This window comes from Aotus nancymaae, unplaced genomic scaffold (genome assembly GCF_030222135.1).
Source record: "Aotus nancymaae isolate 86718 unplaced genomic scaffold, 86718_ANA_hifiasm-v0.15.2.pri h1tg000108l, whole genome shotgun sequence".
NCBI classification, from domain to species: Eukaryota; Metazoa; Chordata; class Mammalia; order Primates; family Aotidae; genus Aotus; species Aotus nancymaae.
The window spans coordinates 35427474-35547089 of NW_026988523.1; the positions used below are offsets into that span (position 1 = coordinate 35427474).

The 119616-nt window shown below is 51.9% G+C and overlaps 5 protein-coding genes across 9 annotated transcripts; 3 read left to right on the forward strand and 2 right to left on the reverse strand.

The window, feature by feature from the left end:
- Positions 1–931: 931 nt before the first annotated feature.
- On the reverse strand, positions 932–29600 carry UBQLN4 (ubiquilin 4). 2 transcript variants are annotated; one of them, XM_064370804.1, is made up of 11 exons: positions 29479–29600; positions 27595–27746; positions 27017–27234; positions 26181–26443; positions 24409–24567; positions 19340–19565; positions 18108–18247; positions 17501–17584; positions 17221–17336; positions 16840–17026; positions 932–1211 (listed from the first exon to the last, which is right to left on the reverse strand). In XM_064370804.1, exons 1-11 carry the CDS (start codon positions 29584–29586, stop codon positions 1092–1094), a joined length of 1773 nt encoding a protein of 590 aa, XP_064226874.1. In that variant the 5' UTR covers positions 29587–29600; the 3' UTR covers positions 932–1091. The 2 variants fall into 2 exon arrangements, with proteins under 2 accessions (XP_064226874.1, XP_012305299.1); XM_012449876.2 differs by lacking the exon at positions 932–1211 and adding an exon at positions 11726–13493.
- A 1008-nt stretch (positions 29601–30608) lies between these two features.
- LAMTOR2 (late endosomal/lysosomal adaptor, MAPK and MTOR activator 2) lies at positions 30609–34864 on the forward strand. The gene is made up of 4 exons (XM_012449904.2): positions 30609–30830; positions 31126–31288; positions 34339–34428; positions 34676–34864. Exons 1-4 carry the CDS (start codon positions 30763–30765, stop codon positions 34730–34732), a joined length of 378 nt encoding a protein of 125 aa, XP_012305327.1. The 5' UTR covers positions 30609–30762; the 3' UTR covers positions 34733–34864.
- Positions 34865–36692: 1828 nt separating this feature from the next.
- RAB25 (RAB25, member RAS oncogene family) lies at positions 36693–45885 on the forward strand. Its single transcript, XM_012449850.3, is given in 7 exon segments — positions 36693–36961; positions 41578–41773; positions 43627–43820; positions 45057–45137; positions 45540–45622; positions 45625–45684; positions 45686–45885. Coding segments are annotated over 7 exon segments (771 nt in total). The 5' UTR covers positions 36693–36918; the 3' UTR covers positions 45800–45885.
- A 2267-nt stretch (positions 45886–48152) lies between these two features.
- On the reverse strand, positions 48153–58101 carry MEX3A (mex-3 RNA binding family member A). The gene is made up of 2 exons (XM_021667328.2): positions 57341–58101; positions 48153–53452 (listed from the first exon to the last, which is right to left on the reverse strand). The coding sequence occupies exons 1-2, from the start codon at positions 57792–57794 to the stop codon at positions 52344–52346; spliced, it is 1563 nt and encodes a 520-aa protein (XP_021523003.2). The 5' UTR covers positions 57795–58101; the 3' UTR covers positions 48153–52343.
- Positions 58102–85025: 26924 nt separating this feature from the next.
- On the forward strand, positions 85026–118967 carry LMNA (lamin A/C). Of its 4 annotated transcripts, XM_012449847.3 has the most exons (16): positions 85026–85107; positions 88100–88173; positions 88677–88880; positions 89280–89391; positions 92837–93440; positions 109473–109629; positions 113164–113289; positions 113552–113722; positions 113934–114059; positions 114619–114839; positions 114932–115154; positions 115602–115709; positions 115801–115920; positions 116346–116435; positions 117173–117442; positions 117766–118967. In XM_012449847.3, the coding sequence occupies exons 5-16, from the start codon at positions 93085–93087 to the stop codon at positions 117790–117792; spliced, it is 1995 nt and encodes a 664-aa protein (XP_012305270.1). In that variant the 5' UTR covers positions 85026–85107; positions 88100–88173; positions 88677–88880; positions 89280–89391; positions 92837–93084; the 3' UTR covers positions 117793–118967. The 4 variants fall into 4 exon arrangements, with proteins under 4 accessions (XP_012305270.1, XP_064226824.1, XP_064226825.1 ...); XM_064370754.1 differs by lacking the exons at positions 85026–85107; positions 88100–88173; positions 88677–88880 and having other exon boundaries at positions 89085–89391; positions 92880–93440; XM_064370755.1 differs by lacking the exons at positions 85026–85107; positions 88100–88173; positions 88677–88880; positions 89280–89391; positions 92837–93440 and adding an exon at positions 105131–105297.
- Positions 118968–119616: the final 649 nt, after the last annotated feature.

A 119616-nucleotide genomic window follows, 5' to 3' on the forward strand; every position in this document is an offset into this window, starting at 1 on the left:
GCATTAGTGATCATAGGGCTCTACGATAATGAAGAAGAAAGAGAATGAGTCTTTATCGACTGTCAAAGCGGCCAGGGTATGGGACACAGCCAGGAGAAGGGCAGGGTGATTCCTGAAGTTCTGCTTGGTGTTTGTTTATGTATTTTACAGTGCCACCCTCAGGATATGAACTGCTCCATTCTTTTTCTTGGGGCAGGGGACAGAGTCTCGCACTGTCACCCAGGCTGGAGTGCAGTGGAGCGATCTCAGATCACTGCAACCTCCACTTCCCGTGTTCTATCGATTCTCCTGACTCGGCCTCCTGAGTAGCTGGGATTACAGGCGTGTATCACCATGCTATGGGCTGTTGCACTCTTAATAGGACTCTCCTTCTCTCCCTTAGGAGATCAAAGAAGCTTGCGGGGCTTCCATAGCAGAAGATCCCTCCTTTAACAACTTTGCTGTATCCTTGACATCCATCAACAGCTTCACTGATAACTTGGGCTACGAAGGGAGCCAGGAGCTGACCAGCTTAAGTGCCCCACCCTGCATCCCTCCTGCCTCTGAGGCCTTGCACCCCGTGCTGTACTACCATTTGAGCACTTTAGCTCACCCAGACACTGCGGCAACCTCCCATACCTTCTCTACATCCTTTTGATTCCTATCTTTACTAAAACATGGCTCAAATTTACTGCTTTCAGGCTGGACTCAGTAGCTCATGCCTGTCATTCCAGCACTTTGGGAGGCTGAGTCAGGTGGATTGCTTGAGCCTGGGAGGTTGAGGCTTCAGTGAGCTGTGGATGCCCCACTGCACTCCAACCTGGATGACAGAGGGAGACCCTGCCTCAAAACAAAACAAAATTATCATTTTCAGAAAAAAAAAATACTGTCACCAACAATAATAATAGTCGTATCAACAGTAATAGTAATCATAGCTAACATTTATTGAGTACTTACTACAAGCTATTTTATAAGAATTTACGCAGGGTGCAGTGGCTCATGCCTGTAACCCCAGCACTTTGGGAAGCCAAGGCAGGTGGATCACAAGGTCAGGAGTTAGAGACCAGCCTGGCCAACATGATGAAACCCTATCTCTACTAAAAATACAAAAGTTAGCCGGGCATGATGGTGCACGCTTGAGGCAGGAGAATCTCTTGAACCTGGGAGGCGAAGGTTGCAATGAGCCAATTGCGCCATTGCACTGCAGCCTGGGCGACAGAGGGAGACTCCGTCTTAAAAAAAAAAAAAAGAAAGAAAAAGAAAACGGGCTTTAGGCTTTGACCTCTGCCTCTCCCTCCTCCTTTCCCTCCCCTTCCCACCCCTGGTCTAACAACAACAACAAAAATTTACATCTCATTTAAATATCATAACAATCCTATAAGGCAGGTTCTACTATTATTCCCATTTTTTAGATGAACAAATTCAGGCACAGGCAGGTTAAATAACTCTCCCAAGACCACATAAGCAGAAAGCAAAGATGCTAGCGTTTAAGGTCAGGTTCTTTTTTTTTTTTTTTTTGGAGACGGAGTTTCAGCCAGGCTGGAGTGCAATGGCGCGTTCTCGGCTCACCGCAACTTCCGCCTCCTGGGTTCGGGCAATTCTCCTGCCTCAGCCTCCTGAGTAGCTGGGATTACAGGCACGCGCCACCATGCCCAGCTAATTTTTTGGGTTTCACCATGTTGACCAGAATGGTCTCGATCTCTTGACCTCGTGATCCACCCGCCTCGGCCTCCCAAAGTGCTGGGATTACAGGCTTGAGCCACCGCGCCGGGCCCCGCCACTCGATTCTTATCAGTCCTTCATAATATCCTTTCAACATTTGTGTGCTCTTAAACGCGCTTGATATAGGAACTTCTTAATTGTCTATTTGAGGGACGGCTTAAATGCTAGCTGTTTTTTGCCATTGAGCTCTGACACACAATAAAATGTACATATTTAAAGTGTACAATTTGATAAGTTTTGACATATGTATACACTCATGAAGTCATCATCACAACAATGAAGATAATAAACATATCCATCACCTTCCAATATGAACAAGCAGGATTTCTAGAGCAGACAAATTAATGGGTAATTATTTGCCTTCCACAGTGAGTCTTTATTTAACCTAAGTATTTGCATTATGACCCTTTGAAAAGAATGAGCATTTGGCGGGGTGTGGTGGCTCACGCCTGTAATCCCAGCACTTTGGGAGGCTGAGGCGGATAGATCACTAGGTCAGGAGTTCGAGACCAGCCTGGCCAATATGGCAAAAACCCCATCTCTACTAAAAATACAAAAATTAGCCAAGCGTGGTGGTGGGCACCTGTAATTGTGGCTACTTAGGAGTCTGAGACAGGAGAATCGCTTAAACCTGGGAGGCAGAGGTTGCAGTGAGGCAAGATCACACCACTGCACTCCAGCCTAAGCAACAGAGTGAGACTGTCTCAAAAAAACAAAAGAATGAGTATTTAATGCATTCCAGATATGCCTGTGTATCCTTTAAAGATACTACTCTGTAGCTTGCCTTTAGTATTTTAAGGAAATGTGTCTCCCGGGCCAGAACACTGTGTTTTAATCTCTGCTGCCTGCTCAGTTCTCATAGACAGATGGGCGCTTGGTTTAGGTTTGCTCTTTGATCTCTGTGGCACTTCCCCTTCCCCAGCATCAAACGCAAAGTCTCGTATGTAACAGGATGGGTCAGTGGATTCCCCCAAGGAAGAAGATTCCAGCCTCGTTCAGATGAAGAGGTGGAAGCGGAACAAGGTTTCCGTTCTCCAGATGAGGAGAAATGACGTGAAGGAGGAAGATGAAGAGGATGAGGAAGAGGAGGAGGACAAGGCAGAGGGGCCCCCTACCGCTTAGCAATCACCCAGGACAAGACGGACGCAATGCTCACACTCAAGGATCCCCCAAGTGAGGCACAAGGAGCACCTGTGCGTCTTGGAAAGTAGCTTGAGCTCATCAACCAATGAAAGCAAGTTGTCTGGCTGGAGTCTGTCCATGTTTTGCCAATACTTGTGTAGCTGCTGCCACAGGAAGCAGAAGTCAGTGGAGGAAAACAAGGCATCTGACTCTGGAGCAAGAAGGAGCCCGGGTGAGACTGACTTAGCTGTGAGCGTCACTAATGAGTGATGGTCCAGAGCTCCAAGGAGCTCCGAGGAAAGGTCTGGGCAGAAGCCAGAAGCGCAGAGGGTATATCCTTCCGCTTACAAATAAAGCACATTTTATTTTTGTGAATGACATGCATGAGCCTGATGGTTCCAGGTTTTTGTCTTTTTTTTTTTTTTTTTGCTAGATGTATTTAGATATTTTCAATCCCTGCCCCGATTTATGTCTCTGAACATCCCGTTTGCTTGCTCCTTCTTTCCTTCTTCTTCTTCATTCCTTCCTCCCTCCCTCTTTTCTTTCCTTCCTTCCTTTCTCTTTCTTTCTCTTTTTCTTTTCTTTCTTTCCTCCTTCCCTCCTTTCTTTCTCTTTCCTTCTTTTTCTTTCTTTTCTTTTTTTTGAGCCAGGATTTTACTCTGTCACCCAGGGTGGTGTGCGGCGGTGCCATCATGGCTCATTGCAGCCTCAACCTCCAGACCTCAAGTGATCCTCCCACCTCAGCCTCCCAAGTAGCTGGGATTACAGGTGTGTGCCACCATGCCCGGCTAATTTGTATATATTTTTTGTAGTGATGGGGTTTCACCATGTTGCCCAGACTGGTGTCAAACTCCTGGGCTCAAGCAATCTTCCCACCTCAGCCTCCAAAGTTCTGGGATTACGGGTGTGAGCTACCCAGCCCATACCCTCCTTTTTTTTTTTTTTTTTTTTTGAGATGGAGTCTCGCTCTGTTGCCCAGGCTGGAGTGCAGTGGCACAATTTCGGCTCACTGCAACTTCCACCTCCCAGGTTCAAGCGATTCTCCTGCCTCAGCCTCCCAAGTAGCTGGGACTACAGGCACTCGCCACCACACCTGGCTAATTTTTTTTTCTTTTTTGAGACAGAGTCTCGCTCTTTCATCAGGCTGGAGTGCAGTGGCGTGATCTCAGCTCACTGCAACCTCCGACTCCCTGGTTCAAGATATTCTCCTGCCTCAGCCTCCCAAGTAGCTAAGATTACAGGCACACACCACCACGCCCAGCTAATTTTTATATTTTTAGTAGAGATGGGGTTTCACCAAGTTGGCCGGGATGGCCTTGATCTCCTGACCTTGTGATCCACCCACCTCGGCCTCCCAAAGTACTGGGATTACAGGAGTGAGCCACCGCGCATGGCCTAATTTTTGTATTTTTAGTAGAGATGGGGTTTCATCATCTTGGCCAAGGCTGGTCTCAAACTCCTGATCTTGTGATCCGCCCGCCTCAGCCTCCCAAAGTGCTAGGATTACAGGCGTGAGCCACCACGCCCAGCCAGATTGTTTCATTTTCTTCCTAGGAACTCTCTGCTCTCAAGCAAAGCTTTTGAGCTTCTACAGGTGTATGCCACCATGCCCAGCTAATTTATATACTTTTTTGTAGCGACGGGGTTTCACCATGTTGCCCAGGCTGGTCTCAAACTCCTGGGCTCAAGCAATCTTCCCACCACTTCTTGTTGTAGCAAACAATAAGAAGGGAAGACAGCTGACCAACGTGAACTCAGAAGCAATTTTTAAGAATGTGGGCCGGCATGGTGGCTCATGCCTGTAATCCCAGTACTTTGGGAAGCCAAGCGGGGGGCAGATCATAAGGTCAGGAGTTCGAGACCAGCCTGGCCAATATGCTGAAATCCCATCTCTACTAAAAATACAAAACTTAGCCGGTTGTGGTGGTGGGCGCCTGTAGTCCCAGCTACTCAGGAGGCTGAGGCAGGAGAATCGCTTGAACCCAGGAGGTGGAGGTTGCAGTGAGCCATGATCACGCCACTGCACTCCAGCCTGGACGACAGAGCAAGACTGCATCTCAAAAAAAAAAAAGAATGTGATGCCCTAGCAACAAGTTTAAGGCCAGCTCCTTAAATTACCACCTTGCCTTCCTTTCTCAGCCTGAGTAAAGGGGAAAAGGGCCTCTGCCCTCCACAGGCTCCCCAACTCCTTCCCAGCCCCGTCTCCCTATGCACTAATAATTTAGAAGGAATCTTAGAGATCAGAACCTGTAATTGTTTTAGCACAGCTTCCCTAGAGACCGAGCCTGAGATGAGGGTTCTTGTGCAAGTAATACTTTAAGAGAATGCTCTGAGGAGAATGAGGGATAGGGCAGGGGAAGAAAGGGAGACGAGGATGCGGTTTTGGTTAGCGCCTGCTTCAGCCTGATCCCAAGGAGCTCTGAGCAGGGATTATACCTCAAAATCAGGCCCACTTTTGAGGCAAGAGATCAGCCTTTTGTAAGCTCGAATCAGTCAGTTATCAGCTAAAGGCTCGAGGGTAGACAGTGCTACAACTTCCTGCAAGGCAGCCTCCCCCGCCCCCGTTGACTGAGGGTAATTCTCTAGTGAAGGGGTAATCTTGAGCTGTGAGCAATCAATCCCACAGCAGCTAGGGAATGAGTATGTGGTCTCATTTCAGGGATGGGACAGCAGGTACTATAATTCATTGAGATTTGTTGTCTTTCCTAGTCTACTTAACATTTGTAAATGTTCCACCATGTTGGCCAAGATGGTCTTGATCTCTTGACCTCATTATCTGCCCGCCTCGGCCTCCCAAAGTGATAGGATTAGAGGCATGAACCACCACCCCCAGGCTCCCCAATGTATGTTCTTGGCGCCTCTGCCAAAAATTAGTTGGCTATAACTATGTGGATTTATTTCTGGGCTCTCTATTCTGTCCCATTGGTCTATATGTCTGTTTTTATCCAATACCATGCGGTTGTGGTTACTAAAGCTTTGTAATATATTTTGAAGTAAATATCGTGATTTTTCCAGCTTGTTTTTTTTGCTCAGTGCTTTGGCTATTTAGGTTTTTTGTGGTTTCATATGATTTTATAATTTTTTTTCTATTTTTGGGAATAACGTCATTGGCATTTTGATAGGGTTTACATTGAATCTGTAAATTACTTTAGGTAGAATGGTCATTTTAACAATTTTTATTTATTTATTTTTTTGAGACAGAGTCTCACTCTGTCACCCAGACTGGCACGATCTTGGCTCAGTGCAACCTCTGCCTCCCAAGCGCAAGTGATCCTTCCACCTCAGCTTCTCTAGTGCCTGCAACTACAGGTGCATGCCACCATGCTGGGCTAAGTTTTGTATTTTTTGTAGAGATGGAGTTTCGCCATGTTGCCCAGGTTGGTCTCCAACTCGTAGGCTCAAGGGATCCACCTGCCTTGGCTTCCCAAAGTACTGGGATTATAGGCATGAGCCACCGTGCCCGACTCATTTTAACTGTATTACTTCTTCCAATCCATGAGCATGGGATGTTCATTCATTTGTGTCCTCTTCAATTCCAAGAGTTTTTGGGTGAAGTCTTATTATTATTTTTTTGAGACAGAGTCTCACTCCATCACCCAGGCTGGAGTGCTCACTGCAACCTCTCCGCCTCCCAGGTTCAAGTGATTCTCCTGCCTCAGCCTCCCAAGTAACTGGGACTACAGGCATTTGCCACCTCATCTGGCTAATTTTTCGTATTTTTAGTAAAGACAGGGTTTCACGATATTGGCCAGGCTTGTCTCGAACTCCTGACCTCATGATCCTCCTGCCTCCGCCTCCCAAAGTGCTGGGATTACAAGTGTGAGACACTACACCTGGCCCTTGGGTGGAGTCTTTAGGTTTTTCTGTTTTTCCAAATGATCATATCCTCTGAAAGAGGCACAAGTTGACTTAACCTTTTCCAGTTGATGTGCCTTTTATTTTATTATCTTCCCTGATTGCTTTGGCTAGGACTTCTAGTACTATGCTGAAGAAGAGTGGTGAGAATGGGCATCCTTGTCTTGTTCCAGTCCTTACAGGAAAGGCTTTCAGCTTTTTCCCATTCAGTATGATGTTAGCTGTGGGTCTGGCATATGTAGCCTTTATTGTGTTGAGGTATACCCCTTTTATGCCTAATTTGTTTAAAGTTATTATGAAGGGATGTTCAACTTTATCAAATGCTTTTTCTGCATTTATTCAGATGATCATGGGGTTTTTGTCATTCTTTGTGTTGATGGGATGTATCACATTTATTGATTTGCATATCTTTGCATTTCTGGGATATCATACAATTCAGCAATCCCACTACTGGGATTTATCCAAAGGAAAGGAAATCAATATACCAAAGGGATACCTACACTCCCATGCTTATTGCAGCACTGTTCACAGTAGTCAAGGTAGGGAATCAACGTAAGTGTTCATGAATGAATGAATGGATGAAGAAAATGTGGTTGGTTGGGGGCACTGGCTCATTCCTGCAATCCCAGCACTTTGGGAGGCCAACACAGGCAGACTGTTTGAGACCATGCCTGGCCTCTCTCTTTTTTTTATTTTTAAGAGTTTCACTCTGTGGCCCAGGCTGGAATGTGATGCTCACCACAGCCTTGACCTCCCAGACTCAAGGGATCCTCCCATCTCAGCCTCTAGAGTAGCTGGGACTACAATCTCACACCACCACACTTGGCTAATTTCTGTATTTTTAGTAGAGATGGAGTTTCCCCATGTTGCTCAGGCTGGTCTTGAACTCCTGGGCTTAATTGATCCTTCTGCCTTGGCCTTCCAAAGTGCTGGGATTAGAGGCATGAGAGCCACCACACCTGGCCTCTATACCATTTTATTTTATTTTATTATTTCTTTTTTTTTTTTAATTTTATTTTTGAGTCAGGGTCTTGCTCTGTCACCCAGGCTGGAGTCCAGTGGTGTAATCATAGCCCACTGCAGCCTCAAACTCTTGGGCTCAAGTGATTCCCTGCTTCAGTCTCCCAAGTAGGTAGGACTACAGGCATGCACCACCATGGCTGGCTAATTATTATTATTTTTTTGAGATGGAGTTTTGCTCTGTTGCCCAGTCTGGAGTGCAGTGGCTCGATCTCAGCTCACTGCAACCTCTGCTCCTGGGTTCAAGCTATTTTCCTGGCTCAGCCTCCCAAGTAACTGGGACTACACACCCAGCTAATTTTTGTATTTTTAGTAGAGACAGGGTTTCATCATATTGGCCAGGCTGGTCTCGAACTCCTGACCTCATGATCCACCCGCCTTGGCCTCCCAAAGTGCTGGGATTACAGGCGTGAGCCACTGCAAATTTTTGTGGAGATGGAGAGCTTGCTATGTGGCCCAGGCAGGTCTTGAACTCCTGGCCCCAAGCAATCCTCCCACCTAGGCTCCCAAAACACTAAGATTATAGGCACGAGGCTCCAAACCTGACCTCTAAATATTTTAAATGCAGGACATCATTTTCTCTTTATACAGTCAATGTTTGTTTAGACTATACCTATACTTGTACACATTTATTGTTCTCCATTTCTTTTTTTTTTTTTGAGATGGAGTTTTGCTGTCACCAAGACTGGAGTGCAGTGGCACCATCTCAGCTCACTGCAACCTCCACCTCCCAGGTTCAAGCAATTCTCCTGCTTCAGCTCCAGTAGTTAGGACTACAGGCACACACCACCACATCCAGCTAATTTTTGTGGTTTTAGTAGAGATGGTGGGCGTTTCACCATATTGGCCAGGCTGGTCTCGAACTCCTGACCTCAGGTGATTCATCTGTCTCTGCCTCCCAAAATGCTGGGATTACAGGCGTGAGCCAATGCTCCCGGCCACACTTTTTTGTTTTTATGACTGAAAATTACCCTTTAGAATTGCCCGTGATGTAATTCTGTGGTAGATTGAAAATATCTTTATTTCGCCTTCATTTTTGAAAGTTATTTTTGGCTGGGCATGGTGGCTCATGCCTGTAATCCTAGCACTTTGGGAGGCTGAAGCAGGAGGACTGATTGAGTCCAGGAGTTTGAGACCATCCTGGGTAACATAGTGAGACCCCATCTCTACAGAAAATTTAAAAATTAGCTGGGCATGGTGGTGTGTGCCTGTAGTCCCAGCTACTTGGGAGGCTGAGGCAGAAGGATCACTTGAGCCTAGGAACTCTTGAGGTTGCAGTGAGCCATGACGACACCACTGCACTCCAGCCTGGGTGACAGAGTAAGACTCTGTCTCAAACAAACAACAAACAAACAAAAAAACAAAGTTATTTTCCTTAGGCATAATAGCCTAGATTGGGATTTAGTAAGAAGATGTCATTCCAATATTCTGATTTCCAGCTTTGCTGTTGAGATGCAAGTGACAGTCTATTGCTCTTTTGAAAGTCAAGTGTCATTATTCTCAAGTTGCCTTAAAATATATTTCTGGCTGGGTGAGATGGCTCATGCCTATAGTCCCAGCTACTGGCTTATGGCACCACTGCGCTCCAGATTCGGCAACAGAGAAAGACTGTTTCAAAAAAATGCTGGGTGCAGTGGCTCACACCTGTAATCCCAGCACTTTGGGAGGCCGAGGCGGGTGGATCACAAGGTCATAAGGTCAGGAGTTCAAGACCAGCCTGGCCAAGATGGCGAAACCCCGTCTCTGCTAAAAATACAAAAATTAACCGGGTTGTGGTGGCAGGTGCCTGTAATCTCAGCTACTTGGAGGCTGAGGCAGAGAATTGCTTGAACCTGGGAGGCGGAGGTTGCAGTGAGCCGAAATCTTGCCACTGCACTCCAGCATGGGCGACAGAGCAAGACTCCATCTCAAAAACAAAACAAAACATATACATATATACATAAAGGCCCTCAGATTCTAACTTTCTGTCCCTTTAGCTCCCACTCCTTCAAGGCCCTCAAAAACACAGCCCAGGGCCAGGTGTGGTGGCTCATGCTTGTAATCCTGGCACTTTGAGAGGCGGAGGCCAGTGGATCACCTGAGGTCTGGAGTTTGAGATCAGCCTGGCCAACATGGTGAAACCCCATCTCTACCAAAAATACAAATATTTTTCTGTAAAATTTTCTTTAGAAAAAGAAAAATACAAAAATTTGCTGGGCGTGGTGGCAGGCGCCTGTAATCCCAGCTACCTGGAGGTTGAGGCAGGAGAATCACTTGAACCCAGGAGGCGGAAGTTGCAGTGAGCTGAGATTGCACCATTGCACTCCAGCTTGGGCGATAAGAACAAAACTCCATCTCCAAAAAAAAAAAAAGAAAAGAAATCACAAAGCCTCTCAGCAACCTTTCCCTAATTGGCCTCCAGGTCAAAGGCAGCCAGTCTTTAGAGGTTTTTTTTCTCCTCTGAGTAACCAGTTAATCTTATTTACCCTTTGATGCTTTTTAGGTTTTTTTTTTTTTTTTTTTTAATAAAGATGGGGTTTCACCATGTTGGTCAGGCTGGTATTGAATTCCCAACCTCAGGTGATCTGCCCGCCTCGGCCTCCAAAGTGCTCGGATTACAGGCATGAGCTTTTTAGATTTTTTATATATTTTTCCCAGATTTTAAACTTTCTAGTGGGAGTACTGGTCTGAGGCATCTAGTCTACCATTATCAAAGTGGAACCTCCCACTCATGGCTTATTCATATTCCACAGAACTGTAGGCCATAACTTCACTGTACGAAAGATAAAACCCCATAGGTGTGAAACGACTTCCTCAAACTTACATGGTCAGTAGTGCCAGGTTTAGTGTCACAGCCTAAGATTAACTACTAAACTTCACTTGCATTAAGACCTGATTGCAAGAGTTTTTGTTTTACTTTTTTTTTTTTTTTTTTAAAGATGGGGTTTCACCATGTTGGCCAGGCTGGTCTTGAACTCCTGACCTCAGGTGATCCACCCACCTTGGCCTCCCAAAGTGCTAGGATTACAGGCATGAGCCACCATGCCTGGCCTGTTTTACTTTTTAACCTAAGGTAAGGGGAAGGCAATCTTGCCAAAATATCAGAGGATGAAAACAATAATCTTAAAATTCACAGTTTCCTCTACCACCCCTGATTTGGGGGAAGAGGGGAAAGAGATCTCAGATACCCAGTGGCCTAAGGATGGGAATGGAAGAACGCAATCCTCCCCATTCCAAAGTCAGATATTACTGACACCTCCATCATCAGTTATCCCTTAACCTTCAATATTTACATATTTTATTGAGACAGGGTCTCACTTTGTTACCCAGGCTGGAGTATAGTGGCACAATCCCAGCACTGCAGCCTTGACTTCTTGGGCTCAAGCGATCCTCCTGCCTCAGCTTCCCACGTAGCTGGGACTACAGGCTCATACCACCACGCCTGGCTAATTTTTCTTTTTTTTTTGAGACGGAGTCTTGCTCCGTCCATGGCACGATCTCGTCTCACTGCAACCTCCACCTCCCTGGTTCAAGCGATTCTCCTGCTTCAGCCTCCTGAGTAGCTAGGACTACAAGCACGTGCCACCATGTCCCGCTAATTTTTGTATTTTTAGTAGAGACGGGGTTTCACCATGTTGGCCAGGATGCTCTCAATCTCTTGACCCTGTGATCCACCTGCTTCGGCCTCCCAAAGTGCTGGGATTACAGGCGTGAGCGATTATGCCCAGCTGCCTGGCTAATGTTTAAATTTTTTATAGAGATGAGGTCTCCCTATGTTTCCAGGCTAAAATCTAAGAATTTTTTTGTTTTGTTGAGATGGAGTTTTGCTCTTGTTGCCCAGGCTGTAGCGAAATGGTGTGATCTCGGCCACTTTTAATATATACATATATATATTTTTTTAACCTAGGAACACTTTTAATATTTCTTAACATCTGTAGTAACTGAACCAAACCTCGAATTCCTCTAGATCCCACTTTTTGCCCTGTAAAACCAAGAAGTTGCCTTCAGCCAGCCTCTTCTTCCTCAAAAAACAAACACCAACACACTCTCACAACAAAGACCACACCATTTATTTACAAAGGCCAGTGTGGGAGCTGGGGGAGGCAGGGAGGGAAAGCCACACAGACATCCTCTCTGGACTGCTTGGGACCCTTTCCCACTTGGAGCAAACTCTGTTCCTCTTGCTGTCATATTCTCAGCCGTGGGGTTGGTCCTCCAAGCAGCTGGGCCAAGTAGCAGAAGGAAGAGGTGATATGAGCCTCCTCTGTGCTCTGACAGAGCAATGTCCAATTCCAGATCAAAGGCATCATTGCCACCCTCTCCTCTCCTTCCTCAAAGAAAACTTTCTGGCCTGGAGGGAAATAAACCCTCTACCATTCCCACAAGGCAGTGACGGGTGATAAGGGTGCTAGTAACAGCCCTGACAGCTTCAGAAAGAGTACCCACACTACCTCTGGGTTAACCAGCAGCCAGAGGCCCAAGGGACTTAGCTCTCCTGGATATGTATTCCTGCAATGGACTGATGCTTTTACCCACTTGTCTCTGGTGGTGGGAGCACTCTGAACCAGAAACCAACAAATCATCCTCTTCTCACCAACATGTGCGCATACACACGCACTTCCCTACTGTTCACAGACCCCAATCCCCTTCGTGTCCTTTGAGGGGGGCTCAAATCACTGGTGCCTGGGGACACAGGAAAGTCCTGGGTCCATGGAAATGTGTGTGTGCATATAAGCACGTGTATTTGAGGAAATGAAGCCAACATGACCCCTTGTGGGGCATGGTGCTCAGCTTCATTGAGCCCTTTTCTTCAGTTCAAATCCATTAGCATCTCTAAGTCTCTTCTGCCAGCTTGGGCCTGGATTCTTCTGCCTAAAAGACCTATGAGTGCTTCTGTTCCCCACTGTTAATTCCAACTTTCAAGCCTTTTACTCAGGCTGCCTCCCCTATTTCCTTCCTCTGAATAACCTCATTCCCTCCTTTTTCGCACCAATTTCCATGGGGCTGGTCCAGGGTTTGTTCATTCCCGTCCAGAGGGCTGTCTCATCTCCCTCTTCAGAGAGAGAGAACAGGTATCTTCCTCCTTACCCTGGAATTCCCAACAGTGCCCACGAAAAAGTGCTGAATGAAGTCACCAGAATAGGGGCTGAGGAGGAAAATTACCACCTGTTTCACCTGCTCCTCCTTCAGAGTGAGAAATTCTAGCATTGGTTGGGCTAGGGGTGGGGGTAGCGAGAAAAAGGAGGAAGAGAGTTACCAAAAGTAAACATAAGACAAAACCCTAGTGGTATAAATGGAAGACTATGTTCCAGTAAATCAGACAGCTGGTTCCTTTTTGACTCTGCACTACCACTGCAAGTTTAAAGATTGCAAAAGGTGGTGTGGGGCAAGGAGGTAGGGTCAATCAGTGAAACTGTGAAAGCTGTTTAAGTAGCTCTGCTCAAGGAGACCAGGAGAGAAGATTCTGTTAGAGATGTAGCAGTAAAACCATAATTCTCAGACAGAGCTAAGGGGTTGGAGCCCATGCCTCTAAAGTCACCCTGCTGTTTGGAGAGGATGAGGGAGAAGACGGAAGGGATGACAAGCGGCAGAGGGGAAGGGCTGACAGAGGAACCAACGCTGACATCGAGGGAAGGGAGAGGCAGGAGGCATGGGCCGAGGGATTAGGAGAGCTGGGAGCCCAGCAGTCTCTCAATAGCTGCGTTGATGTCCCCTCCTGTGGCAATTAGAGCCTGCAGGTTGGCCTCACGATTGATGAAGCCCATGGAGTTGAGCTGCTCCAGTTGCTGCTGAAATCTCACTTCTGGTGTCTGCACCTGGAGGGGACAGGCCTTGTGAAGTGGGCACAGGCCCAATCTTGGGGGCCCTATTCCAATGAAGGGTTTCTAAGACCAGCAGGACTTCCCTAATATCCTCAGAGTCCATCAGGATAGGGAAGATGAGCTGCAAATGGGGGCCCAGGAGCCTAGGTCCCAAGTCCTAAATAACTGTGTAATGATAAGGCAGGCGGATATCTTTTTTAGAATTTCAAGGTAACTGATAAGCCTAGATCAGCGTATAGTCCTCAATACTTTCCATGAACACTGGAGATGTTAACAGGCACTCCACAAGCCAAATGCTCTGTGGTCAAATAAGATGCATGCTTAGCATGACCTCCAAGCTCCCTCCTAATAGTCATCGCACGTACAGCCATATGAAAGGCCAGAGGAGGGTCCTAGTTAAGAAGCGATTTAATTTTGTTTCACTGATCAACAACTATTTATTTGTAAAAGAGAAGTATTTCCTTTTTCTTGAGACAGGTCTTGCACCAAGCCTGGAATACAGTGGCAGGAATCAGAGCTCACTGCAGCCTCTATCTCCTGGGCTCAAGTGATCCTCCCCTCTTAGCCTCCCTATATGTGAAGTAGAGGAATAACTGCTAGAATGAAAATGGAGAATATAAGGGCTAGGACACCTTAGGGATGGATTGTAAGATGGTGTATGCAAATGCAAGACTGTCCACCTGGTGTTGAAAGGAAGAATGTTCAATCCAGAGAAAGACAGGACTTGCCTGGTGTCACAAAGCAAGTTAGTCACCAAGACTTGCGGTATAAAAGCCCTTCCCGACTGGGTATGGGGGCTTATGCCTGTAATCCCAGCACTTTGGGAGGCTGAGGTGGGCAGATCACCTGAAGTCAGAAGTTTGAGCTGGGGCTACAGGTGTATACCACCGTGCCCAGCTAATTAAAAAAAATTTTTTTGGCCAGACATGGTGGCCAGACATGGTGGCTCACACCTATAATCCCTGCACTTTGGGAGGCCAAGACTGGCAGTTCGCCTGAGGTCAGGAGTTCAAGACCAACCTGCCCAACACAGCAAAACCCGATGTCTACTAAAAATGCAAAAAATTACCCAGGTGTGGTGGCACACACCTGTAGTCCCAGCTACTTGGGAGGCTGCGGTATAAGATCGCTTGAACCCGGGAGGTGGAAGTTGCAGTAAGCTAGATCATGCTACTGCACTCCAGCCTGGGCGACAGAGCGAGACTCCAACTGAAAAAAAAAAAAAAGGCAGGCATAGTGGCTCATGCCTGTAATCCCAGCACTTTAGGAAGCTCAGGCAGGTGGATCACCAGATGTCAGAAGTTTGAGAACAGACTGGCCAACACAGTAATATCCTGAGACTAAAAATACAAAAATTAGCCGGGCATGGTGTCAGGAGCCTATTGTCCCAGCTACTAGGGAGGCTGAGGCAGGAGAATTGCTTGAACCCAGGAGGCAGAGGTTGCCGTGAACTGAGATTGTGCCATTGTACTCATGGGGGACAGAGTGAGCCTCCATCTCAAAAAAATAAAGTAAAAAGTAAAGAAAGTAGAGACAGGGTCTTGCTATGTTGCCCAGGCTAGTCTCAAGTAATCCTCCTGCGTTGGCCTCTGTAACTGCTGGGATTACAGGCATAAGCCACTACACTAGGCTTTTTTTTTTTTTTTTTGAGGCAGAGTTTTGCTCTTGTTCCCCAGGCTGGAGTGCAGTGGCATGATCTTGGCTCACTGAAACCTCTGCCTCCTGGTGTTAAGCGATTCTCCTGCCTCAGCCTCCTGAGTAACTGGGATTATAGGTACATGGCACCAAGGCCAGCTAATTTTTGTATTTTTAGTAGAGATGAGGATTCACCACGTTGGCCAGGTGGGTCTTGAACTCCTGACCTCAAGTGATTCACCCACCTTGGCCTCCCAAAGTGCTGGGATTACAGGTGTGAGCCACTGTGCCCAGCCCTTTAAAAAAATTTTTACAGACCAGGTCTATCTGCATTGCCCAGGCTGGTCTCAAACTCCGGGCCTCAGGCAATCCTGCCTCGAGGGGCCTCCCAAAGCACTGGAATTACAGGCATGAGCCACGTTCCTGGCGTGGCTTTTCATTCTTGTCATTCCTCTAAATATCTCCTGTAAATGTATGCCCAAGGGGTGTTTAGAGAGCACAAGCCTAGATTATGAACTAGAAAGAGTCCAGCAAGCACTGTCCACTTGGTGTTGAAGGGAAGAATGTTAGATCCAGAGAAAGACAGGACTTGCCTGGGGTCAGAAAGCAAGTCACTTGCCAAGGCCCCCTGACTTGCAGTATAAAAGCCCTTTCCAGCTGGGTGCAGTGGCTCACACCTGTAATCCTCACACTTTGGGAGGCCACGGCAGGTGGATCACCTGAGGTCAGGAGTTTGAGACCAGCCTAGACAACATAGTGAAACTCTTTCTCTACTAAAAATACAAAAAATTAGCTGGGTGTGGTGGTGCGTGCCTATAATCCCAGCTACTAAGGAGGCTGAGGCAGGAGAATCACTTGAACCTGGGAGGCAGAGGTTACAGTAAGCTGAGGTCGCTCCACTGCACCCCAGCCTGGGCAACAAGAGAAAAACTCCATCTCAAAAAAAAGAAAAGCTCTTTCTAGTGCTCCATGTTGCTTCTCTTCACAGTCCACAGAATCTAACTAGGGTTGGACCTGGACTGGAGATCACCTAGTCTAGCTCTTGTGCTTTGCACAAAGCTGGGTAAACATACCTTTTGGTTGAATGGCTTTTCCAAATGAGTCAGAGGTCAGAGAAGGGTTAAGAGGCTGACTCAAGGCAGGTCATCCCTGCCCCTCCTGCTAGCTGCTGGCCTTGACTTTCCCAGGGCTTTGGTTACCTTACCTCACAAAATCCCCCTCCCCAGAGTCTCAGAGATGGGGGCTGCTTTAATTATCAATAGGATCCTTTGATATAAGCAGAAATGGCACAGTGTGAATTCTGGAGGTGGAATGCCTGGGTTTGGGTCTCGGTTTTATTATCTACTAGCTATGTAAGTGAGCAAACCACTTAACCTTTCTGGGCCTCAGTCTCCCTCCTCTTTAACACAGAAATAATAATCGCTTTCTCACGAGACTGTTGTGAGGAATGTGGTAAACGAGCTCTGATACTTAAAGCATTTAGAACAGTACATAGCACATGGTAAGTACCATTACTCTACTCATCTCTATTTTACATCTGCACAAACTGAACTCAGGGAGGATCAGTAACCTGCCCAAGGCTAGAAAGTGGCAGAAGAGGACCTGACTCCCAAGCTTGCCCTATCGCCTCCACTCTACTGCTTCTCTTGAAACCTCCCAGGATCAAAGTGGTGGTCCCAGCACCTGTCCCCACTGCCTCATGTACCTGTGAGTTTCCACTTCCAGCCAAAAGCTGGATCATCTGCTGCATAAGCTGCTGCTGGGCGCTGGAAGCCCCTGTTGGAGAAGATGTGGCTGGCGTGGCTGGCGAGGAAGTGGGGGCCTCAGGCGTAGACCCAGCATTGCTGCCTGCTGCGGGTGCTGGGGTCCGGGACATCCCAAAGGAGCCAAGGCTGTAGGCAAGACAGACCAAGAGGTAGGAGATGGCATCCAAGAAAGGGATGAGAGCATAAGATCCAGGAGAAGCAGTGGAAGAAACAGGAAAACAGACTCTCAGACACAAAGGCTGCTGAGAGAGTGGCAGAGAGAAGAGCTGAAGGGGAGGAGTTGCCAGAACCTTGCTGCCCGCCTGTCCCCCTGCCCTTACCTGGGTACCAGCCCAGGGGCCTCGGTCTGCAGGGTCTGTAGTCCCTGCTGGATCTGCAGCAATGCCTGCATGGCTCGGGGATTGGTAAGGATGGAGAGTGACTCCGGGTTCTGCATCTGGTGGGAAATAAGCAGAGAAAGGCATCGGGAGGTGGCAGGAAAGAGGAGACAACCTCAACCAGAGTCCAGAGTCAAGCTCTGCCCCAACTTAATTTCCACCCGTTGGGCTTCAGGGCCTATCCCTTGCCCTCAACTTCCACCCATCTAGGCTCCTCACTCACCTGCTGCAGGAAGACTGGGAGCTGCAGGCGGAGCTGCTCCTGCAGCTGGGGGTTCCCCGCGAAGAGCGGCACATTCACCATCATCTGCCAGGGTGAAGGTAGTAGGGGGAGACCTGGGCCTTTCCACCCTAAGCATTTCCCCACAGCCTCAGACTCCCTGGGCACCCCCTACCACTGTAGGAAACCTGGCCAGCTTCTCTAGGGATCTCAAAGTATCCTGAAGGCCTAAGTGGGACACTGAGAGGAAATGGAAATACGCTCTGGACAGTGAAGAGTATGAGGAGTCAGGCTGATCAGCCCTGGATCTGATGAAGCTAACATTTCCAGGTACATAGAGCTTACTTTGTTACACGCTGTGTTCTAAGCACTTAACGTGTATTAACTCACTTATTCCTCACAACTCTAGGAGGTAGGAACTATTGTTATCATTTTACAGATGAAGAAACTGGGAGGCTAAATAACTTGCTTAGCTTACACAGCTGGGAAGTGGCAGAGCCTGGGATGCAAACCCAGGCAGTCTAGCTCCACAGTGTTTTGACCACGAGAAACTGTCCCTAACCAGGGGGAACTCTCTCCCCAACAACACTCTCCTCATGCTGTTTGGTACCTGAGCAGCAAAGTCGGGGTTCTGGGCAAGCGTCTGCATCATGCTGCGCATGTAGGGTGCTGAGATCACGTTCTGCATCAGCTGTGGGTTCTCAGAGATCTGCTGGAGGAGGGCTTGCATTTCTGGGCTATTGAACATCCCTAGGACAAGGTGGAAAAAAGAAAACAGGAGAGAAAGAGTCCAGATGGAAACCAAAGCCCTCACTTCAATCTACCTTACTTCAGACACTGGATGGCTACACAACTCAGAAAGGCAATGGTCCAGTGGGCACCCTAGGACTGTGGCATGAGTCCAACTCTCCTAACTCCAGGGTCATCTTGCCCTGCGTTGGCCTAGCCCCTTTTCCATGGACTCGCTAAGGACAAGCCAGCTAGGAACTAGGCCTGATTTATGCTCCTCTGGACTGTTCCTGCCATAAGCTTAAATTATGTCTGCTTTGGAAAGAAATGATTAAATATTATCTAGATCAAACTTGTCTTAGCAGCAGAGACCCTTTCTTCATGCCAAAGCTCACTCAGATACCAAGTATGGTAATGGTCTGGCTGGAGCTGGGATAGGAGGCCTAGAGCCTCTCCCACTGGGTCCTTCCTCATCCTGGAGATGAAGACCCTTTCAGGACACAGGAGCACAATTTTAAAACCATGGATCAAGTTCTAGTCCTTATTTTACAAATAAGGAAACTGAAACACACAGAGGGAAGGAACTTTCCCAATCAAGATATCCCCCAGAGTGCAGAGAAATTAGGGCACCTGCTGAAGACATCCCCCAGGCCATGTGTACAGTCATAGTCCAGATAAATGGGGCATCCCCTAGGGTTGTGCAGTGTATAACCTGTTCTTCTGTACATGGCAAGCCCTGCACATCCCTTTCCCCCAGCCTCACATCTGCCTCTCCCCAGGTCTGCCTTGATTCCTCTCCAGACCCCTCTCCCCACAGCAGTCTGACCCTTTTACACTAGGTAATACCAGAGGTGCTCATGGAGCTTAGGAGGTGGGGCCTGGTTTACACATGAGCCATTACTTAGGTCACTCCCAGGGGTATCAGGACATGGCCAGAACCAGCCCTCACCCTCCAAAGAGTGAGGCCACTATCCCAGACCGCAGAGCCGCTCTGTGGCCTCAATAGTCTCACCTCTGTCTTCAAAATCCTGGAGCAGTATCAACCCCACTCAGTCCTGGGGCAGAGGGGCTGCCCTGGTGACCCCACTAAGCTCCTTCCACCCTAGGACATACCTGACCCCAGGCTAGCCGCATTGATCCCAAAGGGGTTCGAGACTGTCGGGTGCACCTGGCTGGTCCCCGATCCTCCGGTGCCCTCCCCACCGGACCCGGGGGCCTGGGAGGTGGGGGGCGAGGGGCTCCAGGGGTTAGGGAGGGGCTCTCGATTCTCAGTCCGCAGAGGCTGGGAGGATGAGCTGTCGGAGTTCCCGGCCAGGGAAGAGAAGGGATTGTTGCCAAACTGGGAGGAGGGAAAGGTTTCGGGTTAAGGACTGAAACAAATCCAGGGACAAGGGCTAGGCCCTTTCTCTCCTCTTACTTAATTGCCTCCCCTTCCCCAGAAAAGGAAGAGAGATTTAAGACCTTGGAGGTCCTGAGTTCAGTTCTTTGCCCGGCAATGGATAGCTTCTCCCTTGCTCCACAGGGTAGGAGCTAGCTGATGCTAGTGACTAGATAACTGAACCCCTGAGAAAATTGAAAACTTCCCATCCCTGCTGGTGGCTTTCAATATTTGGTCTCTAATCATCTCCTACGTAACCCACTGTACTTTACATACGCTTTTCCCATTGTATAGCAAAATATTTGTTTTCCTGTACCTCAAGGGGCAGAGACAATGTCAGATTTGCCTTTGGACCCCCAGCCCTGACACTAGTAGGTGCTCAATAAGTGACTACTGGTTTAATGGGAGTGGGCTGTCAAACCTGGCTCTCTACTTGAACCCAGATCTTTTCCCCAGCCTCCTTGGACTAATCCTAACTCTCCAGAACCTTCCCTCACTCCGCAGTTTCCCTACCTGGCATTCCTTTTTTTTTTTTTTTTTTTTTTTTTGAGACAGCAGAGTCTCACTCTGTCCTCCAGGCTGGAGTGCAGTGGCGCATTCTCAACTCACTGCAATCTCCCACTCCCTGGTTCAAGTGATTCTCTTGCCTCAGCCTCCTGGTAGCTGGGATTACAGGCATGCGACACCACAAACAGCTAATTTTTGTATTTTTAGTAGAGACAGCGTTTCACCATGTTGGCCAGGATGGTCTTTATCTCCTGACCTCGTGATCCACCTGCCTTGGCCTCCCAAAGTGCTGGGATTATAGGTGTGAGCCACCGCACCCGGCCCCCTACCTGGCATTCTGTCCATCTAGGCACACCACAATGGCCACCTAGTTGCTTAAATATACCTCTGGCAGAAGATGCCTCCTCTAGGTTTACCCCTCCCACCCCAAAGCCTACCTCTATACACTGGCTGCTACAGCTGAACAGGCCTCAGTTTACCTCTGGTCCCCCTCACCCCACCAGCCTCCTCACTGTGTTCTCCAGGATATCTCAGGTCCATACCCCATGGGATGGTGTGCTGCCCAAAGGCAACACCAGAACCTCCTCCCCTCCAGCATCTAGGACAGAGCTCTGGCTGAGGGAGTCCCAGACTCAGTTTCCCTACTCAGCCTTTCTCGTGGTCTTAAGAGCTCAGCAGCTCCTCTCCTGAGTTCCTAGGTGGTCCCACTTCAGCCCCTCCCCACCATAGAACTTCATAATTGAGCTGCTTTTCCTGTTTATTCAAAGTGGGTCATGGGGACCGGGGCTGACCAAGGATTCTCCTACTCTGAGCTGGGTTTCCTTCACCTTACCAGATGCCTGTTCAGATAACAGAGCTCACAGGCCAGAGTTCGTGCTCCATGGTTTCAGTCCCTGTCCCTGTTTCAGACTTCCTGTTCTGATACCTGCCTAGCACCTCACCCCACTCTGTTTTGGGCCCCTCTTTGTTCTTCCTGGTATACTCTAAGGACAAAATCTCTTTTCCTGAACTATCCACAATGATAACAACCATCATTTATTGAGCACCTACTATGTGCCTGACACATTTATTTTAATGCTTATAATACTCCCCTAATACAACAGTTCTCAAAGTGTGGTCCTGGGACCCCTGCAAGGATTAGAATTGTTTTCATAATTCCTTTTTTTTTTTTTTTTTTTTTGGGATGAAGTTTCGCTCTTGTTGCCCAGGCTGGAGTGCAATGGCACGATCTTGACTCACTGCAACCTCTGCCTCCCAGTTCAAGCGATCCTCCTGCCTCAGCCTCCTGAGTAGCTGGAATTACAGGCATGTGCCACTACACCCGGCTAATTTTATATTTTTAGTAGAGATGGGGTTTCTCCATGTTGGTCAGGCTGGTCTCGAACTCCCAACCTCAGGTGATCTGCCTGTCTTGGCCTCCCAAAGTGCTGGGATTACAGGTATCAGCCACTGCGCCTGGCCCTGTTTTCATAATTCTAAGACATTAATTTGCCCTTTTAACTCTTATTCTCTCATGAGGACACAGTGGAGTTTTCCAAAGCCTACATGGCATGTGACATTGCAAAGTGAACGCAGATCTGAGAACCAGCTGTCTTATAGTAAGCCAGACATCAAAGAGGACTGCAAAAATGTAAAACAAGGCCACACTTTCCTCTAAAGTTTGGTTTTGGAAAATAAAGTTATTTTTCAAAAGAATGTTATTTATGTTAACTTGTAATAAATTTTTTCCTCCACCTCCCAGGTTCAAGCCATTCTCCCGCCTCAGCTTCCTGAGTACCGGGGATGATGGGCACCCACCACTATGCCCAGCTAATTTTTGTATTTTTAGTAGAGATGGGGTTTTGTCATGTTGGCCAGGTTGGTCTCAAACTCCTGCCCTTAGGTGATCCATCTACCTCAGCCTTCCAAAATGTTGGGATTACAGGTGTGAGCCACTGCACCCCCACCAACTTATAATAAATTGTCATTTTTAAATGAATTAAACATTTTTAAAGTTTCTCAGTTTTAGGCAGGGCAGGGCAGGGCATAGGGGGCAGGGGGCAAGCAGGGCAGGGCAGGCTGGGCGGTGGCTCACACCTGTAATCCCAGCACTTCGGGAGGCTGAGGTGGGTGGATCACGAGGTCAGGAGTTCGAGACCAGCCTGGCCAACATAGTGAAACCCCATCTCTACTAAAAATACAAAATATTAGCCAGCTGTGGTGGTGGGCGCCTGTAATCCCAGCTACTTGGGAGGCTAAGGCAGGAGAATTGCTTGAACCTGGGAGATGGAGATTGCAGTGAGCAGAGATCATGCCATTACACTCCAGCCCGGGTGACAGAGTGAGACTCCATCTCAAAAAAAAAAAAGAAAGAAAGAAAGAAAGAGAGAAAGAAAATGATGAAGCACGTATGTGAACCCAGGTTGCTGATGCCAAGAGTGGTTCTCATAACTTAGTGTGCATCAGAATTCACGGGAGTATTTCATATAAGCATTTTTTCAACTATTGATTTTTCTTAATCAGGTGCATGCAGTACTTTGATTTAAAAAAATTTTCAGGACAGGCGCAGTTGCTCAATACCTGTAATCCCAGCATGTTGGGAAGCTAAGATGGGAGGATTGCTTGAGGCCAGGAATTTAAGGCCAGCCTAAGCAACACAGAGAGACCCCATCTCAACAACAAAAAAATGTTTTTAATTAGCCTGGTATAGTGCCACATGCCTATAGTCCCAGCTACTTGAGAGGCTGGGACAGAAGGATCGCTTGGGCCCAGGGTTGAAGGCTACAGTGAGCTATGATCGAGCTGCTGCACTCAAGCCTGAAAGACAGAGTGAGACTCCATCTCTTAAAAAATAAAAAAAAGTTGATCCCTACAAGCAGTTTCTAAAACTTGAATGAGCAATGCCAGTAATAACCAAGGTGATGCTGAGGAGTGGGGGTACGGGTGGGGATTCACTCTACCAGATACCAACACCTAATTAACATAATGTGACATCATGGTAGGGGCAGACAAACAGACCAGTGGATCAGAATAGAAACAGCAAAAGACACACTTGGCTGGGTGTGATGGCTCAGGCCTATAGTCCCAGTACTTTGGGAGGCCAAAGTGGTGGGCAGACTGCTTGAGCCCCAGAGCTAGAGGCTGGAGTGAGCTTATGATTGTGCTTGTGCCATTCCAGCCTGGGCAACAGAGTGAGACCTTATCTGTTTAAAAAAAGAAAAAAAAAAAGCAAAAAGCAAATTAAAATAAGACCAGCATGATACCACCTCATATTTAAAAATGTGATAATATAGACATGTTTACAGACATATACCCAGGTAATAAAAGAATCAGAATGATAAACTCCAGAAAGAAAAAAAGGAGAGGAGAGGAGAGGGGTTTGTGAAGACTACAACTCTACCTTATTTGCAAATATTAAATATGTCTAGGAAAATATAAAAAATACTAACAACATTAGTTACCACTGGGTAACTAACGTTACTACCTCTTCTCTACTGGTAGAAAAGAGGTGGCTGGGAGATGCAAACAGAGGGATTCCTTCTGTAAATCTTTTTTTTTGGCCTATATACTTTTCTATACTTTTTTTTGGAATACTCTTGTTTACTTTGTGTAACTTTTGAATTTTCCATTTTTTTTGTTTTTTATTTTTTCTTTTTGCTCACCTTCAACTGTCTTGATCGAGTTATATGAATTTTCAAATATATAGACGTAGAATGTGTTTAACGTAAAATTAATTTTTTTTAAAAAAAACAAAAGGGCATTGAAATTATATATGGCAACATGTTAGAGCAGCATTGATTTTAAAGATGCTATATTTTTATCTATTTTTTTTGCGTGCACTTGAATAGGAATCGTAAAGCATTTTTTAAAGTGCATAATCCTGGGGCCCAACCCTGAAAACGGATTCAATAAGTAGCTCAAAGGTGGGGACCAAGATTCCCATTATTAACAAGCTCCTCAGGTGATCCTGATGCAGGGGATCCACGGACCATACTTGAGACATGCTCTATCAGGGCTGGCGTCTGACCTCAGGCCTGCCACGTGACCTTTGAGCCCCTGGTACAAGAAGTTTCTCAAACAATGTCAATTTCTTTGTCTGCTACACCTCACCCACTTCCACAAGGACCTCTGCTTATCTTTTGTCCATGCCAAGTTGGACCATCCCCGGATATGCACTGTTGAGAACTGCCTTCAAGCCAAGGCCCACCCCTCAGGGGACTGGGGAAAGAAAGAAGAGCGGACCCAGGTTTGCCTGGGGTGCGGGTAGGGAATCTTGAGCCCAGACAGCCCGACCCACTACCTTGGCCCTTGATCCCACCTGTTCCCGGGCAGCACTGAACATGGGCTCCTGGATGTCTGTGTACATGCGCCGGAGGGCATTATACCCTCCAGGGATGCTCTCAAGGTTGCTCAGGGCCCGATCTTGGTTCCGCATCATCTCTTGCATCATGGCTGGATTCCGAGCAAGCTCCATTGTCTGAGAAGGGAGAGAGACAAGATGGGCCCCGGAGCCAGAGGAGCACCAAGCTAGGAAAAGGGTGGGCCTTCAGACGGGGGGTCTGTGTCAGGATGAGGAACTGCCCCACAGTGACAGGGGGTAGAGTGAACTGGATTTCCTTCCTTTTCTGTAATCTTGGCTCCAACCTTGTTTCCCTGTGGGTATTTTGGTTGGCTTTTTCTAGTTGAGGACAATGATCCCAGTTGAAGTGAGGGCAGCAGCTTCCCTCCATTAGGCTCAGAATGTCCAAAGAAATGTCAGGGAGCACAAGGAAACTGAGTCAGAAGGGACACAGAAAGAAAGGGGAGGAGGCAGAAGAGAAAATTAACATCTACTGGGCACCTACTATGTATGGGCACAGGGCCAAGTAGTTTACAGAATTCAAGTCATGTAAACTCCACAATAATCAATTTCTGTCCCTGTTTTGCAGATGAGCAAATAGGCTCAGAGATGTTAACTGACTTGCTGGCCTGGGACACACAGTCACTGAGTGAAGATAGTGTTCGAACCAGGTTGATCGATCTAAGACCATACTGTAATTCCTGGTAAATGACTGCAAGTTGGGGAAGGAAAGGATTCAAGCTGGAATAAAGCTACTGACGCCCTCTAATCCCCACCCCCAAGTCTTTGGCCTGCCTGAACCTTGAGAAACACGGAGGATGGGGGCATCCTTCTATGGCGCCAATGGCTCATTCGCAATAAGGGGTGACCTGTATCAACCCCAGGGGAGTTCATCACAGAAAAATGAGCATAACTACTTCTTGTTGCCATCCAACTTGGAATACCTTCCCTCTCCTTCTTCCCAAATCTGCTCCACACTTGCCTCTTCTAAGACACCTTTATAACGGATATATGCCTAGCCTCACAGAACTCTGATTTCTTGTCCTATAATTCATTCATTCAATAAATACTTACTGAGTGACTATCATGCACCAGGCAGTGTTCTAGACAGTGAACAAAACACTCACAAATCCTTGACCTTATAGAAGTTATCTTCTGGTGAGTCCAGCACTGGTGTCCACAGCTCTGCTGGGAAGATCATCTATCTTGGTCCTCTGGTGGAGCGAACCGTGAGATGGAACTCCCAAAGGGCAACATCACAACAGTGTCCCCTGGGTCTACCTTCCCCACTGGGCCCTGCCCAGCCACAGTGCTCCCCAGACAACCTACCATCTTTCACTCCCAAGCCTTTATATGTGCTGTCCCTAGGCCCTGAATGCTCTACTCTTTTTTTCCCCCTGGTTGTCTTCCTCCTTTGGGTCTCAGCTTGGTGACATTTCTTCTTGGTGACATTCCTCCTCTAAGCCCCAGGGTAGGGTCAGGAGCTCTTCTCTATGCTCCTAGGGGATCCTGTGATTATCCTTACAATAGCACTGACCATACAGTATGCTAATTGCCAGTTTACTTGTCCCACTTCCCTTTGACACTGGAATTCCTGAAAAGCTAGGCCTGTCTTTTCATCGCTGTACCTCCAGTGTTCAAAACTGCCGAATATATGAGTGGACAAATCAATGTAGGACAAGGAAGGAAAGGCTGGGCAGGGCATGGCTGGGCACCAGTGTCCTCCAGCTCTCCAGCCCTCTCAGACCCACCTGCCTCATGAGTTCAGGGTTGTTGAGCATGTGGCTGATCTCGGGGTTCCGCTCCATCAGCTGCTGCATCTGGGGGTTGGCCATGATCATGTGACGCATCAGGTCAGGGTTCGACATCATATCCTGGACCAGGGGGTTCTCCATGATCTGTGACAGCATCTCAGGATTGGACATCAGCTGCCTCTGCATCTGCTGCTGCAGCTCCATAAAGTTGGCAGAGCCCAAGCCCAGGCTGCCCAGCCCCAGGATGCCCCCAAAGCCAGCTGTGGGAAGGGGGGGCAGGGTCACAGTCTGCCACAAGAGTCCATTCCTCTCCTAGCCAGAGCCACTGAATTCAGGTCTCCATGACAGGCCCCAAATGCTTCTCACACGTCCCTCTTCCAATCACTCCCACAGCCCGGCCCTGATCCACTGCTGGCAAAAAAAATGTGAGCCTACTAGGCTGAGACCTCTCTGAAGGTTGAGGCTGTGCCAAACACAGAACTGAGCAGAGAGAAGGCAACCAGCAATGGTCTGTTGAATGAGTAGCCCATCTGGCTACTGCTGGATCCAACTTGTCCCCAGACTCACAGGGTCTTCCACTCTCTTTACCCAGGGTTCTCCACATCCCCAACCCTGTTTCTCCCCTCACTCTTAACTCTTAGCCATTGTCCCCACCTCTGGGAACTCCTCAGACTAGTTTCCTTCCCAGCTTGAATCAAGTATCAATGTCTGGAACTCTATGGAGTTCCCTATCCCCATCAGACCAGGGGCAGGAACCATGCTTCTCCCTCCTCTAGGCATTCCCCAACTCCCCAACCCCAAACAAGATTGTGTTCTCCTCTCTGAGGGCTTACACAGTATGGACGCAGTAGCACTGGGGGGTCCCTCCCCAGCCCCTGGAGAGGGCCCCCCTCCACTGCTCCTCCGGCTTCCACCGCCAGCATCCGAAGAGGCACTGCCAGAGGTGGAGGGCTGTGCAGGGGTGGCGGGTGAAGCAGGCGTGGTGGAGGGTGCTGAGGCAGGGTCAGGTGTGGAGGGGGAGGAAGCAGTAGCAGCAGCTGGATCTTGAGCCCTGAGGACAGAGAAAGGAGAATCCTAGTTGGAGTGAGCACTAGAAGAGGGAAGGTACCGGGACAATCTCTGTGCTTGCTGTGGGACTACTGTTTTAACCTAAGCCTCCTCCTGAGCAGCCCTGAGGCTGGGGTTGGGTGATAGCTGAGGGGGAGTCAGTAAACCAGGGAGAGGGAGAAAGGAGCTAGTATTATCTGTCTTCAGGGCATTCTGGGAGTGGTAAATCAGCTTCTCCTCCCCTAGAGATGAGATCATAAGGGGCTTCAGGTTAGGCCTTCTGGGTACAGCTGAGCAACGAGTGAGAAAGTATCAGATTGGGAGGGCCAGTGACAAGCTGGATCTGCTCTGCTCCTGAACTTACTTCTGAGGGGTCTTGATGACCAGATGGACAGTGAGCCCGTCCTTGATTCCGTGCTGGTTCAGTGTGTCCCCATCCTTGAGGATCTTGCCTGCGAAGATCAGGACCAGCTGATCCTGCTGAGCCTTAAACCTCCGGGAGATTTCCTCTTTGAACTGTGATCAAGAGGCAGGGGTCACTGTGGAGGCTGCCCGGACTCCCCCTACCAGGGACCCTGACTCTTCTTCAGCAGCTTCTGTACTCTCTTGCTCTCATCTCTAGTCATGGGAAGTCCTTTCTGTGGTTTCAACGCCATTCCTCCAGCTGTAATAAGCATCTCCTTTCTTAACAAAGGAGATGGACCAGTGAGAGGCTCTTGTCTCCCACCCTAGAAAGCCCTTGCTGCTATCTGCCTCCCAGCTTAAGTCCCTCCACCTAGTTCTCTGTGAGGCAGGGCAGCCTCCCCACCCTCCCCCCGCCGCCCCCGTCTCAATTCTGTCAACAGCCTTGGACCTTTAGCCTTCTGAGACCCAATTTTCTTTCCTCTCTATTCCCAGTGTTCTTGTAACAACTACAACAAATAGATGCCAGTTACTGAGCATTACCTATGCACGAGTTAAAGATCTAGTATATTAATTATTATCTTCATTTTATTTATTGTTGTTTTTATCTTTAGACAGAGTCTCGCTCTGTCACCCAGGCTGGAGTGCAGTGGTGCGATCTCGGCTCACTGCAACCTCCATCTCCCGGGTGCAAGTGATTCTCCTGCTTCAGCTTCCAGAGTGTCTGGGACTACAAGAACGCACCACCATGCCCGGCTTAATTTTGGATTTTTAGTAGAGACAGGGCTTCACCATGTTGGCCAGGCAGGTCTTGAACTCCTGACCTCAGGTGATCACGAGGCTTGGGCTCCCAAAGTGCTGAGATTACAGGCATGAACCACCACGCCAGCCTCAAAGAATCAGCGAGGTAAGGTAACTTGCCCCAGCAGACCAGAACTCAAAGCTTGACACCAAAGTCCAGGCTCTCAACTAAACACACTACCTCTCAATGAAAGCCGTTTTCAAATTCGGCTTTGCAAGGAAGAGTACGGTATTTAAATTCTGAAATTTAGTAATCCTCTGTGGTTAGGGAGGGAGAAAAGATGGAGTTAGACTCCCCAAATTCTATCAGCCCCTCCACAACACAACACAACACAACACAACACCACACCACACACTTTAAGTAAAAACAGTGCACTTGTTAAGCAGAGGCAGCTTCCAGATCCCTCTCTTCCAACCAGATGGCCTGTCTTAAGCCCCGCCTATGTGAAATTATGGAGTGGCCACAGGGGGTGGCGAACACAGGCAACAGTCCCTTATTCAACAAGATTTTATTGAGCACCTACTGCACACCGTGTAAATCTCAGTAGAGCTGAGAACCAAATGTAACCACGTCGATTTGAAAGAGTGGGAAGGATCTGGGCACAGGGAAATCCTCCCCCGACAGCCCCGCCGCTCAGAGAACACTGGGCGTTCTCTGAGGCACCGAGTAGGCGCCGGCGCTCTTCGCCAGCCCCCGGCCGGTTCTCTCGGTTAGCACCTTGCCCCGGCCTCCACTCCGGCACACTCCCCTCAAACCCAGGGTCCTTCCCTCTTCCCGGTGCAAAGTGTCCCCTCCTCACTCTCCACCACGCCCCCAGCCCAGGCCACAAGGCAAAACCCGCCCCTCAACACGCGCCACACTCCCCTAGATCTCCCCTCGCAGGGCGCCCCCTACCCGCCTCTCCCTCCCTCCAGCTCCTCGGAGTCCCAGCTGGCCCTCGCCCTCCTCTCCGGGGCCCTCCGGGACGCCAGACCCTCAGGGAGGCCCCCATCTCTTCACAGACCCCTCCTCCGCGCTCCCTCCGTCCCCCGCCAGCCGTACTACCTCCTTGACCGAGGCTCGATCGCAGATTACAATTTCCTCCTTGTCCTTGGGGGTCTTGACGGTAACCCGAATGGGGGGCCTCGTCTCGGCCCCGCTCGGCTCCGCCATGCCGCCGCCGCCACCCGGCCGCCCGCCAGCCCGACCAGCTCCTCCTCCTCCCCGCCCGCCCGGCCAGCCCGGCTCGGCTCCAGCGCCTTCAACACTCCCCTCTCTCCACCTCTCCTCTTCCTCCCCTCCTCTCCCCTCCCCTCCCCGAGGCTTCGCCGCCCCCTCCGGACCAGCCGCAGCCACAGCGCCCCGGGCGGACCGGGGGGGCCACTGCAGCGGGGTCCGCCCAGGGCCGAGCCCCGGGTCCGGAGCTAGGCCCGGGGCTTGCCAGGCAGGGGCCCCTAGGGGGGCTCTGGGCAAGGGGAGGGGCGTGCCCTTCACTGCGGTGGCGGGGACGGACTCCTCGGGGAGACCGCGGCCCAACACTGCCAGCCTGAGCCGTGCTGCGGTCCCTTCCAGCCCAAAGCCTCCCCGCCCCCTCCGCGTCTAACTCCGCTCCGGGACAAAGGACTTTCTGTGTCGCCGCTTTATCTCTGTTTCCTGTGATAACTTGGTCTTTCTTGGAAGCCCCAAGTCCTTTCCAGGCCAGGGGCCTTTCCCGACTTGGAGGTTGGGTTTTCCCACCAAGTTAAGTCCACTTAGGATCTTCGCTCTGGGACTGACCCTATAGCTCCGAGGGTCACGGCCTAACTGGTCTATTAAGAACGGTTTCAGGGAGCTGGGTTTTGGCTGCATGGCCTTTCTGAGCCTTGGTTTCCTCAAGATAATAACAGTACCCCTCGCCTCATCGCACAGAATTGTGCAGAACGGAGAAAACTGTTTTGAAAGTAACCAAAGGCGTGCCTGACAAATATAAGGATGTAGTCTAATTATTGAATCGTGGACTGCCAAGCGGACACGTTGATTCCTTTCTCCCCGAAGGAGTTAAACGTCCTTCCAGTGCTGCCGCTGTCCTTTCACTCCCGCTCTTTTTGCCCCCCACAACCGCGTGGTCAGCCGGGAAAGGCGAACTATAGTTCCCAGGGTGCCTCGCGAGGCCACAAGGAACTACGATTCCCAGAGCCGCCCGCGGCGGGGTGGGGCGTTTAGTCGAACTACAATAGCCAGGCGAGGAAACTACAACTTCCAGGGCGTTCCGAGGCAGGCCCACGGGACTACGGGAAGCAGCAGGCAGCGGCTCGCGGGAGGCACCTCGGAGGATCTGGGTGCAAAAGCCCAGGGTTAGAAGCCATAGGCATGTTGCGCCCCAAGGCTTTAACCCAGGTGCTAAGCCAAGCCAACACTGGAGGAGTCCAGAGCACCCTGTGAGTGCGGACCACGGACCCGAGCGGCGAGCACCGCAGTTGGGCTGCGCGCCGGCTCCCTGAGGGAGGGGTGGGGAAGGATCGCCAGGAAGGGAGGAGGTGGCAGAGCGGGCAGTGACTGGGAGTGCCGGCCGAGAGATCCCCTCTCGAAAAGGGAAGCCGGTGTGCTGGGTGCTTAAGGACACACTAAGCCCAGACCCTTGCTGGCTGTGCCAGTGGTGGGACTTGGGCTGGAAACCCAGGCGTTTTACTATCTGACCTGAGCACAACGTTATCCTTCCCCGCCCCTCACCAGGCTGCTGAATAACGAGGGATCACTGCTGGCCTACTCGGGTTACGGGGACACTGATGCCCGGGTCACTGCAGCCATAGCCAGTAACATCTGGGCCGCCTACGACCGGAACGGGAACCAAGCGTTTAATGAAGACAATCTCAAATTCATCCTCATGGACTGCATGGTATGGAGAGGGAAGCCAGACTTCCTCTGCCCCCGAAGGGGATCCCAAGGGGGTGACCCGGACCCCATCCTGGATGGTTGGAGGGGCAGGGACAGTATCTCCGGAAGATTACTAAGAGTTGGTCTGCAGCAGCATTTGTAATAGGCAGGACCCTATTCATCAAGTGGTGGTGAGGAAGGAGCCCTGGACCTGAGAGGTCTGACTTGGGTTCTGGTCTCAGCCATCCACTTATCAGTTGTGGAACCTTGGGTAAGTCGCCTAACCTCTCTCAGCTTCCTTACCTCATGTCTAAGGAGAAAACAATAATTTCCCTTTCCCCGCTCCCCTCGTGGATGGTTGTGAAGATTAAATGAAATAATGGGTATAAACAGTAGAATGACATGCAAACACAAAATGTTGTCATCCCGGCTTCACGGACTCACAGAACCATGGTAGTCTCCAGACCCTAGTCCAACCCCTTACGGTTACAAAGAAGGGAAAATGAAGTCCAGAAAGGGGAAGTTGCCATTAGCTTGTGAACTTCTTAGTATCTGTTCAGTCAATAAGTATTTAGGTCCTTGTAGTGTTCTCAGAACTAGGGAAAAAATAGCAAACATAAAGATAAAACCCCCAGTCCTAATAAATCTTAACAGTGATACAATCACGACTCACTGCAGCCTCGACCTCCCTGGGCTCAGGTGATCTTCCTGTCTCAGCCTCTTAAGTAGCCGGGAGTACAAGCATGCACCACCACACCTCACTAATTTTTGCATTTTTTGCAGAGACTGGGTTTTGCCATGTTGCCCAGGCTGGTCTCGAACTCTTGGCTCAAGTGATCCACCTGCCTCGGCCTCTCAAAGTACTGGGATAACAGGCATGAGCCACTGTGCCCGGCCACATTATTTAAAATAAGTAAAATATGTAGTATGTTAGGTATTGAAAATGCAATGTAAAGAAAGGAGGGAAGTGAAAGTATGAGTTTGTTGGGTATATGTGTCAGAGACAGTCTCACTGAAAAGGTGACATTTGATCAAAGATCTGAAGAAAGGTCGTGGCAAGCCATGTGGCTATCTGGGGGAAGAATATTTTGGACAAAACAGCAAGTATGAAGGTCTTGAGGCAGAATCGTGCCCGCTCAAGGATCAGCAGAGTTGGTTGGTGTGGCTGGAGTTGCATGAAAATGGATGGAGGAGGGTGGTAGGAGATGGTGTCAGAGAGGCAGAGAGTGCAGTGCTTGGTTCCCGGCATAGAATGCGTACCTAGTAAAAATTTGTTGAACTTACTTGTTTTTTTCAGATCGGACAGAGGGTGAACTCTCTAGGAAGGGTCTTCATTGTAACTCAGCTGCTTCTCCCCTGCCCCCTGCACAACCAATGCTATTTTAGTTCAACATATGACTCTTACTGAATGCCTAGAGCTGGTGCTATAGCTTTCAAACGTTTTGACCACAACCAAGCCATAAGAAATACATTTTAAGGGGCCAGGCACTGTGGCTCACACCTGTAATCCCAGCACTTTGGGAAGGCAAGGTGGGCAGATCATGAGGTCAGGAGTTCGAGACCAATTTGGCCAACCTGGTGAAACCCCATTTCTACTAAAAATACAAAAATTAGACCGGGTGCAGTGGCCCACACCTGTAATTCCAGCACTCTAGGAGGCCGAGGCGGGCAGATCACCTGAGGTCAGAAATTCAAGACCAGCCTGGCTAACATGGTGAAACCCCATTTCTACTAAAAATACAAAAAATTAGCCAGGCGTAGTGGCATGCGCCTGTAATCCCAGCTACTCAGGTGGCTGAGGCAGGAGAATCACTTGAACCCGGGAGGTGGAGGTTGCAGTGAGCCAAGATCACACCATTGCACTCTAGCTTGGGCAACAAGAGTGAAACTCCATCTGAAAAAATCTATATCTATATCTATATCTATATCTATATCTATATCTATACACACACACATAAAAATTAGCCTGGTGTGGTGGCTTGTGCCTGTAATCCCAGCTACTCAGGAGGCTGAGGTAGGAGAATCGCTTGAACCCGGGAGGCGGAGGTTGCAGTGAGCTGAGATAGCACCACTGCACTCCAGCCTGGGTGACAGAGTAAGACTCTGTCTCAAAAAAAAAAAAAGAAAAAAAGAAAGAAATACCTTTTAAAGCTGAGTGCAATTCCTCATTCCTGTAATCTGTAATCCCAACACTTTGGGAGACTGAGGCTGGAGGATTACTTGAGGCCAGGAGTTCAAGACCAGCCTTGGTGACCTAGCAAGACCTCATCTCTACAAAAAATTAAAAAATAAAAAGGAAGAAAAAAATTTTAAGAAAGACATTTTAAGTCAGAGCCCAACACACACATATATCCATTGAAACAAAAGTTTCATAGAAACAGTATTTTTCTGGCTGGGCACAGTGGCTCATGCCTGTAATCCCAGCACTTTGGGAGGCCAAGGCGGGCGGATCACCTAAGGTCAGAAGTTCGAGACCAGTCTGGCCAACATGGTGAAACCCTGTCTTTAAAAGAAAATTAAAAAAAAGAGAAACAGTGCTTTTCCTACTACATGTAATATACTTCATTTCTTCTTTTTTGCTTTTTAACGCTGATCAACCTTCTTAATTTATCTCCTAACTGTGGGGTCAAACCTGCATTTGAAAAACATTACCATGGGAAAAGAGAAGAAATAACAGTTGGGTTACTGCTCCCATGCCCCTCTCAGTGTCTGTGGGGTGAGCTCATAGTAATAACATCACTCGTTTGGACAACTGTTGGCAGATACAAAATTTCATGTGTATTGGCACCCTCACCAACTGGGATGAGGTAGGGGTTACAGAAAGAGAAACTGAGTTTCTGAAAGACTAAGTTTCCCAGAGTAACATGGTTAGTAGATGGCTATGCTGAGGCTGGAACCTGGGCTCAGAACCCATGTCCAGGGCTGTGGCCAAAAGCTTTTCTGCTGAACCTCCTGCTGTGCCCAGGGCATGGGAAAAAATATAGTCTCTCTGGGGCCAGAAAAACCTTTGGGGAAGGAGGGTGCTAAGGGTGCCAAGCAGAACATCACATCCCATCCTATCACCCCCACCAGGAGGGCCGTGTAGCCATCACCCGAGTGGCCAACCTTCTGCTGTGTATGTATGCCAAGGAGACCGTGGGCTTTGGAATGCTCAAGGCCAAGGTGTGTATATGCCCATCCCCCCACAGCTGTGGGCCCAGCCTTTGTGCTCCCTCACCGTGCCCGCTCCCACCAGGACCCTGTTTTCAGAGTCTTCATGTCTACTCAGTCCATTTCTGGTATGGGCCATCTCCCAAGGGCAGGTGGGGTTTGGGGCTGGTTGCTCCCTATGGCACTGGGAGCAGACCTCGATTTGGGATTCCCAGGGGCTGGCCATGTGCGGGACCGATTTCTGTTCTCCCTCTTGTAGGCCCAGGCTTTGGTGCAGTACCTGGAGGAGCCCCTCACCCAAGTTGCAGCATCTTAATGGCATTGGTGGAAGCTGGGGTCAGAAAAGAGAAATGACCATTTGGAGGGGCGGGGCCTCCTAGAAGAACCTTCTTGGACAATGCCGGGAGGATGGGACTTTGTTTTTTCTAAGAATAAACTTCAACTCCTATCATGTGTCTTGGCTGCTTTCTTGGTTGGGAGGAATCAGAGAAGATAGGAAGAAGCAGGCATTGCTTCTGGGATTCCTCGTGTTCTGCAAGGATGGACTTCTGCCCGCCCCTTCACCATGACCTCCCATGACTAAATGGTTCTTGGCAGTTATGTCAAATAGTCCTTGGCCTTACCAATGGCATGGCCTTACCTAGACCCTGCCGCTCAGAACAGAGTCTTACCCACCTCATTGAAAAAACTGTGGGAGTGGGCTCAGAGGAGTAAGGGTCTGCTGGGGTTGTGTTGCCCAGAGAATATAAAGGCCCTGCAGGGGAAGTCACTGTTTTATTCCAGGTTTTGGGGGTGGGTGTCTTGTCTTTTTTTTTTTGAGAGGGTCTCCCTCTGTTGCCCAGGCTGTAATGCAGTGACACACACAATCTCAGCTCGCTGCAGGCTCAACATCCTGGCTCAAGCAATTCTACCTCAGACTCCTGAGTTGCTGGGACTATAGGCACACACCATCGTGCCTACATAATTTTGAGGGGTTTTGTGTATGTGTTTTTGGGTTTGGTGTTTTTTTGCAGCGATGAGATCCCAATATGTTGCCCAGGCTGGTCTCCAACTGGGCTCAAACCATCCTCCTGCCTCCCAGAGTGCTGGGATTACAGACATGAACCACTGCGACTGCCCAGTGAGTGCCTTTTCTATTCGTGGTGTCGGGAGGGTGCCCCAATAGCCTAGAATGAGCCATTCCTTTCCTCTTCCTCCAGGTGTTCGTGTGCTTACACAGACCCTCCCCAGATCCTGAAGCCCTCTGTAGGCATGATGCCTTTGCTGTGAGGCCTCAGGTCCTGTACAGGGACTAGAAGTAACCCAGACCTCCCAAAGGCCTCCATCTCCAGATCCTGCTCCTACACTCAGACCACTCACCCCAGCCGTCTGTTTCTGCCCCAGGTTCTCCCCCTACCCAGTGTCCTTAAAGCAGGTCTGTATAGGGAGCTACCAGCCCCCTTCCCCAGTGCCATAGAAAGGAATCCATCCCAAAGAAGTGGGTAGGTTTCAAGTCCCAGCTCCACCCAAGATGAGAAACACTGCCCATCCCAGGCCCTGGGCTGTTAAGGAGGGGCAGAAGTTCCTGTGGCCATGATGCAGCTCCCACAGCTCTGCACTGCAGCAGTGTGACTGGTGTTCTATCACCCCCTGGTCCAATATCCCTTACTCTGGTTCTCCCAGTGTACCCCCTGACCAGGAGCTCTGAAGAAAAAGCAAGCCAAAGTGGGTTTCTTTTTTCTTTTTTTTTTTTTTGAGATGGGAGTCTGACTCTGTTGTCCAGGCTGGAGTGCAATGGCGTGATCTTGGTTCACTTTAACCTCTGCCTCCTGGGTTCAAACGATTCTCCTACCTCAGCCTCCCAAGTAACTGGGATTACAGGTGCGCACGACCACACCTGGGTAATTTTTGTATTTTTAGTAGAGACTGGGTTTCACCATGTTCGCCAGGCTGGTCTTAAACCCCTGACCTCAGGCCTCCCAAAGTGCTGTGATTACAGGCGTGAGCCACCTCGCCTGGCCTCCAGTGGGTTTCTGAGGGGCTATTTGTTGCTCATTAGTTGTGATTCCAGAAGCCCAGCAATGCACACTCAACCCTCAGTGGGCTGTCTCTGAACGTCCTGTCCCTGTTTCTCGCTTCCCCGACTCTTATCCCTGGAGCTGGTTCTCCAGCTTGCGAGAGCCCAGGCTGAGAGCAGACACCCAACCTGCCGAACCTGTCTGACGTCATCGTCTCTCCACCCACCTGGGCCCCAGGTCTCCAGCCGCCCAGCTCTTCCTGTTCTCAGCTTCCGTCCTCTCAGCTTCCTTACAGCACCCCCACCTGCCACAGCTGATCTTCCCTAGGCCCTGGCTAACCTTGAGTTGGCCCCCAATCCCCCTGGCTGCAAAAGTCTCCTTACCCCCAATGAGAGGAGAGGCAGGCCCAGATCTTTTGAGAGCTGAGGGTTGAAGGCACTGAGCCAACACGTAGACTTGTCACCTCTGGCCCCGAAGACACCTGCACCCTCCATGCGGAGCCAAGATGGGGAACGGAACGGAGGAAGATTATAACTTTGTCTTCAAGGGTGAGTTGGGGTCCCTGAAGCAAGAGGAAGCCGGAGAGACCCAGAAAGAGACTGTTAGAGCCAGAGAGGGCCCCCTCCTGTTTTGTATCTACCAGAAACCCCTGGAGCTCCTCATGCCTTCAGAAAGAAAGCTGCAGGGAGTTGGGGAGGATCTGGTTGCAGGGGCAAAAGTCAGGGAGCTTCTGAGTATGCCCTACTCTGATAAATGATGATGTTTATCCCTCCTTAAGAGAGCTGAGTCAGGGTCCTCTGCCCCGTTCCTAATAGAAACCCAAATCCCTGGTGTTAGCCAGTGCAGCACAAGAGATGGAGGTCAGACTTCAGAAAGGACTTCCCTCTTGAGAAGAAAGGGAAACCAGCAGACAAGAAGAAAAAAGTCATTTTTTCTGGGCAGGTGTACAGAGAAGGACAGAAAGGAGAGACCTAGCCCTTTATAGGGTGGGGTAATACATACATAGGGAAGACAGAAAATATCATGAGTCTGCCACAGAGCCTGATAGAATCCAGAGGACTCCTAGGGACGCCCAGCCTTGTCTGCCTGTTCTTTGGCTGACTCGCTGGACCTGCATACCAGGCACTGGGCTCAACTTGGCTGTGCCTGGAAGCGGGCATGTATCTTTCCAGCTCCCGGGTTTGGTCCCCCTGTTGTTTCTCAGCCCTGCCTCCATACTTCCTTCAGGGCAGGGTGTACTCTCCAGCCACCCTACCCCACTGCCTCTCCCAGCCTCAGCCCGGCCCGCCCTCGAGCTGGGACTCTCACTGTAGCACCCGCCCTCGAACTGAGCTGGAGAACCTGTACTACTGGCATCCTGGAAAAGGTTAGCAATAGTCTGGGGTAATAATATGAGGAACTACCATTTATTGAGCACTTACTATTTGTGCCAGCCACTACCTCATTAATACCATAACAATCCCCAAAAGTTATCTTTTATTTGGAGGGGCAGTGTAACGTGGTGGTCGGAAGCCAGACTGAGCTCAGATCTCAGTCCTGACACAAGTATTGCGGGTTGGTCAGCCAGGTGTGGTGGCTCACCCCTGTAATCCCAGCACTTTGGGAGGCCAAGGCGGGGGGGATCACTTGAGGGCAGGAGTTCGAGACCAGCCTGGCCAACATGGTGAAACCCTGTCTCTACTAAAAATACAAAAATTAGCCAGGCGTGGTGGCAGGTGCCTGTAATCTCAGCTTGCTCTTCAAGCAATTCTCTTGTCTCGGGAGGCTGAGACAAGAGAATTGCTTGAACCCAGGAGGCAGAGGTTGGAGTGAGCCAAGATCACGCCACAGCACTCCAGCCTGGGCAACAGAGTGAGATTCTGTCTCAAAAAAAAAAAAAAAAAGTACTGAGGGTTGGGGTCCCCAGAAGCAGACGCTGAGAAGAAGTTGGGGTGTTCAGTGTTTTTTATGAATAAGCACCTGTGAAAGGAAGGGAGAGGAAACAGAATTGGGCAGAGGAAGAAGTCAAACAGCAACACAGGTTTGACAAAGCCTGGGTCAAGGGCGGGGAGCTCCGTGATTGCCCCACTTTGCTTGAGCACTGGGTGTAGGCTGCCTAGAAAAGGCATCACTTCCAGTGAGGCTGTTGTCTGCACCGGAGGCAGACGCTGAAGGAGCTGACAGCTGGAGCCTGTCTACAGCCTGCACTCCCTGCAGCTGGGTGCAAATCCTTCCTCGAAGGCTGATCTGGCCAGCACATCTCTGTGTTTACAACACTAGCCCTGTTATCTTGGGCAAGTCATTTGACCTCCAAAGCGCCTTGTCTGTAAAAGCAGGGAAAATAGTAATGGGATTCATGGAACTGTTACGAGGATTAAGTGTAAAGCTTTTAAGGACACTGGCACATAGTAAGCACTCGATACACTGTAAACATGAACCATTAGTATCTCCACTTTACAACTGAGGCTTAGAGGCAAAGTCACTTACAAAAGGCCACAAAGTCTGACTTCAGCGCTCTTGCCCTGAGCACTTTTGGGGTATGAAGCTAGGGCTGAAAGCCCACCCATTGAGAGGGATGAGAGGGGGATGTGCTCAGTAGGGGAGAGGCAGGAACGCAGGAACACATGCTCTCGTGCACACACACACACACGCACACATGCATGCACATCCTCTTACACATATCCATATTATTTCCAGCTTTTCCATACTGTCCTACACAAATAAGGAATTTATTATTTATTTTATTTTATTTTATTTTTCTTTTTTCTTTTTCTTTTTTTTGAGACAGAGTCTCACTTTGTTGCCAGGTGCCAGGCTAGAGTGCAGTGGCGCAATCTCAGCTCACTGCAACCTCCGCCTCCCGGATTCAAGCAATTCTCCTGCCTCAGCCTCCTGAGTAGCTGGGATTACAGGCATGTACCACCATGCCTGGCTAATTTTGTATTTTTAGTAGAGATGGGGTTTCTCCCTGTTGGTCAGGCTGGTCTCGAACTCCTGACCTCAGGTGATCCGCCCATCTTTGCCTCCCAAAGAGGTAGGATTGCAGGTGTGAGCCACTACACCTGGCCTATTTTTTTATTTTTATTTTTTGAGACACCATTTCACTGTCACCCAGATTGGGGTGCAGTGGTGCCATCATAGCTCATTGCAGCCACAATCTGCAGGGTTCAAGCAATCCTTCCACATCGGCCTCTTGAGTAGCTGGGACTACATGCACATGCCACCACACTTGGCTAATTTTTTTTTTCTTTTTTCTTTTTTTTTTTGAGACGGAGCCTTGCTCTGTCACCAAGCTGGAGTGCAGTGGTGAGATCTCGGCTCACTGCCACCTCCGCCCCCTAGGTTCAAGCAATTATTCCGCCTCAGCCTCCTGAGTAGCTGGGACCACAGGAGTGTGCCACCACACCCAGCTAATTTTTTTGTATTTTCAGTAGAGACAGGGTTTCACCGTTTTGGCCAGGCTGGTCTCAAACTCATAGGCTCAAGAGATCCTCCCGCCTCGGCCTCCCAAAGTGCTGGGATTACAGGCGCGAACCTCCACACACAGACAAGGAAATTTTAAAGTTGGAGGAGGCCTTTATGGGTTGTATAAACAAGGAAACACAGACTGAGGAAAGGCAAGTCATTTGTTCAAGTTCACACGGCTAGTTAGAAGCTGAGCAGGGCCCAGAGCCCACACTGCGTGGCTCCCAGTCCTTGGGTGCCAGCCTGCCTTTCCAGAACCACTCTGATGACCTCCTCTAACTCTGGGTGCTCAGCTCAGTGCCAGTGCAGTTTGTGAGTTGTACTTACATCAGCCCCCTGTACTCTACCCCAGCCCCCAGCTCATCCACGGTGGGTAAGGCTGGGCCCTGGATGCTGCCCACCAGTCTAAAGGGTCTTCATGGCCTCTCTGGTGGATCCTTGTCTCTGCAAATCCAAAGGCAAAAACTCTGGCCTGCTAACAATGATCATACCCATAGTGATTTTTATACTTACTATATCCCGGGCAACATCTCACTTACTTCCTACAACAACCCTTAACGTAGATACTGATGTTTTCCCATTTTTCACATGAAAAGGACAGCTCAGAGAGGTTAAAGAACTTGCTGAAGGACACACAGCTGGTCTAACACCCAGCCCCATGCTCTTAACCATGTAGGACTGCCCCCTCCTAAGGGACAACTGGAACCTAACTTTTTTTTTTTTTAAGAGATGGGGTCTCTCCACGTTGGCCAGGCTGGTCTCGAACTCCTGACCTTAGGTGATCCACCCACCTCGGCCTCCCAAAGTGCTGGGATTACAGGCACGAGCCACCGCGCCCGGCCTTTTTTTTTTTGAGACAGAGTCTCACTGTGTCACCCAGGCTGGGAGTACAATGGTGCGAACTTAGCTTACTGCAACTTCCGCCTGCCAGGTTCAAGTGATTCTCCTGCCTCAGCCTCCTGAGTAGCTGGGGAATTACAGGCACCTACCCACCATGCCCGGCTAATTTTTGTATTTTTAGTAGAGATGGGGTTTCACCATGTTGGCCAGGATGGTGTTGAACTCCTGACCTCAGATGATCCGTCCTCCTCGGCCTTCCAAAGTGCTGGAATTACAGGCATGAGCCACCACGCCCAGCCCTGGAACCTAACTTCTTACACATACATGAGCACACATGCCTTCCTTTCACCCACAGATGTGTCAACTGCCAAACTTTCTCCTTACCCACACTTCGATTCACACCTCTGTTCCTTATGCAAACACACACACCAAACCTCCCACTTGTCCTCCCGGCTCATATATATAGAGACAAGCACAGTGTTCTCATACTCCTAGTCCTGGTCCAGAACAGTGCACCCCCCGACCTCCCACCATCCCTGTCCATATTCACACACAACAGTCATGTCTCCACACCACACTCATAAAGAGCCCACAGATGTCACTCCCTCACCGGAGATGCAGGCTGACTCTGCAACCATGTCTCAACAGACCAGGCTATAACCCTTCAGGCTCCTTTGTTTGTTTTAAACTCTTGGCTTTTCTGCTCACCACGACGGATGCATTATGCAGAGTTGCAGACTCCAGTCTCACGGGAGACTCCGCTCCCTAATCTTTTTTTTCTGAGTTCAGTTCCCTTTTTCTGCTGGGCAGACCCTCCAAGCTCAGCTGGGCTTGGAGCTGCTCTACCCCATGCTCAGCCCTTATCTCTCCACTCCTTCAGTGGTGCTGATCGGCGAATCAGGTGTGGGGAAGACCAATCTGCTCTCCCGATTCACGCGCAATGAGTTCAGCCACGACAGCCGCACCACCATCGGGGTTGAGTTCTCCACCCGCACTGTGATGTTGGGCACCGCTGCTGTCAAGGCTCAGATCTGGGACACAGCTGGCCTGGAGCGGTACCGAGCCATCACCTCGGCGTGAGCCTGGGCCTGGGGGCTGCTGGGTGGTGGGAGTTCTGGGGAAGTCAGGGAACACTTCTGGAGGAGGAGAAGGCAAAGGGGCTCAGCGGTGGGCTCCAGGGGGCGGGGAGTGAGACGGATCTCAGAAGATACAAGGTACTGTAAACAGAAACAGCCCAAGCCGGGATATAGTAACACTGACTAGTACCACTGAAAGCAGGAATCATTGCCACTTGCTAAGCCTTTGCTATGTGCCCAGGAAGGGACAAGGCACTTCACGTTTGGCATTTTATGTAACCCTTAAAGTATCACAGGAGTAAAGTGCCATAATTAATTAATTTCTATATAAATACAAGCAAGGTGAAATCAGGGTGCAGCTGGGATGGGGGTACGCTGCATGGATCGAGAGCGCCCCCTCACTTCTGCACAGTGCTCTGCACTTGGCAACTTTCATCTTACCACAGATGGCCAAAAGCTGAACCTGGCATCTGCATTTTATGAAGACTCAGAGGACACACAGAAGGCCTCCTGACACCACATCCGAAGTGTCTCTTAGGCCGGGTGCGTTGGCTCACACCTGTAATCCCAGCACTTTGGGAGGCCAAGGCGGGTGGATCATTTGAGCTCAGAAATTTGAGACCACTCAGGGCAACATGGCAAAATCCTGTCTGTACTAAAAATATAAAAAATTAGCTGGGCATGGTGGTGCATACCTGTAGTCCCAGATTCTCAGGAAGTTAAGGTGGGAGGATGGCTCAAACCGGAAGGCAGAGGTTGCAATGAACCGAAATCGCCCCACTGCACTCCAACCTGGGTGACAAAGTAAGACTGTGTCTCAAGAAAGAAGTGTCAGCAGGCATGGTAGCTCAGGCCTGTAATCCCAGCACTTTGAGAGGCCAAGGTAGGTGGATCACCCTGAAGTCAGGAGTTCAAGACCAGCCTGGCCAACATAGCGAAACCCCGTCTCTACTAAAAATACAAAAATTGGCCAGGCGTGGTGGTGTGCGCCTGTAATCCCAGCTACTTGGGAGGCTGAGACAGGAGAATCACTTAGACCTAGGAGACGGAGGTTGCAGTGAGCCAAGATTGAGCCATTGCAATCCAGCCTGAGTGACAAGAGCAAAACTCTATCTCAAAAATAGAAAGAAAAGTGTCTTCCAGTCAATGTGAGGCCTAAGCATGTGACATGGGGTCTGTTTGTGTGTGTATGGGGTGGATAACACTTGCCAGGGGGCAGGAAGCAAGAGGCAGGGGCTTTGGTCACACACACTTGAAAGGTCCACACACATTCATCGCTCCTCGTTACCTGACCTCTTCTGAGCCTCAGTTGACTCATCAATAAATTGGGAGTTAGGCATCACCTTCAGTCTGAAGACACCCCATCCAACTCCACGAGGGAGACTGGATGCTTGCAGTGATGCCTTCAATGGTCAGGCCAGGGACTGCTGCAAGGGGTAGGCATTCAGCTAGTCCTAGAAAGATGGCCACAGGAGAGAAGAGCGCACTGTTAAGGAGCCATGTTAGGAAGATCTTGAAGGTGGCAGACTTGGCTGAAGCCCAGATGTGCATTGGTGGAGAGTAGGGGCTAAAATCAGGACAAGGACCTGAGAAAGCAGAGGGGCCGACTATGAGGGAGCCAGTGGAGATTTTAGAGCAGTGAGGTGAAGCTTTAGGGGCTCCAAGACCAGCGTCCCTGGAAGGCAGAGGAGACTTGAGCTGCCCTGTTGGGTTTTGGGCCCCTGGCCCCAAGTTTCTGCATTTCCTGATCTCTAATACTCTGATCCTGGGCGTTCCAGCTTGATGGCTCTGCTCTGATGCTGGATCCAATGCCCCTGACTGTATCTCTGTTCATCCTTCTCATTCCCACCCAGGTACTATCGTGGTGCAGTGGGGGCTCTCCTGGTGTTTGACCTAACCAAGCACCAGACCTATGCTGTGGTGGAGCGCTGGCTGAAGGAGCTCTATGACCATGCTGAAGCCACGATCGTTGTCATGCTTGTGGGTAACAAGAGTGACCTCAGCCAGGCCCGGGAAGTGCCCACTGAGGAGGCCCGCATGTTCGCTGGTGAGAGCCTGCCACTACCAGGCTGACTCCTCCAAGCCTCCCACCTTCCCCTTGCAGCCTCCCAAGGCCCGGCCCCCACCCATAGAGCCCCTACCCTGGCCTTCCTCCATACAGCCCTCTACCTCATCCCCTCTTCGTTAGGATTTCCCAGCACTTCCCCTCTGGGACCCTGTGTCTCCCATCATGTCCCACCACTTGCCCTGAGATTGTCTTTACCAGCAATTATTTATAGTTGATTTTGGTTTTTTTTTTAAGACCGAGTCTCAATCTGTTGCCGAGGCTGGAGTGCAGTGGCGTGATCTCAGCTCACTCCAACCTCTGCCTCCTGGGTTCAAGCAATTCTCATGCCGCAGCCTCCTGAGTAACTGGGACTACAGATGTGTGCCACCACACCTGGCTAATTTTTGTATTTTTAGTAAAGAGAGGGTTTCACCATGTTGGCCAGACTGGTCTCAAACTCCTGACCTCAGGTGATCCACCTGCCTCGACCTCCCAAAGTGCTGGGATTACAAGTGTGAGCCGCTGTGCCGAATCCGTAGTTGATTTTAAGGCCGCTCCACCCTGCAATGTCAAAGATCCTATGGAGAGGATAGGCTTCCCAGGAGTTTTCTGATTTAGAGGCAGCACAATATGATGTCTTCTGATTAAGGGTGTTCTGAAGTCCCATGGCCCAGCCTCCCATCTGCTCTTGGCCAGTTACTAAATGGAGCAAGTTCCTTATTCGTTTTCTTTGTGTTTCTGGATTTTGTTTCCTTTTCTTTTCTTTTTTTTTTTTTTTGAGACGGAGTTTCGCTCTTGTTACCCAGGCTGGAGTGCAATGGCGTAATCTCGGCTCACCGCAACCTCCGCCTCCTGGGTTCAAGCAATTCTCCTGCCTCAGCCTCCCAAGTAGCTGGGACTACAGGCGCGTGCCACCATGCCCAGCTAATTTTTGTATTTTTAGTAGAGACGGGGTTTCACCATGTTGACCAGGATGGTCTCGATCTCTTGACCTAGTGATCCACCTTCCTCGGCCTCCCAAAGTGCTGGGATTATAGGCGTGAGCCACCGCGCCTGGCTGGATTCAGTTTTCTAAATGAACATACCTCATAAGTTGTTTTAAGGATTAAATGAACTGCTATATGGCTAGAGTTTAGCACACAGCAAATGTGTATAGCAAACATTATTTGTTATTATTATTATTATTATTATTGTCTTTGATTCCCACAATTAATGGTGTGTTTTGCTTCCTGGCAGAAAACAATGGACTGCTCTTCCTGGAGACCTCAGCCCTGGACTCCACCAATGTTGAGCTAGCCTTTGAGACTGTCCTGAAAGGTTAGAGACTATCTTTATTCTGCACCCTATTCCATCCCCGTGGCTTCTGCAGGCAGCAGTAGGAATGCAGACACTCAGTCCTCACCCCAGCTAATTTCTCAGCTCCTCTGTGAGCCCTGGCACCACTGCTTGTCCCCCTCAGTCCCTCCCCCATGCCTCCCACTCAGCCTGGAGCTCAGGGAGGGAACAGGCCATACTTCCCATGGGCTGCTCTTGGTTCCTTCTCCACCCAGGTAAGTAGAAGGGACCCCAATGTCCATACTCCATTTCCTGCTGCAAAACCTCCTGCAAATGTGGCCACTCCGATGCTCAGAAGGGGCATGCAGTGTGTGCATGGGGTTGGGGAGGAGGGAGCATGGGCTCTAAATCTTCTGGCCTAATCACTGCCCTCTCCCCTCCCAGAGATCTTTGAGAAGGTGTCCAAGCAGAGACAGAACAGCACCCGGACCAATGCCATCACTCTGGGCAGTGCTCAGGGCGGGCAGGAGCCTGGCTCTGGGGAGAAGAGGGCCTGTTGCATCAGCCTCTGACCTTGGCCAGCACCACCCTGCCCCAACTGGCTTCTGGTACCCCTTGTCCCCACCTCAGCCCCAGGACCTTTCCCTGTCCTTTGGTTCCAGATGTCAGACTGTTCCCTGTTCACAGCACCCCCAGGGCCTTAAGGTCTTCATGCCCTATCACAAATACCTCTTTTATCTGTCCACCCCTCACAGACTCAAACCCTCAAATAAAGCTGTTTTGTATCAACGCCTGGTCATCCTGCTGCCTCCCGTCTGTTCCTTCCTCTTCTTGTCTACGCCTCCCCTTCAACTTCGGCCCCTCCTCTGAGTCTCTAATCCCCTTCCTCCCCTTCCTCTGTCCTCCCCACCATACCTACTGCCCCTCAGGGCCAGCTGCCTCTGGAGTCCTGTGGTCTGGGGATGGTGCCAAGGGGACGGGAGGTGCCCGCCCTTCCCTCTGCCAACCCCCAGGGCAGGTGGGGGAGGGAGGAGAGTATGGAAGGGAGGGGGTATCTGGAAGGCGAGACAAAGGAAGCCATCGGCGGGCACCATCTGGTGCTGAGGGCCCTGGTGCCAAGAACTGAGGTCACTCCAATGCCAGGGGCAAGGGGAGGAGGCAGCGGGAGATACAAGGGAGAAGAGGGAGTCGGGGCCAGTCCTGTAGGTGTGTACTGGGGAAGGGGTTTTTAAGCCTGAGAGATGGAAGGTGTAAGCCCTCCATCCAGTTTTTTTTTTTTTTTTGAGATGGAGTCTCAGTCTGTCACCCAGACTGGGGTGCAGTAGTGTAATCTCGGCTCACTGAAACCTCCGCCTCCCGGGTTCAAGCAATTCTCCCTGTCTTTGCCTCCCGAGTAGCTGGGATTACAGATGCCTGCCACCATGCCTGGCTAATTTTTGTAATTTTAGTAGAGACAACGTTTCATCATGTTGGCCAGGCTGGTCTCAAACTCCTGACCTCAGGTGATCCACCCACCTCAGCCTCCCAAAGTGCTGGGATTACAGGCTTGAGTCATCAAGCCCGGCCCATCCAGTCTTCTTCCTGATCCCAAAGAAGAGGGATAGATTGGATCTAGTGGGGTAAATGGGGAGGATCCCTGTCTCTTAGCTCTCTGCCCCCTCTCCATAGAGCCTAGCAGATAGCTGTCCAGGTAGGATCTCTGTCACCCTGACTCACCTTCCCCTGGTTTTTTTTTTTTTTTTTTTTTTGAGACAGTCTTGCTCTGTCACCAGACTGGAGTGCAGTGACACAATCTCAACTCACTGCAACCTCTGCCCCCCAGGTTCAAGCAATTCTCCTGCCTCAGCCTCCTGAATAGATGGGAATTCAGGTGCCCACCACCACACCCAGCTAATTTTTGTATTTTTAGTAGAGACAAGGTTTCATCATCTTGGCCAGGATGGTCTCGATCTCTTGACTTTGTGATCCGCCCGCCTCAGCCTCCCAAAGTGCTGGGATTACAGGTGTGAGCCACTGTGCCCAGCCTGTGTTTTTTTGTTTTGTTTTGTTTTGTTTTTTTTAGACAGAGTCTCACTCTGTTGCCCAGGCTGGAGTGCAGTGGCATGATCTCTCAGCTCACTGCAACTTCCGCCTCCTGGGTCCAAGTGATTCTCCCGCTTCAGCCTCCAGAGTAGCTGAGACTACAGGTGTGTGTTACCATGCCCGGCTAATTTTGTGTATTTTTGGTAGAGACAGGGTCTTGCTATGTTGCCCAGGCTGGTCTTGAACTCCTGGTCTTAAATGATCCAACCACCTTGGCCTCCCAAAGTTCTGGGATTACAGGCATGAGCCACTGTGCCCGACTAATTTTTGTATTTTTAGTAGAGATGAGGTTTCACCGTGTTGGCCAGGTTGGCCTGGCCACCTTCCTGTTCTTCAGGTGAGGATGGAAGAAGGCCTGACTGCACCTCCAAAGAAGGGAAGGGAGTAAATGGAGGAAAAGGCAGGGGATTGAGGGCTTGGAGACTCGAGCAGAGAGCTATGAGAGCTGAGGGGGAGAGCAGGGTGGCGAGGAACTCTGAAGACATCCACTACTCACAGGTGTGTAGGGAGCCCAGAGCTACACTAGAGGAAACGCCAAGCTGCAATCCCCACCCAGATCCTCCCACTCACCCCAAAATGGCGCAGACTCACATGCAGAGAACGAAGACAGAGCCTTAAGTAATAGTACTTTTAATAAAATTAAGTTCTTAATAGCACATTTAATACATTAACCCTCCCCCTTCTTGGTTTCTCTGCATTTTGTGCAACATCACTTTGACTTGATTATTCTTGGGTCTGTTTTATTTCCCGCCTTTATTTTGCTTTTGAAATCTTTTTCCTTGGTGGATTTGTACGTGTCTTCACTAGATGCCTCAAATTAAGTCTGACCACAATCCTACTCTACTTTCTACAGTGGAGAGACCATCCTCCCTGCCCCAGGGCTGTCTCCACCCACCCCCCCTTCCCCACCCGCACCCTCGAGTGGGGAAGGGGAAGCCCTCCCCACCCCAGACGCTACCATCCCAAACTAGCGGGGTTTCTAGGACAAAAGAGCAGGGGGAATCTGTCCCTAGGTGGGGCGAGAAGAGTAAACTGGGGAGAGGGAGATGTGTTTGGGGTCTAGGGCCAGGGAGGGGCAGGGCAGAGTCATTGGTGTAATAAAGCAGGCTCCTCCTGCCAAAGGGAGAGCCAAGGGGCCTCTCCACCCCCTTGGATGGGAGCGAAAGGCCCAATCTGATTGCAAGCTGGGGTTGGTAAAAGGCAAGTGCTTTAAAAATGCTGATTTCTCACATGCAGAAGCCAAGCTCCCCAGTTTTGTGTGGGGAGGGCAATATGTTCCCAGGCCAGGGCACAGTGGATGACCCCTACCTAGACACTTACATTTGGAGGTGGACTGGAGCAGGGGGTAGGGCTGGCGTGACCCAAAGTCCCTGTGCCGTTCCCCATGGGTATGCTTTTCTCCCAGACCTTCAAGGACAGTGTCTCCACTCCACTCCGTGGGAATTCCTTGGAATCCAACTTTTATAAGATAAGAAAGCACTATGCAAGCAGGTAAAGAACCAGCCAACTTTAAAGAACAGTTACTGAGATTGTTACTGCCACTGCTGCCATGGAGGTCAAAGCTAAATGGAAAGCTGGATGGAACAGGGGTAGGGGACTGATACCCTCAGTGCTCTTGAAGCTCTGAAGGTGAGAAGCACGTGTGCATGTGTCTGTTTGTGGAATGACTTCCCAGGCTGTTAAGTCAATCTGTGGAGAAGTGGACCGAGGTCACACTTCAAGGACTTCCTGTTAGGCCTGGGGGAAGCTGGCATGGGAGGGTTTGAGCTGAGCTGTCACCATCCTCTCTTGGGAGCCCCAGGAGAGGACATCCCACATTGGAGTATGGGCTGCCCAGGCACTGGGGGTGCAAGTGAATGTGCTCGGCCTTCTCTGCTGCCCCCAGCGCAGCCCCTGTCTTATTGAGATGATTGGTGTGCATTGCACCCTTTCCAAGACCCTGGGAAATGAACCCCTCATTTCTTTGTCCTACAATTTAAAAATCCAAGGATTCTCAGAATCAACCCCACCAGACTGGAAGCTCCCAATCTTAAACTAGCAACCTGCTCCAACCCTGATATGTGAAGATGGGGCGACTCAGGGTGGACTCAGCCACTTCCCTCCTCTATTTATCTTTTCCTTACAACTTTTATACATTCTACTGGACCCAGCGGCCCTCAATGCTACTAAACTTTTAAGCTATCTGAATATCGTCTACTAAGTAACTAGTAATTGTTTCTTTCTCTCTCTAGGATTATATGAAATAAATTTGAATTATTATTATTAATAATTATTATTTTGTAGTATTCTTTTCTTTTAAACCCCTCGGTTTCTCTTTTTCTTCTCTTTCTCTCTTGTTTTTGGTTAAAAAAAAAAAATCTAGTTCTCTTAAATCTCACACATCTCTGAGGGTTCCTACAGGCCTGCTAGGCCTCAGCTCTGGATTTCCCCTCCTCACTTGCCCCTGGGACAGGGCAGGGGAAAGTTGCAGGGGACACCCCAGGATCCTCAGTCCTTAGTTCTACAGCTTCTTCCTTTCTTGTTAATCCCTTTCTTTGTTTGGCTCTGCCGGCTCCCCTGAGGGGGAGGGGGAGAGGGGAGGAGGAGCCCATGGAATGAAATCCAATCTACTGGAAGGACCCCAGAAGGGACCAGGTTCCCCCAGCTCCTCTCTCCACCATCCATCCCAGGATGCTCCCCCAAGAAAAGCAAATGACATTCCTCCCCAAAAAAAAGTGGGGGAAAAAAGCAACGTAAACCCAAACATATATTAAAAACACTTTTTTAAGATTTAACTCTGAATACAAATGTATTTTTTCTTCTTCTCTCCCTACATATATTCTAAACCTTCTAAAGTTTTTTTATTTTTTTAAGGATCACTTTATCATAAAATAAAATATCCTTTTCATATAATAAATTACCTAATAAAAAGTCTTTTTTTCATATTAGCCCAGGTTCTTTGCTACATTTATACGGTAATAAACGCCTTTATTAAAATAGAATATTAAATTATAAAGAACTGCTTTTTTTTTTTTTGCTATTTTTGTTTTCTCTCCTCTGCGTTGGTGGCCTGTCTCGCTCCCTCTCATGCTCTCTTTCTCTCCTCTATTTTGTCTCTCACTATGCGTGTTTCGTGTTTGTTTCTAGGTTTGGCTCAATTGGTAAGGGTGGGATTGAATTTGCTGAGCCCCCTAGTGTAACAGTCTTCTGCCTTTGTGGGTAAAGAGTGGAGAGGGGGAGGGGGATCGACAGACAGACATCCCTTCTTCCCACCCCCCTCCCCACCTGCCCCCGGCGACTGACCGAGGGTGCCCATTTGGTTTGGTTTCTATTGTACAGACATCTCAGGATGGCTCACATAGGCGGGAAGGAGGGAAGTCGTCACAGGGTAGTTTTCTTGGCTGTGACCTCCTTCCTCTCCCCTCCCTGGCTGGTGTTCTGGAGGGGAAGGTTGTGGAGAGGTGGTAATTCTCGACAGGAGGAAGGAGAGGAGGAAATCCTCTCTGCACCTCCACCTACACCACTTCTCCATCCAGGAAGAATGGGACTCTGGAGCTTTAAGTGCTCGGGCGATCACTCAGAACAGTCCCACCCCATTATTTACAAGGATCTCCTAGGACTCCCCGGGACTCCCATCCCTCCATCCTCTCTTGGCCCGGCCAGCGGAACCAGGAGGGTGGAGAGCTGGTGGCAGCCCCAACTGAGCAGGAGGGTAGCAACGAAGGGGGGTGCAAGGCCTGTAACAATATGTGATTCTCAGAACAGGCCCTGCTGCCCCCAATCCTGCTTTGCCCCGGGCTGACCCCTCTCTGAAGACCTGGCCTCTCCTCAGTCACAACGGGTGGGACAGAGACTCCATGATTTGCATGGAGGATTCAAGCTAATAAGGATTCAATAAAGGTTCAGGTCAGGTCAAGAGGGGGGCAGGAGTGGGGCACCGCATGGGAGGAGGAGCAGCTCTTCCCTCCACCAGTCTCTCCTCCTGCCTCACGCCCTTTCCTGCTCCTTGAAATAGCAGACATACTACTCTGGCACCCCCACTTCCACCACCAGAAAATCCAGCCCAAGAACTACTCCCTAAATATAATGCCCATAGATGATGAAGGTGGGGGTTTGACCCTTTACCCCAGAATTAGTCCCCTCCTCACATTTTCACTGAGAATGGGGATACATTCCATCGAGAATTTGAGATGTTTCTTTGGAGGAGTAGGGGAGAGGGCCTCCAGATGCTTGAAGAGGAATGGAGGGACCATCAAAATCTTCTTCCCCCTACTTCTCCCCAGGAAGATGGTATCCCCAAAGCTGGGCTGGAAGGGCCAGGAGGGAGGGGGTGAAAGGGAAGAAAGACAAGGAGAAGACAGAGCTGGGAGTGACAGCCACCAAAGGAAAGCAAAGCAAACAGCTGGAGGGAAAGGAAAGAGTTGAGGAGAGGGAAGACCCCAAAGGAAGGGAAGATGGGCGGAGAGAGTGAAGGGAGACACTGGGGGGCAGGGGCAGAGAGGAGCACTCCTCTCCAGATTCCTCTAGCCCAGCTTTGTGGGGACAGATGGCTTCTGAGCCCTTCAGCCATAGAAACGATTGACATGCTTCTCTCCCCCCACCCCTAGAAGATCTATGCAACTTCTGATAGGGCTCCAACTCCCTTACACTGCTGGAAACTGGGGACAGTTTCCCAAACAGGATATAGGGGTGGGGTGGGGGGTAAAGGGTCATGTTAGGAGGTCGGAGGTCAGGACCAGAGGGCTTAGGGATTGGAAAGAGCACCTCTAGCTACAGGTGGCAATTCTCCCTCTCCCTTTTACCCACCCCCTCCTCAGAAGAAGGGGTGGAGTGACACACAGCTGGGGAGGTGGGCAGAGGGCGTCAGGATGCCTTAGCGGCCACCTCTGGCAAAACAAAAGTTTCTCTTAGCTGCTTCCAGATTGAAGTGTGTGTTGAGGTATCAGAGTTGTAACTCTAGTAAAATTTTCAGTCTGGCCCCCTCCCAATCTTTCCAGGACAGGGTGACCAGAGGCTCTGAAAGTGGCCCACCCTCCAGCCACCGCTGCCTCCCTCCCCCCTTCCCCAGCGAGCGAGTATCTCTAAGCACCTTGGCCCTCAAATCACCACTTTCCAAAAGGCCTTAGTGGAAAACAGGTCCAGGGTGGGCCCCCGTGGAGCGGGCCCCAGAGGCATGGGGCAGGGGGCTTAGGAGAATATTCGGATGGCTTGCGTGGCTGTGATGTGGCAGACGGGACACTCTGGGTCCGTCCTCTCGCAGATGCGTACTGCACACTCCATGCAGAACAGGTTGTGACCGCAGGGCACAAGGGCGGCAGTCACTTCGCTCTCAAAGCACACCATGCAATCCCGCCCGCCGCCGGGGCTCCGCAGGCCGCCCCCACCAAGTTTAGAGAAGCCCTGGAGCGGCTCTCCCGGAGGGCGCCTCGGGAGTCCGGCCAGCTCGGGCCCCGCGGAAGTGGCAGGAGAGCGGTGAGCGCCCGGAGGCCCAGCGCGGGCCTTGGCGGAAGAGGAGGAGGAGGAGGAGGCCGAGGAGAAGAGCACGGAGGTGGGCGTGGCGTTCTCCTGGCCCGCCCACAGCGGGGGGCTAGTCTCGGCCACACCGTAGTACACATCCTGCTTGCCCACGCCATAGCCGGGAAACAGGTACCCGCCGTAGCCAAAGTCCCCGCCCTGCTCACCCAGCCGTGGGGCCTCAAAGCCAGAGTCCACTCCGCACTCGCCGATGCAGCCCAGGCTGTTCTGCCGGAAGGTGGAGAGGGGCTTGCAGCCGGGCGGGTGCACCCGCCAGGCGTCGGAGTAGCGGCTATCGAGTGCTGCGTCGGGACTCCCCGCCAGGAAGTCGTTTTCATTGTTGTACTCGAGGATCTTGCCCGTGCGCACCGCGATGTGCGTCTCGATCTCCTCGCGCGCACGCTCCACGTTGCCTGGCGCACCCGTGATCTCGAACACGGGGTCGCGGTCACGGCTTGGTGTGATAATGTATGTGTTGGTTTGCTGCTGGATGCGCTTGATGGTTGCCCCTTTGGGGCCCACCACCAGCCCCACCACGCGGTAGGGCACCCTCACGCGGATGGTCACCTGGCCGGGCAGAGCAGGAGCCACACCAAAGGCGGCTCCTGACTTGTTGCGGGAGGCGCGGATCATGGAGAAGTGCTCCGCTGCTGAGATGATTTCCCGTCGGGCTGTGGCCACGTCCTCCCGCCGCCCGGTCACCATGAACACGGGTTCCTCGCCCCTCACCGGTGTCTTGATGTAGGTGTTGGTCTTGGCCCTCAGGGCCTTAATCTTGCAGCCTGGGATAGGGCGGGGAAGGAGAGAGACAAAGAAACATACACAACAAGGTTTGTGCTGGGACCAATAAATTCCTGATCCTCACCCAAATACCCAGCCTCCCAGGAGCCCCTCAGTCTACCCTTTGAAATGCCCACAGCTGCACACACAGTCCACCCTGACTTGAACAACCCATTTATCAGATCTCAGATGTACCCTATGTCTCTCTCAACCACAGATTTCAAAATGTACCAACTTTTCCTGAATTCCATTCAGGGCCAAATTCATTCACTCCTCAAAACCCCCAAATAATCACTGACCCTCCCTCCCATACAAGCTGGTAACTCAAATCTATTCACAAACTACACTCCTTTCCCCCAACATTTGCTCTTCCTTCCATTTCTCTACTGATTCCTGACTACTCACAAACTTCCAAATCACTTAATCACCCCCATCTGTCACTGACCCTGATCTTTCCACAGAACCCCAATGTGCTAACTTCACAATCTACTTATCTGACCCTTGATCATTAAAAGTGTCCTCCAAACTACCCAGCGACCACTGAAGGCGATCTGCTCTGTGACCTCCCCACACACCTTCCACTCCGTAGTTTCTCTCAGTGGGCCTCAAATTCACAGCGAGTTTGTAGCAACTAGTAAGAGTAGGAGACTGGGAAGGGTCTGAGAATCAGAATTTCAAGGAGGAAAGGAGGAGTATGGAGATAAAGAAACTTCTGTGTGAGGGGAGCAGTGCTCAACCCCGTGTCACTCTTGTCCCCCTGTCCCCTGGGGGCAAGAGAGTTGAGCTGGGCTGAGGGCCGAGTAGGGTGAGGGAGAGGTATTCTGGACCCACACTCCTGCTTTGAAGTAGGAGTGAGTTAAAGCTGGGAGGTTTGGGAAAGGCAGGAAGAGAAAGGAAAAAAATGAGACAAAGAGAGACAAAGAGGGAGAAGGCAAGAGAGAGAGAGAGAGAGAGAGAGAGAGAAGTAAGGGCTACTCTGCAGACCTGGGGCTGGACAAGTCCCTTTCCTCCTTATCCACCTTCCCCTTCCTTGCTCCTAGCTTCACACAGAGTCTCCAAGACTCATACCCTTTTGGGAAACACACATCACGTGTGTGAGTTCACACACATGTACCTAAGAGGTGTGATGCACCGTGTGCCTTTTTCTTAATAATACTTATGGGGCCAGCCTAATGTACACTTTTATACACCTCTTTTATACACATACCAGGTCCCTGTGTTTCAGCCTTTCATACATCCCACTGTCCATCCCCATCATCCCCAGCACACAAACAGCACATTCCTATACACACCCACACCCACGGCTTTCACCCCCATTCACATATAGACTCACTCACACCCCTCTCTGAGCACAACTCACTATTCCCTTTCTCTCTCCATCTGAAACCAAGTGGTCATACTTTTCTGCCTCTGCCCCAGCCCTCCAACCAGAGACCTGAGGTGAGCTCATTTTTTCCTCCTTCCTCCACTCCAGATGGCAGCTTCTTCAATGCTGGCAGATTGGGGGGTGGGGGGAGAGAGTGGGTAGGGGGCCCCTCCCCTCACTTTTCTTTCTTTCTTTTTTTTTTTTTATTGCTACTGTCTTGCTCTTCACCCAGGCTGGAGTGCAATGGTGCAATTTTGGCTCACTGCAACCTCCACCTCTCGGGTTCAAGCCATTCTCCTGCCTCAGCCTCCCGAGTAGCTGGGATTACAGGCACACACCACCACGCCCGGCTAATTCTTTGTATTTTTAGTAGAGACGGGGTTTCACTATGCTGGCCAGGCTGGTCTCGAACTCCTGACCTCAGGTGATCCACCCACCTAGGCCTCCCAAAGTGCTGGGATTACAGGCGTGATTCACCACACCCTGCCCCCTCCCCTCACTTTTAAAGAAGGAGAATTTGCTAGTCCCCTCTTGTCTTCAGACCTCTTGGCAGTTAAGAAGTCCTACCTGTTGTCCAGCCCACATCCTTGCTGCTTTAATGTCAGTAAATGATTGTTCTATTTTCCAGGTCTGGAGGGTCGAAGAACAGTGAACTCCCCTCTCCTACCATTTCTACTCACATATCGTTTGATGGGCACCTGGGTTCTAGCTCTAAGTTTTAGGTCCAAAAACTTAAATGAGAGCTAGGTATATTTAGCAGTTGGGGTTGGGGTGAGGACAGGCCGAGGCATCAGAGTAAGGAGAAATGCTAGAGGCCTGGAGGTACAAAACTGGTGGTGGGCCTCTTCCTGGGTTCTGCAACCCCGAAGAAGTGTCTCTTAAAGGGAAGACCCACTGGGCTTCACCTTCCTAGAGGTCAAACAGAGAAGCACTAACACTGCAGCAGGAGGAGGGAGGTTAGACAAGAGAGAGGACTTCCATATACTTGACTGAGGGGCAGGCTTATCTTTTCTGAATATAAAAAAAAAAATCCCCCTACTTTTAAGAGGGACAAGCCCATCTGATGCGGAGGCAGAAAAGGAAAGAATGACTCCATTAAATTCCGGGGCCTCCCAAGACCACCCCCACACCCACGAAAAGATAGCAGTGTCCGTCCCCACCCAGTTCCAGGGCTTTGGATCCCCAGTTTCTGACAAGAGGAAATCCAACTTTCTAAATCAGAAATCTCAAGAGATGGAGTGCCCCGGGGGGATGAGGGCTGTGCAGGGGAGTGGCATCTTCCCCTCCTCCATTCTGGATCTCTCTGTGAAATCCCCCTAACCCTCAGCACTCCCGGTGGGTGAGGTGGGATGTGGAGTAGGGGCCCCCCGGCCCGCCTCCCCTTTTCCTCCGCCAGAAGCCGGCCTCCTCCCGCACTCCCAGCCGGAATGCAGCTCCTCTATTGTTCCCCACTGTGGGACAGCTCCTCCCCCACTCCTCCCCCACCCCACACCTCCCCAGCCCAGCCCCTTTGCAATTTCCAAATCCCGCCCCCCCACTCTCCTTTGAGAAGCCAGGAGAGGGAAGGGTCCCCAAGATCCCGTCTGCTCAATTTGGACCTTCACCAACACACCCACCCACCCACCCAGAGATGCTGGAGCAGCAGAGGGTGTGGTACCAGACATACTACGCTGGATTAATTCTGCACCCCCTCCCAACACACCCAGATACACGCCTTCCACCAAATTTCCAGGTGAAGATTTCCTACCCCCCAGCACGCCCCCTCCTGCCCTGTTCTACTCTTTCACTACCAGAGACCCCTCTCTAGGCCTCTGGCCCAAGGCTGTGGCCAGCCCAGAACAAAAGCCAGAGAAGGAAGAGGAGAGGTCCAAGCCAGGACGTAGCACTTCCTTGGAGACACCCCTTCCAAAACCCCAGAGACAGTCCAACTTTGGTGGGTGGGTGACCACAGGACCCCCTCCTCTCAGCGGCCCCCCTCACCGCCTCTTCCCCAGGCTGGGACCCTCCCCTGGGCCACACCCCCTTCCATTCCTACACTCAGCCCAACAAAGAGACAGATACTCAGTCTGGCTTCAAGGGCCAGGTCTCCCCTAAAGTCTGTAACTCCAGGCGGCTGGGGGTCCCAGGGGTGCCCCCTCCCCAACCTAGGAGCAGATACCAGAGTACAGGCTTCTGAGTAACTCTTACACATTCCGTCAGTTTTTCTGGTTAGGAGGAGTGGACACCCCCTCCGGACAGCCTCCCTGAATTGGGAGACCGATCCCCTCCCCTTTCCCTCTTCCAGTGCAAGGATATTTCTTTGTTTGAGGGCAGAGCCCTGGGGGTGGAAGGATCTGGAGAATCGTCCCGACTAGGGGTAACAGGGAACTTTGTGGCACTTAGAAATCAGGGTAGGGGGCGGGTCCCCCTTTGTGGGGAAGGGACAGAGCCGGAGGCGGGCTAGAAGGGAAGAAATGAACTTTCCGCGCTGGGGACGGGGTGCCCCCACTACAGTCCCTCTCGCCGGTCCCGGCGCCCCGCTTACCTTGCCTGCCCACGATCTCGGCCACGTGCTCGGAGGTGGGCACGGGAACACACTCCGTGGTGTTGCTGCTGCCCTTCAGGCGCAGCTCGGCCTCTTTGTAGAGAGCGCAGAGCTTGGCGTCGCTCGCCCCTTTGGGGGCGGTGGGGGGCTGGGGCGTCTGCGCCGCGGGGGCCGCCGTCGGGGCGGCCGGGGGCGCCGCGGGCGGCGGCGGCGGGGCCGGCTGCGGGGGGGCGGCCGGCTGCGCGGGGGCGCCGCCCCCCCCACCTCCCCCGTCCTCGCCCGCCGTGGGGGCGGGGGGCTCCCCCAAACCCAGGAGGCAGAGTTGATCGAGAGCCAGCTGAAGGGCGCGCTCGTCTTCCAGCAGCCCTCGGTCCTTAGCGCTTCCCCCGAAACATCCTAGTTCTCCAAAGCCCCCATTTCTTTCCATTATTCCAGATACCACTAGACTAGGCATGGCGAAACAAAAGCTGGGGGAGAGAGAGAGGGAGAGAGAGAGAGAGAGAGGTGGTGGAAGGGAAAAGAGGAGAGAGGAGGGGAGGGGAGAGGAGAGGAGGGGGTGTGTGGGGAGGGGGGAACAAAGAACTGGGGAGGGGGGAAGAAAGCGAGATAGAAAGATAGACCCTCCCCCTAAGCCCCCCTCCCCAAACACCCTGTAACCCGACTCCCCTCGCCCCAGCCCCCGGGGTGGGGGTGGGGGGAAAGAAAAGCAAAACCAAGAAAGCAGATCTCCTCTCCTCTCCGGGGGTGACGGGGGGCGGGGGGCTGCGGGATCTCTGCCCCCACCCCTCCCGCCTCGGACCTGGGAGTCTCTAGTCCCCGCCGTCCAGGCGCCCCCGTTAGGCTCCCGCACCGAGCCCCAGTCCGGGAGCGGCGCTCAGTGGCCCCCAATAGAGCCCAGCCCCTTCCAGCGCTCAAACTCTTTTGTTTTAAATGAACTGGATGGAGCAGCATGGAACTGACGGGAGGGGGGCGCGCCGGGGGCGCCCGGGGCATGCCGGGAGTTGTAGTTTCCCGCCCTCGGGGGCGCGGGGACAAATTCCTTGACCCGAGGAGGATAGGGCTGTGCCCTTCGGTCTTTCCTCGCAGCTCCAGGACAAGCTGGGGGTGGGATGGAAGTCGAGGTCCCTAATTTTGTAAGGGGCGGGTGCGGGGAGAAGGAGTAGTGTGCGGAAACGGAGCGGGTTTGAAGCCGGCTAGCGCCGCGCGCCCCCTCCCAGGACCCGCTCCTTCCCCGCTCCGGCCGGTCCTGGGGGCCCGCTTTCTTATGGAAATGAGGGGGGGGCCGGGGGCGGGGAGCGGTCCCCGCTTGCTCACTGCGGCTTTCTCTCTCTCTCTCCCCCCTCCCTGCCGCGCTCCCTCTCCGCTTCCCCCTCCCGCTCTCCCGGAGTCGATCCCGGCGCCCAGCCGCGGGGAGAGGTTCTCGGCCGAGCAGACAAAGCCCGCAGCAGCGATGGGTGGAGAGCCGGACCCTGCGCGTTGTGGGGGCCAGGAAGGGGTGCCAGGCTGGGGCTGGAACCCCCCGGCAAAGGATGGGGTTCCCTCATCCCTAAGCAACAAGCCATCTCCCCTCGCCCGCCCCCCGCCCCTCCAGTCTCGGAGATCTCAGAGGCACCGACTGGGAGGTGAGTTAGTTCACGTCCTTCTCCGTGGAGGGGGTCTGGAGGGCGGTGGAGTGATGAGGTGCGGAGGTTGAAGAAGTGCCGGGACAGAAGTGGGGGTCGGACGGAGAGTGGGGAGGCAGGAAAAGTCTTAAAGGCCTGGGGTGACTTAACCGTTTGGGGTGAGGGCCTTGAGCTTTGGGTGTGATAGAAGGAGGGAGGAGAGACCGGATGGACTGGGAACCCAGGCTTCCTTCAGGCCTGGGCTGTGACTACAGGTTGGGGTGATCCGTTCTTTTTTTTACATTCAGTCTGGCTCCCCACAATGTAGGTGATCCGTTCTTTAGCGCTCATCGATTTCCACTGTTTCCTCCACCTCTCTCCCATTGAAAACCTATTCGGGGCCGGGCGTGGTGGCTTACGCCAGTACTCCCAACACTTTGGGAAGCTGTGGCGGGCGGATCACCTGAGGTTAGGAGTTTGAGACCAGCCTGACCAACAAGGTGAAACCCGTTTCTACTAAAAATACAGAAATTAGCCTGGCGTGGTCGCCGGCGCCTATAGTCACAGTTACTCGGGAGGCTGAGGAAGGAGAATCACTTGAACCCGGGAAGCGGAGGTTGCAGTAAGCCAAGATTGTGCCACTGCACTCCGGCCTGGGGGATGTAGCCAGAGTCGTCTCAAAAAAAAAAAAAAAAAAAAAAGGAAAACCTATTCAGTCCCATTTGACCGGAAATTTGGTGAGAATAAAAATAAGTTTTTAAGGCTTGGAGTTTTAGTTTCAGGAAGGTGGAGTGTAATGCAATCTTTTCTTCTCCCTTTACCCCATATCTTCTGCATTTATTTTATATCACCCTTTTTTTTTTTTTTTTTTTAAGATGGGGTTTCACCATATTGGTCAGGCTGGTCTCGAACTCCTGACCTCAGGTGATCCGCCCACCTCAGCCTCCCAAAGTGCTGGGATTACAGGTGTGAGCCACCGCACCCGGCTTATATCACCCTTTTTATGTCTGGACCTTTCCCAAGGGAAGAAGGGATGGCACTGCAGCTTGAGGGCTTGAAGTCAGACTTTAAGAAGAACTTCTGTAAAGAATTTTATAACAATGGATGGGTGAACCACAGTGGTAAGGTGTCCTTTCCTGGAGTGACTTGAAAAACAAAAATCTAAACTAGTTTGTAACCCTAAACTGTTTCTTGGAAAGAGTGAATTTTCCCACTAATGGGAGCGCTGGAACCTGAACTGAGGATCTCAGAAGGAATGGGGTTGCGAGGTGGTCGGCACTGCAGGGTTCTTTTCCCTTTGCTAGCCAGAAGATCCTGGGAAGGAGAACCTTGACTGAGGAGCCCAGGAAGGCCCCGGAGTTGGGAAAGTTTGCCCCCTGGACTGGGGATTTAACATAAGATCAACAGTAAATCTTATTGTGAGATTCGATGCTACTGCCACCAAGCAAGAGTGAAAGAGGAAGAATTGGAGAAACAGGGCCCTGGAGAGTGGGGCTGTTTCTGCCTCTTGTCCCCTTCGTCTGCCCCAGGAACCTGGATTGCAGAGACTGTGGTACTGGGGACCATGAGGTCTCTTTGGGAGAAAGTGTTTGCTTTGTGGACCAGGTGACTGTCTTTCACATTAATAGAAATAGCAAACAGTTGCATAGGACTGAATTGTGTGCTAGGCATTTTTGTGGGGCTACCAGCTGGGTGAGCCTTCCTGTCCCCACTGAAATGAGATTCCCCCTAGACTCCCACCGTGAACTTGCCCTGCCTCTGCCTTCCTCTCCACTAAGCTAATTAAAGCAGGAGGTTAATGACCAAAGAACCCTTGGGGAGTTGGCCAGGGAGGAAAACAAAGGGCAGAAATAAGTGTGTGTGTGTGGGGCAGGGGGGCTGCAGAATGGGGAAGGGGCTGGCTGAGAGGTGGAGTGGGTGAGACAGGGTCCCTACTGGACTTCCTCCCTGATCCAACAACAAGAATGAATCAGCCCTCTGGGTAAGTTAATGTCCTCCCTCAGGGTCTCATTGGGACTCCAGACAAATTTCCTTCACAGCAGATGTGAACCTGGCACCTGGAGGGCAAAGGATATGTGTGTGAATGCAGTTAGGTATGTGGCCTGGTGGACATGTGGGAGTGTGTGGATCATGTGGGAGAATGCCCAGGTTCAGAGGATGCTCAGGGTGGGCACCTTGAGGAGCTGGATTCTCAGAGCAGTTTTTCTTTTTTTTTTTTTTGAGTCAAAGTCTCACTCTGTTGCCCAGGCCGGAGTGCAGTGGCACGATCTCGGCTCACTGCAACCTCCGTCTCCTGGGTTCAAGCGATTCTCCTACCTTAGCCTTTCGAGTCGCTGGGACTACAGGCACACACCACCACGCCTGGCTAATTTGTTTTTGTATTTTTAGTAGAGACCAGGCTTCACCATGTTAGCTAGGATGGTCTCGATCTCCTGACCTCGTGATCCGCCCGCCTCGGCCTCCCAAAGTGCTGGGATTACAAGCATGAGCCACCTCACCAGGCCTCACAGAGCAGTTTTTACGAGTCCTTCACTCTCTCCCCGAGCCTGGTGGCCTTCTTTGTTCAGGAGACCCCGTCCCTCGACTCAGAAGCTAGATTTCTGTTCACGGGCTCTCCTTTTCCCCGCCTGCCCAATCCAGAATTATGGCAATAAGAGCAGAAGGCCTTATTTAAACAGTACTCCCCACTCTCTGCCTTATGAGCAGAAAGGTGTAGAGGTGGCATACTTCCCTTCAGGACCTTGGAGGACAGCATTGTGTCTCTTATCTTCATCATGGTCCCCAACCCTGGCTGCTCAGAACCTAGCATGCATCCCTGCCTAGAACAGAGGCTCGATAGGGGTGTGTTGAGTGTAACTCTGTTTTTAAAACTTCATGGTGTAAGAGGAAAGAGCAGGTCTCCAGAGACAAACATGCGGCTTATTCGGCCACCTTGGGTAGTCATTTACTGCTGAGCCTCAATTTCCTTATCTCTAAAATGGAAAGGATAAGCCAAGGTCTGGCAGGATAAGCCAAGGCGTGGTGGCTCACGCCTGTAATCCCAGCACTTTGACAGGCCAAGGTGGGAGGATCTCTTGAGGCCATGAGTTCAAGACCAGCCTGGGCAACATGGCGAAACCCTGACTCTACTAAAAACACAAAAACTAGCTGGGTGTGGTAGTGCACAGGAGGCTGAAGCAGGAGAATCGCTTGAACTCAGGAGGCGGAGGTTGCAGTGAGCTAAGATCACGCCATTGTATTCCAGCCTAGGCAACAGAGTGAAACTCTGTCTCAAAAAATAAAATAAACCAAGATCCTGACACAGTGCCTGGCTATCTTAGGTTTTCAATCAGTTTTAGTTTCCTGGCCCTGGTTGTTCTCCCCTTGTGGTTGACTCTAGCCAGATTGTGGTCTTCATGAATTTTCATTCATTCATTCATTCATTTAGCCAACCACTTCCTACTGAGCTCCTAGGATGTGCCAGGCACTGGAGGAGATTTATTCTGACCCATCAAAGGTCACCTGAAGTCAGTTCTAGGTCTAGACCTGCTGAAATAAGATCATTCCAAACAAACAGCAAATAATTCTAAAAATAATTCCTGTTAAGCTCTGGAATGCAGGTGACCTCTGACTCTGACTCTCTCTTTCTCTCTCTCTCTTTTTTTCTGTCTCTCCCACACACACAAGCCAGGCTTTTGGCCTCATGCCTGGGGAACAAAGGACCCTGTTGAGTTGTTGAGTACATACACACACAAGCCTGGCTGCAGGGCAGGAAAGGTGACCCAGTGGAGGGTCCAGGGTTCTTGTGGAGGTTGGGGGATAGGAGTGGGGTGGACGATCCAGCCTGTGTGCTTGTCTGCGTCTGGAGTAGTATTCCTTCTTTCCTCTGAGCACCAGTTATCACAGTCTGAACACTCGGTACCACGGGATGGGGGTGCACACCTAACACTTGACCTTTACACTTAGCCCTATTCTCAGAACCCCAAGGGAGGGAGACACGAGGCTGCCTTACCACACCGACTGGCTCTTATAGAGTTATCTCCCCATCTTCCTGCTTCTCTCAGGATGCCTTCTCTATCTGACCTAGTCCACTGAGCCTCCTCTCCCATGCATTATGGGATTTTCCCATTTTCTTTCCCTCCCTTTTTTTTTTCTGAGACAAGGTCTTGCTCTGTCAGCCAGACTGAAATGCAGTGGCTTGATCATGGCTCACTGCAACCTCGATCTCCCAGGATAAAGTGTTCCTCCCACCTCAGCCTCTCCAATAGCTGAACCACAGTTGCATGCTGCCATACCCAGCCAGTTTTTAATTTTTTTTGTAGAGATGAGATCTCTCTATGTGCCCAGTCTGGTCTTGAACTCCTGGCCTCAAGTGATCCTCTCACTTCGGCCTCCCAAAGTGCTGTGATTATAGGCATGAGCCACCAGTCTGGCCTTTTTTTTTTTGAGACAGAGTCTTGCTTTGTTGCCCAGGCTGGAGTGCAGTAGCGTGATCTTGGCTCACTGCAACCTCCGCCTCCCGGGTTCAAGTGAGTAGTTGGGATTAGAGGCATGCGCCACCATGCCTGGCTAATTTTGTATTTTTAGTAGAAATGGGGTTTCACCATATTGACCAGGCTGGTCTCGAACTACTGACCTCATGATCCGCCTGCCTGAGCCTCCCATAGTGCTGGGATTCCAGGTGTGAGCCACCTCGCCTGGCTTGGCCTTTCTTTTTTTAATACTCCTTTTTCTGTGGGAAGTCTGCATTGCTATCTAACCAGCATCCTTCCTGCTAAGGATCTAGCCAGTTTTCTCTCCTTTGCTAGAATGTACTCAACACATTAATTAATTTATTTTTTTTAAACCTTATACCAGCACTCCAAACCTCACTAGCATTAATTCATTTTAATCAATGAGAATATGGAATAAAATTCTGTAGGCCACACAAAAGAAATGTGAGACTTGATCTCCACCCTCAGTAAGACACTGGCCTACATGACCCAGAGAACATGGGTAAGCAGGATTCAATGTAAGGACAAAATGGTCTTTGGGGTAGAGCACAGTGGCTCATGCCTGTAACCCCAGCACCTTGGGAGGCCGAGGTGGAAGGATCGCTTGAGCCCAGGAGTTTGAGACCAGCTTGGGCAACAAAGTGAGACCTCATCTCATTTATTTTATTTATTTGTTTGTTTATTTTGAGAAAGGGTTTTGCTCTGTCATCCAGGCTGTAGTACTGTGGCATGACCTTGGCTCACTGAAACCTTGAACTCCCAGGCTCAAATGAGCCTTCCACCTCAGCTTCCTGAGTAGTTGGGACTACAGGCATGTGCACCTGTCCGGCTAATGTTTGTATTTTTTGCAGAGATGGGGTTTTGCCATGTTGGCCAGGCTGGTGTCAAAATCTTGAGCTCAAGTGATCCACCTACCTCGGCCTCTCAAAGTGCTGAGATTACAGGTGTGTAGCACCATGCCCTGCCCTCATTTATTTTTAAAATAAATTTTAAAAACAGGTCGTTGGAGGCTGGGCGTGGTGGCTTATGCCTATAATCCCAGCACTTTGGGAGGCCAAGGTGGGTGGATCACCTGAGGTTGGGGGTTCGAGACCAGCTTGACCAACATGGAGAAACCCCATCTCTACTAAAAATACAAAATTAGCCAGGTGTGGTGGTGCATGCCTGTAATCCTAGCTACTAGGAGGCTGAGGCAGGAGAATCGCTTGAACCCAGGAGGCAGAGGTTGCAGCGAGCCGAGATCGCACCACTGCACTCCAACCTGGGCAACAAGAAGGAAACTCCATATCAAAAAAAAAAGGTCTTTGGGACTCAAAGGGCTACAGACAGAGATTGGGCGAGAGAGTAGGTCACTATGAGCCCTTCTGTTGTTGTGGATCTGATTTCCAAGGGCTTTGCAGTCTCAGCCTGAAGTTTGAAGCTGGACAGACAAACATCTCTGCAACTACCCTGGCACTCCCCCTGCCAGGTCCCCTGTGCAGTCTGATTTCCCCAGGGAGAGCAGCTCAGAGGGGCTGGGGTGGAGTCTGGGCCCCCTAGGACAGCTGGTTGATGAGGCCCCTCTGGGACTCAGGGCTGGACCCAGGCGTCCAGGAGGCGGGTGATACTGGAGCTGTGACAGTTGGTCCCCAGATTCCACGCCCAGTGGCGCCAGCTCTGGTTTCGGCTAGGGTGACGGGGGAGGGGCACCTGGTGCCAGCCAGGGGCTGGATACTCTCTTGGGGCAGGGAGGGGGAGGCAGTAAACATGCTCTTCCTAGGTTGGTGAGGATTTTCTAATTGCCCTCTCTGTACCAGGCACTGTGCTAGGTACTAACGGGATTCTGCAATGCAAGACAAAGTCTGGCACAGATGAATTGATAGCATACTGTATAGAATGTCGGAGCTGGACTAGCAGTTGAATGAATGAGTGAGTAGGAGAATGAGTGAATGACTAGTTCATCAATTATCTAATGTGCTCATTTTACAGAGGAGACTGAGGCCCAGAGAACCTGAGTCCTGTGACTCCCTTCTGCTTTCTTCTCTGTCATGCTTCCTTTTTCAGGAAAGGGAAGAGGAAGGCAGAGAGAGAGGTGGGAAGGAACTTGACATTTCCTGAGTGCTTGCTTGGTGCCAGGCTCTGTTCTGGACTTTTCAGACTTGATGTAATTGTCTTCACAATTCTGGGAAGATGGACTTGGTGTCTCTGCTTCACATAGGGACCTGAGGATCAGAGAGGTTAAGTAATTTTCCTAGGTCACACAGCTGATAAGTAGAGACTTCAGTGTTCAAAACCAGATCAGTATGACTCCAGAGACTGGGACCCCAGAGGTAGGCAGAGACACCCAGTGAGTGCTTGGAAGCCACAGAGGGTGGAGGGAGTGCTTCCTGGATGAAGTGGATCTGAAGGAGTCCTTGAAGGATGGGTGAGATTCATTCGAAAGGAAAGAAGTGGAAGGATGTCTGGAAGTTGGTGCTGGAGGTACCCAGGGAGACTTGCTGGTTGAGCAGGTGGCCAGCTTGGGAATCAGGGGACAGGTTCAAAGAAACACGTCTTTGAACATTGGCCACCAGGTGGCGCCGCACGCCAATTCCTAGAAGCCGCTCCAGCCTGAGCGCCCTCACCAGGGCCCAGGTGTGACTTCTCTGCTCAGTCCGGGCTCCAGGCTCGGCTCCGCCTCCTCAGGTGTCATCTCCAGCTTCCGCTTGCCCCTGGCTTCTGGCATCCAACACATGGGGGACAATGATGCTCCAGTCTATTCCTGACTCAGGACAAACGCCCAGGTGCCTGAGACCTGGGAATCCCCGTGGGTCTGAGCAGCTCCCCAGGTCACCCCGAGACCCCTCCAGCCACCTAAGCCTGGCCTGGTGTCCAGTGCCCTTCTGAGTTTCTGGGAGATGCCGTTCAGGGGACAGGCTGAGGAAACAGGCATTTGAGTCCAACTGACCTGGGTCTGAAGGGAAATAATAATAATATCTACCTTGTAAGGATTTAAAATTCTATTGAACACGTGCTGTGTCAGGAACTATTCTAGGCCCTGGATACACCAGAGAACAAGACAGACAAGGTCCTTACTTGCATGGAGCTGATATTCTGTGGGGGAGGGGAGGCAGATAGTAGTCAAATAGATAATGTACTTTCTGGTAGTGTTCATCACTGCAAAGAAAAATAAACCAGGATATAGGGGCAGAAAGGTTTGAGGTAGCTAATTTAGAAAGGATGTTCATGCTATCCAGCCAGGGCAACATAGTGAGACCCCATCTCTAAAAAAAAAAAATTTTTTTTTTTAATTAGCCAGGTGTGGTGAGGTGCTCTTGTAGTTCCAGCTACTTAGGAGGCTGAGATGGGAGCCCTTGAACCCAGGGTTGAGGCTGAGGTGGGAGGAGCACTTGAGTTCAAGGTTACAGTGAGCTATGATCGTGCCACTGCACTCCAGACTGGGTGACAGAGCGAGATCCCATCACTATTCAAAAACTTACAAAAAGGCCAGGTGCATTGGCTCATACCTGTAATCCAAGAACTTTGGGAGGCTGAGGCAGATGGATCGCTTGACATGGGGAGTTCAAGACCATCCTGGTCAACATAGTGAAACCTCCATCTCTATGAAAAATACAAAAAATTAGCCAGGCATGGTGGCATGCGTCTGTAATTCCAGGTATCAGAAGCCTGAGGCAGGAGAATTGCTTGAACCTGGGAGGTAGAGGTTGCAGTGAGCTGAGATCGAGCCACTGTGGTCCAGCCTGGGGAACAGAACGAGACCATGTTTAAAATAAATAAATAAATAAATAATGAAAGAAAGGATGGTCATGTGGGCATTTATGCCAGCATCATGTTAGATGTCGTTACTCTCAGTCTGCTTCCTTTGCTTCTGCCCCACTCCTTCCCCACACTCCCTTTCCTCTGTCCGGAATTCTCTCCATGACTTTGTCCAGCAGCCCCTACAGGGAATGCAGCTGCTGGTTTGTTAACTAGGAGCTCTGAATGTTTACTTCTGGCTCTGCCCACAACAGTCCAACTGGCTCCTCTCCAGCTTCCCCAGCTTCCGATAAGTGACATCACCATCCACCTGGTTGCTCCAGCCAGAAATTTGGAGCCATCTGTGATTCCTCCCTCTCCCCAAACTTCCTCCCATCCTGCCATCAACAGGTCCTCTCATCTATGCCTCAAGACATTTCCCGAGTCCAGCACATTCTCACCTTTTGCTACCACCCTGACCCAAGCCATCATCACCTCCTGCCTATTATATCCTCTACCTGGCCTCCCTGCCCCCAGTCTTGCCTCCCCTTCAAGTCATTCTCCACACAGTGTCCAGAGAAATTTTTTTTTTTGAGACAAAAGTCTCTGTCACCCAGGCTGAAGTGCAGTAGTACAATCTCCGCTCACTTTCGCCTCCTCGGTTCAAGCGATTCCCTTGCCTCAGCCTCCTGAGTAGCTGGGATTACAGGCACCTGCAACCATGCCCGGCTAATTTTCATATTTCTAGTAGAGACTGGGGTATTGCCATGTTGGCCAGGCTGGTCTCAAACTCCTGACCTCAGGTGATCTGCCCGCCTTGGCCTCCCAAAGTGCTCGGATTACAGGCGTGAGCTAACGCACCCAGCCCTTATGATCACATTTTTTAAAACATTTTTTAAAATGTTTTTTTTTTTCTTTTTTCTTGAGACAGAGTCTCACTCTGTCACCCAGGCTGCAGTGCAATGGCATGGTCTCGGCTCACTGCAACCTGTGACTCCTGGGTTCAAGCGATTCTCCTGCCTCAGCCTCTCGAGTAGTTGGGACTACAGGTGCCCGCCACTACACCCAGCTTATTTTTGTATTTTTTTTTTTAGTAGAGATGGGGTTTCACCATCTTGGCCAGGCCGGTCTTGAACTGCTGACCTCATGATCCACCTGCCTTGGCCTCCCAAAGTGCTGTGATTACAGGCGTGAACCACCGCTCCCTGCCTAAAAAATGTTTTTTTTAAAATGTGTTGCCAGGCGCGGTGGCTCACGCCTGTAATCCCAGCACTTTGGGAGGCTGAGGCGGGTGGATCACGAGATCAAGAGATTGAGACCATCCTGGTCAACATGGTGAAACCCCGTCTCTACTAAAAATACAAAAATTAGCTGGGCATGGTGGCACATGCCTGTAGTCCCAGCTACTCAGGAGGCTAAGGCAGGAGAATTGCTTGAACCCAGGAGAAGGAGGTTGCGGTGACCCGAGATCGCGCCATTGCACTCCAGCCTGGGCAACAAGAGCGAAACTCCGTCTCAAAAAATAAATAAATAAATAAATAAATAAATAAATAAAAATAAATAAAAAATAAAATAAAATGTGTTTAACTGCCAGGCACGGTAACTTATGCCTGTAATCCCAGCACTTTGGGAGGCCAAGGTGGGCGGATCACGAGGTCAAGAGATCGAGACCATCCTGGCCAACATGGTGAAACTCTGTCTCTACTAAAAAAATACGAAGATTATCTGGTTGTGGTGTTGTGCGCCTGTAGTTCCAGCCACTTGGGAGGCCGAGGCAGGAGAATTGCTTGAACCCAGGAGACGGAGGTTGCAGTGAGCTGAGATCACACCACTGCACTCCAGCCTGGTACCTGGCGACAGAGCAAGACTCTGTCTCAAAATAAATAAAAAAATAAATAAATAAAATACAATGTTTTAAAATGTTTTTTTAAAAACGGGTTTTAAAATTGTTTTTTTAAATGTTTTAAATGTTTAAAATATTTTAAAATATGGTGTGCACCTATAATCCCAGCTACTTGGGAGGCTGAGATGAGAGGATGGGTTGAGCCCAGGAGGTAGAGGTTGCAGTGAGCCAAGATGGTGCCACTGCACTCTAGCCTGGGTGACAGAGCCAGACCCTATCTAAAAAAAAAAAAAAAAACATTGACGTGTAAATTGAGTCTGGCAGGACAAACAAGCATTAGCCAGGTGAAGGGTCAGGGAACAGCAGATGATGATAGCACAGGTCAGAGCCCTGGAAGAAAGTCCATGTGGGCTGAGTGCGGTGGCCCGCACCCGTAATTCCAGCACTTTGGGAGGCCAAGGAGGGTGGATCGCCAGAGGTCAGGAGTTTGAAACCAACCTGACTGACACGGCAAAACCATATCCCTACAAAAATTAGCTGAGCGTGGTGGTGAGCACCTGTAATCCCAGCTACTTGGGAGGCTGAGGCAGGAGAATCACTTGAAGCCAAGAGGTGGAGGCTGCAGTGAGCCAAGATTGCGCCTGCACTCCAGCTCTGGGTGACAAAGTGAGACTCCATCTCAAAAAAAAAAAAAAGTGATTGATCATGAAATGCCCATGCTAAAAACACTGTCTTAGCTCCCCATTGCCATCAGATTCACATTCCTTAGTGTGGTGATTACGTCCTTCTTTTCCTGGCTGGCTCCTGCCCATCTGATCAGCTCATGCTGCCCCTCCTTCCCATTCTCTACTCCAGCTCATGAACTTTCTTTCTTTCTTCCTTTCCTTTCCCTTCCCTTCCCTCCTTCCCTCCTTCCTCCCTCCTTCCCTCCTTCCTTCCTTCCCTCCCTCCCTCCTTCCTTCCCTCCCTCCCTCCTTCCTTCCTTCCCTCCTTCCCTCCTTCCCTCTTTCCTTCCTTCCTTCCCTCCCTCCCTCCTTCCTTCCTTCCTTCCCTCCCTCCCTCCTTCCTTCCTTCCTTTCTTCATTCCTTCCTTCCTTTCTTCCTTCCTTTTGATGGAGTCCTGCTGCTTTGTCCAGACTGGAGTGCAGTGGCGTAACCTTGGCTCACTACAACTTACACCTCCCAGGCTAATTTTTGTATTTTTTGTAGAGACAGCGTTTTGCCATATTGCCCAGGCTGATCTCAAACTTCTGAGCTCAAGTGATCAGCCTGCCTTAGCCCCCCAAAGTGCTGGGATTACTGGTGTGAGCCACAGCACCCGGCCACATGTCACTTTTTCCCATAAATCTCCCCTGGTGACATCTGGGTATCCCTTACTGTGCATCATGCTCTATTGTAACTGTTATGTTAACACTTCTGTTTCACCAGTACACTGGAAGCTCTTTGAGAACAGGGACTGGAATTAATCTACTCCTGTATTCTCAGCACCCAGCACAAAGTAGGTGCTTAATAAATGCTTGCTGTTTGGAAACTGTTTTGCTGTTTGCTCATCCATACTTCCCTCTTGAACACCCTTTCCCTCGCCCACACATTGCCAAATATTCAACTTCGCCCTCTGCTTTTCCAGCATACTTTTCACTCCCACACCCAGCTCCATCTCTCCTCTCCCCTTCCATCCCCACTCCCACATCTGGGCCCTCACAGCCTGCTCTCATCTGATCTCCAAGGAGATGCTGTCTGCACGAGGTTTGGTATATCCTGTCACTGGGTTCCTCCACTCTCCAGCACCTGCTCTGGGGCTCATACACAGCAGGAACTGAATAGTGCTGCTAACTCCCTGATGTGGCTTGGTTGATGGCTCAGAAGGGATCCCTAAGCATGCAGCTACTTTCTCGCAGTCACTGCTAGTGAAATGAGGCTTGCGTGAGAAGTATACCTGGGTCCCCTGCTCCTGCCCAGCCCTCTCCACCCTCTAGCTCTTTGCACACGCTGTTCCCTCTGCCTCGAACCCGCTCTCTCATTTTGGCTATCTCACACTCATCCTTCAGACCTGAGCTGAAGTGGAGGAGTCGTGTCTTCTTTTTTTTTTGAGATGGAGTCTCACTCTGTCACCCAGGCTGGAGCGCAAGTGGCGTGATCTTGACTTACTGCCGCCTCCGCCTCCCGGGTTCAAACAATTCTTCTGCCTCAGCCTCCCAAGTAGCTGGGACTACAGGCATATGCTACCACGCCGAACTAATTTTTATATTTTTAGTAGAGATGGGATTTCACCATATTGGCCAGGCTGGTCTCGAAATCCTGACCTCATGATCTGCCCGCCTTGGCCTCCCAAAGTGCTGAAATTACAGGCATGAGCCACCGAGCCTGGCCAAGGAGAAGCTGGGTATTCTGGGAGGCCTTCCTGAGCATGCTGATGGCCTTAGGTATACCACGCTAAGTCTGCTGGGATACCTAGTATTTACCCTTTGTTAGCGCTTAGCTCCATTTCATTCATTCTTTCTTTCTTTCCTTTCTTTTGAGGTGGAGTCTCACACTGTTGCCCAGGCTGGAGTGCAGTGTTATGATCTCGGCTCACTGCAATCTCCACCTCCTGGGTTCAAGTGATTCTCCTGCCTCAGCCTCCCAAGTAGCTTTGATTACAGGTGTGTATCACCACGCCCGGCTAATTTTTTTTTTTTTTTGAGTTGGAGTCTTGCTCTGTCGCCCAGGCTGGAGTGCAGTGGCATGATCTCAACTCATTGCAACCTCCACCTGCCAGGTTCAAGCAATTCTTCTGCCTCAACCTCCTGAGTAGCTGGGACTACAGGTACATACTGCCATGCTCAGCTAACTTTTTTGTACTTTTAGTAGAGACAGAGTTTCACCATGGTGGCCAGGATGATCTCGATCTCTTGACCTTGTGATCCACCCGCCTCGGCCTCCCAGCGTGCTGGGATTACAGGCGTGAGCTACCAGGCCCAGCTAATTTTTGTATTTTTAGTAGAGATGGGGTTGCACCATGTTGGCCAGGCTGGTCTCGAACTCCTGACCTCAGGTGATCCACCCTCCTCGGCCTCCCAAAGTGCTGGGATTATAGGGGTGAGCCACCACGCCCGGCCAGTTCCCAGTGCTTTCAAAGCCAGTTTACATGTTCATGCTACTCCACACTGGTAGCTCTACAAAGAATAAGGGATGTGTCTCTCCAAGACCTAGCATAGAAGAGGCCTTCAATAAAAATTTGTTGAGTAAATGATTGATTGAATGAATGAAAGGAAGAAAACCACCATGTGATACTGAATGAGTCACTCCCCATCTCAGTTTCCTCTTCTCGAAATGCGGAGGGTAGGAGAATGGAACGGCGGTGTGCTGGTAAATGTTTAATAACCAGTGTGGGGAAAGCCCTGGTTTGTGGCAGTTGCCAGTTTCCATGGGGTAAATTCTCTCACCACAGCTGATTTCAATGTGAACAGTGGGCTCTCACCAGCAAGATGCAAGCCCCTGCAGGTGGAGTGATTTGAGCCAGATGACCTCCAAGACACTTTTAACGCCAACATCCTTGCACTAGGCCCTCTTCCAGCTCCCCTAGGAGCCTGGGGGTTAGAGGCCTGGCTGCTTCCCACTCTATTACCTCCCCACACTTCTCATTAATTCTTGTGTCCAGTCCCAGAACTTGGAGAGTTACACTCAGGCTGCCTGGTCCCCCTTATTTCCTTTGCTCATATCCTAGAGGCACCTGCATGCCCTTCCAGGCGGGTCACTGTCCATGTCTCTCCAGGCAGCTTTCACAGACTACTCGGGGCTGTGGCTTGGCTCCAGCGCTGACACTCAGACCTGTGCAGAGGCATGATCTCCTCTGGCCTCCCGTGTTTCTGTGCCCCAGCTTCCCACACTGCCCAGGGCTCCCCGAGAGTGATGCTGTGTCTAGTCTCAGTTTTTATGTTGCTTTGCTTTTGACCTCTGATCCAGCAGGGGCCTCCTTTCCCTCTGAATTCTTTATTTTCTCCTGGCTTTTCTCTGCCTTCCTGGGTGTTCCTTTTTGGTCCCCTTTGCCCATCTCTCCTCCTCTGTCTCCACAGCCAGGGGCTCCCCCTCTCCATTTCCTCTGCCTAAAACACACTTTCTTCTCCCTTTCTGCCTGGCTATTCAAGCAGGAGCCTGTAGGTGGGTGGCAGTGCTCTGTGTAGCACCTGTGAACCCTATGCAAATTACTGCACATCTCTGAACCTGTTTTCCCATTTGTAAAGTGAAGATAATGGTAGCAATTACCTCATGGGATTGTTGTGCAATTAGTGGGAAGAGGCATGTAAAGTACTGACATACTGTCTAGTACACAGAAAACGCTTAATAAATGTTGGTGATTATTATCCAGGACTCAGCTTAATCATCCTTTCCGCAGACTGGGTTTGGTGCCGGGTTCTCTGCTCCCCGGCGTTCCGTTTGGAGGCACACATCACCCATTCTTTACTTTTTCCGTGAAGACAAAAGCTGTCTTTGGCACCCAGGTGGCACTGAGTAAATATTTGTGAATGAATGAATGATGTGGACGACTGTCTTCTCTGGAAGGACACAGCCAGGGCGTCCTGCCACTCACGACTAGCCTGGACGAACCCACGGGGAAGGAGAAGGTGGGGCTGGTCCCTGCTGGGCCAGCAGGTGGCGCCGGCACCCATCAGTCTCTCCCCGTGGCCACCTCCCTTGCCCTGGCTCATCTCATGCCCCAGCGTTGAGGGTTCTCAGCTGGGGCAGGAGAGATGGGTCCCAAGGTCTGGGTGAAGTTCCAGGCCGTGGGGTGGGGGCCAGACTCTCACTCACCCCTCCCGGAAAGATGTTTTCCTAGCGGGTGTCCAGCCTAACATGGCAGGGAAGGGAGTGGTGGCCACCTGGGAAAGGGGCTGGCCTGAGGGGTTGGGGGTCCTGATGAGGCTGCTGTTCTGGTGGGGACTTGAAATGAGCGGCGGCGAAGTCAGTCAGTGAGTCAAAAGCTGAGATCTAGGAACCAGATACAGTGTGGGAGAAGCTGCGGTGAAATCAATCAGCCAGAGAGGAAGGGGAGGCCCGGTTTCCATGACAATGGTAGTGTTTGTGGCAGGCTGGGGACTCCTGGGTCCCCAGGGCCTGCGAGCAGTGATTCACCACAGGAAAGGGAAGGCTGCAGAGGGACCTGCTGCTGGGGACCGGATGCCCTGTGGCTCCTTCTCTCTGCTTAGTATGCACTCCTGCAGCCTAGGCCCAGGGTCTCCGCTCTGCCAGGTACTGGCAGGGAAACTGAGGGATGGCAGAACTGAGCCCTAACAAGGGGCAGGTGCTCTGCCCCACACTGTACATGTACGTCTCACTTATTGCTCACAACGGCCCTATGGAATTCATGCAATCCCTTTTTATCAAAGAGGAAACTCTCAGCCTGGCCCACAGTGGCATGGGCAGGACATGAGCGGCAGGGCCAGGATCGGAACCCAGGCTAGCCTGACTCTTTATCATGCTTTGGAAGGCCCAGAAAGCAGAAAAGGAAGAGCAGGAGCATGGGAGTTAGAGGATGGCTCAGGCCCCAGAGGAGATGGATCCGAAGTCCCCCAGCCTCCCTGCCTGCCCTGCCCTGTGTGAGCCCAATACTGATACAGAGGGAGGCTGGCAAACTGCATGTCGGAGGTGGGCCAGAACCTGGGCAGCCATTCTACCTCTCACTCTCCTCCAAGCCCAAGAGAGCAGGCCCCAGTTCCAGTCCATCCAACTGGATGGCAGCTCCCCCACCATTTTCTCTCTGCCCTGGTACTGGGGGCAGGAGTGTGTGTGCATGTGTGTGTATGCATGTGTGCGTGTGCATGTGTGATCATCATGTCTGCACCATCACCCCTAACCTCCAGCTTCTGCTATAGCTTGGGAGTTCCCAGCCTCTCTTTGTCTCTGTCAGGATAGTTTCATTCTTGTTCAGCTTTGGGGCCCACACAATTTCAGTACGAGAGGGGTATGCCCAACTCACCCCTGGACCTTGATAGCATGCAAGGGGAAAGTTTAGCCCCTCATCATCTATTCCCTTGTAGTAGAAGGGATGGAGGTTGGAAAGACCTTAGAACTCTTCCAGTCTGGTCTTCTTGTTTTCAAAGTGTGAAAACTGAGGCTCATAGAAGGGGAGCGATTTTTCGGAGGTCACAGAGCAAGTTAATGGACGAGTGAACTAGATTCCCTGTCCACAGACTTCAAGTTCTGTAATCCCAGAAAGGAATTCTTGAATTTGGTACTGTTCTTGGGATGGGAGTCAGGTGGACGAACAGATGGAGTGAGACAGATGCGATGGGATAACGTAGCATAAAATGCCATGTGAGAAGAAGGTACACAACTCACAGCCCGCCTGTCTACCATGTTACATCAGGAATAACTGAGGTGAGATCATGGGAAGGACTTCTCACATATGTCTGTTAGGGGCACAGGATCTGTGGTCAAAATGGGCTGTGTGATCCCAAGCAAATCACTTACCTTTTCTGAGCCCCAGTGGTAACTCAGGATACCCTACCTGCAGGCTTGTAGGGAGATGGATGGAGGGGGTGTTGGGAAAGTGCTTGTGAACCGTGGGATGACATGAATGCTGTCAGTTGTCAGGGAAGGCAAGTCATGTCTAGTGGGACTGAGAGATAGAGCTACCCTGCACTGCAAAGGTAAGGGGTAAGCCAAGATGCTCACCCCTTGATCCCTGGGAGAGGGAGGGAGGAATATAAACTTCCAGTATGCTTGATGTAAGCAACAGTTCTCCTCCCTGGGGGTGGGAGGAAGTGGGCAGCAGGTTCCTGTAGACCCCTGGGGTGCCCAGAGGCTGTGGGAAGCTGAGCACTAATTAGCTCTGGCTCTCTAATTGGGCTTAATTGCCTCTTTGTGATGGACAATTAGGAGGCGCATCAATTAGAACAGGGAGGTGACAGCTCAGCTGGGGCTGGTCAGGGCTCCCCTTTGGCAGGGAGGGAGGCAGGGAGGCAAAGCTGCCCTACTGACAGCCGCTTCCTCCCCTTTGAAGGAGGGGGCCCTGGAGGCCTCTCTTTAGCTCTAGGCCTCCTAGAAGCTACTAGGGTTCTAGGCTTGGATTGTGGCTTTTCTGACCTCAGTTTACCCACTTTCACTGACTCTCTGACTTTTCTGCCCAGAAGAGACTTGCATTCTGGGCCTGGCTCCACCACTGGCTCCTCTGCAACTTTGGGGTTGACAGCTATGGAGTCCAGGTTGAGAATGTGGCCTTTGAAGCCAGGTCTCCAGGGTTTGAATCCCAGCTCCACCGTTTACTTGTGCCACACTGCACCCTTTGTGCTTTGTTTTCTCACCTGTAAAATGGAACTGATAATAAAAGTTCCAGCTGGTCACAGTGGTTCACGCCTGTTATCCCAGCACTTTGGGAGGCTGAGGCGGGCAGTTCACCTGAGGTGGGGAGTTCGAGACCAGCCTGACCAACACGGAGAAACCCCATTTCTACTAAAAATACAAAAGTAGCCAGGTGTGGTGGTGTATGCCTGTAATCCCAGCTATTCAGGAGGCTGAGGCAGGAGAATCACTTGAACCCAGAAGGCGGAGGTTGTAGTGAGCCAAGAAAGCACCACTGCATTCTAGCCTGGGCAATAAGAGTGAAACTCTATCTCAAAAAAAAAAAAAAAAAGTTCCATCCTAGCTACTCACAAGGCTGAGCTGGGAGGATTGCTTGAGCCCAGGAATTGAAGGCTGCAGTGAGGGACAACAGAGTAAGATCCCATCTCTAAGAAATAATTTAGGGTGCGCACGGTGGCTCATGCCTGTAATCCCAGCACTTTGGGAGGCCAAGGCAGGCAGATCACCTGAGCTTGGGATCCACCTGGCCAACATGGTGGAAACCTGACTCTACTAAAAGTACAAAAAAAGTTGGCCAGGCATGGTGGCGCATGCCTGTAAGCTCAGCTACTCAGGAGGCTGAGGCAGGAGAATTGCTTGAGCCCAGGAGGCAGAGGTTGCAGTGAGTTGAGATCGCACCCCTGCGCTCCAGCCTGGACGACAGAGGGAGACTCTGTCTCAAAAAATAAATTAAAAAATAATTTAAAAATAGTAATCTCTTCCATGCAGGGTTATGGTAAGGATCAGGTGAACCTGCACTCTTTAGAACAGTGCCTAACATTGTAAACACTCGATAAGTATCACCTGGGAATTAAAATTCCCACTCCAAACAGTTTCTTCATCTGTGAAATGACCGATTAAAGTGTTGTGGTTTTTTTGAAAAATTTTTTTTTTCTTTTTTTGAGACAGACCCCCAGGCTGGAGTGCAATGGTGCAATCTTGGTTCACTGCAAATTCTGCCTCCCAGGTTCAAGTGATTCTCCTGCCTCAGCCTCCTGAATAGCTGGGATTTCAGGTGTGCACCACCATGCCTGGCTAATTTTTGTATTTTTAGTAAAGACAGGGCTTCATCATGTTGGTCAGGCTGGTCTCGAACTTGTGACCTCGTGATCCACCCACCTCAGCCTCCCAAAGTGCTGGAATTACAGGCATGAGCCACTGCACCCGGCCTTAAAGTGTTTTCTTTTTTCTTTTCTTTTTTTTTTTTTTGGGACGGAGTTTCACTCTTGTTACCCAGGCTGGAGTGCAGTGGCGCAATCTGGGCTCACCGCAACCTCCATCTCCTGGGTTCAAGCAATTCTCCCGCCTCAGCCTCCTGAGTAGCTGGGACTACAGGCGTGCGCCACCATGCCCAGCTAATTTTTGTATTTTTAGTAGAGATGGGGTTTCACCATGTTGACCAGGATGGTCTCGATCTGTTGACCTAGTGATCCACCCGTCTCGGCCTCCCAAAGTGCTGGGATTATAGACGTGAGCCACCGCGCCCGGCTCTTTTTTCTTTTTTTAACTGAAAAATGTGGCTAGGCGCGGTGGCACTTTGGGAGGCTGAGGTGGGCAGACCACTTGAAGCTAGGAGTTTGAGACCAGCCTGGCCAATATGGTGAAACCCCGTCTCTACTAAAAACAGAGAAATTAGCCAGGTGTGATGGCAAACCCCTCTAATCCCAGCCACTCTGGAGGCTGAGGCATGAGAATGGCTTGAACCTGTGAAACGGAGGTTTCAATGTGCTGAGATCATGCCACTGCACTCCAGCCTGGGCAACAAAGAGAGAATCCATCTCAAAAAAAAAAAAAGAAAAAGAAAGAAAGAAAGAAAGAAAAATGCCCATGTCCATGTGTCGCCCCAGATCAATTACTGAATCAAAATATCCAAGACTTTGGGCAATTAGCAGTTTTGAAAGCCCCCTTCCTCCAAGCAATGTTGATGCCCAGCGGGGGTTGACATCACTGGATGAATGGTCCTGAAGGTCTCCATCCAGTCTGGCAGAGCACCTCCCTGTCACACACCACGCAGGACCCCTCTGCGTGGCCCTGGAGGTGCTGCACTGTGGATGACAGCTCATTACCACCGCTGTGGCTGGAAGCGAGTCCCTCCTCACTCCCTTGAAGGGATTTCTCCTCTATAAAATGAGAATGATGACCTTGCCATGCTCACCTTCCAGGGCTTATAAAACATTATCGCCCAGAGATAAGGTTTTACTAGTGATAGGACCTGCTATAAAGGTAGGCAATTATAGTGTTCCTCCTCTGGATAAACTTTTATTGAGGCCTAGTGCATACCCCATCTCCTTTACACATGGTGACGATGGAGTTACACAGTGTCCTGGAGGGACCGGCCCAGAACCATCAGACAAGTTAGGTCGTAGGACCAACCCCCTTTCTTAGCTCCTGCTGGTTATGAAATGAGCCAAAGAATGGAAGGAGCCTAGAACCGGTCCTGACACATGGTGAGTGCTCTGTAAACAGTAGCTCTCCTTACGATGGTTATTGTGACTGCCTGAGGCCAGGTTGGATAGCGGCCTGGTTGCAGTGCACAGAGGGAGCTCAGATGAAGGGAGGCGGGAAGGTGGGGCCCTCGGGAGGAAGGGGAGCCTAGAATGAGGTGCTGCAGAGTAGGGTGTGTGGAAAGATAGAGGAAGTAGAGCGCGTTGAGGGTGCTGGTTGGTGAGAGGCTACGATGAGAATGCTCTACTCACACATGAATTGATCGAGAACCTTCTATGCACCAGGCACTGTGCCAGGTGCTGGGAGTACCAGAGAGCGCCAGGTCCACCCAGCCTCTACCCTCGGGGAGTCCTCTAACAGGGGAAGACACACATACACAGACAGTGTGACAAGGGTATTGGTGGTGAGTGGGGAGACTTAATCCAGACTCAGTGGCACTTCCAGCTGAGCCTGGAGGATGAGTAGGAGTTGATAAGAAGGTAAACTACATGCGGTGTCTGGGAGGGTTAGTCAGGAAGCGATGAGAGAGGTTGAGATTGCTGGAATTCAGATAAGGCTGGAGATGCGAGCAGAGCCCAGGTCACGAAGAGCTTTACAAGTCAGGTCAAGGAATTTGGACTTTATCCTAAATACAGTGGGGAGCCACTGTCAATTCAAAGTTTTATGGAAACACAATGAGGCTTTTATTTTGAAAAGATCACTGTGAGCTGGGCGTGGTGGCTCTCGCCTGTAATCCCAGCACTTTAGGAGGTCAAGGTGGGAGGTCTGGGCAACAGAGTGAGACCCCATCTCTACCAAAAAAAAAAAAATTAGTTAGATGCGGTGGCATGAACCTGGTCCTAGCTACTCGGGAGGCTGAGGCAGGATCACTTGAGCCCAGGAGTTTGAGGGTGCAGTGAGCTATGATTGTACCAATGCACTCCAGCCTGCTGGATGACAGAACAAGATCCTTTCTCAGAAGGAAAAAGGGAAGGAAGGAAGGGAGGGAGGAAGGGAGAGGGGGAGTGGGGAGGGCAGACTGTGGTTTATGGAGGAGAGAGGATGGGAGCAGAGGCTAGGGTGGAGGCAGAGAGACTGGAGGCAGTTACCCAGGTGGGGGTTGATGGTGAGCAGACCAGACAGCTGAAGGTAGTACATAGAACCGAGAACAATTCCGGAAGTAGGAGCCACAAGGACTTGGGGGCTCACTGGCCAAGGGAGTTGAGGGAGGAGAGGCTGAGGAAGGAGGACCAGAGTGGGATGGGTGTGGGAGACATGAACTCCATCTGAGATATCCAAGGAGCGATGACAAGTTATGGACGCTTAGGAATCACTCCTGGCCTGGGAATACAATTCTCAAGAATGGAAGGCCACTCACCCTTGGCCCATTGTCAGGCCCTCGCCTTCCCTGGCCTCTCTGGGACAGGCTGGGAATTCTTGGCTCAGAAACACCCTGTTGGGGCAGGCTGGCCTTGGTCCTCCCCAGCCCAAAGCGAGAGATATGCCTGTGCACCTGCTCCATGATACATGGGAGTGGGACAGTGGAGTGGAGGTGAGTGAATTCAGGGGTGTTCCCCACTCCCCACTTCTTGGACTTCTAGCCTCAGTTGTGGCCCCAAGAATGGATTCTGAGAAAGAGGCCAGAAAGCACGCTTTCTGGGCCTGGGGTACAGGGCAGCAAGGTGCAGTGGACATACCGCAGACACCCAGACAGGGCACCTAGGTGTCAGTCCTGGTTCCGTCACCTCTGGTTAGGAGCCTGTGAGCACCCAAGGGCTCATTCTTGTCCTAAAACTGGGTCTTCAAGACGGTTTGGTTTAGGTGGTGTGAATGAACCCTTCCATCTCCAACCTTGAGAGAGTTGAATTTTCCCCACCCGAGGTGTCCACAATGGACAGATCGCCTCCGCCTGTCCGCCTGGGGCCCGCCCAGTGTTCATCTCCATTCCCAGCCCCTCCCGGGCACCCCAGGCCTCCTGCAGCCCGCCCTTTACGCTCCCTCATTAGGCGTTGGTTTCTGTGGGAATGTGACTCGAATTAACTCTTGGGAGAAAAATCACAGAAACCAGGAAGTGGGGGCTATGGGGAGGGGGCGGTGAGTCACATTTCCATGCGTATTTTTCAAACTTTCCGAAGGAGTTTGGTAAACAACAGTCTTTTGGTTGCCAGCTTGGGCCCGGCTCTCCAAGGGTCCCACATTCTGTTTCTATGGGTCTTCCTGTAACTGCTGTGCCCTGGCCCGCCCTTCAGGTCTGCTCCTTTCCTGGGATCCCCTCCCGCTTCTCCCTGGGCACTTGCGCTGTGGCAGAGGCACCGAGAAGCCCTCCTGTGGTGCAGCTTCCTTCTCTCCCCTGGTTTCATTTCACAGCCTGAAGATGGACCCATGGAGGTTGCAGCAGAGTTGGTGACTTGGTCCCTGCAGCTGCTCTGGCCAACCCGCCAACCCTCCAACCCTGGAGAACCTCCATGGGCACCAGGAAGCCCTGGGCTCTAGGAACCTCCTTCCCGCCCCTGCAGCTTCCTCTTTGTGCCCTCCCTACTGGCCCTTCCCGCCCATCTCTGCATCCCAATTTCCAGAAGGCCTGTGGCTGAGGGTGAGAAGCCAGCAACTGACCCCCAGGAAGAAGCCTTGCAGAAGAGGGTCCTCACCCTAATGAGGTCATCAAGGAAAAGGACCCCCAGTACGCCTCTCTTGTGTGCCGGGCCCTCACGCTTCCTCTGCCTGGGACTCCTCTAACAGCCACGGGGAGGGTGCCAGGATCCCCATTTTGCATAGAGTAGCTGAGGCCCAGCCAGGAAAATGGGTGGGAACCTTGAGGGTGGCGGGCAGACGGTGGCCCCCTTGAGGAGGAGATGGGAGGGCAGTCCATACTCCTAGCTCCCGATTGGGGCAGGGAGGAGGAAGGGGTCCTGGACTAGCTCTCCTCTGCCCAGTCTCTGGGGTCCGCCCCCCACCCCCGTTTCTGACTCATCCTTTCCATCGGCAGTGACATGTCCTGCCCCTGCTATGCCTGTGCCAGCAACGGCCCACATCACAGGGCCACATCTGGCTCCATTTGAATGCAACCCCACCCTCCCCCTTCTTTATCCCTCAATGCCCTCCTCTGCCCGAGAGTAGGGAGTGGCCCTCAGGAACCCCCTTCTCTGGCTCTACCAGCCCTGCTCCCCTGCCCCTTCGAAGTCTCTAGTGGAGTCCCTTTCCTTCCTCAAACCTGGCCTCAGTTCCTGGGACATCCTGGCTCCACATTTCAGCACATATCTCACCATATCCAGACTCCTTGGCTCCCCCATTCCCAGCTCCCACTGAAGGAGGGATTGGGAAGGGGGCATTTTGCAAGGTCTAAGCCCCAAGAGCTGTTCCAGAGTAGAGGGAGGGCCTGGCAGCCCACGGGTTCATTTCCCCCAGCCCAACCCTCTGTCATATTATCAGCTTCAGCTTGTTGGGAGACAGGGGTTGGGGTAATCCCAAGATGTGTGCGTATGGAGGGTATAGCTCAGCCTGCCAGCTGCAGTGGGGAGCGGCGGCTCATGCCTGTGTATGCTGGCTTTTGTGAGGGTTGGGGAGGAGCCTGGAAGGGCCTGCAGCTACTGGCCTCCCTCCTCCTTCCTCCTTCCTCTTTGCTTAGCAACTGTTGTCATCTGGTAAATATTTGCCCCAACAGGATCTGGGGCTGGAGCACTGGTGTCAGCCGGGGTAGTTGCCCCTCTTCAATTTCTGAGCCTCCCCTCTGTTCAGCTCCCTATTCCAGAGCCCCTTGGCCTGGATTCTAAATGTGGTCCTCACCTCCTCCCTCATGGTTGACTTCCTCCATAACCTCCTCCCTTTCCCCCTTTTACTCTCCTTCATCCCCACTCACCCTCTGTGCTCAGGTCTCTCTGGTCCATCCTTTACTCCTTGATCCATTCACCAAGGGGCCTGAGTGAGGTTCCCCCCTCGAAGCCACACAGGTCCTCTGCTTCTCCCCCACTACCTCCCACTGGGAGCCCAGCCTAGCTATGGCTCCTAGTACATTGTTGGTGCTCAGTGAGCCCTAGGACCTCATCTCTTTCCTCCAACAGGAAACACACCCTCCACCTCTAAACCTCAGCTCCACCAAGCTCCAGGGCGGGAGAAGAAAAGGCGTATGGGAATGTTCTGCTGGACCCCATACTGCAGTCCCAGGCCAGGAAGCTCTGCATCAGGAAGCCAGCACCATTTTCACCTCCTCTGGGGTAGGATTGAGGGGACCATGGCCAAGAGGAAACAGATGCCCCCTTAGCTCCTCCCTGGGCAGCCTGAGTGGGCCAGGGCCTGAGAGCATGACAGCTTTAGCCTGTTTTCCTGTCCTTTCCAGCCAGACCCCTGCCACCCTCCTCCCCCAGTGGTTTTCTCATTACCTGTCACTGATGGAGAGCCCCTCAGAGGTCGAGGCCAAAGTGAGGTGGGCTGCTGTGCAAGCTTTGAGCTCACCCGGCAAACAGGGCCAATGGGGTGCTCTTCTGGGGCGGGCCTGTGGGCTGGCTTAGGGATAGACAGGGGAATCTGGGGAGTTGGACTAATGTGGATCTAGAAAGGAGGGGGTTGGGCTGCATGAGGCCGTAAGACTCCTCCCAGCTCTGAAGTTCTACTTCTAGGCAACGAATGATGAACGCTGGCCCAAGTGCGGTCCCTTCTCCATCCCACAGGGCAGAGACCCTGACCATCCGCTTGCCCCACTTGGCAGCCCCCTTCCCCACTCCTCCTGAGAGTGCCCCAGCACTCTGCCCCAGCCACCAGGAAATCTCCTGCAGATTCACCACCACCCTCCTGGCTGGCAGTTCACTGTCCCAGTTGAACTCCCAGTCTGAGGGCCAGAGGAGAGCCTTCAAAGGGGACCTTGAGGAGTGTGGGGGCTGCACCGGCTGTGGACAGGGGTGGATTCACCATAGAGCAAAGGAAAGTGAAGTTTCAGGGCCTCTCAGTTGCACAAGCCCTTTCAAGGCCCCGAGAGGAGCCTGCCAATCTTTCCACACATGATCCCATGTCCATAACATTTGCAAAAAGATCATTTTGAATATATATATATTTTTGAGATGGAGTCTTGCTCTGTTACCCAGGCGAGAGTGCAGTGGCACGATCTCAGCTCACTGCAACCTCAACCTCCCTGGTTCAAGCGATTCACCTGCCTCAGCCTCCTGAGTAGCTGGGACTACAGGCACACGCCACCACATCCGGCTAATTTTTAATTTTTTGTATTTTTAGTAGAGACGGGGTTTCATCATGTTGGTCAGGCTGATCTCGAACTCCTGACCTCGTTATCCACCCGCATTGGCCTCCCAAAGTGCTGGGATTACAGGCGTGAGCCACCGCGTCCGGCCCATTTTGTATTTCTTTTCTTTTCTTTTCTTTTTTTTTTTTTTTTTTTGAGACAGAGTTTCGCTCTTGTTACCCAGGCTGGAGTGCAATGGCGCGATCTCGGCTCACCGCAACCTCCGCCTCCTGGGTTCAGGCAATTCTCCTGCCTCAGCCTCCGGAGTAGCTGGGATTACAGGCACGCGCCACCGTGCCCAGCTAATTTTTTGTATTTTTAGTAGAGACGGGGTTTCACCATGTTGACCAGGATGGTCTCGATTTCTTGACCTCGTGATCCACCCGCCTCGGCCTCCCAAAGTGCTGGGATTACAGGCGTGAGCCACCGCGCCCGGCCCATTTTGTACTTCTTAAAGAGGGCCTCCCCACAAAATTGTATGCACTTTAGGTGGGATGAACAACAGTCCCTATTTTAGCATTTAAGTCTCTTATTCTAGGAGACTCCTAAGTCCCCAGCAAACCCGGGGCAACTGCCCACCCTACTTTCAGGCTTCACAAACATTTGGCCCACCCCGGGATGGGGGTGAGGGAGAAAGGGAATCCTTTTCTGCCTCACTTCCTGGAAATGTGTAGGGGCGTGAGGCTTGGGGCGAGGGGGCCCGCTTCTGCAGCTCCAGTCCTGGAGTTGTGGCGCTTCTGTTTGTTTCCTAGGCAACAGAGAGAGGAAACCCCCATTTAGGAGGCAGGGGAGGCCCCAGCAACCACACACAGAGACACACAGACTCACACGCAGCCGCCCACACGCAGCCATCTGCGTCAGCACCGGCCGTCAGGCCCTCGCTGCCCGCCTGCGGGGTGTGGCATGGGGAGAATAGCCCCTCCCGAGTCCAGTCCGACTACCCGCCCCTACAGATTTGCCTCAGATGCCACTGACCCATATGGCCCCACCCACGCCTCTGAAGCCCCGCCCTTTCCACCCACGCCTCTGGGGCCCCGCCCTTTCCCACCCCTAACACCTCCCCCAGGTGGTGAGGTGCCAAAGCTGGGGGATGGACAGGAGAGAGGAAGGAGATGTCACTGCTGAATTTCCTTCTGCCCGCTGCCTGTTTGACTGGCAATAGTCCGGTGTGTATTGTGACAGTTCAGGGAGCCTGAGAGTCACTGGTGGGGTGGAGATTTGGGCCCGGCTGGGTGCGGGAGGTGGTTTGGAATGTCGGAAATGGAGCTCCTGGGCAGACTAGGATTTTGCTGTGAGATTGGGTTCCTTGGGATCTGGGCGGAAGAGGAAGGGAGTGTATTTAACCTGGAGGCAGAAACCTAGGGTTTAGGCCTGCTTCTGTCACTTATCAGCTGTGTGCAGAATCAGCTGGAGACAATCAGCCTGCCCAAGCCTGGGTCCCCTCAGCTGTAATATGCAGATAATGGCACTTGCCTGTGCACCTCAAAGAGATTTGAGAAGGTTAAGGTAGTAATCTTGATTGTGAAAGGCTTGTCACCTGGGGAACCCAGGCACTACTCATTATCCAGCCTTCCCTCTAGCCACTTCCCCACATTGTAGGAACACATGCCAGTCCCTAAGTAGACCAGCTCCCTGACATCTGTCCAGTGTGGCTGCCCTGTCTCCCATGGCAGCGTGACACGGAGCTGGAGTGCTGTCTTGGAGGTTTTGGCCCTGCCTGGCTGTGTGACTTTGGGCAAATCTTTCCTCCTCTGGCCTCTGAAGTCTGCTTATAAAGAGAGGGGCTCATTCCTCAGAGCCCGAGGGCCTCCTGGAAGCAGGCTGCGGGGATCACCAGGCAGGGGCCTCAAGCCGGCTAAGTAGAGAAGCTCTGCCTCTGTCAGTAGATTGTGCTTTTTGGGTGAGATTTCATTTGAGCCGGGGGGTTCTCTGACTTTACAAATAGGTGTCATTCACTTCCCTTTCTAAGGGCCTACTCCCCACCCCGCATCACCTGTGAGCCAGCCTCATTCCTCCTTGCTGAGCCTGAGTGAGAAGTCTACTCAGCTGTGCTACCTCAGGTCAATTACTCAACCTCGTGGAGATTAGGTTGTTTTCTTTTCTTTTTTTTCTTTTGAGACGGAGTCTCACTCTGTCACCCAGGCTAGAGTGCAGTGACGTGATCTCCTGCCTCAGCCTCCCGAGTAGCTGGGATTACAGGCATGTGCCACCACGCCCAGGTATTTTTTTGTATTTTTGGTACAGATGGAGTTTTACCATGTTGGCCAGGCTGGTCTTGAACCCCTGACCTCAAGTGATCCACCCACCTTAGCCTCCCAAAATGCTGAGATTACAGGTGTGAGCCACTGCGCCCAGCCAGAGTTTGGGTTCTTGACACATAAAATGCAGATAATAATACCTACCTCATAAGACTGAGGTGAAGATTAAATGGGATCACCTCCACATAGTCCCTAGCCTGGTGCCTGGCACATGGCAGCCACTTAAAGGGCACAGTCTTCCACAGTCAAGGTTATAACTATCACCTGCACACGAGTGACTCAGCCCTTCAATCGTTGTTTAGTACCCGGTGGTCAAAGGATGAATAATACCCTCCCTCAAGAACTCACTATAAAGAGATTCCCAAACCATGTCCTAGAATCTCCAAGTCACCTCCACCTCCTCAGACCCTCCTCCAAAGAATTGTCTCTCTCTGACTCCTACCTGTCCAGGATTCTAGCCACCTGATGATAAGATCTTGGCTTCCCTATTCAGGCAAACTCGTATTAAAATTCCAGTTCTGGCTGGGCGTGGTGGTTCATGCCTGTAATCCCAGCACTTTGGGAGGCTGAGGCGAGCAGATCATCTGAGGTTGGGAGTTCAAGACCAGTATGGACAACATGGTGAAACCCCGTCTCTACTAAAAATACAAAAAAATTATCTGGGCGGAGTGATGCACACCTGTAGTCCCAGCTACCTGGGAGGCTGAGGCAGGAGAATCGCTTGAACCCAGGAGCCAGAAGTTGCAGTGAGCCAAGATTGTGTCATTGCACTCCAGCCTGGGCGACAAGAACAAAACTCTGTCTCAAAAGAAAAAAAAAAAAAATTCCAGTTCTGTTTGTTACTAACCATATGACTTTAGATAGACAAGTGATTCTCAAGGGGGGTAATTTTGCCCCCCCGGGGGATGTTAGGCAATGCCTGAAGATACTTTTGATTGTCATAACTGGGATGGAGGTGCTGCTGGCATCAGTTGGGAGAGGCTAGGAATGTTGCAAACTGTCTCAGAGTACAAAGAGCCTTCCCGACAACAAATAATTATCTGGCCCAAAATTCAGTAGTGCCAAAGTTGAGAAACCTGGCCTTAAATGAATAATTTAACCTTTCTGGGCTTCAGTTTCCTCATCTATAAAATAGGGCTAATAATAGTATCTACCTTGTAGAGCTATTGTGTAGGTTCAGCCAAATAATGCAAGTACCTAGTGCCTAATAATAAAGGTAGACCATAAACACTCCCTACACTGATGGTTCTTAGCACACCTCTGAAATCCCTCCTGGCTTTGTGACTCTGCTGAGCCCATCCAACCCTAGTTTGGCTTATTTCTTGCCAAGGCCAGTGCTTCTGACTCTTTCTTTCTGGTCTTGATACTTTCCTTCTCTCCTTGACCTCAAGTCCTATCACGCAGCTAGAAGCCTCTCCCTCAGGCCCCATCCCAGCAGCAGGCCCCTGCCTCCACCTCCACTCCTCCCTTCCTGTCTCTCCCCACCTTTCCAGTCTTACCTCTAGTGACTCCCCATGCCCCTCGGCAGGTCAGAGCACACTCAGCTCTTTCCCACTTCAGCACCTCTGCACACGCTTCCTCCAGCCAAAGTGGCAGAAGACAGAGAAGCATGTCCAGGATTTGGACCAGACCCCCTGGTCCCAGTTCTGCCCTGGGTCTGTTACTTACAGCCTAGTTTTAGGAAAGTCTGCCTCACCTGCAAAGCAGGGGAATAATTTCCAGCCCATGAGGTTGTTCTGTGGAAACAGTTGAGAATGTATGAAAACATGCAACAACTATAAACATTGTTAAAATGTAAGTTATTCACTGTGTGAACACTATTTTGCTAAATGCATGTGTGTGTATATGTGTATATATATAATATATACACATATATTTAATTTTTTTTTTTTGGATACAGGGTCTCCCTCTTGCTCAGACTGGAGTGCAGTGGTACAATCACAGCTTGCTGCAGCCTCAACCTCCCCAGCTCAGGTGATCTTCCCATCTTAGCCTCCCGGGTAGCTGGGATTACATACCTACCTAATTTTTTTTTTTTTTTTAAGAGTTGGGGTTTCGCTGTGTTGCCCAGGCTGGTCTTGAACTCCTGCGCTCAAGCAATCTGCTTGTCTTGGCCTCCCAAAGCATTGGGATTAAGGGCGTGAGCCATCATGCTCAGCCTCTGCTTCGTATTTTTATTTCCATAGCTCCTACCATGTTCTAACAAACTAAATTTGTCTTTGGTTTGTTGACTGTGTTTCTCCACTAGAATGTCAGCTCCATAAGGGTAGGGATTTTTGTCTGTTTTATTCACTGCTGTATCCCTGGTGTCTAGAATAGGTCCTGGTATATAGCAGATGTTCAGTAGATATTTGTTGAATGAGTGAATTCTCTATGTATAAGGCAATTCTGTAAAGCCCCTAAATCTACCTTCTCCAAGAAGCCCTCTGTCAAATGTATGTTACCTTATTTAATTACTGCACATTCCCATTTTACAGATGATGAAACTAAAGCTGAAATAAATGCAATAACTTGTCCAGAGTCACTGACCTGAAAAGTGGCAGGGCCGGATGCTTTTGTTTATCCAAGAAACACTGAGAGGACTGGGCGTGGTGGCTTGCATCTGTGATCCCAGCACTTCAGAAGGCTGAGATGGGAGGATCACGTGACCTCAGGAGTTCAAGACCAACCTGAGCAACATAGTGAGATCCCATCTCAAAAAAATAAAGAGGTTGGGCGTGGTGGCTCATGCCTGTAATCCCAGCACTTGGAGAGGCCAAGGCAGGTGGATCACCTGAGGTCAGGAGTTTGAGACCTGCCTGGCCAACATGGCGAAACCCCATCTCCACTAAAAACAAAAATTAGCCAGCCGTGGTGGCAGGTGCCTGTAATCCCAGCAACCCAGGAGGCTGAGGCAGGAAAATCACTTGAACTTGGGAGGCAGAGGTTGCAGTGAGCTGAGATTGCACCACTATACCCCAGCCTAGGTGACAGAGCAAGTCTCAAAAAAAAAAGACACTGAGTGCCTCCTGTGTGCCAGGCATTGGTCCAGGTGTTAGGGAGACAGATGACCAAGACTTGGTCCTTTCTGTCCCTCACAGCACTTTTAGGAATGGGGGTCACAGAGGGAAGATCAGGATGCTATAAGAAACAGAAGAGCCCCCCCTACTCCCACCAAGGTCATTGGTCTTCAAGATAAAGTGCCCAGGCCAGGTAAGGTGACTCACACCTATAATCCGAGCACTTTGGGAGGCCAAGGCAGGTGTATCACTTGAGGTCAGGAGTTCAAGACCAGCCTGGCCAACATGGTGAAACCCTGTTTCTACTAAAAATGTCAAAATTAGCTTGGGTGTGGTGACGCTCGCCTGTAATCTCAGCTATTCAGGAAGCTGAGGCAGGAGAATCGCTTGAACCTGGGAGATGGAGGTTGCAGTGAGCCATTGCCCTCCAGCCTGGGCAACAAGATCAAAACTCCTTCTCAAAAAAAAAAGAAAAGAAAAGATAGTGTCCAAACCATCCCTTGGACCCAACCACTATATTCTGATTTCACTAGTGAATGCTCCATCTCCCAGACTTCTGGGATCCCTTTGGAATTCATCCAATTCAGAGTCCTCTGCTGCTCTTTAATCATCCGTGCTTGTCGGTTTTGCTTCTCCCTCTGTCTTCCCCACTAGTGGGAGGCTCCCTTGAGAGCAAGCATGGTATTACCCTGCAGCAGAGTGTGCAGAACTCCTGCACACCCAGGAGCTCTGTCCCTCCCTTTGGTTGCCACTCTGCCCATGTTACAGGTAAGAAAACTGAGGTCCAGAGAATTCAGTACTAGATCTAGCATCACCCAGCAATTAAGAGGTAGGATTAAAACCTGGTCACCCCCTAAGTCACCACTCCCATCACCTCTTACCTCCAGCAGACTCAGCTCCTCTGGACCTGGCTGCTGCTTCTGGGTTGGTGATTTTTGCCCTGGCATAGGGAGAGCAGACTTATGCCATCCGGGGTCCAGAGTTAGGATTGAATATTCATGATAAAGGTCCACTTTGAAGTTCAGATTTAGGATTGAGGCCGTTTTGATGGTGGTGGCGGGGAACCTTTGGAAAGAGCTTGGGGTGAAATTTGGGGTGAAAGCCCTCCTTTCTCCTGCACCTTTTCTACAAGATGGGGAGGTCTGGCCAGACATGGTGGCTTACACCTGTAATCCCAGCACTTCGGGAGGCTGAGGTGAGGATCACTGGAGGCCAGGAGTTATAGACCAGATCGGGCACACAGCAAGACCCTGTCTCTATCATGATAGCCTATATTCTCAGCTACTCAGGAGGCTGAGATAGAAGAATCACTTGACCAGGAATTCAAGGTTGCAGTGAGCTATGACAGTGCCACTGCACTCCAGCCTGGGCGACCGAGCAAGATCCTCAAAAAAAGAGACTGGGAGGTCTAGGACAGGAAGGGTTAAGTGTGGTTTTGCTTTCCTGACCTGGAGGGGAAGCCAGGCCATTGGGGAGAAGGGGGAACTGAGTGCCAGGGAGGGGCTGAGGCAGCGGGAACAGCATGAGCCCTTCCCTCATGTTTCACTGGCTCACCCCTCCTGCCTCTGCTTCTGGTTTGGAGAAGCATAAGACTTTATTGTCTGCAAAGCTGAGGGTGGGTGCCACGCCCTGGGGGAGAGAAGCCATATTCTGGGCCCCCTGCCCCGGGTGCATCCCTAGTGCTCACCACACTGCCCAGGCACCCTCACTGAGATGAGAAACTTCCTTGTTCTCCCCCTCTAATAACCAAAGTTCCTGCCTTAATCCCATGCCAGTCCCTCATCCACCCCAAGGCCAGGCTTCAGAACCCAGAACTGACAGCCTGTCCAGCCCTGCTTTCCTTGTGTTTGAAAGAAGCCCTGATATCCTGGAGCTGTACGAGGTAGCAACATAATTTGATTTCCATGGTTGCTCATTGGAGGATAAGCTGTGGGAGGCAGTGGGCAGGGCATGCAGATGGATGGGGCCCAGACCTCAGCGCTGTCACCTCTTAGAGAGGTGGACCAGGTGTGGTGGCTCACACCTGTAATTCCAGAACTTTGGGAACTGAGGCAGGCAGCTCACCTAAGGTCAGGAGTTTGAGACCAGCCTGGCCAACACGATGAAACCTCGTTTCTACTAAAAATACAAAAAAAAAAAAAAAAAAAAAAAATATATATATATATATATATATATATATATATATATATTAGCTGGTTCTGGTGGCGGGTGCCTGTAATCCTAGCTACTCAGAAGGCTGAAGCAGGAGAATTACTTGAACCTGAGAGGTGGAGTTTGCAGTGAGCTGAGATCTCGCCATTGCACTCCAGCCCGGGTGACAGAGCAAGACCGTCTCAAAAAAAAAAAAGGATGAGGTGGCTGGTGGGACCAGGATGGGGGCCAAGATGGTGGAAGGCTGATCAAAGGGGTCCTTGGTGAGGCCTGAGGATGGAGGCTCCAGAGCCTAAGGTAGAGAAGCCTGGGGACCTGGGTGATCCCATTTTGTGAGAGAGCCCAGTCCCTCCCCAGAGCCAGCTGCAAAATGGAAACTAGAGACGAGTGTGGTGCTGGCCTTTGCAGCCAGCAAGGCTGTGGGGTCTTTGCTGTTCCTGCCCCCGACTACCTTCCTCCCCCCTACTACCTTCTTTCTGGCTGAAACCAGGGTAGAGACCCAACATTGACTGTCCAGCCCCTAGCCCTTCTCTCCCTGTGAGGCCCCTCTGGGAACCACAGAAATCTGGGACCTGATGTCCTGGCAACATAATGAATGCACGAACAGCTCTGGTATCTGTTTTAAATTATCCATTAAAATAAGTACAGTTCTGGGGAAAAAAATAGTTGACTGGGTGGGGTAAACAGTAGAAAGGGACGGAAGGAGGAAGGAACCCAGGCAGTCTCCTTTTCCAACTGCTTGGGTCCAAAGGAAGGGGACAGGAGATGGGAGGGGGCAGTGCCTGACTCCTATTCTTGGCCTTCTTTAGGGGACTGCAGCTTGTTGCTTGGGTCTAAAGGCGAATGCTTGGTTTTGAAGGGAGATAGATTGGGGCAAAAGATAGGAAAAAAGGGACCCCAAGCTCCTTGATCCCTGCCCCGAAATTGGGGGCTTAAAGGAACTCAGGTTCCAGAACTTTGCTCCCCGCAGGGTCCCCAGGCATTCCTTCTCCACCCCACTCCTGGCACACTGAGATGCAGCTCTGAATGGGCTGCCCACGTGTGGAGGGGGAAAGGGGTGACTCACTATTACTACTGGGAGGGCAGGGGGAGCCAGTGGTGGAAGAAAGATGAGTCACACTGATGGGCACCAGCCTCAACCCTCCCCCGACTTTCCTGGCTCCCAGCCCTGCCTGACCCTCTCCCTTGCTTTGCACCCAGTTCCCTCTCTTTCTCCCCCACCCTTTGCCCACCCACTCTCCCTCCTTGGCTCTGCCCTCTAGCCAGAAGGTCTGAGGCAGTGGGGGCAAGCTTGGAGCCCGAGGTGCTGAGCAGGCAGAAGCCGAGAGAGGGGAAGCTTAAGCCTCACGCAGTTGGGAGTGCGCTGGAGAGGGTGGGGCCCGACTTCGCCACAGCCCTGCGGTCCTTGCCCCTCCTCAGCACACCCGCGCCCCCACCCCCGTGGGTCTGGGACTGCCCCTTTAAGAGCAGGCCCCTCCTCCCTTCAGAGGAGGACCTATTAGAGCGTTTGTCCCGGCGCCGGTGACTCAGTGTTCGCGGGAGCGCCGCACCTACCCCAGCCAACCCAGATCCCGAGGTCCGACAGCGCCCGGCCCGATCCCCACGCCTGCCAGGAGCAAGCCGAGAGCCAGCCGGCCGGCGCACTCCGACCCCGAGCAGTCTCTGTCCTTCCGCCCGAGCTCCGCGCCCTTCCCGGGACCCCTGCCCAGCGGGCAGCGCTGCCACCCTGCCGGCCATGGAGACCCCGTCCCAGCGGCGCGCCACCCGCAGCGGGGCGCAGGCCAGCTCCACTCCGCTGTCGCCCACCCGCATCACCCGGCTGCAGGAGAAGGAGGACCTGCAGGAGCTCAATGATCGCTTGGCGGTCTACATCGACCGTGTGCGCTCGCTGGAGACGGAGAACGCAGGGCTGCGCCTTCGCATCACCGAGTCTGAAGAGGTGGTCAGCCGCGAGGTGTCCGGCATCAAGGCCGCCTACGAGGCCGAGCTCGGAGATGCCCGCAAGACCCTCGACTCAGTGGCCAAGGAGCGCGCCCGGCTGCAGCTGGAGCTGAGCAAAGTGCGTGAGGAGTTTAAGGAGCTGAAAGCGCGGTGAGTTCGCCCAGGTGGCTGCGTGCCCGGCGGGGAGTGGAAAGGGCGGCGGGCCGGCGCCCCTGGCCGGCTGCAGGAAGGGAGTGAGAGGGCCTGGAGGCCGATAACTTTGCCAGAGAGTCTCCTCCCTCCCCGGAACTGCCCCCAACGGGTGACGGCCAGTGTCTAGGGGAATTGTCAAGACAGGACAGAGAGGGGAGAGGTCTCTGGGAGAGGTGAGGGGATATAAGGAATAGTGGGACAGAGAGGGGAGAGGTCTCTGGGAGAGGGTGGGGGAATATAAGGAATTCACAGTGGGATTTGCCAGCTATTCGGAGCCTAGGGGAGGGGCTTGAGCAAAACAAAACTATCCCTGTCAGCTCGAAGAACTTTAGGCACCCAGGACACATTGGAGTGGCAGAAAGGGTCCTGTTAGAACTTTGTTGGTGGGCCTGGCACTGTGCCAGCTTTACCCAAGCTGCCTCTGAACGCATGATGCCCACTAAGACATAACTCCCAAGCTGGAATCTGTCCAGCGTGTTGGAGAGAGGTCAGGAAGGCAGGGCAGTCCCCCTTTTCCCCTCCACGGGCTTGGCGGTGGCCCCCCTCGGCATGACCTTGCCCTGGGTTCTAAGGGTTGGGAAGCTCTCCCTCACTCTGCGTGTCTGGGACCTTCCTTGGGCTCTGACAGGCCCACCAAAACAGCTTGGGGAGATGAGAGATTGGCTCCCCCGCAGCTCCCACAGCCCTTGGCCTGCTTGGCCCAGGAATGCAAGGGAGGGAGGGAGACAGAGGGCAGAGGCTCCCAGCTCAGGAAGTTGTGTTATGCCCAGGTCTGGCAGCACTCCTCCCTTGGCCCTCTGCCCACTGTCTTCGAGGGTTAGGGGCACTGTCCTTTCCTCCTTGGGGTGAGCCACTCTCTTTTCCCAACCAGGCCAAGCAGTCTTTGCTGTGGCCCATCCTCTCAGCTGCTGACGTTTTGATCTTTGCCTTATTAAAGTGCTGGAATACAATGACATTTTTGAAATCCAGCCGTTGGAAGCTTCAGGCCACTCCCACTTCACCCACTCCTGCCCCACCCTACCCCACCCTACTCAACTCCACCTTCTTTTCTAAAAAAGCCTTTGGGAGCTTGGAAGTATAGGCCCTCCTCTTGCAGCCCCCCACAAAATTTGGTTCCCTTCTTCTTGCTCTCCCTTTCTCTATTCAGACCCAGACCAAGAGCACCAAGGGTGCTTGGAGATCCGTAAAGCGCTGTTGGCTCTGACGCTTCTTCTCTCCCTTCATATCATCTACGCCAAACTTCTGCTCTTCTCAGAAGCCCTCTATGCATTCTGTGGTCGTTCTACCCTTTGCTAGTTCTGATGGGTGTGGCAGATCCATCGCCCTTTTTTCTGAAGAATCCATGGAAGTTGTGTGTAGGAAGACAGGCTCAAATTTTATTTTGTTTTTTGGATTTTTTTTTTTTTTGAGACGGAGTCTCGCTCTGTTACCCAGGCTGGAGTGTAGTGGTGTGGTCTTGGCTCACTACAACCTCCACCTCCTGAGTTCAAGCAATGCTCCTGCCTTAGCCTCCCGAGTAGCTGAGATTAGAGGCACCTGCCACCACACCCAGCTAATTTTTGTATTTTTAGTAGAGATGGGGTTTCACCATGTTGACCAGGTGGGTCTTGAACTCCTGACCTCAAGCGGTCTGCCCACCTCAGCCTCCCAAAGTGCTCGGATTACAGGCATGAGCCACTGTGACTGGCTTCTTTTTTTCTTTAGATAGGGTCTCACTCTGTTACCTAGGCTGGAGTGCAGCGGCAAGGGCATGTCTCACTGCAGCCTCCACCTCCCTGGCTCAAGCCATCCTTCCACCTCAGCCTCCTGAGTAGCTGGGCAGGCACCACTACCCACAGCTAATGTTTTTGTATTCTTTTGTAGAGATGGGGTTTTGCCATGTGGCCCATGCTGGTCTTGAACTCCTGGGTTCAAGCAATCCTCCTGCCTCAGCCCCCCAAAGTGCTGGGATTACAGGGCTTGAGCCACTGTGCCCAGCCTCAAACTGTATTTCTGCTGAAAGAGACTACACCTGTCCTTTTCTTTGTTTTTTTTCTTTTTTAAAATGGGGTTTCACCGTGTTGGTCAGGTTGGTCTTGAATTCCCGACCTCAGGTGATCCGCCCGCCTTGGCCTCCAAAGTGTTTGGATTACAGGCGTGAGCCACCATGCCCGACCCTTTTCTTTATTTTTATTGTACTTTTCAGGGCCCTGTTGCTCAGGCTAGAGTGCAATGGTGCAGTTGTAACTTGCTGTAGCCTAGAACTCCTCCTAGGCTCAAGCGATCCTCCTGGTTCAGCTTCCCCAGTAGCTGAGACTAAGGGCAGGCACCACCATGCTCAGCTAATTTTTTTTCTTCTTCATTTTGTTTGTAAAGATGGAAACTTGCTATGTTGCTCAGCTGGCCATGAAGTTTTAGCCTCAAGCAATCCTCCTGCCTCGGCCTCCCAAAGCACGGGGATTACAGGCATGAGCTACCAGGCCTGGCCCCAGACCTGTCTTTTTTCTATTAGTGATATGAACAATTTAGTTAGCAAGACAGATAGGAAGCAAGGAAGGGGGTGCCCCAGAGAACTCGTTGCATTCTAAACTAGTCCACTCAACTACCAAAGCCCTGTGAAAGACATTTTTAGCAGTTTTGTGGTGAAAACTTTGATCGGGAAACAGGTTGAGTGGATTCTATAGTCTCTTGCTTACCCAGCCATGCCAGTCTGTCTCCTCTGCCTCCTAGTGCAGCTGTCCAGGCCCGGGACATCAGGCCGGTATGTGCGCACGTGGGGCAGGGCGGGGGTGGTGTGTGTACTTGTTATATTTAGCCACCTGCCTCTGTTCTCCCCCACTGATCCTGGCTGGGAAGGCTGGGCTTCCGGAAAAGAGAGGTGGATTTGCACACCTGGATCCCGTGCTGATGGAAAGTGGGATGAAGACAAAGGGGACTCAGACTGGGGTGTCTGTCCTCTTCTCTGTCCACCGTAGGAGGAGCCAGGATTGGTCACTTCCTGTTGGGTCTGCTGTGCTCAGGGTGAGGTAGAGAAATGGGTAAAGAATTCGGGGGCCGGGCGCGGTGGCTCACGCCTGTAATCCCAGCACTTTGGGAGGCCAAGGCGGGTGGATCACGAGGTCGAGAGATCCAGACCATCCTGGTGAACATGGTGAAACCCTGTCTCTACTGAAAATACAAAAAAAATTAGCTGGGCATGGTGGTGCATGCCTGTAATCCCAGCTACTCAGGAGGCTGAGGCAGGAGAATTGCCTGAACCCAGGAGGCAGAGGTTGCAGTGAGCCAAGATCGCGCCATTGCACTCCAGCCTGGGTAACAAGAGCAAAACTCCGTCTCAAAAAAAAAAAAAGAATTCGGGAGAGGAGGCCGGGCGTGGTGGCTCACGCCTGTAATCTCAGCACTTTGGGAGGCCGAGGCGGGCAGATCACCTGAGGTCAGGAGTTCAAGACCAGCCTGGCTAACATGGTGAAATCCTGTCTTTAAAAAGAAAAAAAAAAAAAAGAATTTGGGAGAGGAAAAAAAGGCATTTTCCCAACCCCTCCCACCAAAGCCTAGAGAGAAGGTGTTTTCTGGTTTAATGTTTAATTAGAGCTCAGAGTTCAGGGCCATATTTGGAGTTGGGATGGAGAGTTATCTGTAAGACTCTAGCAATTTTTGACCCAGCCTGGGTACCTCAACCACACTCAGGAGTTTGGAGCTCCCTCTGTTGGGCTGGATTTTAGGGTCCAAGAAGAAACCCCTTTCCCCAATACTCTCTCTCTTCTTTTTTTGAGACAGGGTCTTGTTCTGTTGCCCAGGCTGGAATGCAGTGGTGTGATCACAACTCACTGCAACCTCAACCTCCCAGTCTCAGGTGATTCTCCGACCCCAGCCTCCTGAGTAGCTAGGATTACAGGTGTGTGCTACTATGCCCAGCTAATTTTTATATTTTTCTGTAGAGATGGGGTTTCACTGTGTTGCCCAGGCTGGTCTCAAACTCCTGGGCTCAAGCAATCCAGCTGCCTTAGCCTCCCAAAGTGCTGGGATTACAGGCACGAGCTACAATACCTGGTCTCTCTCCCTCCCCTACCCCACCCCGCATCCTCTACCTCTTTCTAGTCTGGAGCCCAAGGGATTTGGATACCCAAGTGCAGGCAGACAGGGAAGGTTGAAAGCACCAGGAAAGACTGTCTGGGGTCCAGGCTTGTAGCTGGGCCCCACCCCAGGCAAGACAGCTGGATGGATGACTCAGATGCTGTCCCCCTTCCTCCCACCCTGGTGGCTTTACAGGAGACAGCAGGAGACAGGGTGGAGACAGCAGATGTCTTAAGGGCAGGAGTGGTGGTCTGAATGTCTGCATCTTCTGTCCCCCTTCCCATTGCATCCTGGAGTGCCTTGTCTGGCTCTTTCCTTAGACCCTCTGGTGGTGTCTGGAACCATAGCTCTCTGGACAGGCAACACGCACAAGTAATTAGAATCCAGAGATGAGTTCAGAGTTATGGGTTGGGCTGCAGGATAGTGCCAGGGTCTGTGCCTTCCCATGTGAAACTGATGGAGGAAGGCTGAGTCAGAAGTGGGGAGATCCCAGACCCACAAAGCAGAAGCGCTGCTTCCACCCCAGTGAGGCCCTGGTACTCGACAACTTCCTGGATTGCCCACTGTTGCAGCCCCAGTGCAGACAGGCAGGGAGATGCAGGCTCAGGTTCATGTAGGCTCTGAGCAAGACAAGAACAGCAAAGGCCACAGAGGCACAGAGGCTTGTCCCATGTCACGCAGTAAGGGGGCGATAGGTCAGCACTTGAGCACAGGCCTTGTGACTTCCAGTTGGATGCTCTTACCATTGAGGCTAATTTCTCTAGCTTGGAGGACAGGTTGGAGGGAGGATCTAGAGGGTGAGGCAAGGTGAAGCTGGGTGGCTGAGGTTCATTTCTGCAGCCTGGAAATTCTACTCTGGGGCCAGTGACACCTTAATGTTCTCTGGCCATACTTGGTGGCTCATTCCTGTAATCCCAGTGCTTTGGGAAGCTAAGGCTGGAGGATCACTTGAGGCCAGGAGTTTGAGACCAGCTTGGTCAATATAGCAAGACCCCCTTCTGTACAAAAAGACAATTAGCCGGTCAACGCCTGCAGTTCCAGCTGCTTGGGAAGCTGAGGTGGGAGGATCACTTGAAGCCAGGAGTGTAAGGCTATTGTGAACTGTGTCTGCACTACTGCACTCCAGCCTGGGAGACAGAGAAAGACCCTGTCTCTGAAAAAGAAAAAAACTAAAATTCTGCTGTCCTGCAGGGCCTGTTAGTATATGATTAATAGCCTTTGCCTTCCTATACCTGGAAAGACCCGGGACCCCTGCCAGCCCACCTATCTGAGACAGTCAGAGCTCTGGGAAGTGGGTGATTCTTGTTTTGAGACTGTCTTGATACTTGTCGTGGAAACTGTCTACCTGGATTCAAAGGAGGCTGTGCCCTTTGGCAGACCCATTAGATTAATGGGGTTGGAGACCTTTGAGGATGCATGGGCTCTGAGCCTTATCTGAGGCCTCCTGGTGTTACCTCTCCAATCCTCCACTGCCAAATCCACATTCTTTTTTTTTTGAGACGAAGTCTCACTCTGCGGCCAGGCTACAGTGCAGTAGCACGATCTTGGCTTACGGCAACCTCTACCTCCCAGGCTCAAGTGATCCTCCCACATCAGCCTCCCAAGTAGCTGGGACTACAGGCACGTGCCACACGGCCAGCTAATTTTTCTATTTTTAGTAGAGACAGGGTTTCACCATGTTACCCAGGCTGTTCTTGAACTCCTGGGCTTAAGCAATCCACCCGCCTTGACCTCCCAAAGTGCTGTGATTACAGGCGAAAGCCACCTCGCCTGGCCCAAATTCACATTCTGATTCAAAGGGAAAGAAAAACGGTACAGCTAAAGCTGGGGGGTGAGAAGTACTTAAAGAGCCCAAGAGAAATAAAAGAGAGAATAATTCCTCACTGGGACCCCCTATTACCCTCCCACTATTGCTGCCCTTGCTTGGCACTTCCCCTGGCCTCCAGGATTCTGAGACTTACCCTTGCGTGAATGGGCCCATTGCCCCCACTCCCAGTCCCACCCCACCAGTGATTCAGTAGCTTAGTGTCTGTGCTGAAGCCTGGGACAGCTGGGCAGACAACTGGTAGGAGATCTCTTCACCTACCAACTGTGCTTTCTGCTCTCCTCCCCCTCACCTCCCTCCTCCCCAGCTCCTCGCCACCTCTAGCAGCTGCAGCAGCCAAGACCAGGTCTTCAGAGGCCCAGACACGAGAGCACGGTTCTTTCCATTCTCACCTCTTTGGACTCCCAGTGTACTGAATACAGGCCAAACTCTAATATTCTTGGAGATCTCTGGAAGATTGCAGGGTCTCTTATCCCTCAATAAAGGGCAAGCGAAGCCGGGCACAGTGGCTCACACCTGTAATCCCAGCACTTTGGGAGGCCAAGGTGGATATATCACTTTAGGTCAGGAGTTCGAGACCAGCCTGGCCAACATGGTGAAACCCTGTCTCTACTAAAAATACAAAATTAGCCAGATACGGTGGTGGGCGCCTGTCATCCCAGCTACTTGGGAGGCTAAGGCAGGAGAATTCCTTGAACCAGGGAGGCAGATGTTGCAGTGAGCCAAGACTGTGCCACTGCACTCCAGCCAGGGCAACAGAACAAGACTCCATCTCAAAAAATAATAATAAATAAATAAATAAGGAGCAAGGTGATCCACCAACAGAATGACAGGCAGTGTGATATAGTGGACACCCTGGCCCTTGGTGCCCTTAGTTCTGGGTGTGGCCCTTTCACTAAATTGCTGTGTGACCTTGAGAAATCACTTCCCCTCTCTGGCTTTCCTAAACTGTAAAAGAAAGAGATTGGAGCAGAAAGTCTCCAGAGAACTTTTAGGTTCCAAAGTAGTACGGTGACCCATAAAGTGAGAAACATTCCTCTAAAATACCAAGCTATTAATAGTAAAATCTAATATAAATAATATGAATAAAGTTTTTTTTTTTTTTTTTTTTTTTTGAGACGGAGTTTCGCTCTTGTTACCCAGGCTGGAGTGCAATGGCGCGATCTCGGCTCACCGCAACCTCCGCCTCCTGGGTTCAGGCAATTCTCCTGCCTCAGCCTCCTGAGTAGCTGGGATTACAGGCACGCACCACCATGCCCAGCTAATTTTTTTGTATTAGTAGAGATGGGGTTTCACCATGTTGACCAGGATGGTCTCGATCTGTTGACCTCGTGATCCACCCGCCTCGGCCTCCCAAAGTGCTGGGATTACAGGCTTGAGCCACCGCGCCCGGCCTAATATGAATATAGTTAATAGCCAATGCGATTCTCAATAGAAATGTTTCCCACAAGTGGCCAGGCGCGGTGGTTCATGCCTGTAATCCCAGCACTCCGGGAGGCCGAGGAAGGCAGATTACTTGAGGTCAGGAGTTCCAGACCAGCCTGACCAACACGGAGAAACCCCGTCTCTACTAAAAATACAAAATTAAGGCCGGGCGCGGTGGTTCATACCTGTAATCCCAGCACTTTGGGAGGCTGAGGCAGGCAGATAACCTGAGGTCAAGAGATTAAGACCATCCTGGCCAACATGGTGAAACTCTGTCTCTACTAAAAATATAAAAATTAGCTGGACGTGGTTGTGGTCATCTGTAGTCCCAGGTTGTGGTCATCTGTAGTCCCAGCTTCTCTGGAGGCTGAGGCAGGAGAATCACTTGAACCCAGGAGGCAGAGGTTGCAGTGAGCCAAGATCACGCCACTTCACTCCAGCCTGGCAACAGAGTAAGACTCTATCTCAAAAAAAAAAAAAAAAAAAAGCTGGGCATGGTGGCACATGCCTGTAGTCCCAGCTACTTGGGAGGCTGAGGCAGGAGAGTCACTTGAACCCGGGAGGCAGAGGTTGCAGTGAGCCGAAATCGTGCCATTGCATTCCAGCCTGGGCAACAAGAGGAAACTCTCTCAAAAAATAGAAAAAAAAAGAAAAAAGTAAAAACGTTTCCCACAAGCTGCAGAATTAAAAATACTACCACATTTCTCTATTTTCCCATGAAAGTTTGTTAGAAATGGTTAAATTATGACATTACCCTCTTGGCTTATGCTTTGTTTTCATTGCTACTAAGAAAGGACAACCCGTTTCAATGCCTCTCCCTCCATATAGCAGGAAAGGGAGACTCGGCACAGGAATGACTCCTATTGACCGGTGTTGGGGGTGAGGGTGACGGCCTAGGAGAGGCAGGACTGTTACCTTAGAGCTGGCCGGGATGGGCCAACAGCGCCTGGAACCCGGGGGAGGGGCACGGTGACCTTGGGCTGCCCACCTTCTACCCTTCCGGCACCCATACTGGCTCCTCTAACCTGTGGCTGGGCTGGGAGCAGGTCTTGGCCCCTACCAATCCCTTAAGGAAGGGGCTAGGGTTTGGGAAGGGGAGTCCTCCCTTCACCCCTGCCTCCCCGCTAGTTGTGAGAGAGGAAGCCGGAATCCCGCCTGCCGAAGCCAGGAATAATTCTGGCTGCGATCCCAGGCCCGGCAGGGGCGCTGAGTCACAGTAGAGGGCAGAGTGGAGAGTGGACAGGAGACCCTAGGCTTGTCCAGTCAGGGAAGCAGAGGCTGAGGGCTGGCCTTTTCTTGAGAACTACATTTAAGTTGCTGCAAGGACCGTGGTCTGGATTTGATGGGGACAAATGGAAGGGGGATAGGACACATGAGTCCCTGTAGGGCTGGCTCAGGGGAGCTAGACTTCATTTTAAGGGGTCTGGGTTCTGGGAGTTGAGAGGAGGTCACCAAGCCTCCCCCTGCTTCCGAAAGCTCTAACGCGACCACCTTCTGCCGGCTGGGAGAGAGCTGTGTCTTCTGAGGCTGGAGCTGGAATGCAGTGAGACCAGACAGCCTAGGTCCTCCCCCACTTCTCCTGACCTTGAGGTGTGGCTCCCACTCTCTCCCTGTGTCCTCAGGGTTAAAAACCATGTGTCACCACATGGAGAGTTAAGGAGCTGCTGAACTGGCTTCTTGTGAAGGGAATCCCCTAAATGTTCCTCCTTTTGGTCACTGGCCTCCTCCCTCCCCCTTTAGGATATTCTGCTGTCTTCTTAGGTCATCCCTCCTTCCTCCGTGCCTCTGCTGCTTCTGCTCTGTCCCCAGGCCCCACCCCTGCATTTTTGTGACAACACAGGAATGACTTCTGGAGAGAGAGCCCAGGAAGGAGAGTGCAGCTTGGCAGGAGACCTTGCTGGGGGCAGCTGGTGAGGAAGCCAGCCGCTCATTGTCCAGGACCCCAGTGCCCTGGCCTCTGGCCCCAGGCTTCTCCTGCCTCTGTACAATGCCACGTTGATACACCCAGCAGCTGTGACTCAGGCCTGGCCACCTGCCAGGCACAGCGCTTCTGCCGGAGTTGCGTCTGAACATGTCAGCAGGCCTCCTATCCCTCTCTCAGCATCAGTTCTCCCCACTTCAGTCCCTCCCTCTGCCTGGAATTAAGACCTAGCTTTGTTTTAGGGGAGGACAGCTGGGAGCCTGGTGGCTCTGGAAGGGGATCTGAGGGGCCTCAGGCCCTGGGTGTATTTGGCGGGTGTCACGCCCAAGGGAAGCATGTGGAAGCAGAGCCATGCCTGCCGTGGGACACGTGGCATCGTGAGGAGGTCAGGGTGTTCCATCCTGGGGCGCCTACTGTGTGTTTTGAGGTGTACAGTATTCAGAACTTCACAGGTTGGGGTTTGGGGAAGGCTTAAGAGGCTTCTAAGTCCCTGGAACAGCTGCCCCCATCAGTTCCTCTCTTTAAGGTCTCCTTTCCAGAGAGGGATAGTGCCTCAAATGCCAGGGAGGGGAAGTCCCCACATCCCGCCCTTACCTGAGAGTGGCCGCAGACCCACAGACTAGCCAAGAAACCAAGCAGTGGTTACTCTGGGGAGTGGGTGGGGACTATCAAACCTCACGGCTGGCCGCACACAAAGGTGTGGGTATGTGTATATTTGAGGGTGGGTGGGAGTGGCAGTTTCACTAGGCCTCTGTGTCACTCTGAATGGGGTATCTCCCAGCAAGCGAGACAGAGGCAGACACACTGCCCAGGCTGTCTTGCTGGGTCTCTCCGTGTTACTCTCTGCAGCGTCTGTGTGCATCATGCCATTTTCTATATTTTGTATCAGTCTGCTGTGAGTGTCCTTGGGTGACCTCGGGGCAGGTTTTTCGTGCCTGAGCCTGCCCTTCTCCAGGCCTTAGTTTCCCCCTGTAAAAGTACAGGAGTTGGTTCGGGTGAAGGTTCCTCTAGAAGTCTTGAGCATGTAAACCATCTAGTCTCAGGGTATTTGGGGGACACATAGAAAAAGCCCTGAGACCTGACAGGTAGAACACTGGCTGAAATCAGCAGCGCAGAGCTGAGACAGGCTCAAACAGGGTGAGGGGTAGGGAGGTTTTGGGTGAATGGAGGGAGGGATAGAGGGAAGGAGGATATATTGCAGTAGGAGGAGTTGCTGGAACAAAAGGAGGGGTGGTAGGAACGTGCAGGCTGGCTTGGGGTGGCAGCAGGAGACGCCCCATCACGTGGCAGGAAATCAGCATGGGCAGAGGTCTAGGTGCCCAGGAGGGACTGGGTGTGGCGATTCATGCCTGTAATCCCAGTACTTTGGGAGCCCGAAGCAGGAGGATCATGTGCGGCCAGGAGTTTGAGACCAGCCTGGCCAATGTGGTGAACCCTGTCTCTACTAAAAATGGCAAAAATTAGCCAGGCGTGGTGGCACGCGCCTGTAATCCCAGCTACTCGGGAGGCTGAGGCACGAAAATGATTCAAACCTGGGAGGCGGAGGTTGAGTGCGCTGAGATCGCACCACTGCACTCCGGCCTGGGTGACAGAGCGAGACTCCATCTCAAAATAATAATAATAATAATAATAAAATGAAAAAATGTTTAATTAAAATTTTAAAAATTAGATGCCAGGAGGATACAGGAGAGCATTTGCCACCAGGGTGGACTCCGTGTACCCACCCAGCCACAGGGGGCGACGTTCACTGGGAGACAGGAAATGCCGAGGGGCGCAGAGACCCTCTGCTCCTCTGCTCCCTTCCTGTGGGCTGCGTGGAGATGGGGAACTCTGAGGGCTGGTGAGCAGGGCTGCGGGGACTAGGGGGGCTAAGGAGTCCCTGCAGGGCTGGGCCAGCTCCTCCACTCCCCTTTGTCTTTCCCTCCCACTTTTTCTTTTCTTTTCTTTTTTTCTCTTTTATTCTCCTTTTGAGAGACCCACTTCTTATTTTCAGCCCCAGTATCTGTCCGTCTTGCTTCTCCCTCAGACTGAGAGAGGAAATGGAAGCCTCTCCCTCCGGGCCTAGCACGTTGCTCCCAGCAACCGGGCCCAAACAGGCCTGTGGCCGGCCCTGGCTTCCATATCTGGCGTCGGAGCTGGGCTGAGCAGGGTGACTCAGCGGGCGGGTCAGCGCCTGGCCCGGTGCCCACCCAGCCCCTTTGCTGTGCTGGTGCCTTTCTTCCCCAAAACAGCCCCAAGGGCCCAGGCCTGCTGCAGCCCGGGAGCCAGGCTTCCTTGTCCCACCAGCCTCAGCCCCACAGACCCCTGCCTCGGGTCACGCTTGCAAGTGCCAACTCTCATTTCCACCTTATTATTTTCCCCTCTGCTCTCCTCCTCTCCCCATCCCCTCTCTTCCCTCTTTCTGAGATCAGATTTGCCAGTGATGGGAAGAGTTAGAAACAGGATGCCCAGCCTTTCTTGCCTCACGAGGCTGCTGGGATGCAGCCACTCCTGTGTTTGGGGAACCCAGAGGATGCAAGGGAAAGGACTGGCGCTCTCCTGGCACAGCACCCGGCCTGGGGCAGGACGCAGGCGAAGCCAGGGTCTCCCCTGTGAGCACTAGAGGATTTCCCGACCCCTGCCCGGGTATTGTGTGCCTGAGCATGAGTCACCTGAGGGGCCCAGGTTCCCACCCTTCCCAGCTCCTCTGGCCTGCCCCACCCTGTCCTCCTTGCCAACCCAGCATGTGCCCAGCTTTCCCGATGCCAACCCCCAGTGGACTGAGCTGCACCACTGCCCTGGGGCTGAATGCCTGGCCAGGGTCTACTTTGGTCCCTGCTAGGTCTGAGGACCCCTCCTAGGAAGGAAATGGCACTGGGGGTGGGGGCAGGAGGACAAGCGGGGAGGGAGGAAAGATACTGGGCTCTACTGTACCCCTAGCCATCTCTTGGGGTGTTCGTGTGGCTCCCTGGCCACAGAGCTCCCGAGGTCTGAGTCACGAGCCCATGGGTGATAGTGGCTTCTTCCCCGAATATGGGAGCTCCCCACGCCTAAGAAAACCACAAAGGTTCCTTCTCGCTTCCCTCTCTGTTCGTGGTTTCTCTCATCTTCAGGGCGTGTCTTAGTCCTTTAATCTCTCTTTGCAGTGCTAGTCAAAACCTCCATGAGGGAAAGAGAAATAGCCCCCTTACTTTCTTTTTTTTTTAAGACGGAGTCTCGCTCTGTCACCCAGGCTGGAGTGCAGCGGCGCGGTCTCGGCTCACTGCAACCTCCACCTCCTGGGTTCAAGTGGTCCTCCCACCTCAGCTTCCTAAGTAGCTGGGACTATAGGCGCATGCCACCACACCCAGCTATATATTTTGTTGTTTTTTTTTTTTTGAGACAGAGTCTCACTCTGTCACCCAGGCTAGAGTGCAGTGGCACAATCTCAGCTCACTACAACCTCCTCTGCCTCCCAAGCTCAAGCAATTCTCATGTCTCAGTCTCCCGAGTATCTGGGACTACAGATGTGAACCACTACGCCCGGCTAATTTTTTTTTTTTTTTTGAGACAGAGTCTTGCTCTGTTTCCCGGGCTGGAGTGCAGTGGCACGATTTTGGCTCACTGCAACCTCTGCCTCCCGGGTTCAGGCGATTCTCCTGCCTCAGCCTCCCTAGCAGCTGGGACTACAGGTGAGTACCACCATGCCCAGCTAATTTTTGTATTTTTAGTAAAGGCGGGCTTTCACCATGTTGGCCAGGCTAGTCTTGAACTCCTGATCTCGTGATCTACCCGCCTCGGCCTCCCACAGTGCTGGAATTACAGACGTGAGCCACCACCCCCGGCCAGCCCCTTTACTTTCTTTGGAGACCATATACTGTGGCTTGTGCCAAAGTGGTATAGCATCGATTTCCAGCTCCCCTGTCTACTTGCTGTGGGACCCTGGGCGTAGCTTTCCGTGTGTATTTCCTCAATTATGTAGGAATAGCACCTCTCGCATAGGGTAGCTGTGAAGATGACATGAGTTAACATTGTAATATTTAGAACTGTGCTCGGTACCTAATAAGTTCTATAAAAGTATTTGCTATTTTATTATTATTATCACCACCACCACCACTTTTGTAAGCAGCAGAAAGTGAAGAGGTTAGACTGAAGGAAAAACTTCTGTGCTCATCAGCTCATAAGCTTGCAGGGCACAGGGACCAGGCATCTCTCTTTTCCTCGGTCACTGTCTGCCAGGCACTGGCAAGGAAAGCCTGTTACCAGGGGGAACTCCTGGAATCCCTCCTGGCACCTAAGGAGGCTGGGGAGGCAGGACCAGGGAAGAGATGCCCTTGAGACATCTTCTGAAACCATCCATCGCCTTCCAGCTTCTTTCGGCTCAGGCTGGCTGGTCAGGGGAACGTTTTGGGCCACAGTGTCTGCCCCCTTCCTCCTCCTGGCTTCTCTGTTCTCTCTGGAACTTGTGGCTTAGGAAGGCAGTGAGGTGGAGGAGCGGGAACCTTAGATCAGCAGCGAGAATTGGCCGGAATGCTGCTGCTGGTTTGCAGTAACTGACACCAGGCCATTCACCTTCCTCCTCTGCACCTCAGTTTCCTCATCTATAACAGGGAGAGCGTTGAGCTGAACCAACTCTAAGCTCCTTCTAGTTCTCTAAATTCTGAGAGCCCCCAGAACAGCCAGCTGCAGCTGTTAGCCTTCAGGGTAGTGAGGCCTCTTCTGGGAAGCCCCAGCCAGCCTGGGACTCGGCCCAGGGAGCTCGGAATCTAAGGCTGCCCCAGCCGCTTCACTTTACCAGCGGTTTTGCTTCATTCTCCCTCCTCCCCCTGCAGCTCTTCAGCTTCGGAAAAGTTCTGAAGTCATGGAAAGTTGGGGCTGTGCTCCCAGCCAGGGGCTGGGCCGGATGGCAGCCAAAACCTGAGCTGGGTTTTGACTTTATTTTTAGCTTTTCTGACTGCAACAGAGGAGGGAATACATTCTCTCGTTCTGGAAGGGCCCCTTTTTTGCAGGAGACAGACACTGTTGCATTAAACAACTTGTTCTGAGGTGTGGCCAGAGGCCTGGGCTGAGCAAGTGTGCAGGCTTGGGGAGCTCCCTCTGGCTTTTCACGTTCTTCCCCTGCCCCTCTGGGTGTCACTTTATCCTCCTCCCTGCCTGGTAGAGGGAGGTGGGGGGAACTCCTTTTTCTGAACTCTCCTAAGCTGATGGCAGGACACTGCCTGGTCTTGTCCTCCAAAGCTTCTGCAAGTCTAGCCTTTGCTCTCCTTCTCCAGAGTGAATTGCTGGGCCTTGGAGTTTAGAGCTTTGTGGCAGGAGAAAAATGCTGGCAGGGCCGCCTTTCTCCTTTCCAGGATAGACTTTTCCTCCTGCCCACGTTCGTTTTCCCTTTTTCCATCTGCTGTGGTGGGCTCGTGCTTAAGTGCTGATGAGTTACAGATGGCAACTGCAACCGGGTCCCTCGGATCTTTCTCTCTGCTCCCTGGGTCTACCACTTTCTCGCACCCTATGTTTGTGAAGGGATTGTAACGTCTAGACAGTTCTTGTGTTCTCTGGAGGTTTTAAAGAAAATAGGACTCAGGCCGGGCGCGGTGGCTCACGCCTGTAATCCCAGCACTTTGGGAGGCTGAGGCGGGTGGATCACCTGAGGTTGGGAGTTCGAGACCAGCCTGACCAACATGGAGAAACCCCATCTCTACTAAAAATACAAAATTAGCCGGGCATGGTGGCACATGCCTGTATTCCCAGCTACTCGGGAGGCGGAGGCAGGAGAATCACTTAAACCAGGGAGGCAGAGGTTGTGGTGAGCCGAGATCGTGCCATTGCACTCCAGCCTGGGCAACAAGAGGAAACTCCATCTCAAAAGAAAAGAAAGAAAGAAAGAAAATAGGAGTCCTCTGTTTCTCTAGTCCACTAGCAAAAATAATCAGGGACCCAGAGAAGGTGAGAGAGGTGGCAGAGACGGCACTGTTCCATTGGTTATAGCTAAAGCTTTGCCCACTTTGTGGAGTAGGGAGACTTAAAGCTGGGGCCCAGATGGACCTGGAGGCCTGGGAGCCACATATGGAGCCAGATGCTAAGGTTGTGGTAGACGGGTAGGACTCAGCCTTCTCCCAGGGTGCGGATGAGGCAGGAGGGAGGGAGGCAGGGACCCCTCTGTTCAGTGCAGATTAGGGCACCCAGACTGGGTCCTGAGAAAGGAAAAGATCAATACTGTCCGTGGCTGTCCTTGTTCAAGGTCCCTCTGAGCTCTAACCAGACTTTCCTTCCCCACAGTCCCACATGTGTAAAAAGGACTAGGAGAGCCGACAAGCAAGCACCTTTGGGGCTCAGACCAAGAAGCATTAGGGACATGTGGGACTCATGGCCATGAGCTTAGTTGTTGGGCTCCTCGGAGGGAGGGAAGCTTGGCCAAAGGGAAGTGGGTGGAGTCCAGGGAGAAGGCTAAGGCCCTGTGTAGGAAGGGGCAGGAGACAAAGGTACCCCTGTCTCTTTGGGAAAGAATGGGAGGAGAAAGAGGGAAAAGCATTTATATCACAGGGTAGAGCTCTGCCGTTGGCCCCAGGCACGTTCCTGAACCCTGAGTCATGGGAAGGGTGGAGAAGCAGGAATGGGGTTTTCGGGGACCTTGGGGAGGTGGGAGCCCAGCCCCAGAGGCAAGCAGATGCAAACCAACCTAATGCAAGGATGCCCTCTCCTGGTAGTTGTGGGAACAGCAGTGCCAGCCCCCATGGCTGACCTCTTGGGAGCCTGGCGCTGTCTAGGTATGCAGACTCCTTTTCTTAAACCCACCCTCCCCTCTCTTCTTTAGCAATACCAAGAAGGAGGGTGATCTGCTGGCTGCTCAGGCTCGGCTGAAGGACCTGGAAGCTCTGCTCAACTCCAAGGAGGCCGCACTGAGCACTGCTCTCAGTGAGAAGCGCACACTGGAGGGAGAGCTGCATGATCTGCGGGGCCAGGTGGCCAAGGTGAGGCCACCCTGCAGGGCCTGGCCATGGCCCCACCTCACACATGTACACTCACTCTTCTACCTAGGGCCTCCCTCAGGAGGTGCCTGGTCTGACCTGTCACCCGATTTCAGAGCCATTCACCTGTCCTTGAGTCATTTCACCCACTGAGGCCACCTTTTTTTCTTTTTGAGACGGAGTCTCGCCTGGTCACCAGACTGGAATGCAATAGTGCCATCTTGACTCACTGAAACCTCCGCCTCCCAGGTTCAAGCCATTCTCTTGCCTCAGCCTCCTGAGTAGCTGGGACTACAGGCACATACCACCATGCCCAGCTAATATTTATATTTTTAGTAGAGATGGGGTTTCACCATGTTGGTCAGGATGGTCTCAATCTCTTGACCTTGTGGTCTGCCTGCCTCAGCCTCCCAAAGTGTTGGGATTACAGGCGTGAGCCACCGCACCCGGCGTGGCCACATCTTATCCTAATTTGGCCACCCATGGGATCTAGCAGAGTGAATTTAAAATAATTGAGGCCAGGTGTGGTGGCTCATGCCTGTAATCCCAGCACTTTGGGAGGCCAAGGAGGCAGGATTGCTTGAGCCCAGGAGTTTGAGACCAGCCTGGGCAACACAGTGAGACCCCATCTCTAGAAAATAAAAATTTAAGGAAATTGGCTGGGCATGGTGGTGCACACCTATAGTCCCAGCTACTTGGGAGGCTGAGGTGGGAGGATGGCCTCAACCTGAGAGGTTGAGGATGCAGTGAGCTGTGATTGCACCACTGCACTCCAGCCTGAGTGACAGAGGGAAACCCTGTCTAGATAAATAAATACATAAAATAAACGAATCTACAAGCCATTTCTACTTAACTTTGCAATGAACTGTACCCAGCCCTAGATCCCTCCCAGTCTGGCCTTCCTATAGACAGCTTGTGATCTCTCTGGAGGAACAGGAGGAGTGGAGTGAATCATCTGTTGAGGCCATTATCAGAAGTGGATGGCTAATTACGTATGGGACGTGTGTTACTAATGCTTTCTGTATATATAGTGGCCTTTACTTTCAAAACACTCTTCTCCAATTTATCATGTTAAAAACTAGGAATTGGGCCAGGTGCAGTGGCACACGCCTGTAATCCCAGCACTTTGGGAGGCTGAGGTGGGTGGATCATTAGAGGTCAGGAGTTCAAGACCAGTCTGACCAACATGGTGAAACCCCATCTCTACTAAAAATACAAAATTAACTGGGCGTGGTGATGCACACCTGTAGTCCCAGCTACTTGGGAAGCTGAGGCAGGAAAATCATTTGAACTCAGAATCAGAGGTTGCAGTGAGCTGAGATTGTGTCATTGCACTCCAGCCTGGGCAACAAGAATGAAACTCCATCTCAAAAAAAAAAAAAAAAAAAATAGCTGGGCGCAGTGACTCATGCCTATAATCCCAGAACTTTGGGAGGTGGAGGCGGAGGCAGGTGGATCACCTGGGGTTAGGAGCTCAAGACCAGCCTGGCGAAACTCCATCTCTACTAAAAATACAAAAATTAGCTGGGTGTGGCGGCAGGCACCTGTAAGCCCAGCTACTTGGGAGCCTGAGGCAGGAGAATCGCTTGAACCTGGGAGGTAGATGTTGCAGTGAGCCAAGATCGGGTCACTGTACTCCAGCCCAGGCGACAGAGAGAGACTGTCTCAAAAAAATAAAATAATAAATAAAAGCTAAGAATCAGAAGCAGTTTGCTTCTAATTTCACAGTCTCATCTGTTCACAGCAGGGCCAGGATTAGAGTCAGTGGCCAAGCTTCCATCCTGGGTGCTCTCCCTTCCCAGGCCCTGCCATCATAGTATAACAGGGAAAGACCCGGAGAAGCCAGCATGTTGACCACCAGACCAAGGCTGGGCCACCTTCCTCCTGGGTCTGATCTCCTGCCTCCCAGCTCTGCCCTTCCCCCAGCTCTTCCTGGTCAGCTGGTGCTTCCTTGCCTTCTTTTTCTTAGAACATAGACACGTTCTCTCTATGTTGTCCAGGCTGGTCTTGAACTCCTGGCCTCAAGAGATCCTCCTGCCTCAGCCTCCCAAAGTGCTGGGATTATAGGCATGAGCCACCACGCCTAGCCCAGCCTGTGCTTTCTTTTTGTTTTTTGTTTTTTTTTAAGACAGAGTTTCACTCTTGCCGCCCAGGCTGGAGTGCAATGACATGTTCTTGGCTCACTGCAACCTCCGCCTCCAGGGTTCAAGCAAGCAGTTCTCCTGCCTCAGCCTCCTGAGTAGCTGGGATTACAGGTGCCCACCACCATGCCTGGGTAATTTGTGTATTTTTAGTAGAGACAGGGTTTCACCATGTTAGTCAGGTCGGTCTTGAACTCCTGACCTCAGGTGATCTGCCTGCCTCTGCCTCCCAAAGTGCTGGGATTGCAGGCATGAGCCATCGTGCCTGGCTAGCCTGTGCGTTCATAAATGAAAATCTAAGCATGGTGCTTCCTTGCTCAAACGTCCTCAGGTTCTTTTCGTGGTAGATAAGGGCATCTCTTCAGCCCTTGCCTACTGACCCAGCCACCTCTCCCATCCCTTCCTACCCCATACTTCAGGCTTCAGCAGCGCTGATCTTTCCAAAGACCCCAGAATACGTATGCTTTCATACCTCTGTGCCGGTACATGCTTGTTTCTGCCCTTGAAGTCACGACAGTAACTCTCTGCAGGCCCCGCTACCTGAACCTTGGGTCTTAGCCTCTTGGATGCCTTCCCAGAGACCCCCACAACCACCCCAGGCACACTTTGGTTCCTTCTCTGATGTCGCCTTGATACTTTGCACATACCTCCTTTATAGCAGTTGCTATGTTGTGCCAGAGAAGGGAGTCCTGTGGCTATGGGGCATATATCTTTTCTTTTCTTTTTTGAGACAGAGTCTCACTGTGTCACCCAGGCTGGAGTGCATCCGTGTGATCTCAGCTCATTGCAACCTCTGCCTCCTAGGTTCGTGATTCTCCTGCCTCAGCCTCCTGAGTAGCTGGGACTACAGGCATGTGCACCATGCCCGGCTACTTTTTTTTTTTTTGTTTTGAGACGGAGTTTTGCTCTTGTTACCCAGGCTGGAGTGCAATGGCGCGATCTTGGCTCACCGCAATCTCCGTCTCCTGGGTTCAAGCAATTCTACTGCCTCAGCCTCCCGAGTAGCTGGGACTACAGGCGTGTGCCACCATGCCCAACTAATTTTTTTGTATTTTTAGTAGAGACGGGGTTTCACCATGTTGACCAGGATGGTCTCGATCTCTTGACCTCATGATCCACCTGTCTTGGCCTTCCAAAGTGCTGGGACTGTAGGCGTGAGCCACCGCGCCCAGCCCGGCTACTTTTTGTATTAGACATAGCTTTTCTTTCTTAGCACAGTACCTCCCGAGAGGGAGTGAGTGGTTGCTCTAATCTCTGCAGCCATCCAAGGCCCTCCTTCCCTGGACCTGTTTCCACATGTATAAAGGGGTGCAGGGGCAGCAGCCCACCTCTCAGCTTCCTTCCAGTCCTTGTATTCTGTGACCGCTTTTCCTGACCTCTGCATGCCTCCTTACAGCTTGAGGCAGCCCTGGGTGAGGCCAAGAAGCAACTTCAGGATGAGATGCTGCGGCGGGTCGATGCTGAGAACAGGCTGCAGACCCTGAAGGAGGAACTGGACTTCCAGAAGAACATCTACAGCGAGGTGGGGACTGTGCTTTGCAGGCCAGAGATGGGGCTGGGTGACGACAGACTCGGGCTGGGGGGACCAGCTGCGTGCAGAGCTCACCTTCCTGAGTCCCTCGCCCTAGCAGATAGGGAGTTGGGCGTGGCCAGCACCCAGCTCCCAGGTTAAAATAGGGCTGGCGGTGGCTCATGGGGTAGAGCTGGGCAGGGAGGCTGGCCCCTGGGTCTTGGTCTCCCAGGAACTAATCTTGGTTTCTGGGTCCTTGCTCCCACCCTTCCAGGAGCTGCGTGAGACCAAGCGCCGCCATGAGACCCGGCTGGTGGAGATTGACAACGGGAAGCAGCGTGAGTTTGAGAGCCGGCTGGCGGACGCCCTGCAGGAGCTGAGGGCCCAGCATGAGGACCAGGTGGAGCAGTACAAGAAGGAGCTAGAGAAGACCTATTCAGCCAAGGTGCTTGCTCTCCCCTGGTTCCCTCACTGCCTCTGCCCTCAGCAGCCCTACCCTTGCCCACGCTGGGCTGTTCCGCTGGGGGGATCAAGCAGATGGTGGCAGGGAGCTCAGGGCGGCCCAGGACCCAAGGCTGTGGCAGTGATGCCTAGCTCAGGCCTGTCCCTCCACCCTCCTGGTCATCACAGTCCTAACCTTGTGTCCTCCCCTCCAGCTGGACAATGCCCGGCAGTCTGCTGAGAGGAACAGCAACCTGGTGGGGGCCGCCCACGAGGAGCTGCAGCAGTCGCGCATCCGCATCGACAGCCTGTCCGCCCAGCTCAGCCAGCTCCAGAAGCAGGTGATACCCCACCTCACCCCTCCCTCCAGGGGCCTGGAGTCTGGGCAGGATGCAGGCTGGAAGCTCGGGCCGGGTTGTGGGGGGGTGTTCCTGAGGAGGACAGGGACGAAACATGTCCCCAGGACCACAGAGAAGGGTCGCAGGATGCGGCGTCAGATGGCCTGTGTGCTGCTTCTGTGCTCTTACCTTGCCTTCACTTCTCAGGGCTTTGATTTTCCCATTCGGAAATGGAAGCTGTTCTTAATCTCCCTAACTCAGAGTTGCCATAAGACTCTGCAATGTGAGGTGTTAAAAGCATCAGTATTATTCTAGCTGGCTGTGCCATCTGTGACGGGAGAAAAAGCGTCTAGCCTCAGAGTGAGAGATTTCAGTTAGACAAGGGGACAAGGGGACAAGGGGAAGGACTTCCCAGTTGCCAGCCAAGACTATGTTTAGAGCTTGTGATGGGCTCTGGGGAAGCCTCTGATTGCAGATCCTAGAGAGGGTAGCCATGTCCCTCCTCCTCCATACTTGGGGCCCTTGGGAGCTCACCAACTCCCCTCGACCCCCTCCTCCCCAGCTGGCAGCCAAGGAGGCGAAGCTTCGAGACCTGGAGGACTCGCTGGCCCGTGAGCGGGACACCAGCCGGCGGCTGCTGGCGGAAAAGGAGCGGGAGATGGCCGACATGCGGGCAAGGATGCAGCAGCAGCTGGATGAGTACCAGGAGCTGCTGGACATCAAGCTGGCTCTGGACATGGAGATCCATGCCTACCGCAAGCTCCTGGAGGGCGAGGAGGAGAGGTGAGCTGGGGAGGCGTCGGGGAGGTGGTGGTGGTGGCCTCTGGCCGGCCGCTGGCCCTGACTAGACCCGCACTTGGCCTCCCTCTCCCTAGGCTACGCCTGTCCCCCAGCCCCACCTCGCAGCGCAGCCGCGGCCGTGCTTCCTCCCACTCGTCCCAGACACAGGGTACGGGCAGCGTCACCAAAAAGCGCAAGCTGGAGGCCACTGAGAGCCGCAGCAGCTTCTCGCAGCACGCACGCACTAGTGGGCGCGTGGCCGTGGAGGAGGTGGACGAGGACGGCAAGTTTGTCCGGCTGCGCAACAAGTCCAATGAGGTAGGCTCCTGGTCAGGGTCTCAGGGGATACAGCTGCATCAGGGAGAGAGTGGCAAGACAGAGGGATGACGTGTAGAGAAAGGAACATCCCTCCCCTCAGAGGGTGGACCAGGGTGAGCCTGTACATCTCCTCCACCCTCTAGTTCCAGGCCTGGCTCCTGGACTCTTTGGCTGTGAGATCTTGAATAGGTTATTTAACCTTTCAGAGTGTCAGTTTCCTCATCCGTAAAATGGGATGAACAATGATCCCTAAGTCTTTGAGTTGTCAGGAAGATGACAGATAAGGTATCCGTGTGCCTGGCGCTGCGTATGTGTCCACAGATCATGGCTATTATCCCCAGGGGGAAGGGCAGGGACGGGGTGGGTGTAGATGGCAGGAGAGGCCAAGATACACCCAAGAGCCTGGGTGAGCCTCCCCCACCTTCCTCTTCCCTATCTTCCCGGCAGGACCAGTCCATGGGCAATTGGCAGATCAAGCGCCAGAATGGAGATGATCCCTTGCTGACTTACCGCTTCCCACCAAAGTTCACCCTGAAGGCTGGGCAGGTGGTGACGGTGAGTGGCAGAGCACTTGGGACTCTGGGGAGGCCTTGGGTGGCGATGGGAGCGCTAGAGTAAGTGTCCTTTTCTAATCCCTCCTCTCCAGATCTGGGCTGCAGGCGCTGGGGCCACCCATAGCCCCCCTACCGACCTGGTGTGGAAGGCACAGAACACCTGGGGCTGCGGGAACAGCCTGCGCACGGCTCTCATCAACTCCACTGGGGAAGTACGTATTCCCGGGCCGGGCTGCTTCCTAGACGAGGCTCCCCCTAGTGGCCAACATCGGGGCCAGCTGCCCCCAACCCAAGTTTACCAATTCAGGGCCCCTTTCTAGCGCTCTCTGGTGCAGGCCCCAGATGTCCCCAGCCAGTGGGCAAACCAAAAGATGCTTCCCCAACAGCACGCGGGGTGGAAGTTAGACAGTGAGTGAGGATTGCTAAAAGCAGAGTCATACTCCTACCCGGAGAGCTCGACAGTGTCCCTCTGGGGTGGAAATGAATTCCTTAGCTCCGTCATTGCAGAGGGCAGAGTAAGCAGCAGGCTGGACAAAGGGCCGACCACAAGGAAAGCTGCAGGTGGTCACCGGGGTAGACATGCTGCACGTCCCTTCCCTGGCCCTGACCCTCGGGCCTGGTCCCGTGTCCCTGCCAGGAGGTGGCCATGCGCAAGCTGGTGCGCTCAGTGACTGTGGTTGAGGACGACGAGGATGAGGATGGAGATGACCTGCTCCATCACCACCACGTGAGTGGCAGCCGCCGCTGAGGCCGAGCCTGTACTGGGACCACCCAGCCAGGCCTGGGGGCAGCCTCTCCCCAGCCTTCCGTGCCAAAAATCTTTTCATTAAAGAATGTTTTGGAACTTCACTCGCTGGCCTGGCCTTTCTTCTCTCTCCTCCCTATACCTTGAACAGGGAACCCAGACACCTGGGTTCCCTACTCTGGTAAGGAAGGGAGTGGGAACTTTCTGATGCCATGGAATATTCCTGTGGGAGCAGTGGACAAGGGTCTGGATTTGTCTCCTGGGAAGGGGACGGGAGGACAGACGTGGGGCATGCCCGCCCTGCCTCTCTCCCCCACTCCTGTTGCATGCATATCCTCTCATATCCCTCATTTTTCCTGCGAGAATGTTCTCTCTCATTCCTGGCCCCCCTCCAATTAATAATGCATGCCTGCTGCCTTATAAGCATGCTCCCTCTCTCTCTTCTTTTCCTCTTAAGCTCAGAGTAGCTAGAACAGTCAGAGTCACCACTCTGGTTCTCTGTCCCCAAGTCTTCCTGAGCCTTCTCCTATTTCTCATCTTCCTTCCCCTCCTCCCAGCCCCTGGCCTCCCAAACCCCTGTTGCCTGCTGGCTCCTTGGGCACAGAACCCCACCTTCCTGCCTGGTGGCTGAAGTCTGCAAGAGCCCAGAGCCTGGGTGTTGGGCCTGAGTGGTCAGTCCCAGACTCGCCGTCCCGCCTGAGCCTTGTCTCCCTCCCCAGGGCTCCCACGGCAGCAGCTCGGGGGACCCCGCTGAGTACAACCTGCGCTCGCGCACCGTGCTGTGCGGGACCTGCGGGCAGCCTGCCGACAAGGCATCTGCCAGCAGCTCAGGAGCCCAGGTGGGCGGATCCATCTCCTCTGGCTCTTCTGCCTCCAGTGTCACGGTCACTCGCAGCTACCGCAGTGTGGGGGGCAGTGGGGGTGGCAGCTTCGGGGACAGCCTGGTCACCCGCTCCTACCTCCTGGGCAACTCCAGACCCCGAACCCAGGTGAGTTGTCTCTACTTTGTCTCCAAAGCCCTGCAGGTGGGTCCCTGGTCATCGAGGGGTAGGATGAGGCGGCCTCGCAGGGGGGAGAGCCTGCCTTCTCTTCCGCAGCCCGGGGGAGTGGGAGCCTCCTCCCCACAGCCTGAGGCCTAGACAGCCCACCCCTGCATCCTGCCCCTCTCGTCTGAGCCCCAGACTGGAGGGCAGGGGCAGGGCTGGAGTGTGAGGGATAGGGGAGGCACTACCTCCCTTCTAGGGACAAGGGGAGGGAGGGTCCAGGTCCAGGCCCTGCTGCTCACACCTCTCTCCTCTCTCTTCTCTCTTAGAACCCCCAGAACTGCACCATCATGTAATCTGGGACCTGCCAGGCAGGGGTAGGGGTGGAGGCATCCTGCTTCCTCCTCACCTTATGCCCACCCCCTGCCCTGCACCTCATGGGAGGGGGCTTGAAGCCAAAGAAAAATATGCCTTTGGTTTTTTTTTCTGTATTTTTTTTTTTTCTAAGAGAAGATATTTTCTACAGTGGTTTTATACTGAAGGAAAAACACAAGCAAAAAAAAAAAAAAGCATCTATCTCAATCCTAATTTCTCCTCCCTTCCTTTCCCCTGCTTCCAGGAAACTCCACATCTGCCTTAAAACCAAAGAGGGCTTCCTCTAGAAGCCAAGGGAAAGGGGTGCTTTTGTAGAGGCTAGTTTCTGCTTTCCCACCCTGGCTGCCACCCCCACCCCGGGGACCCCGTGACATGGTGCCTGAGAGGCAGGCATGGAGGCTTCTCCGCCAGCCTCCTCTGGATGGCAGGCCCACTGCCAGGCCAGCCTCCGAGAGGGAGAGAGAGGGAGAAGAGAGAGGATGGCTTGAGCCGGCCCCTGGCCCTGGCCTCCTGCGATTCCACTACACCTGGCTGAGGTTCCTCTGCCTGCCCCGCCCCCAGTCCCCACCCTGCCCCCAACCCCGGGGTGTTTCCATTCTCCCAGGTACCAGCTGTGCTTGCTTTTCTGTATTTTATTTAGACAAGAGATGGGAATGAGGTGGGAGGTAGAAGAAGGGAGAAGAAAGGTGAGTTTGAGCTGCCTTCCCTAGCTTTAGAGCCTAGGTGGGCTCTGTGCAGTCACTGGAGGCTGAAGCCAAGTGGGGTGCTGGGAGGAGGGAGAGGGAGGTCACTGGAAGGGGTGAGAGCCTGCTGGCGCCTGCGCCGCAGAGAAGGAAGGCAAGAGACGGGGTGGGGGGTGTGGCAGTGGTTTGGGTGAACACTAAAGAACCCTTGCCTCCCCGTTTCCCATCTGCACCCCTTCTCTCCTCCCCAAATCAATACACTAGTTGTTTCTACCCCGGCTGCTGTGGTGTCTTTGTTGGTGGACGGCGCTTTGCGTACTGAGGAGCAGATTTGCGGGCATGCATGCAGGCGAGGTGCGCGCGCGCGCACACACACACACAGCACCACATACACACACACACACAGCACCATGTACACACACACAGCACCACATACACACACACAGCGCCACACATACACACACAACACCACACACACAGCGCCACATACACACACACACAGCGCCACACACACACACACACAGCACCACACACACACACAGCACCACATACACACACACAGCACCACACACACACACAGCACCACATACACACACACAGCACCACACACACACAGCACCACATACACACACACAGCACCACACACACACACAGCACCACATACACACAGACAGCACCACATACACACACACACAGCACCACATACACACACACACAGCGCCACATACACACAGCGCCACACATACACACACAACACCACACACACACACACGGCGCCACATACACACACGGCGCCACATACACACACACAGCACCACACACACACAGCACCACATACACACACACAGCACCACATACACACACACAGCACCACATACACACACAGCACCACATACACACACACACAGCGCCACATACACACACACACAGCACCACATACACACACAGCGCCACACACACAGCGCCACATACACACACACACAGCACCACATACACACACACACAGCACCACATACACACACACACAGCGCCACATACACACACATACACGCACAACACCACATACACACACACACAGCACCACATACACACACACACAGCGCCACATACACAGCGCCACAT

Excerpts from the sequence above, each read along its gene's own strand:
- LAMTOR2 (XM_012449904.2), top strand. The coding sequence starts at position 30,763 with ATGTTGCGCCCCAAGGCTTTAACCCAGGTGCTAAGCCAAGCCAACACT. Across the intron at positions 31,289-34,338 it reads TCATCCTCATGGACTGCATG|GAGGGCCGTGTAGCCATCAC; the intron begins GTATGGAGAGGG and ends CACCCCCACCAG. Across the intron at positions 34,429-34,675 it reads TTGGAATGCTCAAGGCCAAG|GCCCAGGCTTTGGTGCAGTA; the intron begins GTGTGTATATGC and ends TCCCTCTTGTAG.
- MEX3A (XM_021667328.2), bottom strand. The coding sequence starts at position 57,794 with ATGCCTAGTCTAGTGGTATCTGGAATAATGGAAAGAAATGGGGGCTTT. Across the intron at positions 53,453-57,340 it reads CGAGATCGTGGGCAGGCAAG|GCTGCAAGATTAAGGCCCTG; the intron begins GTAAGCGGGGCG and ends GCCCTATCCCAG.
- UBQLN4 (XM_012449876.2), bottom strand. The coding sequence starts at position 29,586 with ATGGCGGAGCCGAGCGGGGCCGAGACGAGGCCCCCCATTCGGGTTACC. Across the intron at positions 17,337-17,500 it reads TCCCAGTCTTCCTGCAGCAG|ATGCAGAACCCGGAGTCACT; the intron begins GTGAGTGAGGAG and ends ATTTCCCACCAG. Across the intron at positions 17,027-17,220 it reads GCCCCTGGGCTGGTACCCAG|CCTTGGCTCCTTTGGGATGT; the intron begins GTAAGGGCAGGG and ends TCTTGCCTACAG.
- LMNA (XM_012449847.3), top strand. The coding sequence starts at position 93,085 with ATGGAGACCCCGTCCCAGCGGCGCGCCACCCGCAGCGGGGCGCAGGCC. Across the intron at positions 109,630-113,163 it reads TGCGGGGCCAGGTGGCCAAG|CTTGAGGCAGCCCTGGGTGA; the intron begins GTGAGGCCACCC and ends GCCTCCTTACAG. Across the intron at positions 113,290-113,551 it reads AGAAGAACATCTACAGCGAG|GAGCTGCGTGAGACCAAGCG; the intron begins GTGGGGACTGTG and ends CCACCCTTCCAG.